Source organism: Scyliorhinus torazame, chromosome 5 (assembly GCF_047496885.1).
Source record: "Scyliorhinus torazame isolate Kashiwa2021f chromosome 5, sScyTor2.1, whole genome shotgun sequence".
Taxonomy (NCBI): domain Eukaryota; kingdom Metazoa; phylum Chordata; class Chondrichthyes; order Carcharhiniformes; family Scyliorhinidae; genus Scyliorhinus; species Scyliorhinus torazame.
The window spans coordinates 155,754,028-155,871,555 of NC_092711.1; the positions used below are offsets into that span (position 1 = coordinate 155,754,028).

At 47.5% G+C, this 117,528-nt stretch overlaps 5 protein-coding genes and 1 pseudogene across 9 annotated transcripts in view; 5 read left to right on the forward strand and 1 right to left on the reverse strand.

Moving 5' to 3' along the window:
- The window catches only part of LOC140420214 (uncharacterized), a 15,363-nt gene extending 14,097 nt beyond the window's left edge, over positions 1–1,266 (forward strand). For both annotated transcript variants that reach the window (XM_072504244.1, XM_072504245.1), the window contains exon 2: positions 1–1,266. This exon is cut by the window's left edge and continues 5,688 nt beyond it. The gene's annotated coding sequence lies outside the window, so the exon portion shown is untranslated.
- Positions 1,267–14,376: 13,110 nt separating this feature from the next.
- Positions 14,377–50,648, forward strand: LOC140420217 (uncharacterized). 3 transcript variants are annotated; one of them, XM_072504249.1, is made up of 3 exons: positions 14,377–15,669; positions 44,231–47,995; positions 50,304–50,648. In XM_072504249.1, the coding sequence occupies exons 1-2, from the start codon at positions 14,755–14,757 to the stop codon at positions 44,774–44,776; spliced, it is 1,461 nt and encodes a 486-aa protein (XP_072360350.1). In that variant the 5' UTR covers positions 14,377–14,754; the 3' UTR covers positions 44,777–47,995; positions 50,304–50,648. The 3 variants fall into 3 exon arrangements, 1 of the variants encoding a protein (XP_072360350.1); XR_011946227.1 differs by lacking the exons at positions 14,377–15,669; positions 44,231–47,995 and adding exons at positions 37,764–38,510; positions 43,636–43,849; XR_011946228.1 differs by lacking the exons at positions 14,377–15,669; positions 44,231–47,995; positions 50,304–50,648 and adding exons at positions 37,764–38,510; positions 43,695–44,027.
- Positions 25,637–30,625, forward strand: LOC140420203 (uncharacterized). Its single transcript, XM_072504229.1, has 2 exons — positions 25,637–25,800; positions 28,746–30,625. The coding sequence occupies exon 2, from the start codon at positions 29,113–29,115 to the stop codon at positions 30,298–30,300; it is 1,188 nt and encodes a 395-aa protein (XP_072360330.1). The 5' UTR covers positions 25,637–25,800; positions 28,746–29,112; the 3' UTR covers positions 30,301–30,625.
- A 119-nt stretch (positions 50,649–50,767) lies between the features above and the next one.
- On the forward strand, positions 50,768–53,110 carry LOC140417988 (uncharacterized; annotated as a pseudogene).
- A 12,036-nt stretch (positions 53,111–65,146) lies between these two features.
- Positions 65,147–97,582, forward strand: LOC140420205 (uncharacterized). Of its 2 annotated transcripts, XM_072504235.1 has the most exons (3): positions 65,147–65,259; positions 67,138–68,484; positions 96,048–97,582. In XM_072504235.1, the coding sequence occupies exons 2-3, from the start codon at positions 67,486–67,488 to the stop codon at positions 96,396–96,398; spliced, it is 1,350 nt and encodes a 449-aa protein (XP_072360336.1). In that variant the 5' UTR covers positions 65,147–65,259; positions 67,138–67,485; the 3' UTR covers positions 96,399–97,582. The 2 variants fall into 2 exon arrangements, with proteins under 2 accessions (XP_072360336.1, XP_072360335.1); XM_072504234.1 differs by lacking the exon at positions 96,048–97,582 and having other exon boundaries at positions 65,182–65,283; positions 67,138–69,496.
- Positions 97,583–100,761: 3,179 nt separating this feature from the next.
- LOC140420208 (uncharacterized) lies at positions 100,762–103,123 on the reverse strand. Its single transcript, XM_072504238.1, has 2 exons — positions 102,994–103,123; positions 100,762–102,646 (listed from the first exon to the last, which is right to left on the reverse strand). Exon 2 carries the CDS (start codon positions 102,292–102,294, stop codon positions 101,365–101,367), a length of 930 nt encoding a protein of 309 aa, XP_072360339.1. The 5' UTR covers positions 102,295–102,646; positions 102,994–103,123; the 3' UTR covers positions 100,762–101,364.
- Between the last annotated feature and the right edge of the window lie 14,405 nt (positions 103,124–117,528).

Sequence of the window (117,528 nt, forward strand, 5' to 3'; positions counted from 1 at the left end):
AAGCGAATGTACTGTGCCCAAATTTGAAGACAACACAAAAATAGGTGGACAGGTAAGTTGTGAGGGGGATACAAACAGTTTGCAAAGAGATATTGAGAGGTTAAGTAAGTGGACAAAAAGTTGAAAATGGAGTATAATATGGGAAAATGTGAAGTTCATTTTGGAAGGGAGAACAAAAGAACAGTATTTAAATGGAGAAAAACTGCAGAAAGCTGCAACACAAAGGGACTTGGGGGGTCCTGTGCACGAAACACAAAGCTAGCAGACAGGTGCAGCAGGTAATCAGGGAGGCTAATGGAATGTTGGCCCTGATTCCAAGGGGGTTGAGTATAAGAGTCGCAAAGTCTTGCTGCAGCGGTACAAGGTGCTGGTGAGACCACATCTGGAGAACTGTGAGCAGTTTTGGTCCCCTTATTTAAGGAAAGATATTATTTCATTGGAGGCTGTTTGGAGCAAGTTCAGTTGGATGATTCCCGATAAGGAGGGATTGTCTTAGAGCAAAGATTAAACAATTTGGAAGAATCAGAGGTAATCTCATTGAAACATATAGAATTCTTAAGGGGCTTAATTGGGTAAATGCTGAGAGGATGTTTCCTCTAATGGGAGAGTCGAGGACCAGAGGGCATCGTCTCAGAATAAAGAGATGTCAACTTAACACCGAGATGAGGAGACATTTCTTCACTGAGGGTTGTGCGTTTTTGGAACTGTGAGAGCTGTGGGGACAGAGTCCTTGTGAATATTTAAAGCTGCAATAGATTCTTGATCAGTGAGGGAATGAAGGCTGACAGGAAAGGGCAGGAAAGTGGACAAGAGAAATGTTGGAGCAGCCATTGAATGACGGGGAGGCTTGATGGGCCGAATAACCTACTCCTGTTCCTATTTCTTATGGTATTATGGTCTAACTCATCTTTCGCCCCCTTGCTTAACAAGAATCTATCCAGCACTGCCTTTAAAATATTCACAGACTCTGCTTCCACTGCCCTTTGAGGAAGAGAGTTCCAAAGACTCCCAACCCTCAGAGAGAAAAAAGTTCTCCTCTGCCTTAAATGGACAAGTTATTACTTTTAAAGTGACTCCAATTTCTGTATTGTCCCACAAGAGGAAATATCCTTTCCACATCCATCCTGTCAAGGCCCCTCGGGATCTTATACGGTTCAATCAAGTCACCTAAACTCCATCGGACACAAGCCCAGCCTGTCCAATCATTCCTCATAAGACCAGCCTCCAATTCCAGGTATGAGTCCGGTAAACCTTCTCTAAACTGTTTCCAACACATTTACATCATTCCTTAAATGAGAGCAATACTGTACACAGTGCTCCAGATGTGGTCTCACCAATGTCCTGTATAACTGAAGCATAACCTCCCTACTTTTGTATTCAATTCCCCTCACAATAAACAATAACATTCTATTAGCTTTCCTAATTACTTGCTGTACCTGTATACTCGCCTTTTGTGATTCATGCTCTTGGACACCCAGATCCCTCTGAGTCTCCGAGCTCTGCAATCTCTCACTAGTTCGAAGAGAAGCTTCTTTTTCTTCCAGACAAAATGTACAATTTCACATTTTCCCACATTATACTCAATTTGCCAGATTTGATCCCACTCATGTAAAATATATCTTTCTAACCTCCTTATGTTCTCTTCACAACTTACTTTCCTCCCTATCTTTGTATCATTGGGACATAGGAGCAGGAGTTGGCCATTCAATCGAGTCTGCACTGACACTCAATACGATAATGGCTGATCATCCACTTCAGTGCCTTTTTCCCCATATCAAATCATTTCCCCATTCTATCCCCGTCGCTTTATTTCCCTCAAGTGCCCATCAAATTTCCTTTGGGAAACATTCCTTCATCTCTGCTTCCAACACCACCCCCCCTCCCCCCCCCTCATAGGAAGTGAGTTCCAAGTAATTCCTACTTTCCTCAAATGTAAACGAGGCTCATAAAGCAGAGAAAGAGGCCATTCTGCCCATCATTCCCATGCTAGCTCTTTGGATCAATTATCTAAGTAATTCCACCGCCCTGCAAGTTTATTTTCCTAGTTTATTTTGAATCCCAACTCACAACAACTCGTTCTGGTTTATATCTAAATTTCATATACTGTGTTTGGATTTTCAGGAGGTATTTGAAATGGAGAGAAAGGCACAAATTCAAGACTCCGATTTTATTGCTGATCGTCGCAAGTGGGCTGAGTTTCGGGACTAATTCTAGAAATAATTTACATTTCTATAGCATCTTTCATGGCCCACAGATTCTCCTTAAACTTTTTACAGTTAATTAAGTGCTTTTGAGATGTCAGAAATTGTAGATATGACTCAGTAGTAATATTTCATTTTTTAAAAACAATCACTCGTCCATCTTCATTGTTTTAGGTAACAAGGACAAAGAAACCATGTTAAACTCTAACATGTGACTGGACCTTAATTTTAAAAATTAATACTGTTTCAACCAAAACTTTTTCAGAAACTGCTGAACTAGTGGAAATTGTTTAAACAATTGTTCCAGAATTTTATAAAGCTACAGAACATCATATCATGCTCAGTCTAAGACTCATTGTTCAATCCAGTCAAGGTTAGTAAGAAAGATATTGCCTTCCACAAAACTGTCTCTTTGAACCAATGTACCTTATATTATCCAACAGTATTAATGAAAGATTACTGTATTAGCTACCAGTCAGTAACTGTTGACTGAATAAGTAATGAGCCTTAATTGTGTTACAATTAATGAATCAGTGGTTATAGTGAAAGACTGAGTTTTATTTGCTTTCAAAATGTAAAATGTTCATTGCTGTGCATGTAAATAATGTGCAATGAGAATAAATGTACTGGCGAGAGAGACCTTCAAGCTCTGATTAGCCTCAACATTTGAAACTGTATGAATAAGGGATTGTATAGAATCAGATAAACGGATAGTATGAAACAGTTGTAATGTATTCATAGGATCATAGAATCCCTACAGTGTAGAAGGCCATTCATCCCATCGAGTCTGCGCTGACCCGCTGAATGAGCATCCCACCTAGGCCCACTCCCCCACCCTATCTCCATTACCCCTTAATCCCACATAACTGGCACATCTTTGGACTCTAAAGGACAATTTAGCATGGCTGGTCCACCTAACCTGCACATCTTTGGACTGCGGGAGCATCTGGAGGAAACCCATGGGGTGATACAAACTCCACACTGATAGTGACCCAAGGCCGAAATTGAACCCGGGTCCCTGACACTGAGGCAGCAGTGCTAACCATTGTGCCACCCCTGTCAAAGAGAGAAACTGGTGCAAGTAGTTGGGGATCCAATTAAATTGACCCAGTGACCAAATTGACCAATTGTCATGTTGCAACAGGCCCAACTCTGACGTGAGGTAATGGTCACTTTGGGGATAAAAGTAGAGGTTCCGAAGGTCTTCCTTGTTGGCCAAGTACTGAAGATTCCCGAGGCCGAGTTCCAAGGAAATTACTGTCAAAGAAGGAGCCAGACTCCCGAGGCTGAACTCCACAAGAATTACTGTCAAAGAAGGAGCCAGAGAGGGTTACGCTTCTGCAGACTGATCACCCAGTCAATGTCTTAAAGTTATTCAGTAAACCTTGTTCATTTAATAAGCTTCTTTTTAAATTTACCATCCAGAGAATTCTGCCTCTGCTTTAATTGGTTAAAGTCTTGTCTGAACCAAAGTGAATTTATTAAATGGTAGGTTGGGTGTGGCTGAAAACAATTAAGTTCCAGATAACAAGATCAGATAACATAAATCTTCAATTTAAAAACTTGCATTTCCAAAGCACCTTTCACACCCACAGGACGTCCCAAAGTGCTTTACAACCAATGAAGTACTTTTAAAGTGTAGTCACGTTTGTAATGTCGGAAACGCAGCTGCCAATTTACACACAGCAAGATCCCACACACAGCAACGTGATAATAATCAGATGATGTGTTTTTAGTGATGTTGATTGAGAGATAAATATTGACCAAGAAATAGTGGCTGTGGGAACTTTTACACCCACCTGAGAGGGGCAGACAGGTCCTCAGTTTAACATCTTATTTGAAAGAAGGCTGTTCTGACAGTGCAGCATTCCCTCAGTGCTGGGACAAGGAACGTTGGATGTGATTTTTGTCTTCAAGTCCCTGGACTGGGATTTGACCCCACAACCTTCTGACTCAGAGGTGAGAGAGCTGCCCACTGAGTCACGGCTAACATTCTAACAAGTTAGAAAGGGATAGTTACCCTTTAAAACCCCCACCCTTTGCCTCCAGTGCCTAAACCTAATAATAAATAACATGGATCTGACTGACAAATGTTGGTTTTGAGCCACAAGTTTTGTCTTCCCATTTGAGCCTCGGGCACCTTCCTGTCTCTCTATTGCTTGTGTCAAAATGAAAGTGTTTACTTTGGCAGGAGGAATCGGGAAGCAACACCCCCCCCCCCGAAGAAGCCAATAAACGGCTTCCACCTCCGGTAAATCCACCTCCGGGTAAACCCACCCACTGACCTTCTCAAGGCAAACTTAATTTTTTCCAGTCTAAGGAACTCTGCCAAGTTGCTGACACACACACACCCTCCTTCAGCGCCCCGAGTCCCTCCACTCCAACAAAATCTGTCTCCAGGCTACCAGGGAGGCAAAGGCCAAGACGTCGGCCTCTTTCGCCCCCTGGGCTCCCGGGTCTTCCGACGTCCAAATATCGTCACCTCCAGACCCTGGGCCACCTTCACCTTCAGCACCTCAGACATTACGTCCACGAACCCCTGCCAGAACCCCCTTCAGCTTCGGTCATGCCCAAAACATGAGATTGCAATACTCAGTGTCACAGATGAATGTGTGCTGCAGGAATCACTAAACATTAGTGTGCTGCTCCAGCATTTAATTAGAAAAGCAACTGGAATATTGGTGTTTCTCACAAGGGGAAAGGAATCTCCAGAGGTGCAGGGCCTCTGTGAGACCACATTGGAATATTGTGCACTGTTCCTTCACCTTGTTTGTAAAACAAAGATAGAATTGTGTTGGCTGCAGTTCAGAGAAGGTTCACTTAATACATTCTTGGGATGAAAGGCTTCTCATGAAGAAAGGTTGAACATGTTGGGTCTGTACCCACTGGAATTTAGAGGTGATCTTATTGAAACATGTACAATCTTGTCTGTCTTGTCTTGTGTGTGAAGTCTGCGCGTTCTCCCCGTGTCTGCGTGGGTTTCCTCCGGGTGCTCCGGTTTCCTCCCACAGTCCAAAGATGTGCAGCTTAGGTGGATTAGCCATGTACATTGTCCCCTTGTTGTCCACAAAAAGGTTAGGTGGGGTTACTGGGTTATGGAGATAGATTGGGGGAGTGGTCCTAGGTAGGGTGCTCTTTCAGAGGGTTGGCGCAGACTCGATGGGCCGAATTAACTCTTTCTCCACCGTAGGGATTCTATCATCCTGAGATGATTGAGAAGTTAAAAATCAGGAGGATGTGTCCAATTGTGGGAGAGATTAGAACCAGGGGACACAGGTTATCAATATGCAGTCCACCGTTAAGACCGAGATTGAGGAGAACGTTTTTCTCTCAGATGGTGTTTAGTCTGTGGAATTCTGTAACCCAGAGAGCAGTGGGGGCTGGATCATTGAATATATTCAGGGCAGGGTTGACAGAGTTTTGATAGTGGAGTGGAGGGTTATGGGGGCCAGACAAGAAAGTGGAGTTGAGATCACAACCAGATCATCCATGATCTTAAAGAATGGAGCAGAAGGCTCGATGGGCTGAATGGCCTACACCTGCTCCTCTATTCCTATCTGCAAATTTCACAGGATGTTCAATTCAAACCTGGTTCAGTTGATCTAAACCCAGAATTTATTCCAGCCCAGTTACAGGGGGCTCCAACATCAGCAGAATTAAACTCCAAGGGTCAAAATCAACATAGGCGTCAAGGTTTTGCAGTGCTTAGCATTGCTGCCTCACGGCGCTGACGATCCAGGTTAGATCCCGGCCCTGGGTCACTGTCCATGTGGAGATTGCACATTCTCCCCGTGTCTGCTTGGGTCTCCCGCTCACATCCCAATCTTGTGCAGTAAGTGGATTGGCCATGCTAAATTGCCCCTTAATTGGAAAAAAAATAAATGGGTACTCAAATTATATTTTTAAAACCTCAATATGGTTTGGTCCTACACAGGGGCAACATCAGAATCATTCTCTCTCTCTCAAACTATAAATCTCTGTTATAGAATCCCTACAGTGCAGAAGGGAGCCATTCAGCCCACTGAGTCTGCACTGACCCTCTGAAAGAGCATCCACCCAAGCCCACACTCATACCACATCCCAATAACCCCTTAACCTCACCTGCACATCTTTGAATAATAAGCGGCAATTTATCATGGCTAATCCACCTAACCTGCATGTCTTTGGATTGTGGGAGGAAACCAGAGCACCCGGAGGAAACCCACGCAGACACGGGGAGAAAGTGCAAACTCCACAGTCAGAATTGAATCTCGGTCCCTGGCACTGAGGCAGCAGTGCTAACTACTGCCACTGTGCTGCCTCATACACACTCCCTCCTACCTACTTATTTATTTATTTTTTTTGAAAATATATTTATTAAAGTTTTTTAATAAAACAATTTTTTCCCCTTACAAACAATGAACCCCCCCCCCCTCCCCCCGTAACAAAATAACGCAAAATCGCCCTGAGCAAGATATATACATGGTAAGGTGAAATATTTACAAAGCTTTATACACTGGCTCTTGCCCGTTCGTGCCAGTTTCTCCCACCCTCCATGTTATCCCACGCTCGCTCGTCCGTCCCCTCAAACAATCTCAAACGAACTCCCTGACCTGTCGCCTCACAAAAGCCCTCACCTGCATATATCTGAATGCATTTCCCGGGGGTAGCTCAAACTTCTCCTCCAGTGCCCCTAGGCTCGCAAATGTCCCGTCGATGAACAGGTCCCCCATTCTTCTAATCCCCGCCCGGTGCCAGCCCTGGAACCCCCCGTCCATCTTCCCCGGGACAAACCGGTGGTTACCCCTGATCGGGGACCACACCAAGGCTCCCACTGCACCCCTATGCCGTCTCCACTGGCCCCAGATCCTTAACGTTGCCGCCACCACCGGGCTCGTGGTATACTTTGATGGCGAGAGCGGCAACGGCATCGTCACCAGCGCCCCCAAGCTCGTTCCTTTGCAGGACGCCATCTCCATCCTCTTCCATGCCGCCCCCTCCCCCTCCATAACCCACTTACGGATCATCGCCACGTTTGCTGCCCAGTAGTAGCTCCCTAGTTTTGGCAGCGCCAGCCCTCCTCGGTCCCTACTGCGCTCCAAGTACCCTCTCCTTACCCTTGGGGTTTTGTTAGCCCACACAAACCCCATAATACTCCTACCTGCTCTCTTGAAAAAGCCTTTTTGGGGAGGCACTGGAACACAAACAAAAACCTCGGAAGGACCACCATTTTTACCGACTGCACTCTACCCGCCAACGAGAGCGGCAACATGTCCCATCTTTTGAAGTCCACCTCCATTTGGTCCACCAACCTCAGATTCAGTTTGTGTAGGGCCCCCCAGCTCCTGGCTATCTGGATCCCTAGATACCGAAAACTCCCCTCCGCCCTCCTCAGCGGTAGGTCCCCTATCCCTCTTGCTTGGTCCCCTGCCTGTAGTACAAAAAGCTCGCTCTTCCCTACATTGAGCTTATAGCCCGAGAACTCCCCAAACTCCCTCAAAGTCTGCATGACCTCCACCATCCCCTTCATTGAGTCTGCCACATACAGCAGCAGGTCGTCCGCGTATAGCGACACCCGATGCTCTACCCCCCCGCGGACCACCCCCCTCCATTTATTAGACTCCCTCAGTGATATGGCCAAGGGTTTGATCGCCAATGCAAACAGGGGGGACAAAGGGCACCCCTGCCTCGTTCCTCGGTACAGCCGAAAGTACTCCGACCTCCGCCGGTTCGTCACCACACTCGCCACTGGGGCGCTGTAGAGGAGCTTAACCCAGCTAATAAACCCTCCCCCGAACCCAAACCTACGCAACACCTCCCAGAGGTACTCCCACTCAACTCGGTCAAAGGCCTATTCTGCGTCCATAGCTGCCACTATCTCCGCCTCTCCCTCCTCCAATGGCATCATTATCACATTTAAGAGCCACCGCACATTCGTATTTAATTGCCTGCCCTTTACAAATCTCGTCTGGTCCTCATGTATCACCCCCGGGACACAGTCCTCAATCCTCGTGGCCAGCACTTTTGCCAATAGCTTAGCGTCCACATTTAGGAGCAAAATCGGCCTGTACGATCCACATTGCAGTGGGTCCTTGTCTCGCTTGAGGACCAAGGAAATTGTCGCCTCCGACATTGTCGGGGGCAGGGACCCCACCTCTCTAGCCTCGTTAAAGGTCCTCACTAGTAACGGGGCCAACTGGTCCGCATACTTTCTATAAAACTCCACCGGGAACCCGTCCGGCCCCAGGGCCTTCCCCGCCTGCATGCTCCCCAAACCCTTACTCAGCTCCTCCAACCCGATTGGTGCTCCCAAAGCAGCCACCTCTTGGTCCTCCACCCTCGGGAACCGCAGTTGGTCCAGGAATCTTCCCATCCCCTCTTCTCCCCCTGGGGGCTGGGATCTGTACAGCTCTTCGTAGAAGGCCTTAAATACCTTATTTATTTCCGTTGCACTCTGGACCATAGCTCCCCCACCATCTTTGACTCCCCCTATTTCCCTCTCTGCCGCCCTCTTACGGAGCTGGTGTGCCAGCATCCGACTGGCCTTTTCCCCATACTCGTAGGTCGCCCCCTGCGCCTTCCCCCACTGTGCCTCCGCCTTCCCCGTGGTCAACAGGTCAAACTCTGTCTGAAGCCGTCGCCTTTCCCCAAGTAATCTTTCCTCCGGGGCCTCTGCGTATCTCCTGTCCACTCACAAAATCTCCCCCACTAACCTCTCCCTTTCTATGCCCTCTGTCTTCTCCCTATGAGCCCTGATGGAGATTAGCTCTCCCCTGATCACCGCCTTCAACGCCTCACATACCACCCCCACTTGCACCTCCCCGTTGTCGTTGGCCTCCAAGTACCTTTCAATACACCCCCTTACCTTACCACACACCACCTCATCTGCCAACAGTCCCACATCCATCCGCCACAGCGGGCGTTGGTCCCTCTCCTCTCCCAGCCCCACTTCCACCCAGTGTGGGGCATGGTCCGAAACGGCTATGGCCGAATACTCTGTCCCCTCCACCCTCGGGATGAGCGCCCTGCCCAGCAAAAAGAAGTCTATCCGGGAGTATGCCTTGTGCACGTGGGAGAAGAAAGAAAATTCCCTGGCCCGCGGTCTTGCGAACCTCCATGGGTCCACTCCCCCCATCTGATCCATAAATCCCCTGAGCACCCTGGCCGCCGCCGGCCTCTTTCCCGTCCTTGATCTGGAGCGGTCTAGTGCTGGGTCCAGCACTGTGTTGAAGTCCCCTCCCATTACCAGTCCTCCTACCTCCAGGTCCGGGATGCGCCCCAACATGCGCTTCATAAATCCAGCATCATTCCAGTTCGGGGCGTATACATTTACCAACACCACCCACGTCCCTTGCAACCTACCACTCACCATCACGTATCTCCCTCCATTGTCCGCTACGATAGTCTTGGCCTCAAATGACATGTTTTCCCACCAGAATTGCCACCCTCTGTTTTTCGCGTCCAGTCCCAAATGAAATACCTGTCCTACCCATCCCCTTCTTAACCTGACCTGGTCCGCCACCTTCAGGTGTGTCTCTTGGAGCATAGCCACGTCTACCTTCAGTCCCTTCAAGTGCGCGAACACTCGAGCCCTCTTCACCGGTCCGTTCAGGCCCCTCACGTTCCACGTTATCAGCCGGATTGGAGGGGCTCTCACCCCCCCCCCCCCCCCCCCCCCACTGACTAGCTATCTCCTTTTCTGGGACAGTCCCATGTCTGCGTCTCCCTCACCTCCGTCTCGGCTACCTCTTCTGTGTCCCATTCCCTTTCGGCCAGTGCAGCAGCAACCCTGTTTTCCCCCCTTCCCTCCCCCCCCACTAGACCCCTGTCTAGCTTTTTTGCTCCCCCATGTCACTCCCGTAAGTCAGCTGATGCCTGCTGACCCCGGCTTCCCCCGCCATCCCTTTAACCCCCCCGTGTGGGAATCTCCCCATCAGTAGATGTTCCTACGCTCCCCCTCCCACCTTTCTTCCCGCGCGCGGGAGAAAAACCCCACGCTTTCCAGAGCCTGCCCCGCACCCTCTGACGCAACTTCTGTTGCGGCCTTGTCTCTCGTCCCCAGCCCATATAACCGTCCCTGCATGTGCTTACCCCACTATATACAACCGCCATCATACTTCAACCCTCAAATACCCCCCACCCTCGCAAACCCTTAATTAGATCCAACTTTTCAGTTAATATAAAGGTCCACGCCTCTTCAGGCGTTTCAAAGTAGTGGTGTTGGCCGTTATATGTGATCCACAGTCGCACTGGCTGCAACATTCCAAATTTCACCCCTTTCCGATGCAGCACCGCTTTGGCCCGGTTGAAACCCGCTCTCCGCTTAGCGACCTCCGTGCTCCAGTCCGGGTATATTCTAATCTCAGCATTGTCCCACTTGCTGCTCCGCTCCTTCTTGGCCCATTTCAGGACCCTCTCTCGATCTGTGAACCGTTGAAATCTCACCACCATCGCCCTTGGCGGCTCGTTTCCTTTGGGCTTTCTCGCCAGCACCCGGTGCGCCCCTTCCAGCTCCAGCAACTCCGGGGGGACTTCCGCGCCCATCATCGTGCCCGCATATGCCACGGCGTCGGCCCCCTCCACTCCTTCTGGGAGATCCAGGATCCTCAAATTGTTTCTCCTCGACCTGTTCTCCAGGTCTTTGAGTCTTCCCGCCCATGTCTTGTGTAGCGCCTCATGCCGCTCCACTTTCACCGCCAGGCCCAAGAGCTCGTCCTCATTCTCACTCACTTTGTCCTGGATCTTCACCTCGTGGGCTTTCTGGGTTGCACCAAGTCCTTCAATTAATGCCAGCATCGGCACCACCATCTCCTTGCGCAGCTCCTCGAAGCAGCGCTTAATGAACTCTTGCATTTCTTCTTTGTCCCCGGCTGCCGCCATTTTGTTTATTTTACCCTTCTTCTCCCGCTGCTCCAGTGCCGTTTTTTTGGCCGTTTCGCTGCGGGTCCGGTCCATACAGGTTAGTGGGGGACCTCTCTCCTCTCTTCCCCACGGGTTGGCTATGTACAAAATCCCATTGGGGCTCTTCTATCGAGCCCGAAGGTCCATCTTCGCGGGAGCTGCCGATTCGTGCGGGTCCTACCTAGTTATTTTAACACTAGTTCATCCCAGTATGCTGCTTTTCCCCAATGCTCCTCCCCTGAAGGTGCTAACTCTCGGGTTCAGTCTCACTCTCACCTATTGCCCTTCCCAATATGTCACCCAGGTGTCTAAACCTTTACACCTGAAGTTAACAAACTGTTTTGTTAAGAGGGACGTCACAATCCAATCCAGTGACCACCAAATGTACTTTGTGAGGTCACTCATCCCCGTCCCACCCATCATCCCCGTCCCACCCATCATCCCCATCCCACCCATCATCCCCATCCCCATCCCACCCATCATCCCCATCCCCGTCCCACCCATCATCCCCATCCCCGTCCCACCCATCATCCCCATCCCACCCATCATCCCCATCCCCGTCCCACCCATCATCCCCATCCCCGTCCCACCCATCATCCCCATCCCCGTCCCACCCATCATCCCCATCCCCGTCCCACCCATCATCCCCATCCCCGTCCCACCCATCATCCCCATCCCCGTCCCACCCATCATCCCCATCCCCATCCCACCCATCATCCCCATCCCCGTCCCACCCATCATCCCCATCCCCGTCCCACCCATCATCCCCATCCCCGTCCCACCCATCATCCCCATCCCCGTCCCACCCATCATCCCCATCCCCGTCCCACCCATCATCCCCATCCCCGTCCCACCCATCATCCCCATCCCCGTCCCACCCATCATCCCCATCCCCGTCCCACCCATCATCCCCATCCCCGTCCCACCCATCATCCCCATCCCCGTCCCACCCATCATCCCCATCCCCGTCCCACCCATCATCCCCATCCCCGTCCCACCCATCATCCCCATCCCCGTCCCACCCATCATCCCCATCCCCGTCCCACCCATCATCCCCATCCCCGTCCCACCCATCATCCCCATCCCCGTCCCACCCATCATCCCCATCCCCGTCCCACCCATCATCCCCATCCCCGTCCCACCCATCATCCCCATCCCCGTCCCACCCATCATCCCCATCCCCGTCCCACCCATCATCCCCATCCCCGTCCCACCCATCATCCCCATCCCCGTCCCACCCATCATCCCCATCCCCGTCCCACCCATCATCCCCATCCCCGTCCCACCCATCATCCCCATCCCCGTCCCACCCATCATCCCCATCCCCGTCCCACCCATCATCCCCATCCCCGTCCCACCCATCATCCCCATCCCCGTCCCACCCATCATCCCCATCCCCGTCCCACCCATCATCCCCATCCCCGTCCCACCCATCATCCCCATCCCCGTCCCACCCATCATCCCCATCCCCGTCCCACCCATCATCCCCATCCCCGTCCCACCCATCATCCCCATCCCCGTCCCACCCATCATCCCCATCCCCGTCCCACCCATCATCCCCATCCCCGTCCCCGTCCCACCCATCATCCCCATCCCCGTCCCACCCATCATCCCCATCCCCGTCCCACCCATCATCCCCATCCCCGTCCCCGTCCCACCCATCATCCCCATCCCCGTCCCCGTCCCACCCATCATCCAACTCCCAGGAGTTTGGAGACTGGGTTCCTGATGAGTAATGAGTTTCACAGCTCCCACAACCCCCCGCGGCAAGTGCAGGACTGCGCATGTCCACTGGAGAGGGTAAGCTGCGCATGAGGAGCAACGCGTTTCCTATTGGCCAAATAGCTGACGTTTCAGATGTCAACAGTGACTTCCATTTTCGTCAGGCGCCAAATAACCAATGGAAAGACTGCCGGAAAGAGAGGAGAGGCTGCGCATGTGCGATGAAAGGCCCACCTCCTGACCTTCCTGCTGAGGTGTAGAGCAATGGGAAGAGTTAAGACCGGAAGGACTCTGGTCCTCTATCCACTCAGACCGCGAGCTTTGTGTGAACGAAAACTGAGCTCACACAGACTGAAACTTCCTCCTGTCTCCAGCACCTGTGAGTAAAACACTTTCCTTTCTCCTCCTTTCCATTTCTTTTCTCATTCTCACCTTCAATTGGTCACTTGCAGCAACTGAAGTGAAAGGAAGTGAATCCAGGAAGGGTGCAGACTCTGGAAATCTTGGCCCAGGTCTCTCTCTCAAAGACAATGATAGTAAGAAGTCTTACAACACCAGGTTAAAGTCCAACATGTGCTCCGAAAGCCAGTGTTTGAAACAAACATGTTGGACTTTAACCTGGTGTTGTAAGACTTCTTACTGTGCTCACCCCAGTCCAACGCTGGCATCTCCACATCAAAGACAATGATAGCCTTTGCTCTCAGCTTGACACATTTATTTGTCTGGCTAAAAGGATGGTCTCTTCCCTAATGTTCCCAATTAATGGGCTGGTTTCCCCAGGAGATGGCTGACATTTAAGGGGACAATAAATTAATATCAGTCAGAGATATATGTCTAGTTATAAGGTGCAGATGACAAATATTATTTATGGTTCTGTAATAACGTATATTGATATTTCCAGTTGTGTAACATTGTACTGTAGCTACATTATATATTTGCATTCATCTCTTTCCTCGGGGGGTTGTTGGTCTCTGGAATTCACTTCCACAGGGACTAGAGGAGATTGGGAGTCATTGAATATATTCAAGAGTGAGTTGGTCAGATTTCTGATTGACAAAGGAGTTAAGGTTTATGGGGAATAGGCAGGAGGAGGGATTTCTTCACTCGAGAATGTGGTGCAGCTTTGGAATTCTCTACCCCAGAGGACTGTGAAGCCTCAGTCATCCAAGTATTTTCAAGACTGAGATTGATAGGTTTCTAAATATTGAGGATATCACGGGATGTGGGGGACAGTGTGGGAAAATGGTGCTGAGGTAAATCAGCCAATGATCTCATGAAATGGTTGAGGAGGTTCGATGGGCCTAATGGCCGACTGCAGCTCCTATTTGTTATGATCTTCCTATCCTGGAGAGGAAGCATGGATCTGTCAATCAGCCTGAATCAGCACCTTCAGGACAATTGGGAGGGTGAATATTAGATACAGCAGAGGGAGAATGGAGGGAGAGTGTGTGGGACGGAGACTTACAGTTTTTGGGAATGAGAGGGGGGAAAATGTTCCATAGAAATGTCTGTTCTGAATTTCTATCCTGTACTGACAGCGATGTCCGTTCCAAAATGTTTTTTACAGGATAGTAGAAGAGGAGGAATTACAGACTGAAATCTCAAAACATCATGTCTAGATCTGACACAGTCTCTTGATTCCTTGGGACCAGAATATCATCGCCTTTGAATCCTGAAGAAATGTTTGACTGCTCTGTAGACTTCAAAACATTTTAAACATTCGTGCACTTGAAAATCACCGAGGCAACACACACCCTAGTGAGAGTGTTCCAGAGCACTGACTGTGGAAAGAGCTTTAACCAATTACACAGCCTGAAAAACAATTACACCAATTACACAGCCTGAAAAACCTCACACCATTCACAGCGGGGAGAGACTGTACACGTGTTCTGTACGTGGTTAAGGGTTCAACTGATTGTCCAACACTGAGAGATACAAGGAAACTCAAAGCATGGAGAAACCGTGGAAATGTGGGGACTGTGGGAAGGGATACAGGGCCCCATCAGAGCTGGAAGCTCATCGGCGCAGTCACACTGGGGAGAGGCCGTTCATTTGCACTCAGTGTGGGAAGGGATTCAGTGATTCATCCCACCTGTTGAGGCACCATCAAGTTCACACTGTAGAGAAGCCGTTCACTTGCTCTCGGTGTGGGATGGGATTCAATCGTTCATCCACCCTGCAGACACATCAGCGGGTTCACACTGGGGAGAAGCCATTCACCTGCTCGAGGTGTGGGAAGGAATTTAGACATTCATCCACCCTGCAGAAACATCAGCGAATTCACACTGGAGAGAGGCCATTCACCTGCTCTCAGTGTGGGAAAGGATTCACTCAATTATCCAGCCTGCGAACACACCAGCGAGTTCACACCGGGCAAAGGCCATTCATCTGCTCTCAGTGTGGGAAGGGATTCACTCAGTTAGCCCACCTGCAGGCACATCTGCGAGTTCACACTGGGGAGAGACCGTTCACCTGCTCTCAGTGTGGGAAGGGATTCACTCACTTATCCCACCTGCGGGTACACCGCCGAGTTCACACTGGGGAGAGGCCATTCAGCTGCTCTCAGTGTGAGAAGCTATTCAGTGATTCATCGCACCTGTTGAGACACCAGCGAATTCACACTGGGGAGAGGCCGTTCACCTGCTCTCAGTGTGGGAAGGGATTCAGTGATTCATCCACCCTTCAGACACACCAGCGAGTTCACACTGGCGAGCGGCCATTTCTATGCTCAATGTGTGGGAAAGGATTCACTCTTTCATCCATCCTGCTGACACACCATAGAGTTCACACCGGGGAGAGACCATTCATCTGCCCTGAATGTGGGAAGGGATTCATGCATGAACGCAACCTGCGGAAACACCAGCGAGTTCAAATCTTGGAGATACCATTCACCTGCTCTGAGTAGGGGAAGGGATTCACTGATCCATCCCACCTGCAGAGACACTGGCAACTTCACACTGGGTAGAGGCCATTCACCTGCTCTCCATGTGGGAAGGGTTTCCGTGATTCATGGCGCCTGCTGGGACACCAACATGTTCACAAGTGATTACAGGGGTTGGATTCTGCTGTTATTGTTTCTGTTCTGAATTACATCCAGGACGGCATTTTGTTCATTCTGTCAGTTGGTGAATGGGGAGGGTTGGAGCGTTTCTTTCTGCTGGACTGGCTGGTCTCACAACTTTGCCTCCAGTGGGCTGATGCTCTTTGTCTTGTTGAGAAAACCTGGTTTCAGATTTCACAACGATCACAGAGTGAAGGGGTGTTTGGAAGTAGAAGATATTTCATTCCCATTTCTGTTTGGGAACCCCTAAAATTATGTCACCTTGCCATGAAGATGGGATATGGTCGTTACATGGTTTATTTCTTTTACATATTTAAGTGTTTTCGTCTGTGAGAAACAATCAGAGGATGAGGGGCAAGTTGTCTGAGGTGAACTGGGAAACTGATGGGAGACAAAGAATAGCTAATATTTACGGAATTATTACATATTTATCTGGGGGCCAATTTGCTCAGTTGGCTGGACAACTGCTTCATGATGTGGAGCGACACCAACAGTGCGGGTTCAACTCCCGTACCGGCTGAGGTCATCCATGAAAGCCCCGCCTTCTCAACATTGCCCCTCGCCTGGGGTGTGGTGATCCTCAGGTTAAATCACCACCAGTCAGCTCTCCATCTCCTAAATACATACATAGATACATCGAAAATAGAAGCAGGAGGAGGCCATTCGACCCTTCGAGCCTGCTCTCCCATTCATTATGATCTGGGTGATCATCAAGTTCAGTACCCTGACCCTGCCTTCTCCCCATATTCTTTTAGCTACAAGAGCTTTGACTAACTCTTTCTTGAAATTACACAATGCTCTTGTCTCAACTACTTTGTGTGGTGGTGAATTCCACAGATTCACCACTCTCTGGGTGAAGAAATGTCTCCTCGCCTCAGTCCGAGAAGGTTTACCCCTTATCCTCAAACTATGACCCCTCGTTCTGGATTCCTCCACCATCAGGAACATTCTTTCTGAATCTACCCTGACTAATCCTGTTGGAACTTTATAAGTTTCTATGAGATCCCTTCTCACTCTTCTAAACGCCAATGAATATAATGCTAAACGACTTAGTCTCTCCCTCAATGTCAACAAAACGAAGGAGATTGTCATCGACATCAGGAAGCGTAGTGGAGAACATGCCCCTCTACATCAATGGGAACCAAGTAGAAAGGGTCGAGAGCTTCAAGTTTTTAGGTGTCCAGATCACCAACAACCTGTCCTGGTCCCCCCCATGCCGACACTATAGTTAAGAAAGCCCACCAACGACTCGACTTTCTCAGAAGACTAAGGAAATTTGGCACGTCAGTTATGACTCACCAACCTTTACAGATGCACCATAGAAAGTATTCTTTCTGATTGTATCTCAGCTTGGTATGGATCCTGCTCTGCCCAAGACCGCAGGAAACTACAAAAGGTTGTGAATGTAACCCAATCCATCACGCAAACCAGCCTACCATCCATTGACTGTTTAGAATTCCTGCTGCCTCGGAAAGGCAGCCAGCATAATTAAGAACCCCACGCACCCCGGACATACTCTCTTCCACCTTCTTCCGTCAGGAAAAAGATACAAAGGTTTGAGGTCATGTACCAACCGACTCAAGAACAGCTTCTTCCATACTGCCATCAGACTTTTGAATGGACCTACCTCGTATAAGTTGATCTTTTCTCTACACCCTAGCTATGACTGGTAACATTACATTCTGCAATCTCTCCTTCTTTCCCTATGTACGGTATGCATTGTCTGTATAGCATGCAAGAAACAATACTTTTCACTGTATACTAATACATGTTACAATAAATCAAATCAAAATCCTCATATGACAGTCCCTTCCTAGGATCCAGCCTGTTAAACCTTCGCTGCACTCTCCCCAAAGCAAGAACATCCTTCCTCAGATAAGGACACCAAAACTGCACACAATACTCCAGGTGTGGCCTCACCAGTACCTATACAACTGCAATAAAACATCTCTATTCCTATACTCCAATCCTCTCACTATGACGGCCAACATACCATTTGCCTTCTTTACTGCCTGTTGTACCTGAGAACTTATATTCAGTGACTGATGCTAGGGGACACCAAGGTCTCACTGTGCATCCACCTCTCCTAATTTGCACTCATTAAAATCATAATCTACCTTCCAATTTTTGCGACCAAAGTGGATAACCTAACATTTATCCAGATTATACTGCACCTGCCATACATTTGTCCACTCACCCACCCAGACTGTCCAAATCACACTGAAACATCTCTGCATCCTCCTCACAGCTCACCCTCTCACCCAAGTTTGTATCATCTGCAAACTTGGAGATAATACATTTAGTTCCCTCTTCCAAATCATGAATACATAATGTGAACAGTTGGGGTCTGAGCACAGATCCCTGTGGCACCCCAGTAGTCACTGCCTGCCAATCAGAAAAATACTTATTTATTACAACTTTTTGCTTCCTGTCTGCTAACCAGCTTTCTATCCATCGCAAGACACTACCCGAAATCCCAAATGCTTTAACTTTACACAGTAATCTGCTATGGGAGACTTTGTCGAAAGCCTTCTGAATAAACCACATCCATTGGGTCTCCCTGGTCAAATCTACTAGTTACCTCACGGCGCTGAGGTCCCAGGTTCGATTCCAGCTCGGGGTCACTGTCTATGGGGAGTTTGCACATGCTCCCCGAGTTTGCGTGGGTTTCACCCCCACAACCCAAAAGATGTGCAGGGTATGCCATGCTAAATTGCCCCTGAATTGGAAAAAATGAATTGTGCACTCTAAATTTTTTTTTTTTTAGATTTACTAGTTACATCTCAAAGAATTCTAGTGGATTTGTCAAGCATGATTTCACTTTCATAAATTCTTCGGTTCTTTGGCAATCTCGGTTTCTGCGGATTGACCAGAAGTCACACGATCGTGTCGGCCTGGATTTCACCCCCACAACCCGAAGATGTGCAGGATTGGTGGATTGGCCACACTAAATTGCCCCTTAATTGAAAAAAAAGAATTGGGTACGCTAAATTTATATTTAGAAAAATCTTCAGTTTGTACAGTATAGGAATCAGGGTCAGTTTCCACACGATCATAAGACTAGGGATGGGCAATAAATACTGGCCCAACCAGCCCGTATCCCATAAATGAATTTGAAAAAAATGTGGAGCCGAATTAGGCAATTTGGCCCATCTAGTCTGCTCTGCCATTCAATCATGGCTGACATGTAGGGGCTGGTTTAGCAGGAGGTGGTTCAGCACAGTGGGCTAAACAGCTGGCTTGTAATGCAGAACAAGGCAGCAGCGCAGGTTCAATTCCCGTACCAGCCTCCCCGAACAGGCGCCGGAATGTGGTGACTAGGGGCTTTTCACAGTAACGTCATTGAAGCCTACTTGTGACAATAAGCGATTAGTATCATTATGTATCTCATCCTTAGTCTCCTGCCTTCTCCATATAACCCCTGATCCCCTTATTAATTAAGAACCTATGTCTTAAAGACATTCAGTGAATTGGCCTCCACAGCCTTCTGCAGCAATGAGTTCCACAAATTCACCACCTTCTGGCCGAAGGAATTCCTCATCTCAGTATTGAGATTTTCCCTTAAGTCTGAGGCTGTGGCCTCAGGTTCTAGTTTTTCCTACTAGTGGAAATATTCTCTCCGATCCGCTCTATCTTGGCCTCTCGGTATCCTATAAGTTTCAATAAAATCTCCCCTCATCCTTCTAAATTCCAACAAGTACAGACCCAGATTCCTCAACCGCTCCTCATACAAGCTCTTAATTCCAGGGATCATTCTTGTGAACCTCCTCTGGTCTCTTTCCAAGGCCAGCACATCCTTCTTTAGATACGGGGCCCACAATACTCCAAATGGGGTCTGACCAGAGCCTGAGACAGCCTCAGAAGTACCTCCCTGCTCTTGTATTCTATCCCTCACGACATGAATGCTAACATTACATTTTCCTTCCTAACTGCTGACTGAACCTGCACATTAACCTTAAGAGAATCGTGAACAAGGACTCCTAAATCCCCATTTAGAAAATAATCTATGCCTCCATTCTTCCTGCCAAAGTGTATGACGTCATACTTTTCCACATTATATTCCATCTGCCACTTCTTTGCCCACTCTCCGAGCCTGTTCAAGTCTTAGCCCCCTTCTTCCTCAATACCCCTGCTTCCTCAATACTAACTGTCCCTCTGCATATCTTTGTATCATCTGAAAACTTAGCAACAGTGTCCTTAGTTCATGTTCCAGATCATTAATGTATATTGTGAAAAGTTGTGGTCCCAGCACAAACCCCTGAGGCTCACCACTGGTCATCAGCTGCCATTCTGAAAAAGACCCCTTTCCCCACTCTCTGACTTCTGCCAGTCAGCCAATCCTCTTATCAATGCCAGTATTTTACCCTTAACACCACGGGCTCTTAACTTGTTTAACAGCCTCCTATACGACATCTTGTCAAAGACCTTCTGGTAATCTAAATAGATCTCGTCCACTGGTTCTCCTTTGTTTAACTTCCTTGTTACATCCTCAAAAAACTCCAACAGATTTGTCAAACATGACTCCCCTTGACGAAGCCGTGCTGACTCAGTCCTATTTTATCATGTACTTCCAGATACTCCGCAATCTCATCTTTAATCTTACATCTTAAAATCTTACCAATGACCAAAGTCAGAAACCGGCCTATAATTTCCTGTCTTCTGCCTCCCTCCCTTCTTAAACAGCGGTGTTACATTAGCCAATTTCCCGTCCTTTTGGACCCTCCCTGCCTTTAGTGATTCCACCAGTAATGCCTCCACAATCTCCTCAGCTATCTCCTTTTGCAACCCTTGAGTATAGTCCATCTGGTCCAGGTGATTTATCCACCTTCAGACCTTTCAATTTCCCCAGAACCTTCTCCTTAGTGATGGCCATTACACTCACCTCTGCCCCCTGATTCACCTGAAGTTCTGGTATCCCACTGGTGTCTTCCACCTTGAAGACTGACACAAAGTAGCTATTCAGTTCCTCTGCCATTTCTTTGTTTCCTGTTACTAATTCTCCAGCTTCATTTTCCAGTGATCCAATGTTTATTCTTGCCTCTCCCCTTTTATGTATTGTAAAAAGCTCTTGCTATCTTCTTTTATATTACTCGCTATTTCAGCTCACCCCGCCCCCCCCCCCTATTGGTTTTTTAGTTGTCCTCTACTCGCTTTTAAAAGCGTCCCAATCCTCTGGCTTCCCACTAATTCTCACCAACTTGTATGCTTTTGTTTTGCTTTTATGCTATCCCTGACTTTCTTTGTCAGCCATGGATGCCTTGTCCTCCCCTTAGCATGTTTCCTCCTCCTTGGGTTGAATTTCGGTTGTGCCTCCCAAATAACCCCCCAAAATTCCTGCCATTGCTGTTCCACTGTCTTCCCTGCTAGGCTCCCCTTCCAATCAACTCTGGCCAGCTCCTCCCTCATGTCTTTGTAGTTACCTTTATTCAATTGTAATACCATTACACCTGATTCCAGCTTCTCCCTCTCAAACTGCAGGGCAAATTCTATCATATTGTGGTCACTGCCCCCTAAGGGTTCCTTCACCTTAAGTTCCCTAATCAGGTCTGCCTCATTACACATCACCAAATCCAGAATTGCTTTTTCCCGAATGGGCTCTACCACAAGCTGTTCCAAAAGTTCCCTTTCTTGGGATCTGCTAACAACCTGATTTTCCCAGTCCACCTGCATATCGAAGCCCCCCATGATTATTGTAATATTGCCAATACAGTTGCAGGAACCCACTTCTCGCTGGTAGTACAGCTGCGCACCAATACTTGCTCTCCTTGTCCAAGCAAGCGTCTTTTGGGATTCCCTTCTCTTCAGGTTTGTGACTGCTGATTGTGTTCCACTGTCTCAGACGTCTCTGGGGGAATGTTTTTTTTTTTAAATTTGTTTTTATTAAAGCTTTTTTCAAACAGAATTTTTACATAACCAATAACAGAAAAATAAACGAAAAATATTTAACAAACCTAGGTGGCTGTTATCATTATACAAAAAGAGAATATACATTAAATAGACAGTTCCCCCACCTGAGCCCCCACCCCAGATTGCTGCTGCTGCTGAAATTTTACTGCTCCCCTAGAAAGTCAAGGAAAGGTTGCCACCGCCGGGAGAACCCCAGCAAGGACCCTCTCAAGGCGAACTTTATTCGCTCCAGGCTGCGGAACCCAGCCATGTCACTAACCCAGGTCTCCACACTCGGGGGTTTTGAGTCTCTCCACATGAACAAGATCCGTCTCCGGGCTACCAGGGAGGCAAAGGCCAAAACCTTGGCCTCTTTCGCTTCCTGCACTCCCGGATCTTCTGACACCCCAAAGATCGCTATTGTTGGACTTGGCTTCACCCGCGTGTCCAAAGTCCTGGACATAGCCCTCGCAAAGCCCTGCCAGAATTATTTTAAGCGCCGGGCATGCCCAGAACATATGGACATGGTTCGCTGGATTCCCTGAACATCTCGCACAACTGTCCTCCACCCCAAAGAACTTGCTCATTCTCGCCATCATCATATGAGCCCGGTGTCCCACCTTAAACTGAATTAAGCTGATCCTGGCACATGATGAGGAGGAATTTACCCTGCCCAGGGCATCAGCCCACAGGCCCTCATCTAGCTCCTCACCTAGCTCCTCCTCCCACTTGCCCTTCACGGATTTGGCGGTATCTGAAGGCATTTCCCAGGAGTAGGGTGAATTTCTCCTCCAGCGCCTTCAAGCTCGGTAAAGTCCCATCTATAAACAGGTCTCCCATCCTTCTAATGCCTGCCCTATACCAGCCTTGAAACCCCCCGTCTCTCTTGCCCGGAGCAATTCTATGGTTGTTCCGTATCGGGGTCCAAACTGAGGACCCTCCTTCCCGAGCCTTCTCCACTGACCCCAGACCCGCAGTGCCGCCGTCACCACCGGGCTTGTGGTGTATTGTGCCGGTGAGAGCAGCAGCGGTGCCGTTACTAGTGCCCCTAGGCTGGTGCCTTTGCATGATGCCGCCTCTAGCCGCCCCCACGCCACCCCCTACTCCATTACCCATTTCCTAATCATGGCCACATTAGCACCCCAATAGTAGCTACAGAAGTTCAGACACACCAACCCCCCCCCCCCCCCCCGCCCCCCCCCAACACCCCTCCCAGTCTTTGAACACGCTGGGTCTTGTTTGCCCACACAAATTCCGTGATAATCCTGTTCACCCACTTGAAGAAGGGTTTGGGGGTGAAGATGGGAAGGCACTGGAAAACAAACAGGAATCTGGGGAGGACCGTCATCCTCACGGTCTGCATCCTTCACGCCAGGGAAAGTGGGAGCATGGCCCACCTTTTAAAGTCTCCCTCCATCTGCTCTACAAGCCGAGATAGATTGAGCCTGTGCAAGGCATCCCAGTTCCTAGCCACCTGTATACCTAGGTAAAGAAAGCTTCCCTCCGCCATCTCGAGCAGGAGTTCCCCCAGTATCTCCTCCTGACCCCTAGCGTGGATTACAAACAGCTCACTTTTCCTCACATTCAACTTGTATCCCGAGAAGCTCCCAAAGTCCCTTCGGATCCGCATGATCTCCCCCGTCCCCTCTGGCGGGTCCGAAATATACAACCTACCTAACACTTCCCACAGGTACTCCCATTCCACCCTGTCAAAGGCTTTCTCTGCGTCCATTGCAGCCACTACTTCTGCGTCCCCTCCTTCTGAGGGCATCATAATAATATTCAGGAGCCTCCTCACATTTGTGTTCAATTGCCTGCCATTGACGAAACCCGCCTGGTCCTCCTCAATCACTCCCGGACGCAGTCCTCTATTCTGGTAGCCAAAGTTTTTGCTCGCAGTTTGGCATCCACATTCAGGAGGGATGTCAGCCTGAAGGACCCACATTGAAGCGGATCCTTCCCCCTCTTCAAAATATGCGAGATCAGTGCCTGTGACATCGTCGGGGGGAGGGTTCCTCTCTCCTTTGCCTCGTTAAAGGTTCTTAGCAGGAGTGGGCTCAGTAGCTCCGAGAATTTCTTATAAAATTCTACAGGGATGCCGTCCGGACCCGGGGCCTTGCCCGACTGCATACTTGCTAAGCCCTTAACCATCTCCTCCAACTCAATCGGGCCCCCAGTCCCTCCACCCGCTCCTCGTCCACCCTTGGGAACCTCAATCGATCCATAAATTGCTTCATCCCTTCCCCTCCCCTCGGGGGTTCTGACTCGTACAGTTTACAGTAAAACTCCTTAAAGACTTCATTGACCTTCTCTGGGCCCAAGAACGTATTACCTTCCTTATCCCTCACTCCCCCGATCTCCCTGGCCCCATCTCTCCTGCGAAGTTGGTGCGCCAGCATCCTACTTGCTTTCTCCCCATACTCATAAACTGCCCCTTTCACTTTCCTCAACTGTGCCTCCACCTTCCCAGTGGTCAGCAAATCAAACTCCACCTATAATCTCCGGCGCTCCTTTCGCAACCCTCCCTCGGGGGCCTCCGCATACTTCCTGTCTACCCAAGGTATCTCTCCCACCAGCCTCTCCCTCTCCGCTGTGGGATCTTTAACATCCACCTGATAGGGCCAGACAGGGCCTCCGTTTAGAATCTTATTTGAATCTTATTATTAGGGTCTGGTTTAGCACTGGGCTAAAACGCTGGCTTTGAAAGCAGACCAAGGCAGGCCAGCAGCACGGTTCAATTCCCGTACCAGCCTCCCCGAACAGGCGCCGGATATGTGTCAACTAGGGGCTTTTCACAGTAACCTCATTTGAAGCCTACTTGTGACAATAAGTGATTTTCATTTCATTTTATTTATTTGAAAGAAGGCTGTTCTGACAGTGCAGCACTCCCTCAGTGCTGCGAGGAGAAATGTTGGATGTGATTTTTGTCCTCAGGTCCCTGGATTGGGACTTGAACCAACAACTTTCTGACTCTGAGGTGAGAGAGCTGCCCACTGAGCCACGGCTGACATTATAGGCAATACAAAGTTAGAAAGTGAAAGTTACCTTTTAAAACCCCCCATCCTTTGCTTCCAGTGCCTAAATGTAATAATAAAACCCCCAGTATAAATAACATGGATTTGACTGACAAATGTTGAGGTGTTGGTATCAAGTCACAAGATTTGACTTCCCATTTGAGCCTTGGGCACCTTTCTGTCTCTATTGCTCATGTCAATGACGGGCAGCGACGGAGCTGAGAGCTGAATTTAACTGAGAATAACGCTCCAGTTGGCAAACTTCCATGAATGTCACACACTTTATGTAAAGGGCTAAATCCAGATTTTAGACAGATTTTTAATTGGTAATAGGTTCAAGGGTAATGGGGAACTGACAGTACGGTGTAATTAAAGCCAGGATGAGCACAGCCATGATAGAATGGTAGAGCAGACTCGATGGGCCAAATGGCCTAATTCTGCTCCTATATCTCATGACCTTCTGAAAAGGGAAGACATTGATTTGCTCCCAGATGTTGCCCAAAGGAGGAAGTTTTAGTCTGAAACTCATTGTCCAACCTCCACATTGTGACATCACAAAGGAGCTTGGCCTCTAAATCAGCCAATAGGAATAAATCGGTTCCGCAGTGACGTCACTGCATTTGAGCGCACCGCCCGGCGCGAGGACACGGGAGCCCCGCCCTCACCCTTTGTACTCCCTCCCCCAGCACATCGTCAAGACGGTTTCCAGGCAACCGGCTGACAGCTGAGGCCAGAGCGAGAAGCCCATCCCACCAACTCAGGACTGCGCATGTCTCAGGGAGAGGGGAATCTGCGCATGTCTCAGGGAGAGGGCAATCTGCGCATGTACAGGGTGAGTTCACTATCTCTGACTTTCCCGCTGACTTGTGCCCAATGGAAGATTGGAGGACCGGAAGGACTCTGTTTCTCCGCCAATCAGAGCTCCCCCATTGTCTCAATGCGGAAGCTGGACATGGAGGTTTCTGTCGAGCAAAGCTGTTGTTCCTCCAACCCTGAATGAGCTTGAGCTGCACACAGACTCCTGTCTCCAACATCTGTGAGTAAAACACTTTCTTTTCTCCCCCTTTCCATTTCTTTTCTCATTCTCACCTTCAATTGGTCACTTGCAGCAACTGAAGGGAAAGGAAGTGAATCCAGGGAGGGTGTAGACTCGGCAAAGCTTGGCCCAGGTCTCTCTCTCAAAGACATTGACATCCTTTCCTCCCTCAGCTTGACACATTTATTTGTCTGGCTTAAAGGACGATCTCTTTGTTAATGTTCACAATTAAAGGGCTGGTTTCCCCAAGAGATGACGGACATTTAAGGGGACAGTAAACAGGGCAAATCCAACTCAGCCAATTACTTCTCTGCAGGTCCACTGTCCATCATCAGCAAAGTGATGGAAGGAGTCATCAAAGTTGCTGTTAAGCGGCACTTATTCTGCAATAACCTGGTTCTGGACGCTCAGTTTGGGTTTCACCAGGGTCACTCAGCTCCTGACCTCTTTACAGCCTTAGTTGAAACTTGGACAAAAGCGTTGAATGCCAGAAGTGAGGTGAGAGTAACTGCCCTCGACATCAATGCAGCATTTGACCGAGTATGGCATCAAGGAGCCCTCGCTAAACTTGAGCCAATGGGAATCGGGGGATAACTCTCCACTAGTTGGAGTCATACCTGGCACAAAGGAAGATGGTTGTGGTGATTGGAGGTCAATCATCTCATCTCCAGGACATCACTGCAGGAGTTCCTCAGGACAGTTTCCTCAGCCCAGCCATCTTCAGCTGCTTCATCAATGATCTTCCTTCCATCATAAGGTGAGAAGTGGTGATGTTTGTGGATGACTGCACAATGTTCAGCACCATTCTCAACTCCTCAGATAATGAAGCAGTCCATGTCCAAGTTCAGTAAGACCTGGACAATAATCAGGCTTGGCCTAATAAGTGGCAAGTTACATTCTTGCTACACAAGTGCCAGGAAATGACCATCTCCTGCAAGAGAGGATCTAACCACCACCCCTTGACATTCAGTGGCATTTCCATCGCTGAATCCCCCACAACCAACATCCTGGGAGTTACCATTGATCAGAAACTGAACTGGACTAGCCATATTAATACTGTAGCTCCCAGGGCAGGTCAAAGGCTGGGAATCCTACGGCGAGTAACACACCATCTGATGCCCCAAAGCTTGTCCACCAGACATCTACAAGCACAAGTCAGGAGTGTAATGGAATACGCTCCAGTTTTCTGGATGAGTGCAGCTCCACCAACACTCAAGATGCTTGACACTATCCAGGACAAAGCAGCCTGATTGATTGCATCGCCTTCCACAAACATTCAAACCTTTCACCACTGACAAACCATAGCAGCTGTGTATACCATCTACAAGATACACTGCAGTAACTCATAAAGGTTCCTCAGACAGCACCTTCCAAACCCACAACCACTACCATCTAGAAGGACAAGAGCAGCAGATACCTGTGAACCCCACCACCTGGAGGTTCGCTTCCAAGTTACACACCACCCTGACTTGGAAATATACTGTCCCTGGGGCAACATCCTGGAATTCCCTCCCTAACAGCACTGGGGATGTAGGGCAGCATGGTGGAGCAGTGGTTAGCGCTGCTGCCTCACAGCGCCGAGGTCCCAGATTCAATCCCAGCTCTGGATCACTGTCCATGTGTAGTTAGCGCACTCTCCCCGTGTTTGCGTGGGTTTCGCCCCCACAACCCAAAGATGTGCAGGGTAGGTGGATTGGCCAAGCTAAATTGCCCATTAATTGGAAAAAAATGAATTGGGTACTTTAAATTTATAAAAAACAAATTTTAAAAAAACAGCACAGGGGATATACCTACACCTTAATGACTGCAGCAGTTCAAGAAGGCAGTTCACCACTACTTGAAATGAAAATTGCTTATTGTCACAAGTAGGCTTCAAATGAAGTTACTGTGAAAAGCCCCTAGTTGCCACATATCCGCCGCCTGTTCGGGGAGGCTGGTACGGAAATTGAACCGTACTGCTGGCCTGCCTTGGTCTGCTTTCAAAGCCAGCGATTTAGCCCTGTGCTAAACCAGCCCCTTCGGAAGGGCAACTGGGGATGGGCAATAAATGCTGGCCTAAGCAGCATTGTCCACATCCTGTAAATTAATTTTAAAAAATTTAATATCGGACGGAGATATGTCACGTGTTATGTGGTGTGATGGTTCTATTATTATGATATTCTCTGATATTATTGATGGTTCTGTAATAAAATACATGTATTATTATTTCTAGTTTTGTAATATAGTACTGGACCTACATTATATATTTACAGTCATACAGTCATTGCAGCACTGACAGAATCCATTTGGTAACTCGAGTCAATGCTGACTCTCTGTACAGCAATCCAGTCAGTCCCGTTCCCCCTCGATAGCCCTGTTCCCCTGCAAGTTTATTTTCTTCAAGTAACCATCCTATTTTATTTTAAATTATTGATCATCTGGACTTCCACAACCCTTGTGGGCAGTGAGTTCCCTGTCATGACCACTCCATGACTAAATAAAATTCTTCCTCAGAATTTCCCTATCTCTAATCAGTTAATGTACTTATATGGAGATTCTCTACGGTTGTACAGGTTTTAGTGAGTTTAGATTTGTTGATCAGCACCTTCAGGAAAATTGGGAGGGAAAGTAAGTGAATACAGTCTGGATATTACACACATTTTTCATCCAGTAATATAGACATATATCTGTCTGGCAACCTGCATGAAGATTTTCAGATCTCTGTGTCCAGGACAGGAAGCAGTGAGCTTGGATCTGTCAATCAGCCTGAATCAGCACCTTCAGGAGAATTGGGAGGGTGAATATTAGATACAGCAGAGTGAGAATGGAGGGAGAGTGTGTGGGATTGAGATTTAGAGCATTTCAGGGAAAGAGAGAGGAAAGAATGTTCAATAGAAACTAGAATTGTCAGTTCTGAGTTTCTATCCTGGACTGACAATGATTACTATTGTAAAATCTGATTGCAGGAAGTTCGAACGAGAGGAGTTTGACGCCGAGATCTCAAACTAAATATCACGTCAAGAACTGACTGAGTCACTCAATTCTTGGGAACCGGAGATCATTGGCCTTTGAATCTAGAAGGAGAAATGTTTGTCTATTCTGTCTACTTCAAGAGATTTTAAACATCAGTGTGTCTGGAAAAGCACTGAGACACACACACACACCCGTGTGAGACTGTTACAGAGCACTGACTGTGGAAAGAGCTTTAACCAGTGACACAGCCTGACAAAATACTACACCATTCACAGCAGGGAGAGACTGTACAGTTGTTCTGTGTGTGGACGAGGCTTCAACTGATCGTCCAACGCGGTGAGACGCAAGATCACCCGGACCATGGAGAAACCATGGAAATGTGAGGATTGTGGGAAGGGATTCAAAGCTCCGTACGGGCTGGAAAGGCATCAACTTAGTCACACTGTAGAGAGGCCGTTCACCTGTTCTGTGTGTGGGATGGGATTCACAGCCCCGTGCGAGCTGGCAAGGCATCAACGTAGTCACACTGGAGAGAGGCCTTTCACCTGCTCTCAGTGTGAAAAAGGATTCACTGATGTTGGCAACCTGCGGAGACACGAACGAGTTCACACTGGAGAGAGGCCGTTCACCTGCTCTGACTGTGGGAAGGGATTCACTCAGTTATCCAGCCTGCAGAGCCACCAGCGAGTTCACACTGGAGAGAGGCCGTTCACCTGCTCTGACTGTGGGAAGGGATTCACTCAGTTATCCAACCTGCAGAGCCACCAGAGAGTTCACACTGGAGAGAGGCCATTCACCTGCTCTCAGTGTGAAAAGAGATTCACAGACATTGGCAGCCTGCGGAAACACGAACGAGTTCACACTGGAGAGAGGCCTTTCACCTGCTCTCAGTGTGAAAAGGGATTCAGTGACATTGGCAACCTGCGGAAACACGAACGAGTTCACACTGGGGAGAGGCCTTTCACCTGCTCTCAGTGTGAAAAGGGATTCACTGACATTGGCAACCTGCGGAGACACGAACGAGTTCACACTGGAGAGAGGCCTTTCACCTGCTCTCAGTGTGAACAGGGATTCACTGACATTGGCAACCTGCAGAGACACCAGCGAGTTCACACCGGGGAGAGGCCATTCATCTGCACTGTGTGTGATAAGCGATTCACTCAGTTGCACCACCTGCAGAGACACCAGCGACTTCACACCGGGGAGAAGCCGTTCATCTGCACTGTGTGTGATAAGGGATTTGCTCAATTATCAAACCTGCTGAAACACAATGTCACTCACACCAAGAGCAGGCCCTTTAAATGCTCTGACTGCAGGAGGGGTTTCAAAAGCTCACAGCTACTGATGTCCCACCAGCGCGTTCACTCTGAGGAGAGACCGTTCAGCTGCTCTCACTGCACAAAGAGGTTTAGATCCTCATCCAACCTGACGAAACACGAGCGAGGTCACACCGGGGAGAGCCCGTTCACCTCTCCGACTGGGAAAAGCTTCACTCGGTCATCACTTGCTGAGCCACAATGTCACTCACAGCAACGAGAGACCCTTTAAATGCTTCGATTGTGGGAGTGGGTTTAAAAGCTCACAGCTACTGATATCCCACCAGCGCATTCACACTGAGGAGAGACCGTTCAGCTGCTCTCACTGCACAAAGAGATTTCAAACATCATCCACATTGCGGAGACACCAGCGAGTTCACACTTGATTCACCTGACAGGGGCTGTTTAGCACAGGGCTAAATCGCTGGCTTTGAAAGCAGACCAAGGCAGGCCAGCAGCACGGTTCAATTCCCGTAACAGCCTCCCCGAACAGGCGCCGGAATGTGGCGACTAGGGGCTTTTCACAGTAACTTCATTTGAAGCCTACTTGTGACAATAAGCGATTTTCATTTCGTTTCATTTCACCTGCTCTGATTGTGGGAGGAGATTCCGTGATTCATCTGCCCTGTTGAAACACCAGCGAGTCCACACTGGAAAGAAGCCATTCATCTGCTGTAACTGTGGGAAGGGATTCACTCAGTCATCCAACATGCTGAGACTCCAAAGGGTTCACAAGTGATGACAGGTTGGATTCTGCCGTTATTCCTGCTGTTAATCACATCCAGGACTGAACCTGGAGTGGGTGGAGGGATTTTTCTTCTTATCTACTCCTCCTGGTGCTCGGACATGGCGACCCTGGTGAACTACTGCACCCCGGAGCTGGAATACCTGACTGTGAAGTGCCGTCCATACTACATTCCACGGAGTTCACTTCTGCCATCATCACAGCGGTCTACATTCCACCCCAGGCGGAAGTGAAGAAGGCGCTTGATGAATTGTAACCGCTATAAATAACAATGAAACAGAATACCCGGAGGCCTTGTTCATCGTGGCCGGGACTTCAACCAGGCCAACCTCGAGTGTACTGCCAAAATTCCACCAACACATCTCCTGTCCCAACAGGGACCCCAACATCCTTGACCACTGCTACACAAACATCAAGGGCGGCTGATGATCCATCCCCTGACCGCACTTCGGAAAATCGGACCACAAGATGGTGCTCCTTCTCCCGGCATACAAGCAGAAACTTAAGCGAGAGAATCCGGTTCAGAAGGTTGTGCAAATGCTGGTCTGAGGCAACAGAAGAGCACCGACGCAACTTGCTTGGAGTCAGTGACTGGTCCATATTCAAGAACACAGCAGCTAACCTAAACGAGTATGCCAGCACCATCACAGACTTCATCAGTAAGTGTGTAGAAGATTGTGTGTCAAAGAAGGTAGTACGTACGTTACCCAACCAGAAACCATGGTTTAATCGGCAGATTCACTCCCTGCTAAAGGCCAGGTGTGAGGAGTTCAAGAGAGGTGATCCTGACCTATACAAAAAAATCTAGCTACGACCTTCGCAAAGCCAACAGGGATGCCAAGAGACAATACCCGACTAAGCTAGAATCATGGACTCTCATCGATTGTGGCAAGGCTTAAACAACATAATGGGCTAAAAAATCAAAGCCGAGGTGAATCTTTGGTAACAGCGCTCCCCTTCCCGATGAACTCAATTTATTCTATGCTTATTTCGAGCAGGAAACCAACAAACCGTTGTCATCTGCCCCAGCAGCCTTCGACACACCCATACCTATCATCACAGCGTCCAAAGTCAGATTGGCCTTCTTGAAAGTGAACCCTCGAAAGCGCTAGGTCCTGACGGGATCCCTGGTCGTGCACTCAGATCCTGCGCGGACCAACTGGCGGGTGTGTTCGCGGACATCCTCAACCTCTCCCTACTCCGTTCTGAGGTTCCCACCTCCTTCAAGAAGACCACCATCATACCAGGGCCAAAGAAGAACCAGGCAACGTGCCTCAATGAATACCGTCCGGTGGCCTTGACATCGATCATGATGAAATGCTTAGATACTCCACAGCTGGAGTAATGTGTGCAGTTTTACTCCCCTTACCTGAGGAAATGTATTGCCACAGAGGAACAGCAACAAAGTTTCACCAGACTTGTTCTGGGTTTGGCAGGACTGTCCTATGAAGAGAGATTAGGGAAACTAGGCCTCTTTTCTCTGGAGTTCCAAGGAATGACAGTGGATTTCATTGAAACTTACAAAATCCATAAAGGAATAGACAGGGTGGGTGCAAGTGAGATGTTTCCCCTGGTTGGGGAGTCTAGAACCAGGGGACACAATTTCAAAATAAGGGGGAAGCCACTTAGGACGGGTCCCGGAGGAGACATTTCTTTACTCAGAGGGTTGTAAATCTTTGGAATTCTCTACCCCAGAGGGCTGTGGAAGCTCAGTCACTGAGTGTATTTAAAGCAGAGATGGACAGATTTCTTTATTTTTTGTTCAATAAATTTAAGAGTACCCAATTATTCTTTTCCAATTAAGGGGCAGTGCAGCAAGGCCAATTCACCTACCCTGCACATCGTTTTAGGTTGTGGGTCTGAGACCCAAAGGACACAAGGAGAATGTGCAAACTCCACACGAACAGTGACCTGGGGCCAGGATCAAACCCAGGTTCTTAGTGCCGTGAGGCAGCAGTGCTAACCACTGTGCCACCCAACTGACATATTTCTAAATCCCTAGAACACAAAGGGATATGGGGATAGTGTGGGGAAAAAGACAATGAAGTGGATGATCAGCCATGATCGTATTGAATGGTGGAGCAGGCTCGATGGGCTGAATGGCCAACTCCTGCAACGATGATATAAAGATAGGTGGGAAAGTAAATTATGAAGAGGACATAAGGAGGTTACAAAGTGATATAGATCAATTAAGTAAGTGGGATAAGGTCTGCCAAATGGAGAATCTTGTGGGAAAATGTGAAATTGCCCATGTTGGCCAGAAGAATAAAAAAGCTTATTATCTAAATGGTGAGAGATTGCAGAGTTCTGAGATTCAGAGGGATCTGGGTGTCCAAGAGCATGAATCACAAAAGGCGAGTATACAGGTACAGCAAGTAATTAGGAAAGCTAATAGAATATTATTGTTTATTGTGAGGGGAATTGAATACAAAAGTAGGGAGGTTATGCTTCAGTTATACAGGACATTGGTGAGACCACATCTGGAGCACGTGTACAGTATTGCTCTGATTTAAGGAATGATGTCAATGTATTGGAAGCAGTTCAGAGAAGGTTTACTGGACTCATACCTGGAATTGGAGGCTGGTCTTATGAGGAATGATTGGCCAGGCTGGGCTTGTGTCCGATGGAGTTTAGGTGACTTGATTGAACCGTATAAGATGCTGAGGGGCCTTGTCAGGGTGGATGTGGAAAGGATGTTTCCTCTTGTGGGAGAATCTAGAAATTGGAGTCACTTTAAAAGCAATAACTTGCCCATTTAAGGCAGAGGAGAACTTTTTTCTCTCAGAGGGTCGTGAGTCTTTGGAACTCTCTTCCTCAAAGGGCAGTGGAAGCAGAGTCTTTGAATATTTTTAATGCGGAGCTGGATAGATTCAGGTTAAACAAGGTTATCGGGGGGTGGGCGGGAATGTGGAGTTGAGGTTACAATCAGATCAGCCGGGAACGTATTGAATGGTGGAGCAGGCTTGAGGGGCCGAGTGGCCTGCTCCTGCTCCTAATTCGTCTGTTATCACAACCTTTATAATAAATTATAGCATTTTCTCTCCTACTGATGCAAGGCTAATGGGGCTGTGGTTCCCCGTTTTCTCTCTCCCTCCTTAAATAGTGGGGTTACATTTACCACCTTCCAATCTGCAGGAACCATTCCAGAATCTATAGAATTTTGAAAGATGATCACCAATGTATCCACTATCTCTACAGCCGCCTCTTTCAACACTCTGGGATGGAGAGCATCAGCTTTTGGGGATTTATTAACTTTTAACCACATTAATTTCTCGAGTACTACTTTTTCACTAATACTAATCTCCTTCAGTTCCTCGTGCTCACTAGTCCGTTGGTTCTCTCGCGTCTTTGGGACAATTTCATGTCCTCCATGAAGACAGACACACATTGTTTAGTTTCTCTGCCATTTCATTGTACCCCATTGTAAACTCTCCTATCTCTGCCTGGAATGGACCCACATTGGTCCTTGCTAATCTTTTCCTTTTCACATTCCTATAGGAGCTTTTCCTGTCGTTTTTTTATGTTTCTAGCCAGTTTGCTCTCATATTCAATTTTCTCTTGATGAGTTCCTTGATCCTCCTTTGCTGAATTCTAAGACAAGTTTCCAATCCTCAGGGTTACACTTATTTTGGCAACTTTATGAGTGAAAAGATCTCTTATTTTATCTTCAAATAACAGCCCAAGATCTGGTTGATTGGAAGTGTCCAAAAATACAATTTTATTGCTAATTATCCACCTTGATTCTCTTACATAAAAATTAATCAAAACTTAGATCAAATAAAACATCAAATCATAAAGACAATAAAACGAAAAGATAAGAAAATATTAGGAAATCAATAGATGGTTCAGAATTTCTTAAAGCATGAATGCAAAACAAACTTTAATCATGAAAACTTATTCTTTAAAAATTCTTATCAATGGTATAACCCCTTATTGGTTTCAAATTCTCAGCTGAGGCTTCCTGATTTATTCCAAAAACTCTCTGCCACTTGGAGCATGATTTGTTATCCAGGCATTGGTCATTACTTAAGATTTATTAATGTCTATCAAATTAATTAAATGTCTACATGCTCCCACCATGTGTGCCAATCCTCTGAAGATAAGGTGTTTTGCATTAACCTTGCTTGTTGCTAAGGTTTTGCGATATTTGTAAATGTTTCTGTTGCTAAGGCTGCAATACTTTTTCGTTACCAGATGTATTTGTAGAACAATGGTTTATTCGTTACGAGGGCTTTTATTCAACTTTTCGTGAAGCAGTGTTAGATTCTGACACATATTAAGTTGCTGTACAGCAATACTCATATTTTTATCTGAAACAATGACTTTGCCTTGTGGATTTTCCATTTTCTGTCTGTATGTATACTACATTTAAGAATTATACTGCATCAATTCTTAAAGGTTACCAATAAATCAGTGAAGCAATAAATCTGTAATCTATCAATGAACCTCTTCCTTTGACCTAATGGAATCTTTAATTTTTCTTGTTACTGGAGTCCACTGGAGGCAAAGTCGTGAGACCGGCCAGTCCAGCAGAACGAAACCCTCCAACCCTCCCACTTCACCAATGTCAGAATGAACAAAATGCAGTCCTGGGTGTAATTGAGAGCAGAAACAATAACAACAGAATCCAACCCCTGGAATCAATTGTGAACTTGTTGGTGTCTCAGCAGGTACGAGGAAACACAGAATCCCTTCCCACATTGAGAGCAGGTGAACGGCCTCTCCCCAGTGTGAACTCGTCGGTGGGACGTCAAGCTAGATAATTGATTGAATCCCATCCCACACTGAGAGCAGATGAATGGCCTCTCCCAAGTGTGAACCCACTTGTGCCTCTACAGGCTGGATAATTGAGTGAATCCCGTCCCACATTTAGAGGAGGTGAACGGTTTCTCCCCAGTGTGAACTCAGTGATGTCTCCGCAGGGTGGATAAATGTGTGAATCTCTTCCCACACCGAGAGCAGCTGAATGGCCTCTCCCAGTGTGAATGCGCCGATGAGCTTCCAGTGCAGATGGGGCTTTGAATCCCTTCCCACAGTCCCGGCATTTCCACTGTTTCTCCATGTTTTGGGTCTCCTTGTGTCTCCCTATGTCAGACAATTGAAGCCTTACCCACACAGAGAACACGTGTATGGTCTCGTCCCGCTGTGAATAGTGCGATGTTTTTTCAGGCTGTGTAACTGGTTAAAGCTCTTTCCACAGTCAGTGCTCTGGAACACTCTCACTCGGGCGTGTGTGTCTCAGTGCTTTTCCAGTAACACTGATGGTTAAAGTCTTTTGAAGCTGACAGATAAGACCAGCATTTGTCCTTCTAGATTCGAAGCCAATGATATTCAGGTACCAAGGAATTGAGTGACTGTCAGATCCAGACAACGTGTATTAGATTTCTGTCTGTAATTCGTCCTCTTCGAATCTCCTGTTAAAACAATTTACAAAATACATCACTGTCAGTTCAGGATAGAAATTCAGAACAGACAGTTCTAGTTCCTCTGGAACATTCTTTCCACTCATTCCCCAAACGCTGTAAATCTCCATCTCACACACTCTCCCTCCCTTCTCACTCGGCTGTATCTAATATTCACCCTCTCAATTGTGCTGATTCAGGTTGATTGACAGATTCATGTTCACGTTTTCCAGTCCTGGACACAGCAACCATAATAAATAGGAGCTGCAGTCAGCCATTTGGCCCATTGAACTTGCTCAACCCTGTAATGAGGCCAATGGCCGACCTGCCTCAGCACCATTTCCCCACACTATCCCCCCTATCCCTTGGTGACTTCAACATCTCGAAACTGATCAATCACGATCTTGAAAATACTTGATGACTGAGGCTCCACAGTCCTCTGGAGTAGAGAATTCCAAAACTTCACCACATCCTCAAGTGAAGAATTCACTCCTCATCTTATCTTTCAGTTCATTTTCCGACCTGCTCCCCATGACGCTCAACTCCCTCGTCAGTCAGAAATCTGTCTAGTTTCACGGAGCTGAGCACCCAGCTTCGCTCCGTGTGGAGTTTGCACAAAATCCTCGTGTCTGCGTGGACCTCATTCCCACAACCCAAATATGTGCAGGGTAAGAGGATTGGCCATACTAAATTGGCCCTTAATTGGAAAAAACATGAATTAGGTACTTTAAATTAAAAAAATATGTTTTGGTGAGGAGGGGGGGGGGGGGGGCATCACAATCAAATCCAATTACTAGCCACATGTACTTTGTGTCATGTTGGGGTGAATGTCCACCCCCTCACTTTTCATCCCAGTCCCAGGAGGTTGGAGACTGGGCTGCGGAGAGGTAATGGTGGCCGCAGCTCCCACAATCCCCCCGTGCTGAAAAAACTGCTCTATCCTCCGCACGGGAGAGCGGGTGACCGGAACTGCACATGTCCAAGAGAGAGAGGCCCTCAATTGAAAAAAAAGATCGGGCACTTTAAATTCAAAAAAATAATTCAGTCCAATTCATCCTTGAATATATTCAATGACTCTCAGACTCCACTGGTCCCTGGGGAAAAATAATTCTGGAGATTAACACCCTCTGAGGGAAGAGATGACTGGAAATATATAACGTTGCTACAGTACAATATTACAAGACTAGAAATAATAATAAATGTACTTTACAGAACCATAAATAATATATCTAATCTGTACCGTGGAACAACACTGGACATTTCTCTGTATGATATTCATTTCCTATCCTTAACTGTCAGCCATCTCCGGGGGGAACCAGCCCTTTAATTGTGAACATTAGGAAAGAGACCATCCTTTTAGCCAGACAAATAAATGTGTGAAGCTGAGGGAGCAAAGGATGTCAATGTCTTTAAGAGAGAGAGACCTGGGCCAAGCTTTTCAGAGTCTGCACCCTCCTTGGATTCAATTCCTTTCCCTTCAGTTGCTGCAAGTCACCAATTGAAGGTCAGAATGAGAAAAGAAATGGAAAGGGGGGGAGAAAAGAATGTGTTTAACTCACAGATGTTGGAGACAGGAGGACGTTTCAGTAGTTGTGAAGCTCAATCATTCATACAAACCCGCGCTCTGATTGGCTGGAGGACCAGAGTCTTTCCGGTCCTCACAGTTTCTCATTGGCGAACACCTGTGCAGGCAGTTCAGAGGGTGGGCTCTCCTCTGTACTGCGCAGTTCCCTGTCTCCCTTAGTCATGCGCAGTCCCGGGCTGGGTGGAAATAGAGATCACCGAGCAGCTTCTCGCTCTGGCCCGAAGCGTCAGCCGGTTGCCTGGAAACCTTGTCTGCTGATGTGCAGGGGAAGGGAGAGGGGGAACAACAGGAGGGGTCGGGGCTCTCGTGCCCGCCCGCCGGGCCTGCGCACTGGAACCCGGAAACGTCACCGCGGAACAGAGTGATTCAGGCAGGGCTTCTTTGGGACGTCACAATGACCCAGAGGGGCGTTCCCAGCACTCTGAGAGCAACACCTGGTCACAGAAACAAAATACTCCGGATTGGACAAGAGCTCAGCGTCGGGAGGTCAAATACCCGCCCACCCCACGTGCGCCGAGGTCCGTCCCCTCATTGTCTCCATGACGGAGATTGGCCAATAGGAACCTGTGGACGACTGGACAGGCGCTGATCCTCCAGCCAATCAGAGTCTGGGGCCTGTGTCACTGGCTGCACGAAGCTTCCTTCACTATCTGCCCAGCAAAGCTGCTGCTCCTGCAGCTTCACACAGACTGAAACTTCCTCTCACCTCTGTAAGTAAAACACTTCCTTTTCTCCCCATTAAATTCATGTTCTCATTCTCACCTTCACATGGTGACTTGTTTAAATCCTCAGGCCCAGATGAGATGTTTCCCTGGCTGCTGTGGCCCACGAGAGGAAATTGTAGAGGCTCTGAGAATAATTTTCAAATCTCTGGTCACAGGAGCAGTGCCAGAGGAAGGAGGACAGATAATGTGGTTCCATTATTCAAGAAGAGAAGTAGAGAAAATCCAGGGGATTACAGACCAGTGAGTTTAACGTGAGTGGTCAGGAAATAGATATCCTGAGGGACAGAATTAATCTCTGTTGCGGAGGCAAGAATTAATCAAGGATAGTCAGCATAGCTTTGTCAAAGGGAGATTCTGTCTTATAAAGACCGACCCAAACAAAGGATGTAACTGGTTTCTGAGCAACAATAGCAGTGCCTCTGGTTCTGCACTAGAACAAGGAGATGGAGCAGAGGCTGTGGACAGGGCACGTTCTGCACAATGTCCTCTGCCAATTTGGAGACTTGGAGTCAGACCTCTACATGCTGCCTGACAGTGAAGGGGACTGACTGTCTGACAAGCCAGTCAATCCACTCAGCATCTCAATGTACACCCTCATCAGTGCCTATTAAAATCCTCATCTGAGTTCACCCATAGCAGAACCCATCTCTGATCTCACCATCCAATGAACTGGCAAGCAAACTGTATTTTACCCTGACCTGGATCCAGTTCCAGTGTTTCACCACAGCTGATCCCAACTCTATAGTGGCTGCTAAGTTTGTGCAGTATCGTATCTGAGCTGGTGGCAGTGAGGGACTGATCAAATGGCTTTGTGTCTACATGAAGTGCTGAGCTGTTGCTCTCTCTTTTCATCTTTGACCTGCTGTGGCTGAACAGGCAGCATTTTCACGATGGGCCGAAGGGCATCTTTCTGTGCTGTAAAACTCTCTGACTCTTTAGGTTTTGGGTCTCTGAAAGCAGGAAATCAGAAGGGGAAAGTTGGTTTGAAAGAAGAGGGTGGGGAATTGGAAAGGAAGAGATCTATGGTCAGCACTGTGTGGAGTTTTCTCATTCTCCCCCTGTCTGCGTGGGTTTCCACCGGGTGCTCCAGTTTCCTCCCACAGTCCAGAAGATGTGCAGGATAGGTGGATTGGCCATGAACAATTGCCCCTTAGTGTCCAAAAGGTAGGTGGGTTTAAGGGGATAGAGAGGGGGAGTGGACCTGGGTAGCATGCTCTATCGGAGGGTCGGTGCAGAAGGATTCTGTGGATTCGATTTCATTAGAATTTTCCGAGGAGGTGACTAGGTGTGTAGTTGAGGGTAGTGCAGTTGATAATATATTTTGTCACAAGTAGGCTTACATTAACACTGCAATGAAGTTACTGTGAAAATCCCCTAGTCACCACATTTTGGTGCCTGTTTGGGTACATGGAGGGAGAATTCAGAATGTCCAATTCACCGAACAAGCAAGTCTTTCGGGACATGTGGGAGGAATCCAGAGCACCCAGAAGAAACCCACGCAGACACGGGGAGAACGTGCAGACTCCATACAGACTGTGACCGAAGCCGGGAATCGAACCTGGAACCATGGCACTGTGGAGCAAAGTGCTACCCACTGTGTTTCCGTGCCGCCCACATGTAGCCCAGAAAAACTTCAGTAAGGTTTGTGACAATGTCTTACATGGGAGACTGGTCAAGATGGGCTACAGGCAAATTGACACCAAAATTGGCTTCCTGGCAGCAGGCAGAGGGAGATGGTCAAAGATTGTCTTTGTGACTGGAAACCTGTGTCCAGTGGTGTTCCACTGCGATCGGTGTTGGGTTCCATGTTGTTCGGACGTACATCAATGATTTGGATGTGAATATTGGAGATATGATAAGTTCGCAGATGACACAAAAATTGGGGGGGTGGGAAATGGTGAGGAACGCCTCAGATTTCAGGATGATATGGACGGGCTGGTTCGATGGCAGAACAGTGGCAAATTGAAATTAATCCTGAAAAGTGCAACAGGTCAAATTTGAGTAATCTCTCCTAACTCAGCAACTGGAGCTGTGTATATAGTTAATGTTAAATAAAATAAGTTTTGTTTTCTCTACAACTTGGTGTTATACTCTTGATTGTATCTCATTAAATACCCATATCCCCACACTCTCCTGCCACTCAACCAATTTCCTAACCGTGTCAATAATTTGCCCTCAACTCCGAGGGCTTCCTCCTTAGCCAACAGTCTCTTGTGTGGGACATTATCAAATGCCTTCTGGGAGTCCGTATAAATGACATCCATAGACATTCCCCTGTCCTCTACCTTAGTCACCTCCTCAAAAAATTCAGTAAAATAAGTCAGGCTGGCTGTCCCTGATCGAACAATGTTTTTCAAAGTGTTCAGTTACCCCACCCCTAATTATACATTCCAGTAGTTTCCCCACCATAGATGTTCATAATCTTTATTAGTGTCACAAGTAGGCTTACATTCACATTGAGGAAGAATTCAGATTGTCCGATTCACCTAACAGCACGACCTTTGGGACTTGTGGGAGCACCAGGATAAAACCTATGCAGACACGGCGGAGAACGTGCAGACTCCACACACAGTGACCTAAGCCGGGAATCGAACCTGGGTCCCTGGTGCTGCGTAGCAACAGTGCTAACCATTGTGCTACCATGCCGTGTTCGGTTCGTGGTCTGTAATTCCCTGTTTTTCCCCTTTCACCCATCTTAAAAAATGAATCCCTTCCCACACTAAGAGCAGCTGAATGGCCTCTCCCCAGTGTGAACTCGCTGGTGTATCCGCACTTCAAAAAGTGCAATTCTCCAATCCAGAGGGACTACTCCTGAATCTAGGGAACTCTGGACGATTATCGTTGGGGCATCTACAATGTGCTCCCCGACTTCCTTTAACACCCTCGGATGGAAACCGTCAGGTCCTGCGGATTTGTCACTCTTCAGTTCCATTAGTTTCCTAGTTAGTGATGGTATAGTTATGTTAATTGTATTAAGTACCTGTCCTCTATCGACTATTAATTTTTTGGGGACTTCTGGCAAGTTATCCTCCTTTTCAACTGTAAATACTGAGGCAAAGTAATTGTTCAACGTGTCTGCCATTCCCCCATTATCACTGACAATATCTCCACTTTCAGCTTTTACTGGGCCTACATTGCTCTTCACCACCCGCTTTCCCGTTACATAACTAAACATTTCTTCTCATTGATATTGATGTCACTTGCAAGTTTCCTTTCATAATCCCTTTTAGTCGCTCTTACAAGCTGCTTTATGACCCTTTGCTGATCCTTGTACCTATCCCATTCACCCGGATCTGTACTGTGTCTTGTACATAAGCTGTCCCTAATCTCTTTATTTGTCCGTGGCTGTTTTCTTTTTGTGAAGTGGAAACTTTTCCTCTCGGGTATATACTTGCTCTGTATCTCGTTAAATGTTTCTTTAAATATTCTCCACTGATCCTCAGTTGTTTGACCCATTAACAGATCTCCCCAGTTTACCGTGGACAGTCTCTGTCTCATCCCGTTAACGTCAGCCTTACCCAAGCCTAAAACTCTACTGTCTGTAACGTGCTTTTCACTTTAAAACACTACACTGAATTCAATCATGTTGTGATCACTATTTGATAAATGTTCATGCACAGTTAGGCTACTCATTAAATTGGGCTCATTACTCATAATTAAATCTAATATTGCCTGTCGCCTTGTTACATCTGGAACATATTGCAGCAGGAAACTATCTCGGACACATTCCAGAAATTCACTCCCTTTGTGACAGTTGCTTGTCTGCCTCTCCAAATCTGTGTGTCAGTTATAATCCCCCATTAATACTACTCTGCCTTTGCTACACACTCGCCTAATTTCTGCCTTTATACAATCTAGCGCCTCAGAGCTAACCAGACGGTCGATACACAACACCCGTTACAGTTTTAGATTTTTTTGTTCCTCAGTTCCACCCATATGGGTGGACGATTCTCCGTCTCGTCGGCCAATGGGGTTTCCCATTGTGGGCACCCCCATGTCGTCGGGAAGTCCGCGGGCGTGAGCGCGCTGCTGGCGAAGCGGAGGATCCCGCTGACGGAGAATCCAGCCCATGGTCTCCGCTGGATGCTTCCCCTCATTATATCCTCCCTCACTATTGAGGTGATAGTATTTCTAATCAGTAAGGCTACTCCACCCCCTCTGCCATATTCTCTGTCCCTCCTGTAAACTTTATAACCGGTATATTTGGTACCCAGTCCAGACTGTCCTGATACTTGTTTTTGGAACTGTATTGAGTTCCCCTGAGGCCTTCCCCTCCCCCTCCATTTGTTAGTTTAAAGTCATTGTGACCTCCCTATTTATCCTTTCCACGAGGACACTGGTCCCAGATTGGTTCAGGTGGAGACCGTCCCAACGGTACAGATCCCTCCTGTCCCAATACTGATGCCAGTGCTCCATGAAATGGAACCCCTCTTTCCTGCACCACTCCTTTAACCACGTCTTTACTTCCCTAATTTTCCTCATTCCTACACCAAATTACATGTGGCTCGGGGAATAATCCAGAGATTATAAGCTTTGAGGACCTGTTCTTTAATTTTGTTCCTAGTTCCTGATATTCCCCAAACAGGTCCTCTTTCCGAGTCTTGCTGATGTTGTTTGTCCCAACGTGGACCCCAACAACTGGATCCTCCCCTCCCTCTCCAATATCCTTTCAAGCCGGTTAGAGATGCCCCTCACCCTGGCACTGGGCAGGCAACACACCATGTGGGACTCTCGGTCCTGCTTCCAAAGGATGTTATCAATTATAGAAACCCCGACAACTACCACTTCCTCCCCCCGCTTGAATGGCCTCCTGTACCAGGGTGCAGTGGTCAGCTAGCTCATCCTTCCTACAGTCACTGCTCCGATACCCTGCCCCTCCGAGTCCGCTCCCTGGAAACTCGGCTGCGAATCCCCGAGATAAGGTTTTTGTCCTCACAGCTCCAAAACTTCATCCCTCCGAGTCCGCTCCCTGGAGACTAGGTCTGGGGAATAGGTATTGGAGACGAGGTATTGGGGAATGAGAGGTAGGAATGTTCCGTAGAAACTAGAATTCTCTGATCTGAATTTCTATCCTGTACCGAGTGTTGACTTTTGTAAACTTCTTTTACAGATATTGCAAGAGGAGGAATTACAGACAGAAATCTCAATTGTCACATCTTGGTCTTACAGAGTCACCTTGGGACCTGAATATCATCGGCCCTTGAATCTAGAAGGAGAAATGTTTGCCCAATCTGTCGGCATCAAAAGATGTTGAACATCAGTGTGACTGGAAAAGCACCGAGACACACACACCCGAGTGAGAGTGTTCCAGAGCACTGACTGTGGTAAGAGCTTTAACTAGTTACACAGCCTGATAAAACATTGCTCTATTTACAGCGGGGAGAGACCGTACACATGTTCTGTGTGGAGTGGACGAGGCTTCAACTGATCGTCCAACCTGGAGAGACACGAGGAGACCCAAAACATGGAGAAACCGTGGAAATGTGGGGACTGTGGGAAGGGATACAGATTCCCATCACAGCTGGAGACTCATCGACGAATTCACACTGGGGAGAGGCCATTCACCTGCTCCATGTGTGAGAAGGGATTCACTCTGTTCTCCAGCCTTAAGACACACCAGCAAATTCAAAACTGGAGTGTGGCCATTCACCTGCTCTCAGTGTGGGAAGGAATTCACTCAGTTACCCAATCTGCAGACACGTCAGCGAGTTCACACTGGGGAGAGGCCATTCACCTGCTCTCAGTGTGGCAAGGGATTCACTCAGTTATCCAACCTGCAGAGTCACCAGCGAGTTCACTCTGGGGAGAGACCGTTCATCTGCTCCCAGTGTGGGAAGGGATTCAGTAAATCATCCAACTTGCGGACACATCAGCGAGTTCACGCTGGGGAGAGGCCGTTCACCTGCTCTCTGTGTGGGAAGGGATTCACTCAGTTATCCCACCTGCAGAGTCACCAGCAAGTTCACTCTGGGGAGAGACCTTTCATCTGCTCCCAGTGTGGGAAGGGATTCACTCAGTTCTCCAACCTGCGGACACATCAGCGAGTTCATACTGGGGAGAGGCCATTCACCTGTTCTCAGTGTGGGAATCGATTCACTCAGTTATCCAGCCTGCAGAATCACCAGCGAATTCACACTGGGGAAAGACCGTTCACCTGCTCCCAGTGTGGGAAGGGATTCAGTGATTCATCCAACCTGCGGACACATCTGCGGGTTCATAGTGGAGAGAAGGCAATCACCTTCTCTGAGTAAGGGAAGGCAATTAGTGTTCCATCCCACCTGCAGACACACCAGAGAGTTCACACTGGGGAGAGTTCATTCACCTGCTCTCAGTGTGGGAAGGGAGTCACTCAGTTATCCCACCTGCAAAGTCACGAGCGAGTTCACATTGGGGAGAGACCGTTCATCTGCTCTCAGTGTGGGAAGGGATTCACTCAGTTATCCAGTCTGAAGTCACACCACAAATTCACATTGGAGAGAAGCCGTTCACCTGCCCTCAATGTGGTAGGGAATTTAGTGTTTCCTCATACCTGCCGAGACACAAGTGATTACAGGGGCTATTGCTGTTATTGTTTCTGCTCTCAGTTACATCCGGGACTGCATTTTGTTCATTCTGTCAGTTGGTCACTGGGGAGGGTCGGAGGGTTTTGTTCTGCTCGACTTGGCAGTCTCATGGCTTTGCCTCCAGAGGGCTGAAGCTCTTTGAGCCTTGTTGCGAATACCTTGGTTCAAATTTCACAAGAATCACAGAGTGAAGGGGTGTTTGGAAGTGAGAAGATATTCAGTTTGCATTTCTGTTTGGATCCCTCTAAATCCTGCCACATTGCCATGAAGATGGGCATTGGTGGTTCCATGTTTTTGTTTAATTTATCTGGGTGAACATCCAATCAGGGTATGAGGGGCAAGTTGTCTGAGGTAGACTGGGAAACTGCATTAAATGGTATGATGGGAGACGGGCAATAGCTAATATTTTAAGGCATTATTATTCATCTATGGGGGGGGGGGTCAGTTAGCTCAGTTGGCTGGATGGCTGGTTCATGATGCGGAGTGACTCCAATAGCTGGGGTGCAACTGTCGTACTGGCTGAGGTTATCCATGAAGGGTCCACCTTCTCAACATTGCCCCTCGCCTGAGGTGTGGTTACCCTCAGATTAAACCACCAGTCATCTCGCTCTCGCTCCCTCTCTCTCTGATATCTTCAGTCTGGATAGGCCCAGTGGACCAGGCTATTCTGGGTCTGGATATTTTATCCTAATTGAATTCTCCCTTAAGCTTTGAAAATGGGACAGTAACATGGTCAATCAGAACCATCAGGAAAGATCAGCTTTATGAACATGCAATGTGGCAAAAGATAAGAATGATTGTGGCCAATTACAGATGGAACCAGCATCATTCACTGGTAATGTTCCACCGTGTACCAAACAATACCCATCAACCCGTCCCCAACCGAAGGGATTTTACCCACAGTAGAGCAACTGGAGGAAAGAGGGATGTTAATTAAAACACGCAGTTCGTCAAATAGTCCAGTTTGGCAAATGGTACAGGGCGTCTGACCATTGACTACTGAAAGGCAAACCTACATCAATCCGGTATCCACCTGTGTTCCAGTGAAAGTCTGGAATGTTTAGATGGGATGAATAAGTTGATAACTTTCTCCTGGAAATATTTACATCCTGGCCCATGAATTTTGTTTTAAAGAAATCCACATTTGAAAGCCCGGCCACAACATGAAATATCAGCACCATAACAGGGCAGATAAGACAGACAGACACTCACTTTGATCTTCAGAGCATCTGAGAGTTAAGAATATATGACATGATTTTGGGATACCGGTGTGGGTGTGCAGATGTGATTTATTACATGTGAAAAATAACAAGCCTAAATTCACGGTGAAATGGACTGAAGATCGGGTCCCAAACACACACAGCTACTGGAGACACAGCAGGAGATGAAATGGTTAATGTGGCCGGGGGATTGAGACACCATTGTGACATCATCAAGGCATTGACACACTCCAGAGAGAAACTGACTTTAAAACAATCAGGATAGAATTAAACACACTGGACATGGGCAAAGTGGGAGTGAAATTAAAGCGATAATGGGACAATGAAGGGCTTGGGAGAAATAATACTGAGTAAGAACTGTCCACAATTTGGCCGTGGGGTAGAGAGGGAGTTGGAAAATCTTTCACATCCATGTTTGATCTGTTGTTTGAAGCATCTGTCCTTATGCACCAATAACCTAGAACTCACCGCACAAGAAGAAATTATCGAGTAGATGTTACCCCAGGCGGAGCCAGAACTGGACAATAATGGAGTGAAATTGAGTGAGGATTTGTGGAGAGTCTTGTAAATTCTTAATAGGATGTGGGAGTCGCTGGACCAGAATTTATTGCCCTTGAACTGAGGGGCTTGCTTGGACATTTCAGATTTTAACCGGGTCTCCCCTATTTCTAGTCTCTGCCACCAGGGGAAACATCCTCTCCGCATTCTCTCTGTCAATTCCACTCAGGATCTCATGTGCTTCAATACGATCATCTCTCATTCTTCTCAACTGCAATGGATACAGGCCCAACCTGTCAAACCTTTCCTCAGAGGATAACCCCCTCATTCCAGAATCTGGGAGTCAACCTCCTCTGAACTGCTTCTAATGCAATTATCTCATTTGTGAATAAGGAGACCCAAACTGTACACAGTGCTCTCAATATGGGGCGGGATTCTCCATCCTGAGGCGCCCCCACCAACAGTGGCCAATGGGGTTTCCCACTGTTGCCAGCTCGTCGTCTGGAAATCCCCGGGCGTGGGTGCGCTGCCGGTGCAACAGAGAATCTCGCCAGTGGAGAATCCAGCCCATGGTCTCACCAAGGCCCTGTACAACTGCAGCAAAACATCCCAACTTTTATATTCCAGTCCCTTTGCAATAAACAACAATATTCCATTAACCTTCCTAATCACTTGCTGTACCGGCTGTAAGGGCCCTTCCTTTTCATAACCTTATTTCCCCTTTCTTTTATTTCTGCCATTACATTTTTGGTCCATGGATGATTAATGGACAAGTCACTTTAAGGCAAGCAGCCTGTATCTTTAATTCAAGCAGAAGAATCCAGGCATCTGTACTGGTTTAAACTGGAGCTGCAGACCTTTAGGCACCAGTGTAAGAATTGGGGTTGGGACTCGGTTTGATTGATTCACTGGTGGCCAATGAATTGGCCCAAAAGGCTGTGCTCCTAGGTAACAGGCGGTGATTGGATCCTATCACACTGTGATGTTTTTCAGAGTCCCAAGCTTGCAGTTTGATTCTAGCAACACGAGGCAGAACTGACTAACTCTCTCTCCAGAAGGCAGCTGTGAGTGCTATCTCTCTTCCCAGATAGCCTGTGGGTGCTGTATTCCTGAAACCATGGAGACCCAAATACAAACCACAAACTGCAAGAAAAGTTTGAACAGAGATGAGGTGCCTCTCCAGAAAAGTGTGAGTACTGCATTTCTAAACTACAGAGCACCTGAACAAATTAATCTACAGAGATCAGTACAGGCTGTAAACTAAAGACTTTAATCTGCAGGTTTGCTGTGAAGAAAAGTGCGCTAAAAACCATCATCTGAAAAAAATAATTTATTTCACTTTTGATTTTATCCCTTTCCACCCCTCTGTGTTTGTCTGTCTATGTGTGTCTAGAGGCTGGGGGCAGGTTAAAGTGGGAATTAGGAATTGGCTTATAGTTAATCAGTTGTGTTTGCTGCATATTTTATTATTGTTCTTGTTATAAATAAACAGTAATCGTATTTACATTTGCAACAATGGTGACTGATTATTGGGCAGCCAAGGGCCAAAGACATAGGGTATTTTTATAAGAATTATTGGTTAATTTGCTTGTGCTGTGACTCCGGGGCACGTGGGGCTGGAATTGACCGCGCACTATCCCAGGGTGTCGTAACACGGCAAACTAACTTGTGATTCCTGTACCAGGACACCCAGATCCCTCTGTACCTCAGAGTTCTGTAATCTCTCTCCATTTAAATAATGTTTTATTTAATCCTTCCTGCCAAAGTGGACACGTTCACATTTTCCCAAGTTATACTCCATCTGTCAATTTGCTCCCACTCACTTAATCTATTTGTTGCACTTTGCATTCTCTTGAAGGGCACTTGGCAAATTAATTTCCAATCCCTCTTTGTGTCATCAGCAAATTTAACCCCATCCAACTCATTAATATAGATTGTAAATAGTTGAGGGCCCAGCACTGATCCTTGTGACATTCCACTTGTCACATCTTACCAACCCAAACATGACCCATTTATACCCACTCTCTGCTTCCTGTGAGCTAACCAATCCTCTATATGTTGGCCTCTAGTCTACACCATGAGCTCCTTTGTTGTGCAGTGACCTTTGATGTGGCACCTTGGGAAATACTTTCTGAAAGCCCCGATGCTTCGTTTGTGTGGCTGCCGGAAAGTCCTGGAAGAAGGAAATCCTCACTCCCTCATGGAGCCAGGTCCCACCTCACCTTACCCGTCTCCAGGACCGACTGGTGATCTGTCAAGTTGTGGAAATGAATGATTACAGGTCTGGGTTGGAAACTATCCCTCGGCGTCAAAGACAGGATCCAGAACCTAACGGGAACCTTACCCTCTACACCTATTCCGGCAGGCCGACGACTCGGATGTTCTTTCTCTGACCCTCAGTTCTCCAAGTCTTCCAGGAGTCCACCACAGCACTCGGCCGGTTTTCCAAGAATTGAGGAGATGCCGAGGAGGCATCTTGCTCAACGTTCAAGATTCTCTCCTCCGGATCATCGAGCCTCTTCGTGGTGTTTTACAGCTCGGCCTCATGAGCTCACAGATATTGAGTCAGCACACTCAGCCTCTGGTCAGTAACACGGAGAATATCGGCAGTCATCATTTTCACCGCCTCCGAGAGAGTCCCAGAGAGCGCGGGGTCGAGGGACCTCCTGAGGGTCAGGCCCCATGTTGAAATGGTGGCTCCACCCCCACTGAATCCGCATGCACTCTTTTATCAACGGATTCCTTGATGCCTTTCAGCATATCTTACCAAACGTAATCCCGAAACGTTCCAGGGACATGACAACAAATATTAATTCAAGGATTAGGTAGATGAGTGCCGGGCAATCAGGATAAATGATGGATTATAGGCGAGTGACACTAGAACCTGTGGAATAGCAGCTACTCCCATGGCCGTATTACGGGATACTCTCCCCCCGGGACAGATTTCTGATTGACGAGAGAGTCGAGGGTTATGGGGAACAGGCAGGAAAATGAGGAGAAAGCTGAGATGAGGAGGGATTTCTTCACTCGAGGATGTGGTGAACCTTTGGAATTCTCTACCCCAGAGACCGTGGAGCCTCCGTCATCAATTATTTTCAAGACAGAGATTGATAGGTTTCTAGATATTAAAAATATCGAGGGATGTGGGGGATAGTGTGGGAAAATGGTGCTGAGATAGATCGGCCAATGATCTCGTTGAATGGTTGAACAGGCCCAAATGGCCGACTGCAGCTCCTATTTGATATGACCTCTATGCCCAGGACAGGAAGCAGTGAGCATGGATCTGTCAATCAGCCTGAATCAGCACCTTCAGGAGAATTGGGAGGGTGAATATTAGATACAGCAGAGTGAGAATGGAGGGAGAGTGTGTGGGATGGAGATTTACAGCTTTTAGGGAATGAGAAAGGAGAAATGTTCCAGAAAACTGGAATTTAATTGTCTGTTCTGAATTTCTATCCTGTACTGACAGTGATGTATTTTGTAAATTGTTTTTACAGGATATTAGAAGAGGAGGAATTACAGACAGAAATCTCAAACGTATGTCTCAATCTGACAGAGTCATTCGCTTCCTTGAGACCTGAATTTCATCAGAATTTAAATCTAGAAGGAGAAATGTTTGTCCGATCTGTCAGCTTCAAAGCTTTTAAACATCAGTGTGACTGGAGACACACACACACCCGAGTGAGAGTGTTCCAGAGCACTGACTGTGGAAAGAGCTTTAACCAGTTACACAGCCTGGAGAAACATCACACCATTCACAGCGGGGAGAGACCGTACACGTGTTCTGTGTGGACGAGGCTTCAACTGATTGTCCAACCTGGAGAGACACGAGGAGACCCAAAACATGGAAAAACCGTGGAAATGTGGGGACTGTGGGAAGGGCTACAGATTCCCATCAGAGCTGGAAGCTCATCGACGCAGTCACACTGGGGAGAGGCTGTTCACCTGCTCTGTGTGGGGGATGGGATTCACTGAGTGATCCAGCCTGAAGACACATCAGCGGGTTCACACTGGAGAGAAACTGTTCACCTGCTCTCACTGTGAGAAGGGATTCAGTCGTTCATCCACTCTGCAGAAACATCAGCGAGTTCACACTGGGGAGAGACCATTCACCTGCTCTCAATGTGGGAATGGATTCTCTCAGTTATCTCACCTGCAGATTCACGAGCGGGTTCACACTGGGGCAAAGCCATTTACTTGCTCTCAATGTGGGAAGGGATTCACTGATTCATCCCACCTATTGAGACACCAGCGAATTCACACTGGGGATAGGCCATTCACCTGCTCTCAGTGTGGGAAGGGATTTACTCAATTATCCAACCTGCAGAAACACCGGCGAATTCACACTGGGGAGAAGCCGTTCACCTGCTCTCAGTGCGGAAAAGGATTCAGTGATTCATCCCACCTATTGAGACACCAGCAAGTTCACACTGGGGCGAGGCCATTCATCTGCTCTCAGTGTGGGAAGGGATTCAGTGATTCATCCAACCTGCAGACTCACCAGCGAGTTCACACTGGGGAGAGGCCGTTCCCCTGCACTCAATGTGGGAAGGGATTCTATGTTTCATCACACCTGCTGAGACACCAACAAGTTCACAATTGATTACAGGGGTTGGATTCTGCTGTTATTGTTTCTGTTCTCAATTACACCACAGATTGCATTGTGTTCAAGGTTGGTCAATGGGGAGGGTCGGAGGGTTTCGTTCTGCTGGACTGGCCGGTCTCACAACTTTGCCTCCAGTGGGCTGATGCTCTTGAGCCTTGTGGCAAATACTTGGCTTCAAATTTCACAAGGATCACAGAGTGAAAGGGTGTAAGAATATATTTAGATCACATTTCTGTTTGGAACCCCCTAAATTATGCTTGTTGCCATAGAGATGGACAATGGTGGTCACGTGGTTCTTTTGATTATTTTATCTGGGTGTTTCTCACAGAAGAAAACTGTCAAGCTGAGGGGCATGTTGTCTATGGTAGACTAGGAAATGACAATAAAAGATACAATGGCAGATATGCAATCGCCAGCATTTCAGGAATTATTACCTATTGACATTAAATTAGATTGCTTTGAGGAACAAAACTGTCAACAGGAAAAGTGGTGCAACCATGGCTAACAAGGAAAGTTTAGATCCATGGAAGAGACTCATAAAGTGGCCAAAATAGTAGTGAGCCTGAGGATTGGGAACTTGTTTTAGAATTCAGCAAAGGACCAAGACACTGATAAAAGAGAAAATAGAATGTGAGAGCAAACTGGCGAGAAACATAAAAATCAATGAATATCCTCGATCAGTATGTGAAAAGAAAAAGATTAGCGAAGACCAATGTGGGTCCATTCCAGGCAGAGACAGGAGAGTTTACAAGGGGGAATAAGGAAATGGCAAAGAATCTAAACAATGTGTCTGTCTTCATGGAGACAGAAATTGTCCCCAAAACACGAGAGAACTAAGGGACTAGTGAGCACGAGGGACTAAAAGATATTAGTATTAGTAAAAAAGTAGTACTGGAGAAATGAATGGTATTGAAAGTTAATAAATCTCCAAAAGCTGCTGCTCTACATCCCAGAGTGTTGAAAGAGGCGGCTGTAGAGATAGTGGATACATTGGTGGTCATCTTTCTAAATTCTATAGATTCTGGAGTGGTTCCTGCAGATTGGAAGGTGGTAAATGTAACCCCAATATTTAAGGAGGGAGAGAGAAAATGGGGAACCACAGACCAGTACCTTAAATCAAGGAGAGAAAATCAGAAATCTGTCCATGTGGCACAGTGGTTAGCACTGCTATCTCACGGCACCAAGGTCCCAGCATCGATCCCGTCCTTGGGTCACTGTCCGTGTGGAGTTTGCACATTCTCCCCGTATGTATGGGTCTCACCCCCACAACCCAAAGTTGTGCAGGGTAGGTGGATTGGCCAGACTAAATTGCCCCTTAATTGGAAAAAAGAAGTGGGTACTCTAATTTTATTTTTTTTAATGAAAGAAAAAGACCCAGGGGTGGTTGATAAGGGGGTCTGGAAGATGTCATAAGACCATGAGTAACTCTCCACACCCCCCCCCCCCCCCCCCCCCAAGTGTCCATGATATGATCACACAGGTCCTTGCTGCCCAATATCCAATTTCATTGGTTCTAAAGGTCAATATATGTAATCTATAATCACTATGATTGGATTGAGTCCAGCCGAGATGGGCGGAGTAACTGTTTGAAATGGTATAAAGATCGCTGATTTTATTTGTTCGGCGGAGATGTATCTGTATCGCTCTGTGACTCGTTCCCTGCCGGTGTAACCTCAATAAACTGACGATTGGTGCAGACCAGTGTCGAGTGATTCTTTCGGATTCATTCCCACTAACATTTTCCCACTCATTTAACTGATCTATGTTACTTGGCAGCCTCCTTATGTCCTCTTCACAATTTACATTCCTGCCTATCTTTGTAATTTTGGAACATAGGAGCAGGACTTGGCCATTCAGCCCATCAAGCCTGCTCCACCATTCAATACAACCACGGCTGATCATCCACTTCAATGCCTTTTTCCCCACACTATCCCCATATCCCTTTGTGTTATTGGTATTTAGAAATCTGTCAGTCTCTGCTTTAAACACACTCAGTGACTGAGCTTCCACAGCTCTCTGGGGTAGAGAATTCCAAAGATTCATAACCCTCTGAGTAAAGAAATGTCTCCTCCGAGACCGATCTTAAATGACTTCCCCCTTATTTTGAAACTGTGTCCCCCGGTTCCAGATTCTCCAACTAGGGGAACCATCTCACCTGCACCCACCCTGTCTATTCCTTTAAGTATTTTGTAGGTTTCAATGAAATCCCCTCTCAGTTTGAAACTCCAGAGAATACAGGCCCAGTTTCCCCAATCTCTCTTCATAGGACAGTCCCGCCATTCCCTGAACAAGTCTGGTGAACCTTCATTACCCTCCCTCTGTGGCAATAATACCTTCCCTGAGGTAAGGAGAGTAAATCTGCACACAGTCCTCCAGCTGGGGTCTAACCAAGGTTCTATATAATGGGAATATTCTGGTCGGTTTCACGACTTTCCTTCCAGTGGGCTGATGCTTTTTGAGCCTGGGAGAGCACATTTCCACTGAAATGGTCTACAAGGGGAGCACGTTAGCACAGTGTGTAGCACAGTTGCTTCACAGCTCCAGGGTCCCAGGTTCGATTCCTGGCTTGGGTCACTGTCTGTGTGGAGTCTGCATGTTCTCCCGGTGTCTGCGTGGGTTTCCTCCGGATGTTCCGGTTTCCTCTCTCAAGTCCCGAAAGATGTGCTTGTTAGATGAATTGGACATTCTTAATTCTCCCTCGGTGTACCCGAACAGGTGCCGGAATGTGGCGACTAGGGGCTTTTCACAGTAACTTCATTGCAGTGTTTATATGAGCCTTCTTGTGACAATAAAGATTATTATTATTTTAAAAATCTGATGAAGTACATTTCTTTGATCCTGGATAGTAAATAGTGTTTACCCCCACTACAAGTAGATCTAAAATAAATACATTTGTCTCTGTGCCATTGAGTCTGCAGGACCAGGCCAGATTATTCAATTGGTCTCTGTCAGTATTAATGCTCCACATGAGCCTCCACCCAGCCCTCTTCATCTCCCCCATCAGCATATCCTTCTATTCCTTTCTCCCACATGTTTGTGTCTAGCTTCCCCGTCAATGTATTCATGCTGTTCACCTCAACCACTCTCTGTGGTATCGAGTTCCACATTGACACCACTCGCTGGGTAAAGAGGTTTCTCATCATATCCCGGTTGGATTGTTGAACTCCTGAAAATGGATTGGAAATATGCGCAGCATTTGTAACAAAGGGATGAATTATCAGTGTGGAAAGAGATAAATGTGTGTCCTGATAGACATTTCAGAGACTTGGTCAAAAGTTGACAAAGGCGGGAATCTAAATGTTGAAGGGTATTGTCGGAATGGCAGGAAGCTAGGAAAAGTTGAAGCGATCACTCCTGTCAATTAAGAATAACATTTTGTCAGTACTGAGTGATCACCTTAACCTGAAAGATGAGGATGAGCAATCAATTTCAGTCAAACTAACAAATAGTAAATGTACGATGTATTTTTTGGGAGTAGTTAACGGGCCTCCTAACAGTAGTTATACTGCAGGTAGAATGAACAAGGAGTGATAAATAAGGCTTGTAATTAATGTGCCACAATAATCATGGGTGGCTTTAATCAAAGTAGATTGGGATGGGCTGAATGGTGGCGCAGTGGTTAGCACTGCTGCCTCATGGCGCCGAGGTCTCAGGTTCGATCCCAGCTCTGGGTCACTGTCCGTGTGCAGTTTGCACATTCTCCCCGTGTTTGCGTGGGTTTCACTCCCACAACCCAAAGATGTGCAGGGTAGGTGGATTGGCCACGCTAAATTGCCCCTTAATTGGAAAAAATGAATTGGGTACTCTAAATTTATAAAGAAAAAAAAAGTAGATTGGGATAATCAGATTGGCAAAAATATGTTGGGTTGATAAAGTTTTTGGGGGAGAATTTCTTAGAGCTGTTCCTTCTGGAGCCAACCAGGAAGCAGTCTATCCGAGACCTCAGTGTGCAGTGAGACAGGATTCATCAATAAACATGGTGATGGAGCATCTGGGTAACAGTGATCATAATATTCAAGGGAAGTCACTGTTTAGTCATTTTAATAGTTTTGGTTTAGTTATGTTCGGTTATCACAGAATCAAAGTGTATGAATCAATTCACTCAATACAGTATCGCACTCTGTGAGTTTCTGTATTCAGGTGCACTCCTCCTTGACAAGTGACTTGTACCATATTGTCTTAGCCCAAAGTAGGGTTACGTTTTATGGTTTTACCACAGGACTAATGCAGAATGAGAATCTCTGTTGTATGTGATGTTTCTTGTAGATTAATTGTGCGTGCCAATGCTGGAGAAATTATGTGTCGTCAACTGTATTCGCTTTTTAACTTAAAGCAAAATAATCACTTTCCTTCAAAGTATACACAGATTATCTGCATTAATTTGGGTTTTGTAATGTTTCTGTAATGATGTTGTCGTTATGCAGTTTCTGTGATTTGTATTTCTTATGAACACGTCATTTATTAATAGATAATGCTGTTTTGTAATGTGTATCTTGCTACTTGAACTTTAGTACACCAATCACCTTTATGGATTTATTTTCTATGTTCTGTAGTAGTTGCTGTGTTAGTTTAAGTTTGTGTATCTCGTGTACTTACAGCTATTTGTAGTTAAGTAACTTGCTTCAGGCATCAGCAGTCACTAAGTTACACATAACACCTGAGATGTATTAGGACGATGAGCCTGACGGACATCAATCATGAGGAATTGACACCACATATCCACTTATTACAAGTACGTAGACACACAAATTACCTGTGCTGCCTTGCTATCTTAGTGCAAAAGCTAGAAACGTAATAAAACAGCAAGAGACAGCAATAAAAAAAGGATGTTACCACAAGTGACTGAGGTCCTGGGTAACTATTTAGTAGTTAATGGGAAGTGACAACAGCAAGGTGACTGGGTAAATGGGAAACAACATCAGCAAGGTGACCAACAACCTTCAGAGACCAATCAGACATTGATGTTGCATCATTTAATCAATCAGCGACTGATCATGTGCTGTTTGGGCCAATCTGAAGTTCAGGATACTACCGACCATGCATCGAGCTGGTTTCTAGAAAAGGTTAATGAGCTACAATTCTCTGGAGCTCGGTGCACAACACAACATGAAGTAAGAAGTTAGGCATCGGTCAACAGAACAAGAGACAGCGGCAACATGGTGGCGCAGTGGTTAGCACAGTGCCGAAGTCCCAGATTCAATCCCAGCTCTGGGTCACTCTGGGTTTCACCCCCACAACCCAAAAGATGTGCAGGGTAGGTGGATTGGCCACGCTAAATTGCTTTTCATTGGAAAAATTAATTGGGTATTCTAAATGTATTTTAGAAAAAAGAACAAGTGACAGCCCACAGTCACTCGGAACTCGAGAGCTGGTGACCCAGAGTAAACAGACTGATCCACTGACGATGTTAAGTATTGTGATTTTATTACAATCAACTTAATGAATTCTGTGACAACATTCTTGTACCCGGAATGGTCTGTAACTAGTCAGGAGCAGCAGGTTCCATTTAGATAACGATCGCAACACATTCTGACATGTAATTGATTTGAGTGTTACAATTGAGATTGGAGCCAAACCCAGATCTTACAACAGGATCGAATTTCGCACTCCATTTGGGTATCCTGCACTAACAGCGATGGCTTTTGTAAACTCCTTTTACAGGGTTGAAGGGGAGGATTTACAGACAGAAATTTCACACCAAATATCACATCAAGATCTGACAGAGTCACACGATTCATGGGAGCTGAATATCATCGACCTTTGAATCTAGAAGGAAAAATGTTGTTTGATTTTTAAACATCACTCACTGTCAAGACACTGAGACAGTCTCATGCGAGTGAGAGGCATCACTGCAAACAATCTATTTTATACTCTTTAGCTCACCCAAAGATGGAAATTTCAGCTCACATTTCTCCATCTTGTATTTTTTAACGTTTTGTTCAACCGTTAAATGTCCTCGACCTTTGGACGTTTCATTACAGAACTCAGCTCGAAGACATCAACACTTGTGACCGGCCTTGTCTGTGAGCCCAGCCAATCCAATTGGCTTCGACTTTGCAGCTGCTCAGTCCCAGCTTTGGAAACATCTAAAATTGGTGCGAATGCAGGCAGTGAAGAGGAGGTAAAGATTTTACAGATGGATATAGGTAGGATAGGAGATTGGGCTAAAATTTGGCAAATGGAGTTTAATGTAGATAAGTGTGAGGTTATCCATTTTGGCCAAAAATAATAAAGGCAAATTATTATTTAAATGGAAAGCAGATTCAAGATGCATCTGGGCAGAGGGATCTGTAACAATATGAAAATTGTAAAGATGACAAAGGGTTAACAATTTTATGTTCATACTTCTCACCACCAGATGGAGATAAGGAGCAGTCAAATAAATATCAGGTGACTCCTGGGATTCTGGGAGAAGATGTTTCGGCATGAGAGATTAGTTGCATAGTTGAGAGATCAGTAGTTAGAGATATTGTTTCATTTAATAACTTTTACCTTGGAACTTGTTCGTATCTTATTTATGTAGTGTAAATAAATCAGCTTTGTTTGTTTACTTAGCTTGATGTTCTTTGTTCAACACCACGTACACAACAGAGAACATCACATGGTACCAGGAGTGGATCCTAAGATAGAATAGTTAGATTTAGAGAGGAAAAGAAAACAATCTCCCCCCCCCCAAAATACTTGCAAAGGTCAAAAAAAAATCTCATCCAGACTGATTGCAACACCCTCATGGAAGCCAGTCATTTTGAACAGAAGAGCCCAGTCGAAGCTTCATGGAGGGTTTGCAGGCTCCAAAGCAGTTCAGGACATTGGGTAAAGTAGATGTAAACTGGAGGAATTTCAAACCACAGTTTAAATTGTACCTCTCAGCCTCAGACCTCGAAGCGGGCAGTGATCAGTGAAAGATTGCGCTGTGCTTAACCATGGTTGGACCACAAGCGTTAGAATTGTATAACTCATTCCACTTCAAGAGTGAAGTTGATAAGAAAAAATATAATAGTCACAGAAAAGTTCAACAGACACTGTGAATTGCAGATTAATGAAATGTTTGAGTGCTATATATTCCGAAAAAGAGTCCAAAAGGCATGTGAAACACTTGACAGTTTCATAAGAGATCTCAGGCTCAAAGCGCAGATCTGTAATTTTTCGCTATTATCAGACACCCCTCTGTGTGATCAGATTGTATTCAACAAGAAAGTGCAGGTTCAGCATGTAATTAAAAAGGCAAATGGAATGTTAGCGTTTATTGCAAAAGGACTGGAGTATAAAAGTAGAGCAGTGTTGTTGTAATTGTCTGGGTGTTGGTGAGATCACATCTGGAATACTGTGTCCAGTTTGGGCCTCCTTATTTGAAGGAGGATGTGGTGGTATTGTAGGCAGTTCAGAGGAGGTTCACCAGATTGATTCCGGGGATAAACGGTTTGACGTGAGGAAACAGTTTGGGCTTATACTTGCTGGAGTTTAGAAGGATGAGAGGGATCTGATCGAGTTGTATAAAATACTAAATGGGATTGATAAGGTAAACATAGACCAAATGTTCCCCCTTGTGGGGAACAAGAGGTCACGGATATAAGTTGAGAGGCGGTAGATTTAGAACTGAGATGAGGAAGAACTACTTATCGCAGACGGCGGTGAATTTGCAAAATTCAGTAATTAAATGTTTTCAAGAAAGAGAGATATATTTTAATTTGAAAAACGGTTAAAGGGATATGGCCAACATGTGGGGAGGTAGATTTTAGATCAGGAAGAGATCAGCCAAGATCTGATTGAATGGCAGAGCAGGGTCGAAGGGCTGAATTGACTACTGCTGCTCCCAATTCCTATGTTCCACTTTCTCTGAGACCCCAGCCCCATTGACTGTGACAGGGTTCATACTGTCTCCGTGAAATTGTTGATGTAAAGTCACATCAGACCCACACTGCTCGCTTTCCAATCCAATTTATTTAAAGGTCCCAGAAGCCTGATTCCAACCTTAAATGTTGTTCAGATCCTGTCAGTAACATTGTTTTGGAACTCACTCGTACCACCACATAGACAGTCATCAACATGCATCATAAAGATGCCCGAGAGTTTCCTGCCATGGTACCAATAAAGCACGGCAGCTTCTGCCTTCTGGTGGAGACAACCCGACTTGAACAAAACTGATCCAAATGAAAAGTACCATATACTCTGAAAAAATAGACAAACTTATTTAACTTCCAAAGTCTTCCTTCTACATCTGGCACCTTCTTAGGAGGTTGCAGAAACACTGCCCTCGGGTGTGACCCCCAGCACAAACGCAGCTTTTATGTTTCTTGAATTATATTCCCAAGAAAATGTTGTGAAGAGGACCAAAGGAATTTCAAAATTACCTTTCCTGCTGTGGGGGAGTCCACTCTGACCTCTTTATCTTCCAAGGGTCCTTCAAATCCCCGAGACACTAACCTCACCATGGACTTGTAAGTTCCGCCTGATTGGAGCTTTTCTGTGCAGATCCATCGATGTGATGATGCTGGCTGACCCCTATCTGGGACCTCGGAACACATGCCAAACTCTGTCCAACTGCCTAACTCTTTTTGTTTCACCTCCCTTACGGCTTTATCCCCTCATATTTTGGCAGCTACAAAACCCTCTCGGTTACGGGGACTTCAGCATCGCCCCCAAACATATCCTTGGTGTAAAACCGACAATTCCTGTCTGAAATGTTACAGTTATTGAAATTACATCGAGTGGACGTCACAGAAACAGACCAGAAACAGATCCCTGAGGTTCCGAGGAGGCCCCAGTTGTCAGTCAGACTGAACTAAACACGGGTGGTATAAAACAAACAACACCCAAGTGTTTGCTGTCCACGGGGACCTTCCTTTAATCAGAGCCATGATGTGGAGATGCCGGCATTGGACTGTGGTGGGCACAGCAGGAAGTCTTACAACACCAGGTTAAAGTCCAACAGGTTTGTTTTGTGATTCAAAACACATTGTTTTGTGTTGTAAGAATTCTTACTGTTAAATCAGGATCCGTCAGTGGATCCTGTTCCTGACACCAGGTTGTTGTGGGACAAATGTCACTCGGAGTCCAGAGTTGGTAAAAGTTTGGGAATCTTTATTACAAACATGCAGGGAATGCTTCGGCGAACCGAAGCATCTCAAGGAGTAGTTGCAATAACACACGATTATACACAGTACAGTTGCTGCTGGTCAGGCTGTTGTTTCTGCAAATTAGTGGGAAAGTACAGGATGTCAAGGAAACAACTCGAAAACAGCTCAGAATTATCGGCTATAGTGATCTATATTCATCGCTCACAAAACAGATCTAGGAAAACAATAGCTAGACTAATAATCTAAGGACCCACGGAAATACAATAGGGATCCAGGTTCGGCAGATGGTGAATTTTGCATTCATTTATATCTGGAATTAAAGTCATTGATGACCATGAAGGAATTGTTGATGGTTGGAAAAAAAATCTGGTTCACTGATGTCCTTTGGAGAAGGAAATCTGCCATGCTGACGTGGTCTGGCCTATTTGTGACTTCAGACCCACAGCAATGTGGCTGCCTCTTAACTGCAGCCACTCAGTTCAAGGGCAATTAGGGACGGGCAACAAATGCAGCCCAGCCAGCAATGCCCACATCCCATGAATGAAACAACAGATGTGTAGGCCAATGGATCTGGTGGGGAAAAGTGTGTGAGAGAGACAGAGAGCTTTCATGAATATAACTTACTTTAATCACATTCACACTTTATTTCCCATATCATTCGATGGGCTGAATGTCCTCCTTCTGGGTACTAATGACTATGTCTGAAAAAGAACAAATTCAGCTGCTCCAGTCTCTCCAACTAACTGAAGTCCTTCATCCCTGGTGACAGTCTCATAAACCTCCTCTGCACCCTCTCTGAGAACTTCACATCTTTCCTAAACTGTGGGGCCCATACAGAGGGTTCCATTCGAGAGGGATAGAATTGAAAAACAGGGAGGTTATGTTCAACTTGTTTAGACAACGGTTAGACTACACTGGGAGCACTGTCAACATTTGTGATCTCCATTTGGAAAAAGGAAATAGAGGCACTGGAGAAGGTGCAACTAAGATTTATAGAATCCCTATAGTGCAGGAGGCCATTCAGCCCCTCACATTATGTACCAGCCCGCTGAAAGAGTACACCACCCAAGCACACTCACTTGTCCTATCCCAATAACCCGTCAACCTAAACATTTGGACACTAAGGAGGAATTTAGCATGGCCAATCCACCTAACCTGCACATCCGCCACACAGATACAGGGAGAAAGTGAAAACTCACACGGACAGTTATCCAAGGCCGGAATTGAACCTCCTGGGTCGCTGGTGCTGAGAGGCAGCAGTGCTAACCACTGTGGTACCGTGCTGACCAGGAATAATATCAGAACTGAGAACATTAACCCACAGGAAAGGCTGGGGCTGCTTTTCTCTAGAAAAGAGAAGACTGAAGGGTGACCTGATGGAAGTCTTTAAGATGAGAAAGGGGTTCAATAATCCAGTAGGGATTTGAAGAGAAACCTCTTTACCCAGCGAGTGGTGAGAATGTGGAACTCACTACCACAGCGAGTGGTTGAGGTAAACAACGTGAATACATTGAAGGGGAAGCTAGATACAAGTCTGGTGAACCTTTATTGCACTCCCTCTGTGGCAATAATACCTTTTCTAAGGTAAGGGGAGTAAAACTGCACACAGTACTCCAGCTGTGGTCTAACCAAGGTTCTATACAATGGGTATATTCTGGCCAATCTCACGACTGCTTCCAGTGGGCTGATGCTCTTTGAGCCTGGGAGAGCACATTTCCACTGAAATGATCCACAAAGTACAAGTGATTAACACTGTGGCTTCACAGCACCAGGGTCCCTAGTTTAATTCCCTGCTGGGTCACTGTCTGTGTGGAGTCGGCACGTTCTCCCCATGTCTGCGTGTCGGTTTCCTCCGGGTGCTCCGGTTTCCTCCCACAGTCCAAAGATGTGCCGGTTAGGTGGATTGGCCATGATAAATTGCCCTTAGTGACCAAAAAAGGTTAGGAGGGGTTATTGGGTTATGGGAATAGGGTGGATGTGAGGGCTTAAGTGGGTCGGTGCAGACTCGATGGGTCGAATGGCCTCCTTCTGCACTGTATGTCCTATATTCTTAAAAGCTGCTGAAGGACATTTACTTTATGGTGTTTTTCCTCCCACTACAGGTAGATCTAAAATAAATACATTTGTCTCTGTTCCATTGAGTCTACAGCACAGGGTCAGGCCAGTCGGCTCAATTGGTATCTGTCAGTATTTATGCTCCACATGAGGCTCTGCCCACCCTTCTTCATCTCCCCCATCAGCATATCCTTCTATTCCTTTCTCCCTCATGTGAAAGCAGGTGAATGGCCTCTTCCCAGTGTGAACTCACTGATGTCTCCGTAGGCGGGATGGATCATTGAATGCCTTTCCCTTATCAGAGTAGGTGAATGGCCTCTCCCTGGTGTGAACTCACTGGTGGACCAATAGGTTGGATAACTCCTTGAACATCTTCACACACAGAGCAGGTGAATGGCCTCTCACCAGTGTGAAGTTGTTGGTGTGACTTCAGGCTGGATAAATGAGTAAATACCTTCTCACACTGAGCGCAGGTGAATGGCTTCTCCCCAGTGTGAACTCGATAGTGTGACTTCAGGTTGGATAAATGAGTGAATCCCTTCCCACACTGAAAGCAGGTGAATGGCCTCTCCCCAGTGTGAACTCGCTTGTGTGTCTGCAGGGTCGATAATTGAGTAAATCCCTTCCCACACTCAGAGCAGGTGAATGGCCTCTCCCCAGTGTGAACTCGCTGGTGTGACTTCAGGCTGGATAACTCAGTGAATCTCTTCCCACACTGATTGCAGGTGAATGGCCTCTCCCCAGTGTGAACTCGCTGGTGTGAATTGAGGTTAGATAACTGAGCGAATCCCTTCCCACACTGAGAGCAGGTGAACGGCCATTCCTCAGTGTGAATTCGCTGGTGTGCCCGCAGGGTGGATGAATGACTGAATCTCTTCCCACACTGAGAACAGGTGAATGGCATCTCCCCAGTGTGAGCTCGCTGGTGTCTCTGCAGCTGGGATAAGCAAGTGAATCCCTTCCCACACACAGAGCAGGTGAACGGCCTCTCCCCAGTGTGAATGCGTCGATGAATTTCCAGCGTAGATGGGTATCTGTATCCCTTCCCACAATCCCAACATTTCCACGGTTTTTCCATGTTCATCGTCTTCTCGTGTCTCTCCAGGTCAAACAATTAGTTGAAGCCCGTCCACACAGAACACAAGCACGGTCTCTCCTCACCGTGAATGTTGCAATATTCTATCAGGCTGTGTAACTGGTTAAAGGTCATCCCACAGTCACTGCTCTCGAACACGCTCACTTGGGTGTATGTGTATCGGTGCTTTTCCAGTCACACAAATGTTCAAAATCTTCTGAAGCAGCCAGAACAGACAAACATTGTTCTGTGTAGATTCAAAAGCCGATAATATTCAGGTCCCAAGGAATCCAAGTGACTCTGTCAGATCTAGACGTGATGTTTGAGATTTATCTGTAATTTCTCCTCTTCTAATATCCTATAAAAACAATTTTCAAAAAATATCACCTGTCTTAACAGGGAGAAATTCAGAACAGATAATTCTATTTTCCATGGAATATTCTTTCCTCGCTCATTCCCCAAAAGCTGTAAATCTCCATCCCACACACTCTCCCTCTATTCTCACACTGCTGCATCTAATATTCACCCTCCCAATTCTCTTGAAAGTGCTGTTTCAGGCTGATTGACAGACCCATGATCATTGCTTCCTGTCCTGGACACAGAGATCATAATAAAGAGTAAGCTTATGGCCCATCCAGCCTGCTCGACCATTCAATCATATCACTGGGTGATCTACATCAACACCATTTTCCCACACTATTCCCCCATATCCCTTGATATATTCAATATCTAGAAACCCATCAACCTTTGTCTTGAAAATACCTGATGACTGAGACTCATCTCAGCTTTCTCCCCATGTTCCTGCCGGTTCCCCATAATCCTTGACTCCCTCATCAAATATAAATCTGTCCAACTCATCCTCAAATATATTCAATGACCCCAGACTCCACTGGGCCCTGTGAAAGAGAAATCCAGAGACTAACAACTTTCTGAGGAAAAAGATGACTGTAAATATATAACATAGCTACTGTACTAGATTACAAGCTTGAAATAATAATCAATGTGCTTTATTACAGAACCATAAATAATATGTCTAATCTGTACCATATAACAACACTCGACATATCTCTGTCTGATATTTTTAGTGTCCCCTAAATGTCAGCCATCTCCTGGGGAAACCAGCCCTTTAATTGTGAACATTGGGAAAGAGACCATCCTTTTAGCCAGACAAATAAATGTGTCAAGCTGAGGGAGCAAAGGATGTCAATGTCTTTAAGGGAGAGCGAGACCTGGGCCAAGCTTTGCAGAGTCTGCAACCTCCCTGGATTCACTTCCTTTCCCTTCAGTTGCTGCAAGTGACCAACTGAAGGTCAGAACGAGAAAATAAATGGAAAGGGGGAGAAAAGAAAGTGTTTTACTCACAGATGTTGCAGACAAGAGTCGATTTCAGTCCGTGCAAAGCTCAATCGTCATTCACACAAACACGCGCTCTGATTGGCTGGTGGACAAAGTCCTTCCGGTCCTCCAATTCGACCCATTGGTCAATATGTCAGCTGGAAGGTCAGGAGGCGGGCTCTACCCCGCACACGCGCAGTCTCCCCGCTCCCTTGGACATGCGCAGTCCCGGGCCGAGAGGGTGATCACCGAGCGGCTTCTCGCTCTGGCCGGAGCCGGTTGCCTGGAAACCTTGTCTCGAGGAGGTGTGGCGGGAGAGGGAACAATTGGTGGGGGCGGGGATCCGGTGCCCGCGCGCCGGGCACGCGCACTGGAACCCGGAGATGTGTTTGGGGCCTTTCCGCGGATGTGGAAGAATGTGCGGGGGGGGGGCGGGGGAGTGCGCACGCGCGGGCTCGGCTGCTGGCGGCTTCGTTTTATTGATTGTTTGGAGCTTTTTGTCTTTGGTGCAGCTGATGTGTTTTTGCATCGTGACTATTGTGTTTTGTGTGTTTACCCTGTCCTCTGCCTTGGTCTCTTGGGCAATGGAACCGCCTTTTGGGGCTGAACTGTGCCCCTCCGGGGAGGGGAGGGGTCTCTCTCGGTGTCGGTGTGTCCTTTCCTGATGGTCGGTGCTGCTCATTCTCTCTCACACACTCTCACAGACCGGCACATGCAGCATTCACTCAGATACTCCTTCACACACGCCTGCTCTTACTGACATGCATGTACTGCATCCACACCCATGATTTACCCCACACACGTTTCCACTGATGTGGGGCTACCGCTGGGGAGTCGCTGGCCTTGTTTTCTTGCTGATTGTTCTGTATTCAGCGTTGTCCTGTTGTATTGTAGAATTGTTAACAAACTAAAAGATCTAAAACTTTCTCCTCTGTACAACATCTAGGAGGAAATCAATGTTTCCCCCTTTCCATTTCTTTTCTCATTCTCACCTTCAATTGGTCACTTGCAGCAACTGAAGGGAAAGGAAGTGAATCCAGGGAGGGTGCAGATTCTGCAAAGCTTGGCCCAGGTCTCTCTCTCTCTTAAAGACATTGACATCCTTTGCTCCCTCAGCTTGACACATTTATTTGTCTGGCTAAAAGGATGGTCTCTTTCCTAATATTCACAATTAAAGGGCTGCTTTCCCCAGGAGATGGCTGACATTTAAGGGGACAATAAATTAATATACGCCAGAGATATGTTTAGTGTTATATGGTACATAATAGATATACTATTTATAGTTCTGCAATAAAGTACATTTCTTATTATTTCTAGTTGTATAATATAGTGCTGTAGCTATGTTATATATTTCCAGTCATGGAGTCATTACAGCACAGAAGAAATCCATTCAGTAACTCGAGTCCATATCGACTCTCTTTACAACAAACTAGTCAGTTCCATCCCCCCTCTATTTGCTCGTTCCCCTGCAAGTTAATTTCCTTCAAATACCTATCCAATTTTATTTTAAAATCAATATTCGTCTCCACTTCCACCTCCATCATAGGCAGAAAACTCTTAACCACTCGCTACCAAAATTAAACCCTTCCTCAGGGTGGCACGGTAGCACAGTGGTTAGCACTGTTGCTTCACAGTGCTAGGGCCCGGGTTCAATTCCCAGCTTGGGTCACTGTGCAGAGTTTGCAAGTTCTCCCAGTGTCTGCGTGGGTTTCCTCTGGTTGCCTCGGTTTCCTCCCATAATTCCCAAAACACGCGCTTGTTATGTGAATTGGACATTCTAAATTCTCCCTCGATGTACCCGAACTGGCGCCGGAGTGTGGCGACTGGTTGATTTTCACAGCAATGCCATTGTAGTGTTAATGTAAGCCAACTTGTGACACTAATAAAGATTATTATTAGACCCCCCCCCCCCCTTTATCGAATCAATAGACGCTTGGATGAAGATTTTCACCTCTTCAACAAGAAGCAGTGAGCCTGGATCCCTCATGAATCAGCCCCTCAGGAGAATTGGGAGGGTGAATATTAGATACAGCAGAGTGGGAATGGAGGGAGAGTGTGTGGGATGGAGATTTACAGCTTTTGGGGAATGAGAGAGGAAAGAATGTTCCAGAGAAACTAGAATTGTCTGTTCTGAATTTCTGTCCTGGGCTGACAGTGATGTCTTTTGTAAACACCTTTTACAGGATATCAGAAGGTTAGGATCTACATACTGAAATCTCAAACCAAACGTCACATCAAGATCTGGTGGAGTCGCTCCATTCGCTGGGATCAGAATATCATCAGCTTTTAAATTTAGAAGGAGAAAACGTTTCTCTGTTCTGACGGCTTCAAAAGATTTTAATCATCTGCGTGACTGGAAAACACACACACAGCGAGTGAGAGTGTTCCACAGCACAGACTGTTGTTACACAGTTACACAGCCTGAAAAAACATTGCACCATTTACAGTGGGGAGAGACCGTACCTGTGTTCTATGTAAGTGAATTTTCAACATACTGTTGAATCTGGGGACACACAAGGGACACCTTTATCATGCAGAATCTGTGGGAACACGGGAATTTGGGGAATAAATTTGGATGCCTGTCTGAAGTGGAAACTGATCAACATGGACAGACCGGGGAAATGCCCTTCACCTGCACTGAATGTGGGAAGGGATTCAGTGATTCATTCAAACTCCAGACACACCAGCGAGTTCACACCGGGGAGAGGCCATTCACCTGCACGGAGTGTGGGAAGGGATTCACTCAGTTACCCAATCTGCAGACGCACCAGCGAGTTCACACTGGGGAGAGGCCATTCACGTGCACGGAGTGTGGGAAGGGATTCACTCAGTTATCCCATCTGCAGAGACACCAGCGAGTTCACACTGGGGAGAGGCCATTCACCTGCTCTGAGTGTGGGAAGGAATTCATTCAGTTACTCAATCTGCAGACACACCAGCGAGTTCACACTGGGGAGAGGCCGTTCACCTGCACTGTGTGTGGGAAGGGATTCTCTCACTTACCCAATCTGCAGAGACATCAGCGAGTTCACACAGGGGAGAAGCCATTCACCTGCACTGAGTGTGGGAAGCAATTTACTCAGTCACCAGATCTGCGGGCACACCAGCGAATTCACACTGGGGAGAGACCATTCAACTGCTCTCAATGTGGGAAGAGATTCACTCAGTCATCTACCCTGCTGATTCATCAGCGACGTCACACAGGTGAGAAGCCGTTCAGATGCTCTGTGTGTGGGAAAAATTTTATTCAGTCATCCAGCCTGCTGCAACACCAGCGGATTCACACTGGGGAGAGGCCATTCACCTGCTCTGTGTGTGGGAAGGGATTCACTCGATTATCAACCCTGCAGACGCACCAGACAGTTCACACCGGGGAGAGACCGTTCACCTGCAGTGTGTGTGGGAAGGGCTTCAACCATTCAATCCACTTCATGACACACCAGCGGGTTCACACTGGGGAGAGACCGTTCACCTGCTCTGACTGTGGCAAGGGATTCACTCATTCATCAAACCTGCAGAGGCACCAGCGAGTTCACACCAAGGAGAGGCCATTCACCTGCTCTGTGTGTGGGAAGGGATTCTCTCAGTTATCCCACCAGCAGTCACACCAAAGAGTTCACAGATGATTACACGGGGTCAGATTCTGCTGTCGGTGTTGCTGTTAATCACATCCAGGATCAACCGTGTTCATTTATAGAATTTACAGTGCGGAAGGCGGCCATTCGGCTCATCAAGTCTAATCAACCCTTGGAAAGAGCACCTTACTGAAGCCCACACCTCCACCCCATCCCAGTAACCCCACCTAACCTTTTTGGATGCTAAGGGCAATTTAGCACGGCCAATCCACCTAACCTGCACATCTTTGGACTGTGGGAGGAAACCGGAGCGCCCGGAGGAAACCCACGCAGACGTGGAGAGAATGTGCAGACTCCACACAGCCAGTGACCCAAGCCTGGAATCGAACCTGGGACCCTGGAGCTGTGAAGCATCAGTGCTAAACACGGTGCTAACGTGCCGCCCATTCTGACATCCTTCACGCCCTCTCGACACATTTATTTGGGTAAAAGGACGGTCTTTTTCCTAATGTCCACAAATAAAGCAGCGGTTTCCCAGGAGTTGGCTGACATTTATGGGGACTATAAACTAACATAGGACAGAAATATTTTGAGTGCTATTGTATAATAGAGATTAAATGTTTAATACTGTGGTATAACATATGTTATTCAAGATTCTGTAATGAAGTAAATTTTTACTATTTCTACTCTTGTAATATAGTACTGTAGCTACGTTATATATCTCCAGTCATAGAGTCCTTACAGCACAGGGGGAGTCCATTCAATAACTCGAGTCCAGACTCTCTGTAGAACAATCCAGTCTGTCCCATCCCCCTCTCTATCCCCGTTCTCCTGTAAGTTTATTTCCTTCAAAAGTCCAAGAATTTAAATTTGGAAATTGTTGATTGTCTCCACTTCTATCATCCTCGTAGGCAGCGAGTTCCCGGTCATGACTACTCACTGTTTAATAAAGCTCTTCCTCACATCATCCTTGTATCTCTGTTCAAGTAACTGTGACTATTAAACGTATCTTTCGCTCAATAAATATACAGATATCTATATGTATTTAGACTAGCAGTCTGCAGGAAGATTTTCAGGTTTCTCTGTCCAGGATACATGTTGTGTTGCCCTATTATGTATTTTCTTTTATTCCCTTTTCTTCTCATGTACTTAATGATCTGTTGAGCTGCTCGCAGAAAAATACTTTTCACTGTACCTCGGTACACGTGACAATAAACAAATCCAATCCAATTCAAACCAGGACAGGAAGCAGTGAGCATGGATCTGTCAATCAGCCTGAATCAGCACCTTCAGAATAACTGGGAGGGTGAATACTAGATACAGCAGAGTGAGTGTGATGTTGTACAAATTAAGTAATGGCATGATGGGAAAACTGGTCAACTATTCAGTACAATGTAAGAAAAGCTGACCTAGCCACTTCAATGTACCAGAGCCCTTTGTAAGGAATGCTAATTTAGCTATTCCAAAATGCCTGACCTCTGGAATTTCTGATAAGGCTAACCCGTCATAACCCAGGGCGGTATGAATAAGACAAGATAAGGAATGGATGAGTCTTCTCCAACCTTTTAATGTTCTATCAAAGGACAAGATAATGGTATGAGGGATGAGACGAAGAGTCCGAGAAGATCAACAGGTCAGCAGGTTTATGACATTGCTTCCGTTTCTACTTCAGATTGAATTCCTGACTAAGCTGTAGTCATGCAATCTTGATAATGTGTAAATACTGAGGTGATTCTCTGTGAAAGCGCGGACTTGGGAAGGAATCAGCAGTGGTACTAACTGCTCTCTGACCTCAAGTTTCAGCCATTACTGCATGCAGTCTTTTTGTAAATAAAGCTTTGTTATTTTGCCTTAACGAGCGTTGTTGAATCTGTCTACTACAGTCCAGAAGCAGGAAATTACTAACTAATAACATTTGGCGCAAGCGAGCAGCTACGAATATCCTGAGTGAATACCGTGGGGGACTGAAGAAGTGATTGAGCCACGACCCGGAGGGAAGAGACGGACTCCGGCACAGGGTAAGATTCACCTTGGTCTCTCTCTCTCGGATCGTTGCTACGACCCCTCATCCCTGACGGAGGAAACTAGCAGGTGACGGTACTCAAAGCACTCGTAATTAAACAGCAACTGCACTGCGCGTATCACCCGCAGGCAGCAGGAATTGTGGAAAGAGCCAACGGGACTTTAAAAGAAAAATTATCTAAATTAACTGAAGAAACTGGGTTAAATTGGCTAAAGGTATTACCCTTGGCACTGTTTCACATGCGAATGACTCCACATTCGCGGACCGGACTGTCAGCTGCAGAGATAGTCTATGGTCGGCCAATGAGGACTCCCTGGGATGCCCATGAAAAACCCCTGGAGGGAATAGACCTCCATGTGATGGGGGAATAGACCTCCATGTGATGGGGGAACAGATGCAGAACTATTTGAAGCTCTGAAGTTTTTCCACTCACAGGTGAAACAGGCACATCTCCCAGTGCCAGCAGGGACAGCCGTCCCTCGATATCCAGTGGTCGGAGACTACATATTGGTAAAGAACTGGGACAGAAAGAAACTAGGACAACGCTGGAGCGGACCTTTCCTAGTACTACTGACTACACCGACTTCTGTCAAGCTTGAAGGACGTTCAAGTTGGATACATCTATCCGATTGCAAGGAGATAGTCTCCAACCCAGACGTGAACACAGGATGAAGATCTTCATTATAATTTTTGGACTCTCTGGACTATTTAGCCTTAATGGCCACTCGGTAGAAAAAAAACCGAACTACCCGGGAACTGCATTCCAATACCTATTTATATATGTCATATCTTTATGCTGAAAAATTGAATGTAAGCAAGTGTTGGGTTTATACCCACATCCCCGTCCATTCGAGGGAAGGAATACCTCCAATCCATCCCCTTTCCATATCGCAGAGACAGTTGAATGGATTTTACGACAAAATCAAAAAGGGACCAGGGGAGATATGGAAATATGGAGATCTGCTGGCTATGACATGACTAAATTTTCGGCTTCGTATCAGCCCGCTTATAATCCATGCCTGGACTCCACCCTCCCTCACCATCCACTCAAATAATGTTCAAGGTTCCATGTGTTTTAATAAATCAGGGAAAGGAAAGTTGATGGGGCAAAGTAGGTGCAGCCTTACAGTTGACTGGCAAGGACCGGTACCAGGCATATCCAACAAGGGCATGTTTAACTGTGATTGGTCCAGGGTATGGAATATAACCTCTAACAGCTCATGGGGCCAAACCTCCCCAATCCCCTGGATGACGTTAGCTGATGATTTTACGGCCTATAATGGAACATATTTAATATGCGGCACTAAAGCATATCCGTGGCTCCCTACTGATTGGACAGGATCCTGCTTTCTGGGATATGTCGTACCCCAAATGCGTCACCTACCCTCCCTTAAGCACTCCCCCTCGCGAGCCAAAAGGACTATCACTAAAACGGAACAGTTCTTTATGATGGCCTTTCCATTGTATGGAATGGGCAAGGCAGCCAACAAACTGATCCACATGGCCACAGCATTGGAACAACTGGCGAACATAACGGCAGCAGAAGCCTGGGAAACTGGACAGGCACTGGCCGAGGTCTCAGCTGAGCTGGTGGCTGTCTGGACCGTGGCATTACAAAATCGACTGGCTTTGGATTATCTGTTAGCCTCGCAGGAAGGAACGTGTGCTATTGTCGGTCAGGAGTGCTGTACTTATATTCCAGATGGCTCTGAAAATATCACTAACCTGGCCGACCATATTACCATATTAAGAGACAAACTGATCAAATTCAAGAGATTGGCAGTGAATTTCATGACTATAACCCGCCGGGTTGGCTAGGATGGTTGGGTTATGGATTATTTGATTGGATCTTTAAGGCCTTCATGCTACTACTACTAATGCTACTAGGGATAGGATTGCTTGGTTGCTTGTGTAAATGCATTTTCAATCGAGTCATGGAAATCCCTATTTAACTAGTTGTCATGATATGACAAAAGGAGGGAATGTGATGTTGTACGAATTAAGTAATGGCATGATGGGAAAACTGGTCAACTATTCAGTACAATGTAAGAAAAGCTGACCTAGCCACTTCAATGTACCAGAGCCCTTTGTAAGGAATGCTAATCTAGCTAATCCAAAATGCCTGACCTCTGGTATTTCTGATAAGGCTAACCCGTCATAACCTAGGGCGGTATGAATAAGACAAGATAAGGAATGAATGAGTCTTCGCCGACCTTTTAATGTTCTATCAAAGGACAAGATAATGGTATGAGGGATGAGACAAAGAGTCCGAGAAGATCAGCAGGTTTATGACATTGCTTCCGTTTCTACTTCAGATTGAATTCCTGACTAAGCTGTAGTCACGCACCCTTGATAATGTATAAATACTGAGCTGATTCTCTGTGAAAGCGTGGACTTGGGAAGGAATCAGCAGTGGTACAAACTGCTCTCTGACCTCAAGTTTCAGCCATTACTGCATGCAGTCTTCGTAAATAAAGCCTTGTTATTTTGCCTTAACGAGCGTTGTTGAATCATTCTACTACAGTCCAGAAGCAGGAAATTACTAACTAATAACATGAGAATGGAGAGATGTGCGGGACGGAGATTTACACCTTTTGGGGAATGAGAGAGGAAACAATGTTCCAGAGAAGCTAGAATGATCTGTTCTGAATTTCTATCCTATACTGTCAGTGATAACCTTTGTAAACTCCTTTTCCAGAATATTAGAAGGGGAGGATTTACAGTCAGAAATCGCAAGTCAAACATTAGGCCAAGACCAGACTGTGTCAGCCACTTCATGGGAGCTGAATATCATGGCCTTTGAATTTAGAAGGAGAAATGTTTGTCTGTTCTGCTAAAAGAGATGTTTAAACATCACTCAGTGTCCAGACACTGAGACAGGCTCCTGCCAGTGAAAGGCATCACGAAAAACAATCCATTTTATATTCTTCAGCTCACCCAACCACCTTGTATTTTTTAATGTTCTGTTCGCCCGTTAAATGTCCTCGACCTTTGGACGTTTCATTACAGAACTCAGCTCGAAGACATCAACACTTGTATCCGGCCTTGTCTGTGTGCCCAACCAATCCAATTTGTCAATTCAACTTTGCAGCTGCTCAGTCCCAGCTTTGGAAACATCTTCATCTTTCTGTGAGGCCCCGGCCCCATTGACTGTGACAGGGTTCATACTGTCTCCGGGAGATTGTTGATGTAAAGTGATGTCAGACCACACACTGCCCGATTTCCAATCCAATTTACTTCAAGGTCCCAGAAACCTGACTCCAAATCTTAAATGTTGTTCTGCTGCTGTCAGTAACATTGTTTTGGAACTCACTAGCACCATCACATAGGCAGTCATTAACATGCATCATAAAGATGTCCGCGAGTTTCCTGCCATGGTACCAATAAAGCACGGCAGCTTCTGCCTTCAGGTGGAGACAATCCAACTTGGACAAAACTGATCTAACTGTGAAGTGCCATACACTCTGAAACATTGTTCAAAACAGAGACAAACTTATTTAACTTCCAAAGTCTTCATTCTACATCTGGCACCTTCTTATGATGTGGAGATGCCGGCATTGGACTGGGGTGAGCACAGTAAGAAGTCTTAGAACACCAGGTTAAAGTCCAACAGGTTTGTTTCGAATCACTAGCTTTCGGAGCACTGCTCCTTCCTCAGGTGAATGAGGAGGTGGGTCCCAGAAACATATACATAGACAAAGTCAAAGATGCAAGCCAATACTTTGAATGCGAGTCTTTGCAGGTAATTAAGTTTACAGGTCCAGACTGAGCAACTGGAGAGAGGGATAATCACAGGTTAAAGAGGTGTGAATTGTCTCAAGCCAGGACAGTTGGTAGGATTTCGCAAGCCCAGGCCAGAGAGTGGGGGGTGAATGTAATGCAACACAAATCCAAGGTCCCGGTTGAGGCTGTACACGTGTGCGGGACTTGGCTATATGTTTCTTTTTTTAAAAAAATATTTTATTGAAAATTTTTGGTCAACCAACACAGTACATTGTGCATCCTTTACACAATATTATAACAACACAAATAACAATGACCTATTTTATAAACAAAAAAAAAAAAAAAAAAAATGAATAAATAATAAATAACAAAAATGAAAACTAGCCCTAATTGGCAACTGCCTTATCACAAGTAACACTCTCCAAAAATATAATTTAACAGTCCAATATATAATTATCTGTAGCAACGACCTATACATACTATACAGTATATATTAACAACCCTGAGAGTCCTTCTGGTTCCTCCCCCCCCCCCCCCCCCCCGATCCTGGGCTGCTGCTGCTGCCTTCTTTTTCCCATTCCGTCTATCTTTCTGCGAGGTATTCGACGAACGGTTGCCACCGCCTGGTAAACCCTTGAGCCGACCCCCTTAGGACGAACTTAATCCGCTCTAGTTGGCTATATGTTTCTACTTGGCGATTCTGCGTTGTCGCGCGTCCTGAAGGCTGCCTTGGAGAATGCTTATCCGAAGATCAGAGGCTGAATGCCCTTGAGTGCTGAAGTGTTCCCCGACTGGAAGTGAACATTCCTGCTTGGCCAGATCATCAACATGGGTACCATTATTACACGTGAGAACACCACCCACCAGGTACGCGGTACATACTCGTGCGACTCGACCAACGTTGTCTACCTCATACACTGCAGGAAAGACTGTCCCGAAGCGTGGTACATCGCCGAGACCATGCTGACACTGCAACAACGGATGAACGGACATCACACGACAATCGCCAGGCAGGAATGTTCCCTTCCAGTCGGGGAACACTTCAGCAGTCAAGGGCATTCAGCCTCTGATCTTCGGAGGAAGATCTTAGGAAGTTACAAAAAACTGCCCTCTGGAGGTGATCCTTGGCAGAAAAGGAGCTTTTTAATCTATTGATTTACATTCACAAGAAAAAGTCGTTAAAAGGAATGATAAAACATTTAAATGACCTTTTCCGCTGTGGGCGCGTCCACTCTGACCTCTTTATCTCCGAAGGGTTTCTTCAAATCCCTGAGCCGCTAACCTAGTCTTGGCCTGATAAGTTCCATTTGGTATTATGATCCTGGACCAGACCACAACAGTTGCTGGGATACCGGACAGAAACCCCAATATTTTATTCAATTTGTAAGACTGCGAGGAAAGGATACTTCACTCCAGGCGTGATTGATTTCACACACACGTAGCGATATTAAAACAAACTTTATTACTAACACACTATTACTAATTTTTGCATCACAAAGAAAATAGCTTACAATTACCCATTAAACAATGCTTAACAATACAATGAAAAAATAACCCTTAACTGCTATCTTTATCTGCACTCAAACAAACCCATCTCTGGTCAAAATCCACGTTTAAATACAGTTAGCAGACAAAGCATACTTGCTTAATATTGGATAGAGCTCTTTTGAAGAAACTGGAGTACAGTCAGAACAATGCACAATTGCTGGCTGTATTCTTCAGAAAATGTTTCTCAGCTCACTTTCCAGCCAAAAAACGAAAACACTGCTGGCCTGGTAGATATCTGGTACCCTCACACCTCCCATTAGTTACATTACCCTTATGCCACTTCCCGGATATCAAGACCTGATTATTCAAGTTTAAACACAATTTATCCAATTATTTATTCACCAGAGAAGCTTCTTTATATAAAAAAGTACATTTCCCAAGATTTTACGATGCCTTAATTGCACCTCTCTCAAAAATGCCGAGCTGCTTTACAAACCAGGATTTTTATAAACATGACTACAGCAGTCACACACTAACCGAGACTTTTAACCCTTAATGCACCAAATATCTATAACACAATATTTCTGAAATTCCTGCATTGATCACACAATTTGGAGCTTTTCTGTGCAGATCCATCGAGGCAATAATGCTAAATGACCCCTTATTTGGGATCTCTGAACACGCCAAACTCTCTCCACCTGCCTAACTCTTTCTGGTTAGCCTCCCATATAGCTTTAAGCCTTAATTTGTCAGCAGCAACAAAACCCTCTCGATCACGGGGACTTCAACATTGCCCCCAAACACATCCTTGGTATAAAACCAACAATTCTCTGTCTGGAATGTTCCAGTCATTGAAATTACATCAAATGGACGCCAAAGAAACAAACCAGAGCAGATCCCTGAGATTCCAGGAGGCCCCAGTGGTCAGTCAGACTGAACTAAATCCGGGTGGTATAAAACTCACCCCGGTATCTGCTGTCTACGGGAACTTTCCTTTAATCAGAGCCGTCAGTGGATCCTGTTCCTGGCACCAGATTGTTGTGGGACAAATGTCACTCGGGGTCCAGAGTTGGTTAAAGTTTGGGAATCTTGGGCAGCACGGTGGCGCAGTGATTAGCACTGCTGCCTCACGGCGTCGAGGTCCCAGGTTCGATACGGCTCTGGGTCACTGTCCGTGTGGAGTTTGCACATTCTCCCCAAGTTTGCGTGGGTTTCTCCCCCACAACCCAAAGATGTGCAGGGTAGGTGGATTGGCCACGCTAAATTGCCCCTTAACTGGAAAAAATGAATTGGGCACTCTAAATCTTTTCTTTTAAAATTTTTTTTCACATTTTCTCCCACATTTACACCCATCAACAATAAACAATAATCAACAAGATATGTCAATCCCCATAATAACAACGATCCCATCCGCCCACCAACCCCCAAACCTCAGTCCACATGTTTACATAAACAAATGACACAAAGGAATCAGGGATTACCCATAGTCACCCTTAATCTACACAGCCCCCCTTCCCCCACCCCCCCACCCCAACTAATGTTCGATGTTATCCAGTTCTTGAAAGTGCATAATAAATAGTGCCCATGACTTGTAGAACCCCTCCGAGTTTCCCCTCAGTTCGAACTTAACCTTCTCAAGGGTCAAGTATTCCAACAGGTCCCCCCCGCCACGCCAGGGCACTGGGTGGAGAGACTGCTCTCCATCCCAGCAGGATCTGCCTTCGGGCGATCAACGAGGCGAAGGCTATGATATCTGCCTCCTCTCCCGTTTCCAACCCTGGCTGGTCCGACACCCCGAATATGGCCTCCTGGGGACCCGGGTCCAGTTTCACACGCACCACCTTGGAAATTACCCTAAACACCTCCTTCCAGTACTCCCTAGCTTTGGACAGGACCAAAACATATGAACGTGATTCGCGCCCCCCCCCCCCCCCCCCCCCCCCGCAACGCTCACACACATCCTCTACTCCTTCAAAAAAATCAGCTCATCCTCGCCCTCGTGAGGTGTGCTCTATATACCACCTTCAGCAGTATCAGCCCCAACCTCACACGAGGTGGAGGCATTCACTCTCCGGAGCACCTCACACCAGGCCCCCTCCTCTATAACCTCTCCCAGCTCTTCCTCCCACTTTGCTTTGATCCCTTCCAGTGGTGCCTTATCCTCTTCCAGAATAGCTCCGTACACCGCTGACACTGCCCCCTTCTCCAGTCCCCTTGTCGTCAACACCTCCTCCAGCAATGTGGAGGCCGGTTCCTCTGGGAAGCTCTGTATCTCCTTCCTGGCAAAATCCCGAACCTGCATGTACCTAAACACTTCTCCCTGCTCTAGCCCATACTTCGCTTCCAGCCCCCTCAATCCTGCAAATCGATCCCGAAGAAACAAATCTTTTAGCGTCTTAATCCCCTTCTCTTCCCATTTCTGAAAACTTCCATCCCACCTCCCTGGCTCAAATCTGTGGTTCCCCCGAATCGGCATTTCCCTTGACCCTAAACCCAACCCGAAGTGTTGGCGAAACTGCCTCCAGATTTTCAATGAAGCTATTATTACCGGACTCCCTGAATATTTCCCCGGAGCTATTGGGAGCGGCGCTGTTGCAAGTGCCTTCAGCCCTGACCCCCTGCACAAACTCTCCTCCATTCTGACCCACTGAGAATCCACCCCTCTGACCCAGCTCTTCACTTTCTCCACATTCGCCGCCCAGTAGTAGTACAACAAGTTCGGGAGACCCAAACCCCCTGCCTGCCTTCCCCTCTGTAGTAGCACCTTTCTCACTCTGGCCACCTTCCCTCCCCATATGAATGAGGTAATCCCTCCCTCAATCTCCCTGAAAAAAGACTTTGGCAGGAAAATCGGTAGGCATTGAAAAATAAACAGGAATCGTGGCAACACATTCATTTTAATCGCCTGTACCCGACCTGCCAGTGACAGCGGAAGGCCATCCCACCTTGCCAGATCGGCTTTCACTCTCCCCACCAAACTAGTGATGTTGTACCTGCGAAGCCTCCCCCACTCCCGGGCAACCTGCACCCCCAGATACCTAAAATGAGTCCCTGCTCTACGGAATGGCAACCCCCCCACCCCTGCCCCCACCCCCGGCCGAGACACCACAAAGTACTCACTCTTGTCCAGGTTCAACTTGTACCCCGAGAAAGACCCAAATACTCGCAGTAGCTCCAATATTCCTCCTATCGACGCACTCGGCTCTGACACATACAGCAGCAAGTCATCGGCATATAAGGACACCCTATGCTCTATCCCCCCCCCCCCCACCCGCACTATTCCTTTCCATGCTCCCGAACTTCTCAATGCGATGGCCAGCGGCTCAATCGCAAGTGCAAACAGCAGGGGGGACATAGGACATCCCTGTCTCGTCCCACGGTGGAGAGAGAAATATCTCAAACTGATATTATTTGTGCGGACACTCGCCTTCGATTCCTTATATAATAGCTTTACCCAGTTCACAAACCTGGGTCCAATCCCAAACCGCTCCAGCACTGCCATCAGGTACCCCCATTCTACCCGATCAAACGCCTTCTCGGCATCCAATGCCACAACTACCTCTGTTTCCTTTCTTTCCGCCGGTGCCATAACAACGTTCAAAACCCTCCTAATGTTCGAAAACAGCTGCCTCCCTTTCACGAACCCCGTCTGATCCTCCCCTATTACCTTCGGAAGGCACTCCTCCAGCCTACCCACCAGTACCTTCGCCAACACTTTTACATCCACATTCAGAAGTGATATGGGCCGATACGACCCACACTCCGTCGGATCCTTATCTTTTTTTAGTAACAGGGACATCGATTCCTGCCCCAAGGTTTGCGGCAACACCCCCTTCCCTTTCGCCTCCTCAAACATCCCCCACCATCAGGGGTGCCAACCTATCCTTAAATTTTTTATAATATTCCACCGGAAACCCATCCGGCCCTGCCACATTCCCCGACTGCATCCTCCCAATCGCATCCTTTATCTCCTGCTCCACTATTGCTCCTTCTAATGTAGCCCTGTCCCCCTCCCCTAGCCTCGGGTACTCCAACCCATCGAGAAATTCCTGCATCTCACGGTCTCCTCCGAGTGGCTCTGACTTGTACAACCTCTCATAAAACTCCTCAAAAACCTTGTTAATCAGCACTGGGGCCACCACCAACTTCCCTGCCCTATCCTTCACCTGAAGAATTTCCCTTGCCGCTGCCTCCCTCCGGAGCTGACCTGCTAACATATCTCCATGTTCATAAACTGCACCCCTTGCTCGTCTCAGTTGGCGCACCGCCTTCCTGGTGGACAGTCGGTCGAAGCTCTCCTGTAGTTCCTTCCTCTTTTCCAGCTTTGCCGGGTCCCCATCCTCTGCATACCTACTAGCTACCTCCAACATCTCATCTATTACCCTCTGCCACTCCAACCTCTCCTCCTTATCCACCCTAGCCTTAAACAAAATTACCTCACCTCTCACCACCGCCTTTAGAGCCTCCCAGATGACTGCCTTCAACACCTCACCCGTACAATTGAAATCTACATATTCCTTAATTACCGTTTCAATTTTCTCACAGAATACTTGGTTCCCCAAAAGCCCCACATCCAGTTTCCACCCCGGTCTCTGCGCTGCCCCCTTCTCTAGCACCATATCCACTCAATGTGGAGCGTGATCTGACACTGCAATTGCAGAGTGTTCCGACCCCTTGACTCCAGCCAGCAAAGCCTTCCCCACCACAAAAAAGTCGATCCGCGAGTATACCTTATGGACCGCTGAGAAAAACGAATACTCCCGTTCCCTTGGGTGCAGGAACCTCCAAGGGTCCACCCCTCCCATTTCCACCATTAGCCCAGCCAGTGCCTTCGCCCCCCCCTGATGGGACCAGCGAGCGCGGCCATGATCTGTCCAACCTTGGTTCCTGCACCAGGTTCCAGACCCCCCCCACAATCAGCTCATGCGTGTCTAAGTCGGGAATAACCCCAACCACCTTCCTCACGAATCCCACATCGTCCCAATTGGGACCGTATACACTTAACAGCGCCACTAATGTCCCCTCCAATGCCCCTGTCACAATCACATATCTACCCCCCTGATCTGCCACCACATTCGCCATCTGGAAGCGTACCCTTTTGCTGACCAGCACCGCTACCCCTCGAGCCCTTCCATCAAATCCGGAGTGAAACACTAAACGCTAACCCAGTCCTTTTTATGTCTCACCTGGTCCTTCACCCTCAAGTGAGTCTCCTGCAGCATTGCTACATCGGCTTTCAAACTTTTAAGATGTGCAAGCACCCTTGACCGGACCTCCTAGCCCTCTCACGTTCCACGTGATTATCCTTACTGGGGGTCTCTCACCCCCCCCCACCTTTCTTATCCACCATCACCATACCACCGGGCCCTGCCCCATAAGCCTGACCCGCCCCTGTCCATTGTTAACATCGAACCCCTTCCCCCCCCCTCCCAAGAACCCCCCCTACAAAAACATCCCCCAACATCCCTCCCTCCACCCCCTCTTGCTCGCCTCGTAGGCCCATTGAAGCCTGCTACCCAGGCTCCAACGTCCACAGTCCTCCTTTCACCTCACCCCCGTTCACTAACTGACTCTAGTTAGCTAGCGCGGGTGGCTCCCCCCCGCCAATACCTCTCGCCCCCTTCCACCCAGTCCCAGAGAAAGAAACACCAAAACAAACCCAACAATCCAACCCCTACAATTCACTAACATAACATTTAACCGTCGCAACACAGAACACCATTAACTGGAACTCTGCAACAATGCAAAGAGAAGTAAATTTCAAATTTCAATACAAATCAATTAAAAAAAAGTTGTAACATTTGTACATTTTCCAGCCGCTCAAACACAGTCCACAGTCTTTCTTCCTGTTCCGCTCTTCACGTCTGTCCCAAGCCTTCTGCCCTCACGAACGCCTCAGCCGCCTCCGCTGTCTCAAAATAAAAGTCTTTGGCTTTATATGTTACTCTCAACTTCGCCGGGTACACCACACCAAATCGCACCCCCTTCTTGTACAAAGCCGCCTTCACTCGCCCAAACGCCGCTCGTCTTTTTGCCAACTCCACCGTCCAATCCTGGTAGATCCGAACCGCAGTACCATCCCACAGCACCTCACGCTTCTGCTTCGCCCAGCTTAATACTTTCTCCTTCATGCAAAACTTATGGAAGCAGATAATTACTGCCCTGGGTGGCTCGTTCACTTTGGGCTTCGGCCTTAATGACCGATGAGCTCGGTCTAGCTCGTACAGGGTGGGGTTCTCACCCTCCCCCATCAGCTCCGCCAACTTCTTAGCGAAGTATTGCGTTGGCCTTGGGCCCTCTGTCCCTTCGGGCAAGCCCACAATTCTCAAATTGTGCCGCCTTGAGCGGTTTTCCAAGTCTTCCAGCTTTGCTCGGAGCCCTCTGTTAACCTCCACCACCCTCCGCAGCTCGTCTCCCATCGAGGGGACCTGGTCGCTGTGTCGTGTCAGGGCCTCCTCCACCTCCTTCATCTTCTCGCCCTGCTCTCTCACCTCGGCCAATGCCTTTGCCACCTCCACCCTGATCGGGCCAATTTGCCTCCTCCAACAATGACCTCACCACGACCACCATCTCTTTCCTCAGGATCTCCATGTGCCTCACCAAACGTTTTTCCAGCTCCACCACCATCACCTCGGTCACCTTCTCCACCGTAAGTAGTGCGGTCCCACCTTGCAGTTCGGCTTCCGCCATCCTGTCAACACTTTTCTTTTGCTCGTCTTCTCCTTCGGCGGCGAACCCGCGTTTCCTCCTTTCTTTGACGCTGCTTTTCGCATCTTTTAGCGGCTTATTGTTTTTTATCTTCTTTCCTTTCTCCTCTCTCTTCCTTCACTCTCCTGCTCTTCATCAATCTGACATTCTTCTCTTTTGAGAAAAAAAAACTTTTACCAAACTTCCATGAATCTTCTTTCTTTCTCCTCTACATTCACCTGGGACCAGGCTTCAAACCTTCTTCTTCCTAGGTGGGAGCCATCCGACGTGGAGCACCCTCCCTACATGGCGCTCGGGCCTGCCGCCTCGACCTCTTCATAGCTCCGCCCCCACTGCTCCGACCTGCCGGGCCCGGCGCCTCAGCCTCCGCCGCCTGACACCCGCGCGGGGTTTCCCGCTGGCTGCTCGTGGCGGCCCCAAAGGCCGACGATAGTCGGGGAGTGCGTGGAGTCTCGGGGATGTCCCCGAAATCGCCGCGAATCGCGGCCACCGGCGGGAGCTCTTTTTTTTGCAGCAGCCCTGCTCGCCCACCCCACCGGAAGTCCCTCGTAAGGCTCAACCTAACGCAGCTAAAAGTGGTACATAGAACCCACTTGACCAGAACCTGAATGAACAGGCTCTTCCCGGAGGTGGAAGATAGATGTGAACGGTGCCAAGGAGGTCCGGCCAACCACACCCACATGTTCTGGTCTTGCCCCAGACTTGTTGGGTACTGGACAGCCTTCTTCGAGGCAATGTCCAAAGTGGTGGGGATGAGGGTGGAGCCATGCCCGAAAGTGGCGGTTTTTGGGGTATCAGACCAGCCAGGTCTATTCCTGGGGAGGAGGGCGGATGCCCTTGCCTTTGCCTCCCTATCGCCCGCCGGAGAATCCTGATCGGCGGGCGGTCAGCAGCACCACCCAAAGCTGCAGACTGGCTGTCCGACCTATCGGAATCTCTCCAAATGGAGAAAATCAAATTCACTATCCGTGGGTCGGAAGAGGAATTCCACAAAACATGGGAGCCACTCGCCCGACTGTTCCGAGACCTGTTTGTGGCCAACACGTAAATAGATAAATAGCCAGTAGCCAGGGAGAAATAGCCAGGACAAAACAAAAAGAGGAAAGCGAGGGAGGGCCATGGTGGGCTGGGGTGCAAGGTGAGGGAGCAAAACCCAGCAAGAAAGAATGGGGGGCAGCAGTGAAGAAGGGGGGGAAAGGTAGGGGGGGGGGGGGAAGAGTCAGGGAGAGGGGAGCTGGGGGAGGGGCGTCAGGGAGAGGAGAGCTGGGGAGAGGGGGAGGGTCAGGGAGAGGGGAGCTAGAAGGGAGGGGGAGGTCAGGGAGAGGGGAGCAGGAGTGGGGAGGGGAGTCAGGGAGAGAGGAGCTGGGGGGGAGGGGGGGTGCTGGAGGAGGGGTAGGGAGGATTGAATGCTGAGCCAGACGGTGACAGACTGTAAATAGAGAAACCTAAGAAGAAACCTTTGTGACTGTACAATACATGACAACGAAAGGCAATGTATACAATATTGAAAATGCCAATAAAAAGATTTTTATTTTAAAGATGGCAAGGAACAGGCTACAGATGAGTTCAAGAGAAACTATTTGTATCCAGAACATTGTGAACATCCCTTTACTCTGGTTGTCTTTGATCCTCAAATCATTTTCTGTTTTATAACCATGTTCTGTTTCATTAATAAACTTTTATCAGTAAAAATATTTGATTTTTCTGAACTTTTCATGATTAGATTGATGCACTTTAAGGAAAGTGGGTGGGAGGGGTTGACAGGCTCTCTAACAGAAAGTGAGTCCCTCTGTGGTAATTGGCAAAGGAGCCAGAGGGGGAGATGAGATTTTATTTTATTTATTGACACAGTGAGTTGTTCTGATCTGCCCGAAAGCAGATTCAATAGTATCTTTCCAAAGGGTAAATACTTGAACGGGAAGAATTTGCAGGGCTGTGGCGAAAGGGCAGAGCAGTTGGATGAATGGGAGAGTCCTTTCAAAGAGATAGCAGGGGCACGATGGGCTGAATGGACTCCTCCTGCAGTCTGTGAATCTGAGCCTCCTGTTTTTGTGCAGGTTAAAAGGGACAGATTTCATTGCAGCCTCTTCCCTGTATATGTATTTAAAGAGACGGGTTTCTCTTTAGCTCTGAGTGACCGATATAACAATTGGTTGGAGGCCCATTTCCCAGTCAGTCCTCCAGCACCTTCCTGTCTCTCTATTAGTGCGTCGCCCATGGCAGTTTCCCAACTGGGGCCCAGGCCCCGTTATTCTCAGCTAAATTTAGCCCTCAGCTCCATCGCCTGCCTGTCATTGACATGAGCAACAGAGACAGAAAGGTCCCGAGGCTCAAATGGGAAGTCAAAACTTGTGGCTCTAAACCAACACTTAAACATTTGTCAGTCAAATCCAGGTTATTTATACTGGGGTTTTTATTGTTAGATTTAGGCACTGGAGGGAAAGGGTGGGGGTTTTAAAGGGTAACTTTCCCTTTCTAACTTTATATTGTTACATCCAACATTCCTCGTCCCAGCACTGAGGGAGTGCTGCACTGTCAGAACAGCCTTCTTTCAAATAAGATGTTAAACTGAGGCCCTGTCTGCCCCTCTCAGGTGGGTGTAAAAGTTCCCGCAGCCACTATTTTGAAGAAGAGCAGGGGAGTTATCCCCGGTGTCCTGGTCAATATTTATCCCTCAGTCAACATCACTAAAAACAGATCATCTGCTCATTATCATTTGCTGTTTGTGGGATCTTGCTGTGTGTAAATTGGCTGCTGCGTTTCCTGCATTACAACAGTGACTACACTTTAAAAGTACTTCATTGGCTGGAAAGTACTTTGGGACGTCCGGTGGTTGTGAAAGGTGCTATACAAATGCAAGTTTTTAAATTGAAGATTTATGTTATCTGAACTTGTTATTTGGAACTCAATTGATTTCAGCCACCCCCATCATACCATTAAAAAAATTCACTTTGGTTCAGACAAGGCAATTAAGGCAAAGGCAGAATTCTCTTGATATTGAATTTAAAAGGTTTATTCAAAGAAACTTTCAGACATTGCCTTTTACAACTTCATGTGGGTGATCAGTCTGTAGAAGCGTTACCCTCTCTGGCTCCTTTGACAGTCATTTCCTTGGAACTCGGCCTCGGGAACCTTCAGTACGTGGACTCAAAGCCCCCGAGTGTGGAGACCTGGGTTAGTGACAGCTGGGTTTCTCAGTCTCGAGAAAATAAAGTTCGCCTTAAGAGGGTCAATGTCAGGGTTCACCCCGAGGTGGCAGCCTTTCGTCGACTTTCTCGGGGAAAATTAAAATGTCAGCAGATGCAGTATTCCGGGGGGGGGGGGGGGGTTGTTGTTGTATGGTTGGGGTGTGTGAAGATTAGGTTGTGGGGGGGAATGTTTATTTTACCATGTTGATGTCATTGTTTATGTTACTGTTATAAAAATTTTCAAAGACCTTAATAAAATATTATTAAAAGAAAATCTATATTTGAAATGAATGAAATGAAAATCGCTTATTGTCACAAGTAGGCTTCAAATGAAATTACTGTGAAAAGCCCCTAGTCGCCACATTCCAGCGCCTGTTCAGGGAGGCTGGTATGGGAATTGAATCGTGCTGCTGGCCTGCCTTGGTCTGCTTTCAAAGCCAGCGATTTAGCCCTATGCTAAACCAGCCCCTGTTTGTTGCATTCATGTGAAATGAAAGTCACCTTTGAACATTCTCCCAGTGTCTGTCTGGGTCTCACTCCCACAACTCAAAAAGATATGCAGAGGAGGTCAATTGGCCACGCTAAATTGCCTCTTAATTGGAAAAAACAAATTGGGTACTCTAAATTTATTTTTAAAAATAAATGAATGTCACCAATGGACCAGGGGACCATAGGCTGCTCTCCCCTTTGAGTGAGAGAGCTGACTGGTGGTGATTTACCCTGAGAGTCACCACACCTCAGATGAGGGGCAAGGTTCATGGATAACCTCCGCCGATATGGGAGTTGAATCCATGTTATTGGAGTCACTCCGCATCACAAACCAGCCATCCAGCCAACTGAGCTAACTGGCCCTTGAATATGTAATAATTCCTTAACTATTATCTATTCGCTATCTCCCATTAGTTTCCCCGTCCATCTCAGACAGCTTGCCCCTCATAACCTGTTAGTTTACTTCTGTCAGAAGCACTTAGATACATTAAACAAAAGAGCCAGCTAACCACCACAGCCCATCTTCATGGCAACACGGCATGATTTAGGGGATTCCAAACAGAAATGGGAACTATATATCTTTTAACTTACAAAAGCCCTTTCACTCTGTGATTCTTTTATTGTGCAATTTAAAGCCTGGTATTCGCAACAAGTTTTGAATATCATCAACCCACTGGAGGCAAAGTTGTGAAACCGGAGTGTCCAGCAGAAAGAAACCCTCCAACAATCCCCACTGACCAACTGTCAGAATGAACAAAATGCAGTCCTCAAGGTAATTGAGAGCACAAGCAAGAACAGCAGAATCCAATCCCAGCAATCAATTGTGAACTTGTTGGTGTCTCAGCAGATGTGATGAAACACAAAATCCCTTCCCACATTGAGAACAGGTGAACAGCCTCTCCCCAGTGTGAACTCGCTGGTGTGTCTGCAGGTTGGATAATTGAATGAATCCCTTCCCACACTGAGAGCAGGTGAACGGCTTCTCTCCAGTGTGAACCCGCTGATGTCTCTGAAGGCTGGATAAAACACTGAATCCCTTCCCACACCGAGAGCAGGTGAATGGCTTCTCCCCAGTGTGAACTCTCAGATGTGTTTCCAGGTTGGACAACTGAGTAAATCCCTTCCCACACTGAGAGCAGTTGAATGGCATCTCCCCAGTGTGAACTCTCTGGTGTGCCTGCAGGTTGGATGAACAACTGAATCCCTTCCCACACTGAGAGCAGGAGAATGGCTTCTCCCCAGTGTGAACTCGCTGGTGTGTCTGTAGCGGGAATAGCTGAGTGAATCCCTTCCCACACTGAGAGCAGGTGAACGGCTTCTCCCCAGTGTGAACTGCCTGATGTCTGTGCAGGGTGGAGGAATCACTGAATCCCCTCCCACACTGGGAGCATGTGAACGGCCTCTCCCCAGTGTGAAATCGCTGGTGTGTCCGCAGATGGGATAACTGAGTGAATGACTTCCCACACTGAGAGCAGGTGAATGGCCTCTCCCCAGTGTGAATGCGCCGATGAGCCTCTAGTGCAGAAGGGGCTCCGTATCCCTTCCCACAATCTCCACATTTCCACGGTCTGTCCATATTTTGAATCTTTGTGTCTCGCCGGGTTGGACAATCAGCTGAAGCCTTGACAACACAGAACCCACATGTATGGTCTCTCCCCCCTGTGAATGGCGTGATATTCTTTCAGACTGTGTAACTGATTCAGGCTCTTTCCACAGTCAGTGCTCTGGAACACTCTCACTCAGGTGTGTGTGTCTCGGTACTTTTCCAGTCACACTGATGTTTAAAATATTTTGAAGCCTACAGAACGGGCAAACATTTCTCCTTCCAGATTCAAAGACCGATGGTATTCAGGTCCAGAGGAATCGAGTGACTGTCAGATCGAGACTTGACGCTTGCAATTTTTGTCTGTGATTCCTCCTCTTCTAATATCCTGTAAAAAGAATTTACAAAAAATATCACTGTCAGTACAGGATAGAAATTCAGAACAGACAATTCTAGTTTCTCTGGAACGTTCTTTCTTTCCCCAAATGCTGTAAATCTCCATCCCACACACCCTCCCTCCATTCTCACTCTGCTATATCTGATCTTAACCCTTCCAAATCTCCTGAAGGTGCTGATTCAGGCTGATTGACAGATCCATGATCATCACTTCCTGTCAGAACACAGATCATAACAAATAGAAGCTGCATTCAGCCATTCAGTCCATAGAACCTGCTCAACCATTAAATGAGCTAATTGGCCGATCTACCTCAGCACCATTTTCTCACACTATCCCCCATCGATATGTTCAATATCGAGAAACCTGTCAATCTCAGTCTGAAAATACTTGATGACTGAGGTTCCACAGTCCTCTGGGGTAGAGAATTCCAGATCTTCGCCACATCCTCGAGTGAAGAAATTCCTCCTCATCTCAGCTTTCTCTCCATTTTCCGACTTGTTGCCCATAACATCTTTGGGTTGTGGGGGTGAGATCCACGCAGACGCAGGGAGAATGTGCAAACTCAACACGGACAGTGACCCGGGGCCTGGATCGAAGTCGGGTCCTCGGTGCCGTGAAGCAGCAGAGATTAACCATGCTGCCCACTGCCTTAAATGTTAGCCATCTCCTGGGGAAGCCAGCTCTTTAATTGTGAACATTAGGAAAGAGACCATCATTTTAGCCAGACAAATAAATGTGTCAAGCTGAGGGAGCAAAGGATGTCAATGTCTTTAAGCCATGATGTGGAGATGCTACCCAAAGATGTGCAGGGTAGGTGGATTGGCCATGCCAAATTGCCTTTTAATTGGAAAAAAGGAATTGGGTATTCTAAATTTACTTTTAGAAAGAAAAAAATTAAAATCAGGCAGAGATATGTCTAATGTTTTTATATGGTACATATTTAATATAATATTTATGGTTCTGTAATTAAGTACATTTATTATTGTTTCTAGTTGTGTAATAATGTATGCAGTTACGTTATATATTTCCAGTCTTCTCTTCCCTCAGAGGGTTAGTAGTCTCTGGATTTCTCTTCCACAGGGACCAGTGGGATCTGAGGGTCATTGAATATATTCAAGGATGAGTTAGCTATGGACTGAATGGCTGAATGCAGCATCTATTTGTTATGATCTGTGTTCTGACAGGAAGTGATGATCATGGGTCTGTCATGAGCACAGTAAGACGCCTTACAACACCAGGTTAAAGTCCAACAGGTTTGTTTCGAATCACTAGCTTTTGGAGCACAGCTCCTTCCTCAGGTGAATGGAAGGGGCTGAAGATGGAGCAGTGCTGCGAAAGCTAGTGATTCGAAGCAAACCTGTTGGATTTTTACCTGGTGTTGTAAGACTTCTCAATGTCTTTAAGAGAGAGAGACCTGGGCCAAGCTTTCCAGAGTCTGCACCCTCCCTGGATTCACTTTCTTTCCCTTCAGTTGCTGCAAGTCATCAATTGAAGGTCAGAATGAGAAAATAAATGGAAAGGGGAAGAAAAGAAAATGTTTTACTCACAGATGTGGGAGACAGGAGGACATTTCAGTCTGTGTGAAGCCCAATCTCCTTTCACATGAAGCCCGCGCTGATTGGAGGACCAGCATCCTTCCGGTCCTAACTCTATCCATTGGCCAACACCTCACAGGAAGGTCAGGGGCTGGGCTTTCCCTCGCACATGCGCAGCCTCTCCTCTCTCTTGGACATGCGCAGTCCCGTGTCCGGGGGGGGAGGGGAAATCACCGAGCGGCTTCTCGCTCTCGCCGGAGCCGTCAGCCGGTTGTCTGGAAATCTTGTCTGGAGGAGAAGGAACTATGAGTGGGGCGGAGCTGCTATGTCCGCGCGCCGGGCCTGCGCATTGGAACCCTGAGACGTCACCACGGATTCACGTGCGTGAGCAGTAAATTTGTGACCAATAGGAAGAGTTGGTGAACCGGAAGAACTCTCTTCCACCATCCAATCAGCTCCCCCGTTGTCTGAATGCGGAAGCTGAACAATGAGCAACACTGGGGCTTCACAAAGACGGTAACTTCCTCCTGTCTCTAACATCTGTGAGTAAAACACTTTCTTTTCTCTCCCCTTGCAGCAACTGAGGGGAAAGGAAGTGAATCCAAGGAGGGTGCAGACTTTGGAAAGGTTGGCCCAGGTCTCTCTCTCTCCCTCTCTCTCTTAAAGACATTGACATCCTTTCCTCCCTCAGCTTGACACATTAACTTGTCTGGCTAAAAGGATGGTCTCTTTCCTAATGTTCACAATTAAAGGGCTAGTTTCTCCAGGAGATGGCTGACATTTAAGGAGATAGTGAATTAATATAGCACAGAGACAGTCTCGTGTAGTTATATGGTACAGGAGAGGATGCAGAGGAAATTCATAAGCATGTTGCCTGGGCGTTACAGCGATGAAGAGAGCCTGGTTGGGAGTTTCCTGGGAGCAGAGGAGGCTGGGGATATGTGATATGGGTGGCACGGTAGAACAGTGGTTAGCACTGTTGCTTCACAACACCAGGATCCCAGGTTCGATTCCTAGCTTGGGTCACTGTCTGTGCGGAGTCTGGACATTCTCCCCGTGTCTGCGTGGGTTTCCTCCGGGTGCTCCGGTTTCCCCCCACAATCCAAAGATGTGCAGGTTAGGTGGATTGGCCATGATAAATTGCCCTTAAGTGCCCAAAATTGCCCTTAGTGTGGGTAGGGTTACTGGGTTTTGGGGATAGGGTGGAGGTGTTGACCTTGGGTAGGGTGCTCTTTCCAAGAGGTGCTCCTTCCAAGGGCCGGTGCAGATTCAATGGGCCGAATGGCCTCCCTTCTGCACTGTAGATTCAAGCACCGCCCAGCTCACTACAAAAAAATCAATCCGGGAATACACCCTATACACATGCAAGAAGAAGGATTATTTTCTCTCTCTCTGCCGGGTTCACGAACCTTCACGGATACACCAACCCGATCCTTTCCATGAACCCCCCCAACTCTTTCATCATTCTCAACCTTCCCATCGACTTGGGGCTCGATCTCCACAATCTCACCTCCATTACACAATTAAAATCCACTCCCATGATCAGCTGGTGAGAATCCAGGTCCGGAATCGCTCCCAGTAACCTCTTTACAAAACCAATATCATCCCAATTGGGCGCAGACACCAACACCACCGCCGTCCCCTCTCACGCCCCACTCATTATCACAAACCTCCCAGGTCCAACACCTCTCTGGCCCCCGTAAACCCTGTTCTCTTGCTCAACAAAATGGCCACCCCCTTGACTTCCAATCAAGTGAAACACTTGACCCATTCATCCCTTCCTCAGTCTCATGGGGCTGGTTTAGCACACTGGGCTAAATCGCTGGCTTTTAAAGAAGACCAAGGCAGGCCAGCAGCACGGTTCAATTCCCGTACCAGCCTCCCCGAACAGGCGCCGGAATGTGGCGACTAGGGGCTTTTCACAGTAACTTTATTTGACGCCTACTTGTTCATTTTCATTTTCAACTGACATTTCACCCTGAGATGCATCTTCTGCAAGAAAATCACCTCCGCTCCCAAACTCTTCAGGTGTGGAAACATACAGGACCTCTTGACCCACCCATGTAGTCGGCGGACGTTCCCTGTCACGATTCTCACCAAAGGCTTACGCCTCCACCCCCCTCTAGTGTCCGCCAACATCACCATTGGGTTACCACCCCCTCCCCCATCCCCACATTGAACCGGGCCCACCCAAGATGGCCCCCCCACCCTGCCCATGACCAAACCCATCCTCCATACCTCCCACGTCGCCGTGCCCTCCACCACCACCCCCCCCCGCCTCACTACACTTCCATTCACTGGCATTACCTGCTAACATGGCAACTCCCACCCGAAGGCCCCAAGCCCAGCCTCCATACAACCTGCATTGACCTTTCGTAGAAACGTGACCATGTGCAACAAGCACCGGACTACAGTAAAGACTGAAAATACCAACACGTCCAGAAAAAATACCCAAAACACAACAAAAGTCGGGGGGGGGGGTAATCGCTCCACTTCCAACTTTCACGGACAGAACTCCTCCACTCAAGAGTCACCTTTCAGCTCTCCCCCAGCTTATGTTCCTTGATAAAGTCATTTACCTCCTCCGGCGGCCCAAAATAATATTCCCGGTTCCCACAGGTCACCCAAAGTCTGGCCGGGTACAGCACCCCGAATCGGGTACAGCACTGCCTTGGCCTTGTTGAACCCCGCCCGCCTCCTGGCCAGCTCCCCTCCAATGTCCTGATATATCCTGATTCGGTTTGCCTCCCATTCACAGTCCTGCCGTGCCCTGGCCCACCGCAGGATCTTTTCTTTGTCCTGGAACTTCTACATCCGCACGATCACTGCCCACGGCCGCTCCCCCACTCTCAGCTTCTGTCTCAGGGACCAATGGGCCTGATCCACCTCTGGGGCCTTGTCCAACACCTTCTCCTCCACCAATGATGCCAGCATCCTGGCGACCTAGTTCGTAGCACTCATTCCCTCCACTCCCTCTGACAGACCCACAATCCACAGATTTTGCCACCTGGACCTGTTCTCCTGCTCCTCCGCCCTCGGCAGCAGTGACTTACACAACTCCCTCGGGATCGCCACCTCCACCTCCAACAGCACAATACGGTCACTCTGATCGGTCTCCACCTTCTCCACTTCCCGGATCATCACCCCCTGCATCTCGAGGCACTTTCTCACCGTTCCAGGGTCCCGCGAAGTGGTGCCACTGCCCCCTCAATCGCCTCGACCAGTCGCTCTGCATTCCCTCTGCTGCCCAATCTCCTCTTTAATGAAGCCCATCAGTTGCTCCATCTGCAGTTTGCCTGTTGTCAATGACCCCCCCCCCCCTCTCCCCCTCCCTCCCCCCACCCCCCACCCCCTCCTTTGTAATTGGAACAGCGCCAAGAGTCTCCCCAACTCTTTCACCAGCTCTTTACCTGTCTTCAGCCGGGTCTGATAGCCCATAAACATGCCCATCTAGGGGAGAACCTCTTGCCCTGCACTCTCGCTCCACATTACCACTGAATGTACCCGGAACTCAGGCAAAAAGGGACAAAACCAACACCTTCGAGCAGGAACCGCCCTGTGTGCGCCCACTCACTCCGTGGCTGAGCCGCCCTGTGAGCGCCCACTCACTCTGTGGCTGAGCCGCCCTGTGTGCGCCCACTCACTCTGTGGCTGAGCCGCCCTGTGTGCGCCCACTCGCTCCGTGGCTGAGCCGCCCTGTGTGCGCCCACTCGCTCCGTGGCTGAGCCGCCCTGTGTGCGCCCACTCACTCCATAGCTGAGCCGCCCTGTGTGCGCCCACTCACTCCGTGGCTGAGCCGCCCTGTGTGCGCCCACTCGCTCCGTGGCTGAGCCGCCCTGTGTGCGCCCACTCACTCCGTGGCTGAGCCGCCCTGTGTGCGCCCACTCACTCCGTGGCTGAGCCGCCCTGTGTGCGCCCACTCACTCCGTGGCTGAGCCGCCCTGTGTGCGCCCACTCGCTCCGTGGCTGAGCGCCATGTGTGTGCGCCCACTCTCCGTGGCTGAGCGCCCTGTGTGCGCCCACTCACTCCGTGGCTGAGCGCCCTGTGTGCGCCCACTCACTCCGTGGCTGAGCGCCCTGTGTGCGCCCACTCACTCCGTGGCTGAGCCGCCCTGTGTGCGCCCACTCGCTCCGTGGCTGAGCGCCATGTGTGTGCGCCCACTCACTCCGTGGCTGAGCGCCCTGTGTGCGCCCACTCACTCCGTGGCTGAGCGCCCTGTGTGCGCCCACTCACTCCGTGGCTGAGCGCCCTGTGTGCGCCCACTCACTCCGTGGCTGAGCCGCCCTGTGTGCGCCCACTCACTCTGTGGCTGAGCCGCCCTGTGAGCGCCCACTCACTCCGTGGCTGAGCCGCCCTGTGTGCGCCCACTCACTCCATGGCTGCTACTGGAAGTCCATGATGTGCCCTTTCTAATTTGAAACGCCCAGGCTTCACATCCAGCTTGAGAAAACATGGCAGCCGGTCCTCGAAGAACCTAACGGGAGCCTCACCCTCCACACCTTCTGGCAGGCCGACGACTCGGATGTTATTTCTCTGACCCTCGGTTCTCCAGGAGTCCCCCACGTCACTCGGCCGGTTTTCCAAGGATTGAATTGTTGCCTTTGCCAAGGAGGCATCTTGCTCAACATTCAGGATTCTCTCCTCCGGATCATCGAGCCTCTTCATGGTGTTTTGCAGCTCGGCCTCATGAGCTCACAGATATTGAGTCAGGTCACTCAGCCTCTGGTCAATAACATGGAGAATGTCGGCAGTCATCATTTTCACCGCCTCCGAGAGAGTCCCGGAGAGCGCGGGGTCGAGAGACCTCCTGAGGGTCAGGCCGCCATGTTGAAAAGGCGGCTCCAGCCCCGCTGAATCCGCCTGTGCTCTTTTATCAACGGATTTCTTGATGTTTTTCAGCATAATCTTACCAAACCTAATCCGAAGCGTTCGAGGGACATGGCAATAAATATTAATTCAGGATGAGGGAGATGAGTGCCGGGCAATCGGGATAAATGACGGATTCTCGGCGAGTGGAACCAGAACCTGCGGAAAGCAGCTATTCCCGCGCCTGCTTCACGACAGATTTCCGATTGACGAGATGGTCGAGGATTGTGGGGAACCGGCAGGAAAATGGAGAGAAAGCTGAGATGAGGAGGGATTTCTTCACTCGAGGATGTGGTGCTGCTTCGGAATTCTTAGAATCTTAGAATCCCTACAGTGCAGAAGGAGGCCATTCGGCCCATCGAGCCTGCACGGATCCATATTCCACCCTATCCCTGCAACCCCATAAACTAATCTGCACATCCCTGGACACGAAGTGGCAATTTAGCACAGCCAATCCACTTACCCCGTACATCTAGGAGAACCCGGAGGAAACCCACGCAGACACGGGGAGAACGTACAAACTCCACACAGACATTGACCCAAGGCTGGAATTGAACCCGGGACCCTGGCATTGTGAGGCAGCAGTACTAACCACTGTGCTACCATGCTGCCATAATTCTCTCCCCCAGAGGGCTGTGGAGCCTCAGTCATCACGTATTTTCAAGACAGAGATTGATAGGTTTCTAGATATTGAAGATAGCGAGGGATATGGCGAATAGTGTGGAAAATGGTGCTGAGGTAGGTCGGCAATGAGCTCATTGAATGGTTGAGCAGACTCGATGGGCCGAATGGCCGACTGCAGCTCCTATTTGTTATGATCTGTGTGTCCAGGACAGGAAGCAGTGAGCAGGGATGTCAATCAGCCTGAATCAGCACCTTCAGGAGAATTGGGAGGGTGAATATTAGATACAGTGAATGGAGGGAGAGTGTGTGGGACGGAGATTTACAGCTTTTGGGGAATGAGAGAGGAAAGAATGTTCCAGAGAAACTAGAATTGTCTGTTTATGAATGTCTATCCTGTACTGACAGGGATAACTCCTTTTTCAGGAGATTAGAAGAGGAGGAATTACAGACCTAAGCCGCAAATGTCACATCTGGGATCTGTCAGAGTCATTTGATTCCTTGGGACCTGAATATCATCAGCCTTTGAATCTAGAAGGAGAAATGTTTGCCGGATCTGTCAGCTTCAAAGATTTTAAACGTCGTGTGACTGGAAAAGCACCGAGACACACACACCCGAGTGGGTTCCAGAGCACTGACTGTGGAAAGAGTTTGAACCAGTTACACAGCCTGAAAAAGCGTCACACCATTCACAGCGGGGAGAGACCGTACACGTGTTCTGTGTGTGGACGAGGCTTCAACTGATTGTCCAACCTGGAGAGACACGAGGAGACCCAAAATTTGGAGAAACCATGGAAATGTGGGGATTGTGGGAAGGGATACAGTTTCCCATCAAGGCTCGAAGCTCATCGACGCATTCACACTGGGGAGAGGCCGTTCACCTGCTCTGTGTGTGCGCAGGGATTCGTTCAGTTATCTAACCTGAAGTCACATCAGCAAATTCACACTGGGGAGAAGCCATCCACCTGCCCTCAGTGTGGGAAGGGGTTCACTGAGTTATCCAGCCTGCGGAAACACCAACGAATTCACACTGGGGAGAAGCCGTTCACCTGCTCTCAGTGTGGGAAGGGATTTGGAGATTCGTCCAACCTGCGGGCACACCAGCGAGTTCACTTGGGGGAGAAGCCGTTCACCTGCTCAGAGTGTGGGAAGGGATTCTGTGTTTCATCACAGCTGCTGAGACACCAACGAGTTCACACTGGGGAGAGGCCATTCACCTGCTCTCTGTGTGGGAAGGGATTCACTCGGTCATCCTATCTGTTGAAACACCAAGGAGTTCACACGTGATGACAGGGGTTGGATTCTGCTGTTATTGCTGCTGTTAATCACATCCAGGACCGAACCATGTTCATTCTGACAGCGAGTGAAGTTAGAGGGTTTCTTTCTGCTGGATTGGCCCGTTTCACTGGGTTTGTTTCCACTCGGCTGATGCTCTTTGAGCCTGGGAGAGAACATATCCACTGAAATGATCCACAAGTGGATAGAGGTAAAAGGGTTAAATGAGAACTGATTAAGAATAATTAACTATAATCATATTAAGCATATTAGGGGCTGGTTTTGCACAGGGCTAAGTAGCTGCCTTTTAAAGCAGACCAAGGCAGGCCAGCAGCACGATTCAATTCCCACAACAGCCACCCCGAACAGGCGCCGGAATGTGGCGACTAGGGACTTTTCACAGTAACTTCATTTGAAGCCTACCAGTGACAATAAGCGATTTTCATTTCATTTCATTTCAGCATTACTTGAGTGCAACAATAGCTGGGAATCCACTAAGGGTTAATCCAGATCATACATTTTAATTTCTTAGGTTTCACATCTGCAAGGTCAGTGATGTCAACTAGCTAAAAGGCCCCATTGTATCGTAAGAACTGGTGCTGCTATCCTAAGAACGAGTAGTCCAGTTTCTGTGGTAACAGCCAGTCTAGGGTGATAATGTCTGAATCAAAACTGTGTTTTTCAATTAATGTTAGATGCAGGTGTGGATAATTTGGAAACTTGGCAAGCGATGGAATGGAAAATTTGCACCAGTGCATTTAAATACAATCTCTCTTAAATTGAGGGACAGGCATTTTGGCCGAATTGAGTAATTATAAATTAGTTAAAGCCAATCAGAAGTAAAAAGGTGAGACATTAAGATAACAATATCCTTAAAAATCACAAACCGGGATGGAAAAACGCATCCTGGGATCACCCCATCTATATTTCTGAAACCTATTTCCTTTGCTGCTTGCTTTTACCAATCACCGTCTTTATTTTGCTTAAATTACTTAGTTATTTCATCCTGTGTATTATGATTTGAAGAATTACTACGATCTGTAATTGAATGAAAACTCACTACTGTATTCGCTAAAGACAATCAATCTGACTAGCTTGCTGCAGGGCTAGTTGAAAACTTTCTAAATTTTGTATTGAAAACATGTTTACCAGTGGCACAAGCTGACAAATAAAGTCCAAGTGGACTTTGCCAAAAAGCACAGACTTGACCTCTGTTATTTGGGAACTGAGAAGGGATAACGGATATCCAGGATTCCGAATAGACACACAGATCCATCAGTCAGGGATTGGTTAGAGTGTGGGTGAGATTAAATGTCAAAAATATCCTGGAACAAAAGGCAAAGGGAGAGGTAATGGTTGTAGTAAAGAAACAAAGCATTGGTCCAGAGTAAGTGTTAATGGCAGAATAAAGGACAACTCTGTCTGGAAGCAAAAAACATGAAAACAAGATGCAGACTGGAACTCGGCAAAAAAACAAATCAAAATGGAGGCGAGAGTTCAGGGTGTGAAGTTGTTGAACTCAGTGTTGAGTTGAGAAGGCTGTAAAGTGCCTCATGAGAAGATGAGGGGCTGTTGGTCCAGCTTGTGTTGGGCTTCTCCGGAACATTGCAGCAGGCCGAGGACAGAAATGTGAGTCTGGGGGACTTCAGTGACATATTTAGGAGAGGGGGACTCACAAGTTCTAAATATAGATGTTCAGGTACAACAGACACTTACGGGAACTTCCAAACCCAACAACCTGATTGGTGAAGATACAAACCCACTGAAAATGCCCAGGGAGGGGAAAAAACAAGAAAGGTGCAATTACTCTTCAGATTCTGAGGTGTCGCAGGGCTCGGCAAGTAACAAGGTGGCAAGGGCGGGCTCTCCCTCTCCCCTACCGACTATATCGTCAGCCATCGGCAACGGCGACCGCATTGTGGTGGCCGGATTAGAGAAACATCACCAAAGCTTGGCGGTGGAATTAAAGAAATCGGTCGAGGAGGCCCCGGCTCATAGCTCTGCAAAATGGGAAAATCTGAGTAAAATCCTGGAAACACGTGGTGCCACCGAGAAAAGCTGGGAACAGCCTCTCCTACCATACTGACCAGATCATAACAGCCTCTCCGACCATACAGATCGGATCGTAACAGCCTCTCCGACCATACTGACCGGATCGTACAGCCTCTCCGACCATACTGTTCGGATCGTAACAACCTCTCCGACCATACTGCCTGGATCGTAACAGCCTCTCCAACCATCCTAATCGGATCACATCAATAGAAACCAGCCCGACCTACAAACTTCTAACAGGATTAGACAGGGTAGATTCAGAAAGAATATTCTCGATGGTGGGGGAGTCCAGAACTGGGGGTCATAATTGGAGGAAAATGGGTAGTAAACCTTTTAGGGCTGAGGTGAGAGGAAATTTCTTCACCCAGAGAGTAGTGAATCTTTGCAATTCACTATCACAGAAAATAGTTGAGGCCAAAACGTTGTGTAATTTCCAGAAGGAATTAGACAGCTCTTGGGACTAAAGGGATCAGTGGCGATGGAGGGAAGGCTCAGGTTATTCATAAAATCATAGAATTTATAGTGCAGAAGGAGGCCATTTGGCCCATCGAGTCTGCACCGGCCCTTGGAAAGAGCACCCCACTTAAGCCCACACCTCCAACCTATCCCCGTAACCCCACCTAACCTACCCTCTGTCCTCTCTGGCAGACCCACTATTCTGACGTTCTGCCGTCTGGACCTGTTTTCCTGGTCCTCCACTTTCCCTCTTAGGCTCCCTTGGGCTGTCACCAACCTTCTCACCTCAGTTTCCAGAGCTCCAATCCTGTCGCTCTGGTCCGAGGGAGCTTTCTCCAACTCCAGGATTGTTTTCCCCTGGGCCTCCACCTTCCTTCCCAGGCCTTCGATGGTTCGCTGCATTGTGTTTGTCGCCTCCGACATCACCTCCTTCATCATCGTGTGGAACTCCGTCCTGATCGCCTCCTTCATGGCTTTTAGCTCCCTTTTCAGCACCATTCTCCATTAGTCGTCCTCCCCCCGCGTGTGTGTGTGGGAGGGGGGGGGGGGGGGGGGGGTAGGGTGTTCAGTTCTCCGGCTTCTTAAACCGGAATTCCCGATAAATAGCCTCTGTTGGGTTTGTTTGGGTGGAGAGCCACCTGATGTGCGTTCGCCACCACCAGAAGTCTTGCCATTATTGAACTTGATGATCAGCCATGATCATAATGAATGGTGGAGCAGGCTCGAAGGGCTGAATGGCCTCCTCCTGCTTCTATTTTCTCTGTATGTTTCTATGTATTCAGCCCACCCAAAGTATGTCTCCCATCAAGAAGGCCAATCTGGAAAAATCCTCCCACACGGGATGTCAACGCAAATTCCACCTGGGCAAATTAATGGGAATCATTGGACTTGACAAACAAGTACCTGGTCTCAAACCCAACCCAACAGCTGCCTGCTTTCAACCTTCCCAGGAAAGAGTGTCCACACTTAACAGGTTCAGAACCAGCCAGGGCCCCTGCTTGACCAACCTCCACAGATGGGGCATTAGTACCAGCCCCCTATGCACACATCATACAAGATGGTCCAATCCACAGACTCAGTGGAGGCCTATTCGCACTACAGCAGGATCGGAAGAAACTGCTTGGCTTGGGGACTTTGCATTTGCTAAATAAAATACTGGACCAAAGCTCCTTGTGATGAAGACAATGCCTTCAGATTGATCATCATCACCTTCAGCCTCAGAATTCACTCTGCCATGTGTCGCTTTGATGACCCTGGTTTTCCAATTTGGGCAGTTCATCTCATAATGATATTTTCAGTCGGACCTGAAACTCCTGTTAATTGTTCCCCAGTCATTCCTGGTGTTCATTCACCTATTAATTCTGTCTTTGGTTGTGATATCTGGATCTGCAAAAGATGCTTTCACCCTCCTTCACAATCTGTCCAAGTCCAACTGTGCATCATAGACATCCAATAGATCATCTTTCTTGTAAACCTCATCAACAAAACCCTCATGGAAAATCCAAACTTTAATCAGGATCCAACCAATGGGAGCCCAGCTCCCAGAATACTTTGCTTTTGATTTTCCTTTTGTTGGGGAGTGAGAAGCCGAGGCCAGACCTTGTTTCCTCCTTGGTGGGGACGTAACCCCTGTCCACATCTCCACTTCATTCTTCCACTGGTCGTATGGCTCAGACTCCGAGAACCGCAGCGGGTAATCAGACCCTGACAATTTCCACTTGCTTCAGTTATTTCTCACAAAAACTACTGGGATTGTAAGATTCTGTGTGAAATGTTATTTTCCAACCTTCACCATCCGGCAGGCATTCTGTGTTCCCATGTTATAATCCTGAGAGCTTTATGGTGAAGGAAGAAACTGGAGCCAATCTGTACTTGGTATAGATTTATTCACAGAGTGAAACATTACAGGTAGATACCTCCTGACCCCACTCCACTCCATGTCAGTCAGTGTTTCTTGTTACAGAAAGGAGGGGAATTAATTTAAACAGCCCTGATTTCTCCTCTCTCTACTGGTCTGTAAACAGAATGGAGGTTTTGATTCCTGATCTCTCCCTTTATAAGTGGTGGCATATTTTTCTTCACCTTTCAGTTTGGTGTGGGCTCGAACCTCCATTAATAATCCAGTCTTAGGGTGGACTAAATCTCTATTTGGTGTGGATTTGTTCACAGAGTGAAATGTTCCATTTATACACCACCTGTCACCACCTGATGTCAGTCAGTGTCTCTTTCTGCTCCTTTAAAACAAACATTAACATTGACTGGGCAGTGAAACAAAACAAATTACCAAAGTTATAAAGCTTGAAACTAAAATGTTATCTTGTGAGTCAATGATGCAGCCCAACCCCCGCAGTGCCCACCGGGCATGAAGAATGGCTCTTTATATTTGCTCAAGTAACCATCCAATCAATACTGTGGATACTGAAACCCAACAGATACAATTAACACCACAGTCAGAGCATCGAAAATGTCTCTAATCAGTGTGACTGTCCTGGTGTCTCAGCAGCTCGGATGAACAAATAAATCCCATCCCACACACAGAACAGGTGAACGGCCTCTCTCCACTGTGAACTCGCTGGTGTGTCTGCAGGTGGGATGACTGAGCGAATCCCTTCCCACACGCGGGGCATGTAAAAGGCCGCTCCCCGGTGTGAATTCGCTGGTGTGTCTGCAGGTGGTATGACTGAGCGAATCCCTTCCCACACTCAGAGCAGGAGAACAGCTTTTCCCTGGTGTGAATTCGCTGATGTTTCTGTAGAGTGGATGAATCAATGAATCCCTTCACACACCGAGAGCAGGTGTATGGCCTCTCTCCAGTGTGAACTCTCTGGTGTCTCTGCAGAGTGGATGAATCAATGAATCCTTTCCCACACATGGAGCATGTGAAAGGCCTCGCCCCACTGTGAACCCGCTGGTGTGACAGCAGGTTGGATAACTGAATGAATCCCTTCCCACACGCAGAGCAAGTAAAAGGCCGCTCCCCATTGTGAATTCGCTGATGTGTCTGCAGGTGGGATGACTGAGTGAATCCCTTCCCACACTCAGAGCAGAAGAACGGCTTTTCCCTGGTGTGAATTCGCTGATGTTTCTGTAGAGTGGATGAATCAATGAATCCCTTCACAAACCGAGAGCAGGTGTACGGCCTCTCTCCAGTGTGAACTCTCTGGTGTAACTTCAGGTTGGATGACTTGGTGAATCCTTTCCCACACTCAGAGCAGCTGAACGGCCTCTCCCGGGTGTGAGTTCGCTGGTATAACTGAAGGTTAAATAACCGAGCGAATCCCATCCCACACTCAGGGCAGATGAATAGCCTCTCCCCAGTCTGGCTGCATCGATGAATTTCCAGCTCAGATGGGGCTTTGTATCCCTTCTCACAGTCCCCACATTTCCATTGTTTCTCCATTCGGCAGGTGTTTACGTGACTCGCCAGGTTTGGCAATCAGTTGACGGCTTGGTTCACACACACAGAACACGGACGGTCTCTCCCTGCTATGAATGGTGTGATGTTTTTTTCAGGCTGTGTAAAGTTATTTCCACAGTCAGTTAACTGGAACACTCACTTCGGTTTGTGTCTCAGGTGCTCTTTCAGTCACACTGATGATTAAAATCTTTTGAAGTAGTCAAAACAAACATTTCCCTCTCGAGACTCAAAAGGCCATTGATATTCAGCCCCCGTGAAACTGAATGTCTTTGGCAGATGCTGACATGATGTCTGGTTTGAGATTTCTGTCTGTAAATCCTCTTCTTTAAACATCCTGTAAAAGGAGTTTCCAAAATTAATTATCAGTACAGGATAGAAATTCAGAAAAGACAATTCTGTTTTTATGAAATATTATTTCCCTCTTGTTTCCCCCAAAACTGTAATTCTCCATCCCACACACACTCCCTCCATTCCAGCCAGACAAATAAATGTGTCAAGCAGTGGGAGCAAAGGATGTCCCTATCTTTAAGAGAGAGAGAGAGAGAGACCTGGATCAACCTTTCCATGGTCTGCACCCTCCCTGGATTCACTTCATTTCCCTTCAGTTGCTGCAAGTGACCAATTGAAGGTGAGAATGAGAAAATAAATGGAAAGGGGGAGATGAGAAAGTGTTTTACTCACAGATGGAGACAGGATGAAGTTTTAGTCAGTGTAAAGCTCAATCTTCATTCACACAAATGCCACGCTTTGATTGGCTGGCGCACCAGAGTCCTTCCGGTTGTCAACATATTCCCATTGGTCAACATCACAGCAGGAAGTTCAAGAGATGGGTTCTCTGCCCGTGCGCAACGTCCCCTCTCCCTTGGACATGAGCAGTCCCAGGCCGGGGGTGGAGTGAGAGACTTCACTCTGGCTGGAATATCGGCCGGCTGCCTGGAAACCTTGTCTCGAGGAGATGCAGGAAGAGGGGACACAATCGGTGGGGGCGGGGTTCCTGGGTCCGCGTGACCGGCCTTCGCACTGTAGCCCTGAGACGTCAGACGTCAGCGCGCAGCAGACTAATTGCTATTGGACGATTCAGGCACGGCGTTATTGTGACGTCACAAAGACTTCCCAGCGCAAGGTCTCCCATTGGGAATAATATCACTGATCCGGGGTTGGACAGCAGCTCATCGCGGCTGGCCTGTAAACCCCGCCCAACCTTACGTCAGCTTGGCCGATGGCATCCCCGGAGGACCGGAAGGTCCTCTAGACAATCAAGTCCGGCCATTGGTTCAATGGTTGGACGGACCTTCTTCCACTGTCTGCCCAGTAAAGTTGCTGCTCCCCTGGCTGTGAGTGAAGATTGAGCTTCACACAGACTGCACCTTCCTCCTGTCCCCAACATCTGTGAGTAAAACACTTTCTTTTCTCCCCCTTTCCATTTCTTTTCGCATTCTCACCTTCAATTGGTCACTTGTTTAAAACCTCAGGCCCAGATGAGATGTACCCCAGGCTGCTGTGGGAGGCAAGGGAGGAGATTGCAGAGACTCTGACAATTTTCAAATCTTCTCTGGTCACACGAGTGGTGCCGGAGGGCTGGTGGACAGATCATGTGGTTCCATTATTCAAGGAGTGAAGTAAGTAAAAAAAACAGGAAATTACAGACCAGTGAGCCAAACCTCAGTGGTAGGGAAACTTTTGAAAAAATTCTGAGGGCCAGAATTGATCTCCACTTGGAGGGGTAAGGATTAATGAAGGATAGTCAGTATGGTTTTGTGAAGGGGAGATCATGTCTTACAAATTTGACTTGATTTTTTTCAGGAGCTGTCTCGGTGTGTAGCTAACGGTAGTACAGTTCATGTAGACTACAGGGACTTCAGTGAAGCATTTGACAAGGTCTCACATGGGAGACTGGTCAAGAAGACAAGAGCCCATGGGATCCAGAGCAATTGGCAAATTGGACCCAGAATTGACTTAGTGATAGAAAGCAGAGGGTGATGGTTGAAGGTTATTTTTGTGACTGGAAGCCCGTGTCCAGTGGTGTTCCACAGGGATCAGTGCTGGGCCCTTTGCTCTTTGTTGTGTACATTAATGATCTGGATGTGAATGGAGGAGGTAAGATCAAGTGCGTTCGCAGATGATACAAAAATTGGTTGTATGATAAGTAGTGAGGAGGAAAGATTAAAGGGTAATGTAGTTGGACTGGTTAGATGGACAGAACAGTGGCAAATGGAATTTAACCCTGAAAAGTGTGAGGCAATGCATTTTGGGAGGATGAAAAGGCAAGGAAATGTACAATGAATGGTTGGATCCTAGGAAGTACTTAGGGTCAGAGGGACCTTGATGTGCCTGTCCATAGATCCCTGAAGTCAGAAGGGAAGGTAGATAAGGTGGTTAAGAAGAGATATGGGATACTTCTATTAGCTGAGGTATAGAATATAAGAGGATGGAGGTTACGATGGAGCTGTATAAAACACTTGTTAAGCCATAGCTGGAGTTCTGGTTGCCACACTAGAGGAAGGATGTGATTGCACTGGAGAGGATAATAATAATATAATAATCGCCTATTGTCACAAGTAGGCTTCAATGAAGTTACTGTGAAAAGCCCCGGATGCAGAGGAGATTCATAAGTCATAGGAGCAGAATTAGGCCACTCAGCTCATCGAGTCTGCTCCGCCATTCAATCATTGCTGATATTTTCTCATCCCCATTCTCCTGCCTTCTCCCCATGACCCCTGATCCCCTTATTAATCAAGAACTGAGTGCAGTTCTGGCTGCCGCACTAGACGAAGGATGGGATTGTACTGGAAAGAATGAAGAGGCGATTCCTCAGCATGTTGCCTGGGCGTTTCAGCGATGAGTAGAGGCTGGTTAGGAGTTTCCTGGGAGCAGAGGAGGCTGAGGGGATATGTGATATGGGCAGCACTGTTGCTTCACTGTGTCAGGGTCCCAGGTTCGATTCCTCCACCCTCTTTGTGTGGAGTCTGCACGTTTTCCCCATGTCTGCGTGGGTTTCCTCCGGGTGCTCCGGTTTCCTCCCAGAAGTCCCAAAAGACGTGCTGTTAGGTAATTTGGACATTCTGAATTCTCCCTCCGTGTACCCGAACAGGTGCCGGAATGTGGCGACTAGAGGCTTTTCACAGTAACTTTATTGCAGTGTTAATATAAGCGTACTTGTGACAATAAAGATTATTATTGTACAAATTTATGAAGGACATAGCTAGAGTAGATTGGAAGAAAGCTTTCCCGTTAGTTGGCAGGTCAGTAAACAGTGGGCATAAATTTAAGGTAAGGGGCAGGAGATTCGGGATGGATTTGAGGAAAAACATTTTCACCCAGAGGGTGGTGGGAATCTGGAACTTGCTGCCTGAAAGTGTGGCAGAGGCGGGAACCCTCACAACATTGAAGAAGCATTGAGATGAGCACGTGATAGGCCAAAGCACACACGGCTATGGTCCAAGTGATGGAAAGTGGGATTGGAATAGAGAGGTGCTTGATGGCTGGCGCAGAAATGATGGGCCAAAGGGCCTCGTGCTCTGTTGTAAACTCTCTGATTCTATGAGATTTGTCTTCATAGAATCGGTGCAGTGCAGAAAGAGGCCATTGGGCCCATCGAGTCTGCACCAACTCTCCAAAACAGCACCTCACCGAGGCCCAAGCCCCCCCCTATCCCCAGCTAACCTTATTGGACACTAAGGGGCAATTTAGCATGGCTAACCCACCTAATCTGCACACCTTTGGACTGTGGGAGGAAACCGGAGCACCCGGAGGAAATCCATGCAGACACGGGGAGAAAGTGCAATCTCCACACAATCACCCGAGGCTGGAATTGAACCCGACTGCCTCATGCTGTGAGGCAGTAGTGCAAACCACTGTGTCTCACCATGTGTTATATGGTACAGGTTAGATATATTACTGATGGTTCTGATATATTACTGATGGTTCTGAAATAAAGTACATTAATTATTCTTGTTTTGTAATGTAGTACAGTAGCTACGTTATATATTTCCAGTCAGATTTATAACAGAAGAGGATTGGACATTTTGTGTCGATGCCGACTGTCTGTCGAGCAATTCTGTCAGTGTCGAGTGGGTCCCATTCTGTAACCCTGCAGCACCCATCCAATTTCATTTAAAAATGATTAATCATCTCTGCTTGACTCCCCTCATGGGCAGCAAGTTCAAGGACATGGTCAGTCACAACCCCCTGTATCTTAACCAATTGGAACAATCTTATACATTAAAACATTTTCAGTCCAGGAATATAGACACATATCTGTCTGGCAGCCTGCATGAAGATTTTCAGGTCCCTGTGTCCAGAACAGGAAGCAGTGAGCAGGGATCTGTCAATCAGCACCTTCAGGAGAATTGGGAGGGTGAATATTAGATACAGCAGAGTGAGAATGGAGGGAGAGTGTGTGGGATTGAAATTTACAGATTTCGGGAATGAGAGAGGAAAAAATGTTCCAGAGAAACTAGAATTGTCTGTTCTGAATTTCTATCCTGTACTGACAGGGATGCTTTTTGTAAACTCCTTTTACAGGATATTAGAAGAGGAAGATTTACAGACAGACAACTCAAACCAAACGTTGCATCAACATCTGACAGTCACTCAATTCATTGGGTTCTGAATATCATTGGTCTTTCAATCTAGAAGAACAAACGTTTGTCTGTTCTGTCGGCTTCAAGAGATTTTAAAGATCAGTGTGACTGGAAAAGCACCGAGACACACACACCCGAGTGAGAGTGTTCCAGAGCACTGACTGTGGAAAGAACTTTAACCAGTTACACAGCTTGAACCTAATCACAGTGGGGAGAGACCGCATACGTGTCCTGTGTGTGGACGAGGCCTCAACTGATTGTGCAACCTGGAGTTCCACAAGGACACCAGCACATGGAGAAACAGTGGAAATGTGGGGACTGTGGGAAGGGATTTAGGTTCCCATCTGTGCTTGAAACCCATCGACACAGTCACACCGGGGAGAGGCCGTTCACCTGCTCCGTGTGTGGGAAGGGTTTCACTCAGTTATTTCACCTGCAGAGACACAATTTGACTCACAGCAATGAGAGACCCTTTAAATGCTCTGACTGTGGGAGTGGCTTCAAAAGCTCTCAAGAACTGATGTCCCACCAGCGAGTTCACACTGAAGAGAGACCGTTCACCTGCTCCGTTTGTGGAAAGGGATTCGCTCACTTATCTAACCTGCGGAGACACAGTGTCACTCACACCAATGAGAGACCCTTTAAATGCTCTGACTGTGGGGTTGGCTTCAAAAGCTCTCGAGAACTGATCTCTCACCTGCGAGTTCACACTGGGGAGAGGCCGTTCATCTGCTCTCAGTGTGAGAAGGGATTTTCTCAGTTATCCAACCTGCAGAGACATCAGCGAGTTCACACTGGAGAGAGGCCGTTCACCTGCTCTGACTGTGGGAAGGGATTCTCTCGGTTATCCACCCTGCAGACACACCAGCGAGTTCACACTGGGGAGAAGCCATTCGCCTGCTCTCAGTGTGGGAAGGGATTCACTCATCCATCCCACCTACGGAGCCACCAACGAGTTCACACTGGGGAGAGGCCTTTCATCTGCTCTCAATGTGGGAAGGGATTTTGTGTTTCATCGCACCTGCTGAGACACCAACAGGTTCACAAGTGAACAAGGGGTTGGATTCTGCTGTTAATATTTCTGCTCTTAATTACAGCCAGGACTGCATTGTGTTCATTCTGTCAGTTGGTCAATGGGGAGGGTCTGAGGGTTTCTTTCTGCTGGACTGGCCGGTCTCATGACTTTGCCTCCAGTGGGCTGATGCTCTTTGAGCTTTGTTGTGAATACCTGGTTCCAAGTTTCACGAGGACCAGAGTGATAGGGTATTTGGACGTCGGAAGATATTTTGTTCCCATTCCTGATTGGAAACCCCCAAAGCCAATGCCACATTGCCATGAAGATGGGCTATGGTGGTTACATGGTTCTTTTGTTTAATTTATCTGGGTGTTTCTCACAGAAGGAAACTGTCAACGTATGAGGGACAAGTTGTCTGTGGGCACATTGGGAACTTACAATAAAAGGTGTGACAATAGATAGACAATTGCTAGCATTTAAAATATTATTAGATATTTACATCAAATATAAATTCCTTTAGAAACAAAAATCCAACAGGAAACGCGATGGAACCGTGGCAAGCAAAGTTTAAGATTCCCATTAGTTCAAAGGAAGAGGTTCAGAAAGTGGGTAAGAGTGTAGTAAGCCTGAGGATTGGGAACTTGTTTAGATTCAGCAAAGGAGGACCACAAAATTGATAAAGAGAAAATAGAATATGAGAGCAAACTCCGAATAGTCAACATGGAGTTAGGAATAGGAAATCCTGTTTGACGAACCTTTTGGAGTTTTTGAGGATGTTACTAACAGAATTGATGAAGGGGAGTCTGTGGACGTCGTACACTTGGATTTTCAGAAGGTTTTTGACAAACACCCCACAGGAGGTTAGTTAGCAAAATGAAAGCACATGGGATAGGAGGTAATATACAGGTGGTGCAGTGGTTAGCCCTGCTGCCTACGGCGCTGAGGACCCGGGTTCGATCCTGGCCCCAGGTCACTGTCCATGTGGAGTTTGCACATTCTCCCTGTGTCTGCGTGGGTCTCACCCCCTCAACCCAAAGATGTGCCGGGTAGGTGGACTGGCCACGCTAAATTGCTCCTTAATTGTAAAAAATTATTGGGTACTCTAAATTTTTAAAAAAATTTAAATTTTAAATGTAGATAATCTGCCATTTCTCTATTCACACTACTATACATTCTACTGATTCTCCCTGTAATGGACTCACGTTTGTCTTCGCTAAATATTTCCTTTTTACGTACCTATAGAAGCTTTTACAGTGCACACAAAACCACTACTGTTTGGTGGTCTATAAACAATTCTTACCAATGTTTGCTGCCCTCTGCTGTTTCTTAGCTCCACCCAAACAGTTTCCACATTTTGTATTCCTGATCTGTGATCCTCCCTTACGTACTGACATCATCCTTGTTAACGGCGCAGCACCACCTCCTCTCCCTTTTTGGCCACAGTGTTAGCAAATGTAACGATCATACCTTCAGTCCCGTCATCCAAGTTTTTTATATAAACTTTAAAGGTTGAGGTCCCAGCACTGATCCCTGTGACACTCCACTCGTTACATCTTGCCAACCAGAAAATGACCTATTTATGCCTGTTTTCTGGTAGCTCGCCAATCATTCGCTGTGAATGACAGTTCTGGGGTTAAAGCCTGCAGATTGGGAAAAGAAAAGAACGGAAACCTCTGGAATGAATAATCACTTTGGACTGGTTCTGAGACAATTAAGTGTCGACTTCCGGGGTAGAGGAGAGAATAATGTGGAGTGGAAGTTTAGATTGTGTAAAAGGGAAAAGTTATATTTTATACTTTGTGTAGGTTTCCTTCAAAAATAGTGATTAGTTAATGTTGTTTCTATTTTGTTTGTTGCAACAAAAGTCCTAAAGACGTCTTGTCATGTGATCTTTTAATTTGACTGGGAATTTGATTTTTTAAAATATTAATTACTGATCTTCACAGAGATCCGAATCCACAAGTTTTCACTTCCCATTTGAGCCTTTGGAACCTTTCTGTCTCTCTATTGCTCACATCAGTGACAGGCAAAGGAGCTGAGGACTGAATTTAGCTGGGACCTGCGCCCCAGTTGGGAAATTGTCACGGGTATGTCACTAATAAAGGGACAGGAAGGTGCTGGAGGACTGACTGGAAAATGGATCCCCAACCAATCGGGGTTCGACGGTGGGGTAACTGGGGCTGATGGGGACGTGACCCCAAGGTTCAGTGCCCCTGTGTCCAATGTGGGGAGTCACTGGAGCTAGGTACAGGGGAGCTGAAGAGAAACATTTGGGTCTGGAACATTGTGAACATGTTTTTATTCTGATTATTCTTTTACTCTGGTTGTCTTTGATCCTTAAGTCATTTTCTGATAATTTTTTTTTAAACCCATGTTCTGTTTCATTAATAAACTTGTTTCATTAAAAATATTTGGTTTTTTTGGTCTTTTTCTGATTAAATTCATTCACTTCGGGGAAAGTGGGTGAGAGGGGTTGGCAGGCTCTTTAACAGAGAGTGAGCCCCTCGAAGGTAATTAGCAAAGGAGACAGAGGGGTGGAGGAGACCTTTTCTTTTGACACACAATGTTTAAAAATGAGATTCAGGGATGAACTAATTTATCCAGGCTCTTTGAGGAAACCTGGAGATGTGGTTTATCTAGATTTCCAGAAGGTATTTTCCAAGGGGCCACATCAAAGGTTATTACACATAATAGGAGCTCATGATGTCGGGGGTTAACATATCAGCATGGATAGAGGATTGGTTAGCTCACAGGAAGCAGAGAGTAGGTTTAAATGGGTAATTTCTGGGTTGGTAAGATGTGACAAGTGGAGTGTCACAAGGATCAGTGCTGGGCCCTCAACTATTTACAATCTATATCAATGAGTTGGGTGATGGGATTAAATGTATGGCGATTAAATGTTCGGATGACACATAGTTCAGAAAGTAATTTGTGAAGTGGACATAAGGAGTCTGCAAAGGACATTAAGTGAATGGACAAAACTCGACAGATGGAGGATAATGTGGGAAAATGTGAATTGTCCACTTTGGCAGGAAGGATTAAATAAAACAATATTATTTAAATGGTGAGACATTACAGAACGATGAGGTACAGAGGGATCTGGGCGTCCGTGTACAGGAGTCACAATAAGTTAGTTTGCAGGTACAGCAAGTGGCTCGATCGAATCCTTGAACAGTTTAATCAGGCTTTATCGAGTGAGTTGAAATCACTTGGGAAGCACAATGGAATGTTGTGTATGGCAAAGAGACCGAAAAATAAAAGTCGGGATGTTTTGTTGCAGTTGTACAGGACCTTGGTGAGACCATATTTAGAGCACTGTGTACAGTTTGGGTCTCCTGATTTCAGGAATGAGATAATTGCATCACAAGCAGTTCAGAGGACGTTGACTCCCCGGATTCCTGGAATGAGGGGGTTATCCTCTGAGGAAAGGTTTGACAGGTTGGGACTGTATCCATTGCAGTTTAGCAGAATGAGAGAGGATCTCATGTGTTTCAATAAGATCATGAGTGGAATTGACAGAGAGATTGCTGAGAGAATGTTTCCCCTTGTGGGAGAGACTAGAATTAGGGGACACTGCTTAAATATTAGGGGTCTTCCATTTAAGACGCGGATGAGAATATTGTTTTTCTCCTGAGGGCCGTGGGTCTGTAAATCTCTTTCCCCAGAGGGTGCTGGAGGCAGGGTCAGTGAATGTTTTCGGATTGAATTTGATAGATTCTTTTTTTTTTTTAAATAATATTTTATTGAAAATTTTTGGTCAACCAACACAGTACATTGTGCATCCTTTACACAACATTATAACAATACAGATAATAATGACCTTTTTTATTTAAACAAGAACAAAAGAAAACAACAACAAATAAATAAATATTAAATAACAAAAATAAAAACTAGCCCTAATTGGCAACTGCCTTGTCTCAGGCCACACCCCCGCCCCCCACCCCCCACCCCCCAAGTTCTGGGCTGCTGCTGCTGCCTTCTTTGTTCTCCCCTATCTATCTTTCCGCAAGATATTCGACGAACGGTTGCCACCGCCTTGTAAACCCTTGAGCCGACCCCCTTAGGACGAACTTAATCCGCTCTAACTTTATGAACCCCGCCATATCATTTATCCAGGTCTCCACCCCCGGGGGCTTGGCTTCTTTCCACATTAGCAATATTCTGCGCCGGGCTACTAGGGACGCAAAGGCCAAAACATCGGCCTCTTTCGCCTCCTGCACTCCCGGCTCTTGTGCAACCCCAAATATAGCCAACCCCCAGCTTGGTTCGACCCGGACTCCTACTACTTTCGAAAGCACCTTTGTCACCCCCATCCAAAACCCCTGTAGTGCCGGGCATGACCAAAACATATGGGTATGATTCGCTGGGCTTCTCGAGCACCTCGCACACCTATCCTCCACCCCAAAAAATTTACTGAGCCGTGTTCCAGTCATATGTGCCCTGTGTAATACCTTAAACTGAATCAGGCTTAGCCTGGCGCACGAGGACGACGAGTTTACCCTGTTTAGGGCATCTGCCCACATCCCCTCCTCAATCTCCTCCCCTAGCTCTTCTTCCCATTTCCCTTTTAGTTCGTCCATCATAGTCTCCCCTTCGTCTCTCAATTCCCTATATATATCCGACACCTTACCGTCCCCCACCCATTTCTTTGAGATGACTCTGTCCTGCACCTCTTGTGTCGGGAGCTGCGGGAATTCCCTCACCTGCTGCCTCGCAAAAGCCCTCAATTGCATGTACCTGAATGCATTCCCTTGGGGCAACCCATATTTCTCGGTCAGCGCTCCCAGACTCGCAAACTTCCCATCCACAAATAGATCTTTCAATTGCGTTATACCTGCTCTTTGCCACATTCCATATCCCCCATCCATTCCCCCCGGGGCAAACCTATGGTTGTTTCATATCGGGGACCCCCCCAGTGCTCCGGTCTTTCCCCTATGTCGTCTCCACTGTCCCCAAATCTTCAGTGTAGCTACCACCACCGGACTCGTGGTATAGTTCCTTGGTGAGAACGGCAATGGGGCTGTCACCATAGCCTGCAGGCTGGTCCCCCTACAGGACGCCCTCTCTAATCTCTTCCACGCCGCTCCTTCCTCCTCTCCCATCCACTTACTCACCATTAAAATATTAGCGGCCCAATAATACTCACTTAGGCTCGGTAGTGCCAGCCCCCCCCTATCCCTACTACGCTGTAAGAATCCCTTCCTCACTCTCGGAGTCTTCCCGGCCCAAACAAAACCCATAATACTCTTTTCTATCCTTTTGAAAAAAGCCTTCGTGATCACCACCGGGAGACACTGAAACACAAAAAGGAATCTCGGGAGGACCACCATCTTAACTGCCTGCACCCTCCCTGCCATTGACAATGCTACCATGTCCCATCTCTTGAAATCTTCCTCCATCTGTTCCACCAACCGCGTCAAATTTAGCCTGTGCAATGTGCCCCAATTCTTAGCTATCTGGATCCCCAGGTAACGAAAGTCTCTTGTTACCTTCCTCAACGGTAGGTCTTCTATTTCTCTACTCTGCTCCCCTGGATGCACCACAAACAGCTCACTCTTTCCCATGTTCAATTTATACCCTGAAAAATCCCCAAACTCCCCAAGTATCCGCATTATTTCTGGCATCCCCTCCGCTGGATCCGCCACATATAGTAGCAGATCATCCGCATATAAAGATACCCGGTGTTCTTCTCCTCCCCTAAGTATTCCCCTCCATCCCTTGGAACCTCTCAGCGCTATCGCCAGGGGCTCAATCGCCAGTGCAAACAGTAATGGGGACAGAGGACATCCCTGCCTTGTCCCTCTGTGGAGCCGAAAATATGCCGATCCCCGTCCATTCGTGACCACACTCGCCACTGGGGCCCTATACAACAGCTGCACCCATCTAACATACCCCTCTCCGAACCCAAATCTCCTCAACACCTCCCACAGATAATCCCACTCCACTCTATCAAATGCTTTCTCGGCATCCATCGCCACTACTATCTCCGTTTCACCCTCTGGTGGGGCCATCATCATTACGCCTAACAACCTCCGTATGTTCGTGTTCAGCTGTCTCCCCTTCACAAACCCAGTTTGGTCTTCATGAACCACCCCCGGGACACATTCCTCTATTCTCATTGCCATTACCTTGGCCAAGACCTTGGCATCTACATTGAGGAGGGAGATTGGTCTGTAGGACCCGCATTGTAGCGGATCCTTTTCCTTCTTTAAAAGAAGCGATATCGTTGCTTCTGACATAGTCGGGGGCAGTTGTCCCCTTTCCTTTGCCTCGTTGAAGGTCCTCGTCAGTAGCGGGGCGAGCAAGTCCAAATATTTTCTGTAAAATTCAACTGGGAATCCGTCCGGTCCCGGGGCCTTTCCCGTCTGCATGTTCCTAATTCCTTTCACCACTTCTTCTACCGTGATCTGTGCTCCCAATCCCATCCTTTCCTGCTCTTCCACCTTGGGAATTTCCAGCCGATCCAAAAACTCCATCATTCTCTCCCTCCCATCCGGGGGTTGAGCTTCATACAATTTTTTATAAAATGTCTTGAACACTTCATTCACTCTCTCCGCTCCCCGCTCCGTCTCTCCATCTTCGTCTCTCACCCCCCCTATTTCCCTCGCTGCTCCCCTTTTCCTCAATTGGTGTGCCAGCAATCTGCTCGCCTTCTCTCCATATTCATACTGTACACCCTGCGCCTTCCTCCATTGTGCCTCTGCAGTGCCTGTGGTCAGCAAGTCAAATTCCACATGCAGCCTTTGCCTTTCCCTATACAGTCCCTCCTCCGGTGCTTCCGCATACTGTCTGTCCACCCTCAAAAGTTCTTGCAACAACCGCTCCCGTTCCTTACTCTCCTGCTTCCCTTTATGTGTCCTTATTGATATCAGCTCCCCCCTAACCACCGCCTTCAACGCCTCCCAGACCACTCCCACCTGAACCTCCCCATTGTCATTGAGTTCCAAGTACTTTTCAATGCATCCCCTCACCCTTAAGCACACACCCTCATCCGCCATTAGTCCCATATCCATTCTCCAGGGTGGACGCCCTCTTGTTTCCTCCCCTATCTCCAAGTCTACCCAGTGTGGGGCATGATCCGAAATGGCTATAGCCGTATATTCCGTTCCCCTCACCCTCGGGATCAATGCCCTACCCAACACAAAAAAGTCTATGCGTGAATAGACTTTATGGACATAGGAGAAAAACGAGAACTCCTTACTCCTAGGTCTACTGAATCTCCACGGGTCCACCCCTCCCATCTGCTCCATAAAATCCTTAAGCACCTTGGCTGCTGCCGGCCTCCTACCAGTCCTGGACTTCGACCTATCCAGCCTTGGTTCCAACACCGTGTTAAAGTCTCCCCCCATTATCAGCTTTCCGGTCTCTAGGTCTGGGATGCGTCCTAGCATTCGCCTCATAAAATTGGCATCGTCCCAATTCGGGGCATACACGTTTACCAACACCACCATCTCTCCCTGTAATTTGCCACTCACCATCACGTATCTGCCCCCGTTATCCGCCACTATAGTCTTTGCCTCGAACATTACCCGCTTCCCCACTAATATAGCCACCCCCCTGTTTTTCGCATCCAGCCCCGAATGGAACACCTGCCCTACCCATCCTTTGCGCAACCTAACCTGATCTATCAGTTTCAGGTGCGTTTCCTGTAACATGACCACATCTGCTTTAAGTTTCTTAAGGTGTGCGAGTACTCGTGCCCTCTTTATCGGCCCGTTAAGCCCCCTCACGTTCCACGTGATCAGCCGAGTTGGGGGGCTTCCCCCCCCCCCCCCCCCTTGCCGGTTAGCCATCATCTTTTTCCAGCTTCTCGCCCAGTTCCCACGCGGCTGTATTTCTCCCAGACGGTGCCCCCCCGCCCATCCTTTCCCGCACCCACTCCCCCCTTTCCCCAGCAGCAGCAACCCAGTAATTCCCCCCTCCCCCCCCCCCCCGCTAGACCCCCCGCTAGCGTAATTACTCCCCCCATGTTGCTCCCAGAAGTCAGCAAACTCTGGCTGACCTCGGCTTCCCCCCGTGATCACGGCTCGCCCCGTGCGGTGCCCCCTCCTTCCTGCTTCTCTATTCCCGCCATAATTATCATAGCGCGGGAACCAAGCCCGCGCCTCTCCCTCGGCCCCGCCTCCCATGGCCAACGCCCCATCTCCTCTCCCTCCCCACCTCCCCCCATCACCACCTGTGGGAGAAAGAAAAGTTACCATACCGCAGGATTAATCATACAATACAATCCCTCTTCGCCCCCCCCCCCCCCACTCGTCCCACCACTTTGTCCAAACGTTCATTTTCGTAGTCCAATCATTCCAATTTTTCTTCTACAATAAAAGTCCACGCTTCATCCGCCGTCTCAAAGTAGTGGTGCCTCCCTTGATATGTGACCCACAGTCTTGCCGGTTGCAGCATTCCAAACTTTATCTTTTTTTTGTGAAGTACCGCTTTGGCCCGATTAAAGCTCGCCCTCCTTCTCGCCACCTCCGCACTCCAATCTTGATAGACGCGGATCACCGCGTTCTCCCATTTACTACACCGAGTTTTCTTCGCCCATCTAAGGACCATTTCTCTATCCTTAAAACGGAGAAATCTCACCACTATGGCTCTGGGAGCTTCTCCTGCTCTCGGTCCTCGCACCATAACTCGGTATGCTCCCTCCACCTCCAACGGACCCGTCGGGGCCTCCACTCCCATTAACGAGTGCAGCATCGTGCTCACATATGCCCCGACGTCCGCCCCCTCCACACCTTCAGGAAGGCCAAGAATCCTCAAGTTGTTCCTCCTTGCGTTATTTTCCAGTGCCTCCAACCTCTCCACAGATCGTTTCTGGTGTGCCTCCTGTATCTCCGACTTCACCACCAGGCCCTGTATATCGTTTTCATTCTCAGCTGCTTTCGCCTTCACGACCCGAAGCTCCTGCTCCTGGGTCTTTTGTTCCTCTTTCAGCCCTTCAATCGCCTGTAATATCGGGGCCAACAACTCTTTCTTCATTTCCTTTTTTATCTCCTCCACGCAGCGTTTCAAAAACTCTTGTTGTTCAGGGCCCCATATGAAACTGCCACCTTCCGACGCCATCTTGGTTTCTGCTTGCCTTCCTTGCCGTTGTTCCAAAGGATCCGCTGCAATCCGGCCACTTTCCTCTCCTTTTTCCATCCGTGTCCAGGGGGAACACCCTTCTGGTTTACCGCACGGTGTTTTCAGCCGTTAAAATTGCCGTTGGGGCTCCTATCAAGAGCCCAAAAGTCCGTTTCACAGGGAGCTGCCGAAACGTGCGACTCAGCTGGTCATCGCCGCACCCGGAAGTCAATTTGATAGATTCTTGATTGACGAGGGAGTGAAAGGGTGGAGGAAGGAAAGTGGAGTTAAGACCACAATCAGATCAGCCCTGATCTTATTGAATGGTGGAGTGGGCTCGAGGGGCCGAATGGCCTGCTCCTGCCCCGATGTCTGAGCAGTAATATCAAAGTGCAGCAGCATTACCATTACACTCTGGGTAGAAGCACCATCTCCAGGTAAATGCTCCCTGTTCTGCCCCAGATGCCATGGTCCCAGTCAGTGGAATATGTAAAACCTCAACAAATCTCTGTGCTCGGGGAATCCCTTCTTATACTTTATTACATCACAAAGTCT

What these genes read in the sequence shown, in the direction of transcription:
- LOC140420208 (XM_072504238.1), bottom strand. Translation starts at nt 102,294, where the DNA reads ATGGAGAAACAATGGAAATGTGGGGACTGTGAGAAGGGATACAAAGCC.
- LOC140420217 (XM_072504249.1), top strand. Translation starts at nt 14,755, where the DNA reads ATGGAGAAACCGTGGAAATGTGGGGACTGTGGGAAGGGATACAGGGCC. An exon ending in ACCTGCGGAAACACCAGCGA is followed by an intron (nt 15,670 to 44,230) that starts GTTCAAATCTTG and finishes CAGACACGTCAG; the next exon opens with CGAGTTCACACTGGGGAGAG.
- LOC140420203 (XM_072504229.1), top strand. Translation starts at nt 29,113, where the DNA reads ATGGAGAAACCATGGAAATGTGAGGATTGTGGGAAGGGATTCAAAGCT.
- LOC140420205 (XM_072504235.1), top strand. Translation starts at nt 67,486, where the DNA reads ATGCAGAATCTGTGGGAACACGGGAATTTGGGGAATAAATTTGGATGC. An exon ending in ACCTGCAGAGGCACCAGCGA is followed by an intron (nt 68,485 to 96,047) that starts GTTCACACCAAG and finishes AAGTCACATCAG; the next exon opens with CAAATTCACACTGGGGAGAA.